Source organism: Leucopleurus acutus, assembly GCF_964270905.1.
Source record: "Leucopleurus acutus genome assembly, chromosome: 6".
In the NCBI taxonomy this organism is placed as follows: domain Eukaryota; kingdom Metazoa; phylum Chordata; class Mammalia; order Artiodactyla; family Delphinidae; genus Leucopleurus; species Leucopleurus acutus.
The window spans coordinates 71664354-71786249 of NC_139149.1; the positions used below are offsets into that span (position 1 = coordinate 71664354).

The following is a 121896-nucleotide window of genomic DNA, read 5'->3' on the forward strand; positions in this document are numbered from 1 at the left end:
AACATAGGCAGAACACTCTATGACATAAATCACAGCAAGATCCTTTCTGACCCACCTCCTAGAGTAATGGAAATAAAAACAAAAATAAACAAATGGGACCTAATGAAACTTCAAAGCTTTTGCACAGCAAAGGAAACCATAAACAAGACGAAAAGACAACCCTCAGAATGGGAGAAAATATTTGCAAATGAAGCAACTGACAAAGGATTAATCTCCAAAATTTACAAGCAGCTCATACAGCTCAATAACAAAAAAATAAACAACCCAATCCAAAAATGGTCAGAAGATCTAAATAGACATTTCTCCAAAGAAGATATACAGACTGCCAACAAACACATGAAAGAATGCTCAACATCATTAATCATTAGAGAAATGCAAATCAAAACTACAATGAGATATCATCTCACACCAGTCTGAATGGCCATCATCAAAAAATCTAGAAACAATAAATGCTGGAGAGGGTGTGGAGAAAAGGGAACCCTCTTGCACTGCTGGTGGGAATGTGAATTGGTTCAGCCACTATGGAGAACAGTATGGAGGTTCCTTAAAAAACTACAAATAGAACTACCATATGACCCAGCAATCCCACTACTGGGCATATACCCTGAGAAAACCAAAATTCAAAAAGAGTCATGTACCAAAATGTTCATTGCAGCTCTATTTACAATAGCTCGGAGATGGAAACAACCTAAGTGCCCATCATCGGATGAATGGATAAAGAAGATGTGGCACATATATACAATGGAATATTACTCAGCCATAAAAAGAAACGAAATTGAGCTATTTGTAATGAGGTGGATAGACCTAGAGTCTATCATACAGAGTGAAGTAAGTCAGAAAGAAAAAGACAAATACCGTATGCTAACACATATATATGGAATTTAAGAAAAAAATGTCATGAAAAACCTAGGGGTAAGACAGGAATAAAGACGCAGACCTACTGGAGAACAGACTTGAGGATATGGGGAGGGGGAAGGGTGAGCTGTGACAGGGCGAGAGAGAGTCATGGACATATACACACTAACAAACTTGGTAAGGTAGATAGCTAGTGGGAAGCAGCCGCATAGCACAGGGAGATCAGCTCGGTGCTTTGTGACCACCTGGAGGGGTGGGATAGGGAGGGTGGGAGGGAGGGAGATGCAAGAGGGAAGAGTTGTGGGAACATATGTATATGTATAACTGATTCACTTTATTATAAAGCAGAAACTAACACACCATTGTAAAGCAATTATACCCCAATAAAGATGTTAAAAAAAATAAAGTTCTCAAACATGAAAAAAAAAAAAAAGATGTTCATCATCATTCTTGCCCTTCTAAAAAACATTCCTCATTACCACAGGACTAAAACCCTAAAAAATACATTTCTCAGAAGACTTTGCAGGCAATTTTCTGGTTTAAATTCTTCAAAAGGGAGCACTTTCAGAAAACATAGAAGATTGAAGAGAAATAAAAGTATTGTTCTCTTCCAGAAGCAGTGTACAAAGCATGTCTTAGACCATGAGCAAGACTTTGAGTGCAAATAGCTTGTTTTGGAATTGATCCAGAAGCAGGAGAAAAGAGTGCAGAAGTAAAATAAGAAAGGAAAGAAAGGCAATAAAAGGACATTGACATGTGGATTACAACTATAGCCAACTAGGGCTCAATCCTGCTGGAAACCCTCCAAGGGACTAGGTAGAACATTTCAAAGTTGTCCCACTTAAGGCAAGGAAGCTGCTGTCCCTCAGGGTTGCTCCTGAGGCATTCACTTCCTGCCACCGATAGCCTGTCCCACATAAAGTATGCCCCTACAGCCAGATAAAGCCCTCAGAGAGACACAACATCTAAATACACAGATATTGATCCTACAAAGTTTCAAGGGATGTTCAAGATAAGCCAACGTCAACAATGAGGGCAGAGCTCTTAGGACTTGCTTCAGCATTGCAATCACAACTTCCCTGTGATTCCTGCATTTCTGGACTTCCTAACTACCAGAAACACTTTCTTCTGATCTTCCTTCTCTCAGCCTTCCAATAGTGTTGTGTTTAATTTTCTGTATCAAATACCTTCCACCTAAAATGGTTTCTGTTTTCCTCACCACACTAGCTGAGAGGGACAATATAGGAATAAAGATGTGGAGATATTCAAGTAATAGTTAATAGGAAAATTTACCTTGGTCAATAATTGGATTGGGGGAGGAGGTGAAAGAGGGAAAATCTATAGCAAGCAAAGTAGGATATACATATGGAGCAGATGTGTTCAAGTTGGAGTGAGGGGCAAGGAGAGGAAGATAGTTCTTTTCCAGACATGTAGAGTTTGATGAGACTTTAGGATACGTACTATAATTCCTAATAGGAACTATATTTAAGAGGTAGTTTGATAGATGTATGAGTGTATTATACATTTCAGAAAAGTTGTTGGGACTGATGACATAGATTTAGTAGTCATATGAGTTCCAGAAATATTTGAAGCTGGATGAGATTTTCCATGAAGACTATTTAGAGTAGGTACAAACATTGAAGGTGCTAATGGGGAGACCCTGGAAAGAAAATTGAGGAGCAGCCAATAAAGTGTAGAAGGAAAACTAGAAAAGAATGATGTCAAAGGAGCCAAGGAAGAAGAAAATTTCAAGACTGACCAAAGTATCAGACTGAACAGATTTGGCAAGAAAGATAAGGTCCTAAAGTGTCCTTTGAAATGGGTGATAATGAGATTATTGGTAATTGAAGCAAAAGCATTTTCAGTGGTATAACTGGGAGTAAGTATAACTGAAGCAGGTTGAAATTTAGAAATTTAGCTGTGAAACTGAGAAAAGAGTAAGGGAGGTTGCTAGAGAAAAATATATATAAATGTAAATGTCTATATTATGAATTCCATAATAGATTCTTGTATTATTCATTTACCTATGTATACTCAGGTTCATAAAAACACTATGAATATAAATACAAATATTTTTATATTTATTCAATACTTCATCAGTTTTTTTAAGACTGTGTTATTCACACCGAAAAAGAATAATTTTCTCTTGATTTATTATTTTAACTCTGGCTAGTCATTTAAAATGTACAACTTTTCTTACATTTAAGCAATATTAAAAATTTGAACTCCTTTATATACGCTAATCATTTAGCTTCTATGCTCTTTTCATGCTGAAAGAGTTAAAGCTTTTAATACACTAGAGCTGCCTGCTAGAAGCTCAGAAATGCTTGTATTAATTGAGAATTTGTCAGTATGCTACCCCTGGATGCATGTGGATAGATCACACTGGTATTAGCAGAATCACAAAAATGCAATGCAGTAAGGCTTTACAGCTTTTTATTTTTAACACAATTCATGGCTCATGGCATATGCTACCTCTTAAAATATGAATTTAGAAAATCCTATGCTGGGCACAGTTGAAGTAGTATTTTTTTCCTATATTAGAATTTATATAGAGGTACAATCTAAAAGAATTCCATGGGTCTACATTCAATCAGTAGTGCCAGAGCCTATGCTAAACACCAGAGATATGGGCATCAGGAAGACTTGCCTTGGAGTAATTTTTTTCAAACCACAGCTTGAGACCAATTAGAGATTTGTTAAATGAATATATTGAGTTGTACCAATGTTTTTAAAAAATGGAATTGAAAATAGCAGAGTACAGTTCCCATAGTAAATATAAATATTGTTTTGTGAAATTTAATTTCAGTTTTATGCATAACTCACATAAAATGTATTTCTCACTATGGTTGACAGCAAAAAGATTTGAAAGTTACTCTTCTAGAATATCTCACAGTCCAGGGTGGTGGTTGGGTCAGAGGAGAATGTTTGGTGATAGACATGTAAAGAGAAAATTTCAAGGTAATAATATAAATTCTATGATAAAATTATATTTAGGGTTGTATGGAAACTGGAGAAAAGGCATTTATTTAAGCCAGCCTATGAAGAAACAGGAGTCTTTAAAAAGGAAATAAATGTAAGTATCTATCAGTTATACTATTTAACAACATGAGCTTATTTGTTACATAAAATTCTAAATATGTAAAAAAAGTTTGAAGTACTGCTCTTAGAAATGTTTTTACAATATGCACATATTTTACATACTACTTAAATATTAAGGCTTCACAAGCTACACTAACATGCCCTTTAATCAAATTAAGAAAAAAAGTTATATGGTAACTTTTATCCACATATTTTGTTTTAGAGTTCATTTTTCAATTTACAGTTACAAAATATGTCTTAAAACAAGATTATATTATTCACATTCAGATACTTTTTCAAATTGACTTTCTTACTATTTAAAATAAGTAGCTCGGGACTTCCCTGGTGGTGCAGTGGCTAAGAATCTGCCTGCCAATGCAGGGGACATGGGTTCGAGCCCTGGTCCAGGAAGATCCCACATGCGGCAGAGCAACTAAGCCCGTGCGCCACTACTACTGAGCCTGCACTCTAGAGCCCGCGAGCCACAACTACCGAAGCCCACATGCCTAGAGCCCATGCTCCACAGCAAGAGAAGCCACCGCAGTGAGAAGCCTGCGCACCACAATGAAGAGTAACCCTTGCTTGCCACAACTAGAGAAAGCCCACAAAGAGCAACGAAGACCCAATGCAGCCAAAGAATAAACAAATAAAATAAATAAGTTAAAAATAAAATAAAATAGGTAGCTCCATATTAAAGAAAAAGAGACACAGATCCAAAATGCAATATACATATTTTAAACTTTTATATTAGACTTTAGAATATTATCACCAAACAGATGGACACACTCACCTTGATTCTAACTTTGATTTTTATACTATTCTACAGGGCTTCTAGGGATTTACATGGTGATGATCCCCAAGTCTATATTCAGCTCCAGACCTGTATTTCGCAGTATTGAACATCTCCTTCTGAATTTCCCACAACTATCTGAAATTCAACATTTTCAAAATAAATTTATTATTTTATTCCAAATATAGGGTTCTCTTTTATGTACCCTACCTGGTTATTGGCATCACTATCTGACTAATAACTTAATCCAAGAATCTACTGGTTATCTTAGACTCTTTCCTCTCCATTATACATCATTTCCAATTAGTTAATAAAACCAGTGGATTTTCCAAACTGAATTCATCCCTCCTTCTTCACCTTCCACTGCTTTAGTTTAACTCATTTCTTATAAAAGTTTATTAGTTTCCCTACCTCCCTTCTTGGCCTCCTCTAGTCCAACCTCTTCTCTGCAGTCAGAGTGATGTTTCTATAAAAGAAACCAAATGATGTTTTTCCTCTGCTTAATATTCTTCAATAGCTCCTTATTTCTTATAAAATAAGATCCTTAGTATGCAAGGGCTTTCTACTAGCTTGCCCTCAAAGGCAGTAATCCTATCTTTCCATCATTATTTTCCAACCCAGCAACTTGTTAACATGCTTAATGTCAGATGTTCGTTACTAGTTGGTACCCACTCTCCTACCACAATTCCCATCACCCTTTCTCCTTTACATGCACATTATTTTCCAGCAATACTAAGCCACTTGTAGGTGCCTGAGGACACAATTCTATATCAAGATGTGACTTTTCATAGCCTAGTCCTTTTTCCTGCAATTACAATTTTCCTTTTACCATTTACATTTCAAGACTCAATATAAATGTTCCCACATACTTTCATGACTATCTTTTTTTCTGAACTTTTTGAAAATTTTTCTAAAATTCTCAAGTAATCAAGGCAAAGTTAATTATTGCCTCTTCTGTATTCCCATGGTCACTTATAGTTCCATTATAATACTTATCATACAAGTATTTTGTTAATATAGTATATTAATTATATTATTATAATATTTATAATATTGCCATAATTATGTTTTTATCCCCACCACTAGGTATTGAACCTTCAAGGTTTGTGGCTCTATTCATCCTTGTATTCTGAGCATGTAGCATAGTCTGACACCTAAGAAGTGAATTTAATAAAGGTATGTTGAGTAAATAAAACAACATAAGACAAAAACAAATATCATTAAGTGGTTGTTATTTTAAATACTTGCTTTCCTCTGAAAAGACTGCATGAAAAGAATGTGTGATCATTAAGCTATATTCAGATTAAACTTGAAGATGATTATTGTTGTCATATGTTTATACACAATCAAAACCTTGCAGTTGTCATGTTACTTCTGTTTTTTCAGTATTGGAGAGACTAGTTTCAATGCTTTCAGGATTCTTTTGTATACCTCACTATGCACTTTGCATCATGGAATATCTTTCTCAACATGGAAAAGCAAGTGGCAGGGGCAGAAGAAAGACTAATTTGGCTTGAATTCATTTTGGCACAAATATGTTTTCTCTTCATGATTTGATTAACACTTCCTTCAACATTTTTCTCAGAATTCATTTATCAGATTGTAATTTCTAGTATTCACTTTTTCCCTTCCTGGAAATCAAATTTGTCTGTCTATAGTTGTTTATCTTAAAAATCAAAGTTGATTATACTTAGGCTTTTTTTATTTCTCAAGTTTTTCAACATTCCTACAAAGTTTCTGATGGTTCTTTGATCACATACATTAATGGTACTATTTATGTATTTGTAAAAAATGTAATTCACCAAACCCAAAGAGATGAATTCATTGAAGTAATGATACTTTTAATTTCTTCTCACCTGATATTGGACTTCAATTATTCTTAATTATGATTGTGTCATATTTTGAAGCCCATTCCCTCTTAATAGGTAAAATAGGAGTAAAATACACATTGAGTAGTTGGGCTTTTTCCTAACATTTGTTAACACTACACTAACTGCTTGAAACAGCAAACCTGTCTCTACTTCATTCTCCTGCTCTTTCTTCCTGTCTCAAAATAGGTTTTAATTCCATTTTTTAATTATTTGTAGCATATTTCAAAAAGTTAACTCATGAACTTTAGTTATCCAATTTACCACCACTGTTATAGGCCCATACCATTATTTTTGTATTTATTTTCTTCCCATCTTCTGTAAATGGTCTTTAAACTCTCTGTTCAGCATCTTGTTCACATTGGTTTCTTCCACTGCAGCTCCCTATTCATTATCAATAGAGTACATGGTACATTCTGCATTTTATTTCATGCTTCCCCAACCATCTAGAACCATATTTCCACCTAAGTCTCCAAGCATGGTCTTATGTCTATCTTTTTTTCTGAAGTTTTTGAAATTTTCTTTCCTAGAATCCACCGTATATACTTGACTATGTTCAGTGTCACACAGAGTTTTCTCTCAAGCTGCACATCAGTTCCACATCATCAATCCTTTCTTATTTGGAGCCTGCGTTGCCACACAGCTGGAACTCCCGGCTCGGGGTCTCTTCCCTCCGCCATCACGGAACTGCCCCAGAGCCCGAGGGGAGGGCGACCTCACCGAGGCTGCCGGCTCTGGAGGAGCCCCGGCGGCCAAAGCCGCAACAGTCTTGGGGACGGCAGGCCGGGAGTTGCTGGGCTGCCACCTGCTAAAGAAGAGGAGGTGTCACCCATACCTGCTGCTGGAATTTCTCCCTGGGCAGAGCCAGGAGTCAGTGCTGTGCCTCTGAGGTGGGAGAGTCAACTTCAGGGCACTGGTCCACAAGAGACCTCTCAGCTCCACATAATATCAAACGGCGAAAATCTCCCAGAGATCTCCAACGCAACACCAGCACCCAGATTCACAAACGACCAGCAAGCTACAGTGCTGGACACCCTATGCCAAACAACTAGCAAGACAGGAACACAACCCCATCCATTAGAAGAGAGGCTGCCTAAAATCATAATAAGGCCACAGACACCCCAAAACACACCACCAGATGTGGACCTGCCCACCAGAAACACAAGATCCAGCCTCATCCACCAGAACACAGGCACTAGTCCCCTCCACCAGGAAGCCTACACAACCCACTGAACCAAATTTAGCCACTAGGGACAGACACCAAAAACAATGGGAACTATGAACCGGCAGTCTGCAAAAAGGAGACCCCAAACACAGTAAGATAAACAAAAGGAGAAGACAGAAAAACACACAGCAGATGAAGGAACAAGATAAAAACCCACCAGACCTAACAAATGAAGAGGAAATTGGCAGTCTACCTGAAAAAGAATTCAGAATAATGATAGTAAAGATGATCCAAAATCTGGGAAAAAGAATAGAGAAAATGCAAGAAACATTTAACAAGGACCTAGAAGAACTAATGGGTTCTTTGCCCATTTTTTAATTGGGTTGTTTATTTTACTGTTGGGTTGTATAAGTTCTTTATATATTTTAGATATTAATCTCTTATCAGATATGTGGTATATTTTAACAGCCTATTTTAAAATAACAACTTAATTTCAAACATATACACAAGCTCTACATTTTTAAAAAATAGATCTTTATTGGAGTATAATCGCTTCACAATACTGTGTTAGTTTCTGTTGCACGACAAAGCCAATCAGGCATATGCATACACATGTCCCCATATCCCCTAGCTCTTTTATTTTTTTTATTTTTTGTGGTATGCGGGACTCTAACTGTCGTGGCCTCTCTCGTTGTGGAGCACAGGCTCCAGACGCGCAGGCTCAGCGACCGTGGCTCACGGGCCCAGCCGCTCCACGGCATGTGGGATCTTCCTGGACCGGGGCACAAACCCGTGTCTCCTGAAGCGGCAGGCAGACTCTCAACCACTGCGCCACCAGGGAAGTCTCCGCTAGCTCTTGAATCTCCCTCTGATCCTCCCTATACTACCCCTATAGGTCATCACAAAGCACCGAGCCGATCTCCCTGTGCTATGCTGCTGCTTCCCACCAGCCAACTAGTTTACATTTGGTAGTGTATATATGTGGATGCTACTCTCACTTCGCCCCAGCTTCGTCCTCCCACCCCATGTCCTAAAGTCCATTTTCTATGTCTACCTCTTTATTCCTGCCCTGAAATTAGCTTAACCAGTACCTTTTTCTTTCTTTCTTTTTTTAGATTCCATGTATATGCTTTAGCATACAGTATTTGTTTTCCTCTTTCTGACTTACTTCACTCTGTATGACAGAAGCTACGTCCATCCACCTCACTACAAACAACTCAGTTTTGTTTCTTTCTATGGCTGAGTAATATTCCATTGTATATATGTGCCATATCTTCTTTAGCCATTCATCTGTTGATGGACATTTAGGTTGGTTCCATGTCCTGGCTATTGTAAACAGTGCTGCAATGAACTTTGTGGTACATGTCTCTTTTGAATTATGGTTTTCTCAGGGAATATGCCCAGTAGTGGGATTGCTGGGTCATATGGTAGTTCTAGTTTTAGTTTTTTAAGGAACCTCCATACTGTTTTCAATAGTGGTTGTATCAATTTACATTCCCACCAACAGTTCAGGAGGGTTCCCTTTTCACCACACCCTTTCCAGCATTTACTGTTTCTAGATTTTTAGATAACAGCCATTTTGACCAGCGTGAAGTGATACCTCACTGTAGTTTTGATTTGCATTTCTCTAATAATTAGTGATGTTGAGTATCTTTTCATGTGCCTCTTGGCCATCTGTATGTCTTCCTTGGTGAAATGTCTATTTAGGTCTTCCACCCATTTTTTAACTGGATTGTTTGTTTTTTTGATATTGAGCTCCATGAGGTGTTTTTATATTTTAGAGATTAATCCTTTGTCTGTTGTTTCATTTGCAAATATTTTCTCCCATTCTGAGGGTTGTCTTTTCGTCTTGTTTATGGTTTCCCTTGCTGTGCAAAAGCTTTTAAGTTTAATTAAGCCCCATTTGTTTATTTTTGTTTTTATTTCCATTACTCAAGGAGGTGGATCAAAAAAGATCTTGCTGTGGTTTATGTCAAAGAGTGGTTTTCCTATGTTTTCCTCTAAGAGTTTTATAGTGTCTAGTCTTACATTTAAGTCTTTAATCCATCTGGAGTTTATTTTTGTGTATGGTGTTAGGTAGTGTTCTAATTTCATTCTTTTACATGTAGCTGTCCAGTTTCCCCAGTACCACTTATTGGAGAGGCTGTCTTTCTCCATTGTATGTTTTTGCCTCCTTTGTCATAAATTAGGTGACCATCTGTGTATGGGCTTATCTCTTGGCATTATATCCTGTACCATTGATCTATATTTCTGTTTTTGTGCCCGTACCACACTGCCTTGATTACTGTAGCTTTGTGGTGTAGTTTGAAGTTGGAGAGCCTAATTCCTCCAACTCCGTTTTTCTTTCTCAAGATTGCTCTGGCTCTTCAGGGTCTTTTGTGTTACCATACGAATTGTAAAATTTTTGTTCTAATTCTGTGAATAATTCCATTGATAGTTTGATAGAGATTGCATTGAATCTGTAGATTGTTTTGGGTAGTATAGTCATTTTCAAAATGCTGATTCTTCCAATCAAAGAACATGGTATATTTCTCCATCTGTTTATGTCAATGATTTATTTCATCAGTGTTTTATAGTTTTTCTGAGTACAAGTCTTTTGCCTCCTTAGGCAGGTTTATTCCTAGGTATCCTAGGTACTTTTTTCTTTTTGTTGCTGTGGTAAATGGAAGTGTTTCCTTAATTTCTCTTTCTGAATTTTCGTTGTTGGTGTATAGGAATGCCAGAGATTTCTGTGCATTAATTTTGTAGCCTGCAACCTTACCAAAATCATTGATTAGTTCTAATAGTTTTCTGGTGGCATCTTTAAGATTTTTTATGTCATCTGCAAACACTGACAGATTTACTTCTTCTTTTCCAATTTGTATTCCTTTTATTATTTTTCTTCTCTGATTGCCGTGGCTAGGTGTTCCAAAACTATGTTGAGTAAGAGTGGTGAGAGTGGACATCCTTGTCTTGTTCCTGATCTTAGTGGAAATGCTTTCAGTTTTTCACCATTGAGTGTGACGCTTGCTGTGTGTTTGTCATATATGTCCTTTATTATGTTGAGGTATGTTCCCTCTGTGCCCATTTTCTGGGGAGTTTTTATCATAAATGGGTGTTGAATTTTGTCAAAAGTTTTTTCTGCAACTATTGAGATGATCATATGGTTTTTATTCCTTAATTTGTTAATGTGGTGTATCACATTGATTGATTTGCATATATCAAAGAATCCTTGCATCCCTGGGTTAAATCCCACTTGATCATGGTGTATGATCCTTTTAATGTGCTGTTGGATTCTGTTTGCTCGTATTGTGTGCAGGATTTTTGCATATATATTCATCAGTGATACTGGTCTATAATTTTCTTTTCTTGTGATATCTTTCTCTGGTTTTGGTACCAGGGTGATTGTGGCTTCATAGAATGAATTTGAGAGTGTTTCTCTCTCTGCAATTTTTTGGAAGAGTTTGAGAAGGATCAGTGTTAGCTGTTTTCTAAATGTTTGCTAGAATTCACCTGTGAAGCCATCTGATCCTGGAGTTTTGTTTGCTGGAAGATTTTTAATTATGGTTTCAATTTCATTACTTGTGATAGGTCTGTTTATATTTTCTAATTCTTCCTAGTTCAGTCTTGGAAAATTATACCTTTCCAAGAATTTGCCCATTTCCTCGTGGTTGTCCATTTTATTTGCGTACTCCTGCCCCATTTTATGTTTTTGATGTCACAAGTCACATCTTGTTATCTTGTGTATCTGTTAACAAATCATTGTAGTTATAGTTATTTTTAATACTTTAGTTTTTTAACCTTTATACCTGATTCATGAGTGATTTACCCACCACTAGTACAATATTAGAGTATTCAGAATTTATGTATATATTTAACTTTACTAATGAGTTTTATACTTTCATGTTACTAAATTAGTGTTCTTTCATATCCGCTTGAAGAACTATCTTTAACATTTCTTTTAAGACTAATCCAGTGATGATGAACTTATTAAGCTTTTGTTTGTCTGGATACTATTTATCCCTCCTTCAATTCTAAAGGACAACTTTGCCAGGTAAAGAATTCTTGGCTAGCAGTTTTTTGTTTTATTTTATTTCAGTGTGTTGACTACATTATCCCATTCCTATCTGACCTACAAGGTTTCTGCTTAAAAATCTGCTGACTGCCTTATGGGGGTTCCTTTTATGTAACAAGTTGCTTTTCTCTTGCTGCTTTCAATTATGTGTCTCAGTGTGGGTCTCTATAGACATACAGTTTTTGGAATTTTCTGGGCTTCCTGGATATGGACATGTACTTCTTTCCCCAAGTTAGGGAAATTTTCATCCATTATTTTTTTGAATAAGCTTTCTGCACCTTTTTCTCTTTTGCTTCTTGGGCCCCTATGAGGTATATATTGGTGCCCCATAAGTCTCATAAGCTATCTTCACTCTTTTTTTATTCTTTTTTTCTTTTTTGTTCCTCTGATAGAATGAACTCCACTGCCCTGTCTTCAAGTTTGCTGATCCTTTCTTCTACAATATTTAGCCTTTTGTTGAACTCCTCTACTGAATTTTTCAATTCACTTATTGTATTCTTCATCTTTATGACTTCTGTTTGGCACTTTTTAAAATATAAATTTATTTATTTATTTTTGGCTGCATTGGGTCTTTGTTGCTGCATGCAAGCTTTCTCTAGTTGTGTCGAGCAGGGGCTACCCTTCATTGCGGTGCATGGGCTTCTCATTGTGGTGGCTTCTCTTGTTGTGGAGCACAGGCTCTAGGCACGCAGCCTCAGTAGTTGTGGCTCATGGGTTCTAGAGTGCAGGCTCAGTAGTTGTGGTGCATGGGATTGGTTGCTCTGCAGCATGTGGGATCTTCCCAGACCAGGGCTTGAACCCGAGTCCCCTGCATTGGCAAGCAGATTCTTAACCACTGTGCCATCAGGGAAGTCCCTGTTTCGTACCTTTACTTAATTTATTTATTTATCTATCTATTTATTTTGTCTGGTACTTTTTCACATTTCTGTTTGTTGAAATTCTTGCTTTGTTCATGCACAGCTGTACTGGACCTCAGTGAGCATCTTTATGACCATTATTTTGAACTACTGGATAAAGCGTTTCTCTCCATTTTATTGAAATTGATTTCAGGATATTTGCCTTCTTCTTTTGTTTGAAACATATTCTTTTGTTTCTTAATTTTCCTTGACTCTCTGTGTTGATTTCTGCACATTAGATAAAACAGCCACCTCTCCCTATCTTGACAGACTTCTGTAGGAGTTGAGTCTCATCAATCAGCCTGGTCTGAGCTCCTGTTTGCCTCTCAAACCTTTTTAATTGTCCAAGTTGCCATCTTTTTTCTTAATGGTTCCTAGTAGTTAAGGGTGTGCCAAGACCTAGCAGTGTCCCAAAGGGGAGGATGGAAGTCAGCACCTAGATGCAGGCTGGGTAGAAGCCAGACTCTCAAGCAGCACCTGGGAAAGTATGCAGTTAAACTCCTTCCAGGTAGGAACTGGGAGATGGGCATTTTGGCATGCTCCCCCAGTGCTGAGCCCAGGTATATAGCCTGCGTTGGAAGGGGGTGCTTCTTTACCCATTTAAAAACTGCTGTTTTGTGACTTCCCTGGGGGTCCAGTGGTTAAGGCGTGCAGGTTTCATCCCTGTTCGGGGAACTAGGATCCCACGTGCTTTGGGTGCAGCCCCAAAAAATAAATAAGTAAAAATAAAAACTGCTTTTTTCTTTGCTGTAGTCTTGTGGGACTTGTAAATGCAAGTTCTGTTGGCTATCAGAACTGCATGATTTGTAGACTGTCCCTCAGGTAGTAGCCATAAAAATTGGGGCACTAGATGTGTGGACAAGGGACAGAGTAATGCCTTTCCTTACCCTGTAGGCTCACATAATAAAACAGCTTTAATATTATACAAAGTAATGTATTCATAGGTTAAAATAGCCCCTTAAAACAAATGCAAATGCAAAATCCTCACTGTATTGGCCTTCTTTTCTTGCTTTATGAATTATGAATTTAACCAGAAAAGTATGGTATTCAAAAAAACACCTCAGTTATTGGTTCTGACATACTTTCTAAATGATATTATTAATATTTTATGTGTTTAATTTGAATACCTCTGAAATATTCATTAATATTGCAATTTATTCTTTAATCCTCCTGCTCTATAGGTAATTCTAAGTCAATATTGTGGCAGAAACCAATGCTCTGAGGGCAGGAGGAAAGAGGAGAAAGAAATGTATTCAGTTTGCCTTGTAAAATACTCTGAGGAATCTCTTTAAAGTACACTTACACAATGAGATATCTACATTTAGAATTTCAACAGTTTTATTCTTTTAGTGATCTCTTCAATGCTGATGTTATTAAAACCAAGAAATCACATTAAAATTACCATAATAAAGTATCAACATAATTCATTTATTTTACAAAAGGTGTTGGCTGCCATCTCCTGGACTATATGAGCCTTTTGCTTTCAAAAACAACAAACAAATTAGGCCTTATATTGCTAATATTTCTTCAAGAAGGAAATAAGAAAAATTGTAAAGAGCTGAGCAGCAAACAATGTTATTTGCATATACTTGATTATTTCATGAAAAATCTGGTTTCTAAAATATTTATATATGTGGTTAAATTTTCCTAGATGTGTTAAAAGAGGTTTATCCCAACAGGAGGCACACACACACACAAAAGTACTGTATACAATATCCCAACTTTAAGCTTTATGGATTTTTAAAAAATATATTACTTGTGTACTTCCACATGGTCATTTTTCTATCTTATATAGTTATGGCTACAACACTGTCCATTTCTCTCCTTAATATATTAGTTAATAAGATGCCAAGGCTGATTCATTTCCTCTGAAGGTAGTTGACAATGTGAATCCTCAAGAGATAAATAATTATTGTTTTTCATTAGAATCAAGTTTATTTTTATTTTATGGACATCGTATAGTTGGGACTAATAGGACAAAAAGAAGGCATAATTATTGGTATAAAACTAGAGTACATGTAAATTATACTCACTTTATGGAAGTTAGTGATAAAAACTCACATTTTAATCTTCTCACTACTCATGAGTGCTTCTGTATGACACCTGTTTGTATTTTTTAAAATATTTTATAGACTAGTGATTTTCTAAAAGTTAAGGAGAAGGTATTTGAGATGCCTCAATCTCTAAATATGTATATTTAGTTTTACCTAGGAAATAAAGTACAAGACTGTGAAAATTAAAACCACAGAATATTAAAACAAAAGCAGTTTATCACTGTTTTTTTTTTTTTTTTTGCGGTACGCGGGCCTCTCACTGTTGTGGCCTCTCCCGTTGCGGAGCACAGGCTCCGGACGCGCAGGCTCAGCGGCCATGGCTCACGGGCCCAGCCGCTCCGCGGCATGTGGGATCCTCCCGGACCGGGGCAAGAACTCCTGTCCCCTGCATCGGCAAGCGGACTCTCAACCACTGCGCCACCAGGGAAGCCCAGTTTGTCCCTCTTTTTTTTTTTTTGCGGTACGCGGGGCTCTCACTGTTGTGGCCTCTCCCGTTGCGGAGCACAGGCTCCGGACGCGCAGGCTCAGTGGCCATGGCTCACGGGCCCAGCCGCTCCGCGGCATGTGGGATCCTCGTGGACCGGGGCACGAACCCGCGTCCCCTGCATCAGCAGGCGGACTCTCAACCACTGCGCCACCAGGGAAGCCCTGTCCCTCATTTTAAAAGGAGTCCTAAAACAACCTGCAAGTAAGTAAATGAACATTTTTAAATGATGCTGCTTTCTAAAGTAATAAGTGTTAATAAGCTCAAACATCATAATCCCACTGAGGCTTATTGTGTATGTGAGAAGTAGAAGTTATTATTGGCAATTAGTAAATTGCAGTAATGTTATTAAAATTAAAGAATATTTTGTCATCTAAAAAAAACTTTGGTTTTCTATTCTTAATGTGTTCTATTAACATTTTGAGAAGGTAAAAAGAACACCATTTAATTGTGTCTGGGGTTGAGAAAATTGCTTAGGTATTTGAAATGATCTAATTTTAAAATAATTGTTATTATGTTATTGAGTATTGCACGTGCATGTAATTATTAATTATTTACCCTCTCACCAGGCAGACCATCTAAGGATGAGATTACAGAAAAACTAAGGAATAATGGGTCTGATATACACATCATTTTGAGTTCTGACTCATTTGTTTAAGTAGTAAAATCCACATTGCTTGATTTCTTAATTATCTAGGCAAAAAATTCAAGGGATATTACAAGTACATGGAAAGTCAAAAATACATGAATACAAAGAGAACTAACAATTGTTTTCTTTTTTATTTCTGCCTTAACATATGTTTATTTTTCAACTATTCTGTAGATTTTGTTTTGTTAATTTAAAATTTTTAGATAATTGTAGATTCCCATGCATTATAAGAAATATGGAGAGATCCATTCTGTGTACACTGTAACCAGTTTCCTGTAATGATGACATTACGTAAAACTGTAGTATAATTTCACAACTAAGGTATTAACATTGATACAATCCACAAATCTTTTTTTTTAACATCTTTATTGAAGTATAATTGCTTTACATTGTTGTGTTAGTTTCTGCTGTATAACAAAGTGAATCAGCTATACGCATACATATATCCCCATATCCCCTCCCTCTTGCATCTCCCTCCCTCCCACCCTCCCTATCCCACCCCTCTAGGTGGTCACGAGGCACCAAGCTGATCTCCCTGTGCTATGTGGCTGCTTCCCACTAGCTATCTATTTTACATTTGGTAGTGCATATATATGTCCATACCACTCTCTCACTTCTTCCCAGCTTACCCTTCCCCTTCCCCGTGTCCTCAAGTCCATTCTCTACATCTGTGTCTTTATTCCTGTCCTGCCCCTAGGTTCTTCAGGACCATTTTCCTTTTTTTCAGATTCCGTATATATGTGAAAATTGTTACCAAGAGAAGAAATTGCTGGCGTCACTGGCTTAGAGTTGTAAACTCATTGTGACACCTGGTGGATATTGTTGAAAAGGCAAGTAATAGTAGTTTGCTTCCAATACGACAGCCACTAGCCACTTGTGGCCATTGAGCACTTGAAATGTTGCTAACCCAAACTGAGACTTGGTGTTCAAAGACAATATTTTACCTCACCTATAATGTTCTATATTGATTACATTTTGAAATGATAATATCCTGGATATACTGATTAAATACAACATATTAAAATTAATTTCACTCATTTCTATTTACTTTTTCTTACGTTGCTACTAAAAATTTTAAAGTTACATATGTGGCTCACGTTTGTGGCTTGCATTATACTTCTACTAGATAGTGCTGTGATAACATCTAAGCCTTAGATATTATATAGGTATTACGGAAATTCTCAGCTCATTTGTGAAAATAGGAAATATATCCGTAATTTAAGATTGATGTATGTGGTAGGCAGAATTTTAAGATGACTCTCAATGATCTACACCCTTGTATAATCCCCTCCCCTTGAGGGTAGGCAGGGCCTGCAAATATGGTGAGATATCATTTTCTTGATTAGGTTACACTATATGGCAAAGGTGAAGGAATTTTTCAGATGTAATGAAGGTGCCTAATTAGTTGACTTTGAGTTACTCAAAAGGGAGATTATGCTTGGTGGGGGCCTGCACTAATCAGACGAGCCCTTAAAAGAGGCTCAAAGCAGCAGCAAACACCTTCCTGTTGGGCTGGAAGCAAACTGCCATGTTGTGGAAAGAGTCACATGGCAGAAACCGAATTCTGCCAGCAACCTTGGCAAGCTTGAAAGAGAACTCAAGCCTCAGATGAGTTGCAGCTCCATCTGACAGCTTTATTGCAGCCTTCTGAGACCGTGAGACAGAGGACCCAGCTAAGCTGTGCCCAGACTCCTGACCCATGGAAACTGCAAGATATAACTGTGTGTTGTTTTAAACTACGAAGTTTGTGGTAATTTATTATGCAGCAATAGAAAACGAATACACTATGCCTTTGAGTTTCTTACTTTACTTGTTTGTGTTATATTACTATAGTTCATGTTTTTTGTTTTTTTGTCACCTGACATATTCATCATAAGAAATCAAAATCAGCAATGATAACCGTAACTTTATTATAGCATACAATTTACTGTAACTTCATTGTGGCAAGCACTTTATCATGGTAAGCACAATGGAAACAGAAATAAATACAAGGAAATAATATAAAGGCTAATATAAACCTCTCATTAGAGCTGTGCTGCTATATAAATCATGGTAGCTCCAGCCCAGAGCTCTTTTAAATTTAAAGCAGTGATGCATTCCTTTTTCTTCATCATTTAGTGCTGTTTTGGCACTTAAGGGCACTAGACCTCTAATGGTGAAGAGACAAATGGGTGCTAGTAAAGGGAAATTCAGGTACATGGAGAGGTGAAACCAATCCTAACCTAAGCTGGGGCCTCTAAACAGAACTCCTAACCATCTAGAAGTTCATCTAGTATCAGAGACCTTTCGCTCTGCTGCTTTGAATTCCCGATATTTATAGCATAGTCTTGACCCAAGTTCCTCAAGTCGAAGATTAGCTCACAGAGTAGGGGCACTTGAAGAGCTGTGCCCTGTGGCCTTGCCAATGATTCTAAAGGTGGCAGCTGTCATTAGCTCCTCTGATCAACCTACTATTCATCAAACTCACCATAATTTTTCTATGCTCTTGAGCCTTTGCACATAAATTTTGCTTTTCCTAGAATAAATTTTCCATTACTTCCATGCCTGGAAAAGGTCACTTCCCTTGAGAACCTTTCCCATTACCTTCTGCTGACTTCCTGGATAGCTTTTGACTTTTTTCCCAGTCAAATGTTTCTTCTATTCAGTGAGTCCAACTGGGAGAACAAGTGTGGCCAACAAGATTATGTGGCCGTTTTGTGATTTAGTATCTGCACTGATTTCATCAGAGTCAGTGAGTGAGGCTACTGTAGGTTTGCGGTACCCAAAGAGTTCTCAGGTGCACAGGCTTGGATGTACATATTTATACAAAAAAACAAAAACTCCTCCTCCCTTTGTTTCCTCTCTTGACCACTCCCCCCTGGGATTACATTAGACCCATGCCTCTTCCTATTCGCATATTATAATACAGGGAGCTACCTGTCCCCTTTTTATTTCTCCCTAATGCCTGCTGGCATTAGGCCAGTGGGGTCTGTTTTCTCACTATCCTTGTATTTTCACTTCTGATTTTTGGAAGAGGCCTTTTTTCTTAAATTAATTTTTACTATGTCAACACATTTCCAAAATACTATAAGACCAACTTTTACATCCCATTACATTTCTTGTCACCCTAATATAAAGTTCATTGTTCTTGGCACTATGGTTTCAGAATACTTTGCCAACTTCTGTTACAGAATTTACCAAGTTGTATAGTAACTACTTCATGTCTATATCCACCATTATTAAGGACAAGGGCCATGCCTTATTCAGCCTGGCATCGTTAATCTCTAAAAGACAACAAAACAAAATAAAATACACTATCTAACTTAGCTTAAATGAAACATTTAGGATGAACTTGTGTTATCACTAATAGTAACCTTCCCATCTCTCTGCTAAAGCAATAGCTGATTGCTTATTGCTTTAGCAGAGGGATGGGAAGGTTACTATTAGTGATAGTTGGCTGAGCCAATGGGGAAGGGGAAAGGAGAGGGAGGAATAGGCATGAGACTGCAACTCTTTCCTCCCCTTCCAGTTCCCAGTGACTAGATAATTGTCATTATCTAAGATTTCAGAGCCAGAACTTCTTTAACAAGTATTTTTTAAATTGCTTAAAATGACACTTCCTTATAGGTGAAGCTGATGTTGTAGATTGTACAAGAAGAAGAAAATGAGAAGAGGTGAAAAGGAGGATATAGGAAAAAAAGATTAAAACTATGCTCCAGTTTTCCACACTGAAGGTCATGAGTACCCTTGAGGTGTTTTGGTTAGCTTCACTTCTCATGACTTGTGAGATTTATTTTGATAATTATAGTATAGAAATTTTTTTTAATGAACATCTTGTGACTCTATATTTATCTCAGTTATTATCTCTGTATGAACTTAGCTATTGCTTGAGCCTGTCTCAGCCAAGTTTATTGGCAATTGCAGTCTATTTGCCAACAATTTAAGAAGCACTAATTTTAAACTAAAGTACACCCAATCCTTAAATGCAATCTTGCTTCAGGTTCATAAAACCAAATCAATAGAATCATTCAAATCCAAGGTTAAATCTTATCTTGGAACTAAGCTCATTTTATTTTTGTAAACTTTTATTTTTGCCTTATTATGAAGACCAAAAGGACCGTGGGAGGGCTGTAGAAAGAAAGCACCATAAACAATCTATTTATGTCCCTTTGTAATACCAATTAATTCATATAATTTTTACTTCCAACTTCATTCCAAGTATAATTGTGTATCTTCTCATATATAAGAATTGTCCTTTTCTGTTTGATGGAAGCCTTTTCAAATACCAAATATTATTAGGATTTTCTAAAAATATTAGGGAAACAGAGGAATGGAAATAAGTCAGATGTATTGCACATGAAATGGTCACACAGCTTTCTATAAGATCAGAGAAGAAAAAAGTGTGTTTGTGGAAGCATATTTCTCAGAATTAATCTGTTTTTAAAGTATTTTAATTTACACTAGAACTGTAAATGGCACTAAAAAAGAAGTTGATATTTTTATTCCCTCTACTTTTTCCTGGACATTTTGATATTCTTTTTATTTTGTCTATGATGACAAAAGCAAATATACAGGTAAATGTAAAGATAAAAGATTTATGGAGCAAAACTAGAGTTTCCCAGAAAAGAAGGAATGCCACCTCAATATGGTAACAAGATTGCAACATTGACTCTTACCTGAATATCCAGCCTGCCCGCCTGCCCTACAAATTTCAGGTTGCTGGCTCCCAAAATCACATGAGCTAATTCCTTATAATAAATAAATACACATATATGTCCACGTGCACACTCATACACACACAAACACACCCAAGTTCCTTGCAGAATTCTAACTGATAGAATAGGTATATATTGTATTTTCAACTACAAAGAAGTGTGCAGGAAATGTTAAACTCCATTATTTCTTTAAAACCAAATTAATTCCAACTCCAAGTTCCCATTCCACAGACCAGCAAAAAAATTCAACCTAGGTCCTTTAGAGTTCACAGATATCCTCTCAGCTTTATCATATTTCCCTTTGATATCTTATTTTTCAAGGCCTCTTGGTTCCTGAAGGCAGATGGCTCTGTTCATTCTATGTCAAACCTGAGCACTGGAATCTCTGTCAAAGCTGGGAGTCCCATTTCCCGGTCCAGTCTCTCTAGGAGCACCACACAGCAGATCAACTCAGATGTCTTGCCAGTTCCTGAAGGTACTGCCAGGGAATAGAGGGTGGATCACCACTATTTTTGAAGTTCATAAACCTCCAGGCCCAGTGTTGGGGAATTTCTCTTTCCTCATTCACTTCCCTCAAAGGAATTTAACTCTCTTCTTTGCCCTAAATATTCTTCAGAAGCTCGGGTCTCACTATAAAATAAAAACTAAGAAAACAAGCTCTTTGGCAAGCAGTATCTACTTTCTATCAGGTAATACAAATTCCTTTTGAGATGAGGAATCCAAAATTATATCAATAAATTTTCATACTCTGTTACATAAAATGACCCACCTTGCACTATGAGTAGATCTTTTACCCACATATAATTCTGTTAACTCATGCATTGGTCTTTTGAAAAATATCAATTCAATGAGTTATATAGATTTTCCAAATGTTTATTATAAAATTATTTTTTTTAAATCACATTTGTTAATATCACCACCATGTCATCAGAAAAATCTTTAGACAGTATGAACCTGTCAAGCCCATAATGACAAGTACAAGTTTTTCAAAATTCTAACTTTTGCTTGAAAGGCTGAATTTTACCATTGGCAACAATTAATTTTCCTTGCAGTGATAGTCTCACTCAGTTGTTTTTCAAGAAAATATTTGCAAAATACCCAAGTCTAAATAACCATAGTTTATCAGTCAGTCTTTTAAATAAAAATTCTGTTCCATAAGAAAAGCAACTGGTTCAGCTTCCAACCCAAACAGTTGCACAAATGCTCTTCTTTGAGACAGCCATTGTGTTCCAGTATGCATCAGAAGAGCTTTATAAATAATTCTGATTTTTGCCACACAGAATGCTACATAGATGTATTTAAGGGTCAAGTTTTAATAAACTTCATAGTTTACACTACTTTATCAAGGACATTCTAAAGTGAAACTTGCTTTTTTTCTGTAAGTGGCAACAAAGCATACAAAGACTGCTAATATTGTTGGGTGCCACTGCCTTGCTATGCACCATCAGTGCAAATGTTAATACATGTGAAAGGCAAATAAAGTCTCAACTTCATTCTGAAAATAATTTTGACCTCATGGACCCCCTGAAAAGCATTGGAGGCTCCCTCCCCCACCCCAGTGTTTATGTACCTTGATTTGAGAACCTCTGATCCACAGCGCTGAAGTACTGGGAACTAAGGAACTGGCAAACACCTCCTACTTATCTCCTGGCAGAAATGGGCAACTCAGTACCAAATAGCTGCAACTTTATGTACTAGTCCTAACCTAGAAACAGACCTCTAGACTAAACAGGATGCAAAAATCAAGTTTGTGTAGAAAAGATTAGAAGAGGAAAACCAGTAGGAAGGCGTTTGCAATCATTCAACAATAATGTAAGAAAAACTGGAACATAGGGTAGTAAAAGTTACAATAGAAGAAAGGAAAGATAATTTAAAAGGCATTGGAAAAGTAAATATGTCAATAATGCCTTAGCTTTGGGGAACTACGGCAGAAGTGGTGTAAAAGACAAGTCCAAGATTGGTGGTACTAATAGGAGAAAAGTAGAATCAGGAGAAATCACTGGAAAAATAGAAATAATAATAACAATAACATTTACTGTAATAATGTACTAAGTAGTATTCTAAGCACTGGTTTTAGACACCTTTTTGTTTGGGGCTTTGTTTTTATTTTTTTAAAAAATGAGAGGATGCTGAAAAAAAAACCTGACAAATTTTAAAATTTCAGTCCCACCTCTTTGCTAGTGTCTCTTTCTTCTTTCTCCATTACTGTATTACCACTGCAGTATCTGGCAACTGTGTTATAAAGAATACCAGACACAAGTCAAAGGATAACACTAAAATCTTAGCATTATTAATCTTCGTTAATGTGTAAAATCAAAAGTACATGCTCATTAAGTAGAAGGGAATATGAGTCAGTCCACATATTTGTCTGTGAAATTATTGCTCTTAATCAATACAGATTGTGTGATAGGTGCTTTCTAAGATGCCCCTTGATGATCTCAGGACCCCTGCCCTGGTATTCATAACTTTGTGTAATCCACCCCAGCCCCAAACTGTGGGCTGGACTTCGTGGTTTGCTTTACGAATAGAATGCAGCAAAAATGGCAGACTGTCGCTTCCAAGATTAGGTTACAACAAGACTTTGGCGTCCAACTTGCTTGCCCTTTCTTCCTCTCTCCCTGGCTCACTCTGATAGAAGCCAGCTTTCATGTTGTTACTGTCTGATGGAGAGGCCCATCTTGTCAGGATCTGAGGGACATCTCCAGCCCACAGTCCATGAGAAACTCAGGCACTCAGTTGAACAGCCCACAAGGATATCAACCACTTGAGTGAGCAGGAAGTAGCTCCTTCCCTAGTTGAGACTTCAGATAAGATCACAGCCCTGGCCACCCCTTGATTGCAGTTTGAGGACCCAGTAAGCCAAGCCCAGATTTCTGACAAACAGAAAGTGTGAGATGATAGATGTTTTTTGGGTTAAGCCACTGAATTCTGGGGTAATTTATTATGCTGCCACTGAGAACAAGTACACATGGTCAACATTTGCTCAACATTCATTTATTCATTCAGTGAATAAATACTAAATGTCTTTGTGTCAGTTATTGTACCAAGGAAAGGCAGATGTGACTATCTCACATGGGCCCCCTACACTCGAGAAAATCAGTCTGGTGAGGGAGATAGTGAGGTAAATAATAGTATATAATATCTATAGCAGAGATTGAAGAAGAAATCATGTGGGACTATGAAAAAGAAAATAACTCTATTTGAGAAGGCTTTACTGAGTAACTGCCATTTGAACTAGATCATAAAGTTTGAGCACATTAAGACTCTCTGGCACATGGCACTGATTTAGTTCAAGCTGCTACTTCCAGAAACCAAACCTAGAATTCTGCATGTAATCATTTTCAACCTACAGGCAGTAATTACATAAAGCCATGAGAGAGAATAGGATCTCTTTAGGAAAAAAAAAAAAAGCATGTAGAGAAAAGCAAAGACTCAAGGCACACATAGGCAAAATAAGGGAAATGATTAATAAGATGAATAAATACAGGGTCAAAAAGTGCTTACGTATAGCATTTGACACAACTCCTCCTCCTAAAAACTTTCTTCTCTTGGCTTTTTCAACACTACTCTTTCTCCTTGTTTCCCTTCTACCTCTCTGATAACTTCTTGTCTTTTTTCCTTCAATGTCTTTGTATTAGTTATGTATTGCTATGTAAGAAGCTACCCTAAAACTTAGTGCATCAAAACAACAAACTTTACTTATCTCAAAGTATCTGATGGTCAGGAATTCAGGAGCAGCTTGGGGTGGGGAGACAGGGACATTCTGGCTCAGGGCCTCTTATGAGGTTGCAGTCAAGGCATTAACTGGGGCTGCAATTATCTAAAGGCTCAAATGGGGAGAGGGGATCCATTTCCATGAAGTTTCACTCACATGGCTGTTGGCAGAAGGCCCCAGTTCCTATGTGTCCTATATGTCTCAGTTCCTCACCAGCTGTTTGCTAGAAGCCTTAGTTCCTCACGATATGGGTCTCTCCACGGGCTACCTAAGTGTCTTCACAGCATGACAGATAACATCCCCCAGATCAAGTAAAGAAGGACAGACAAACAGACAAACAGAAAAGCTGCAGTACCTTTTATGCCCTCCTCTCTGAAACTGTCCACTGTTGGAAGTTAGCCAGTAAGTTCATCCCAACACTGAAGAAGAGAGGAATTAGGCTCTACCTCTTGAAATGTATCAATTTGTGGTATATTTCTTAATTACCACAGACTACTTCATTTCATTTCTTGAATTGTTACTAAGAGATCTTACCAGTCCTTTCACCATCTCACTTGATTCACTCACCCTGGGTGATCTCAACTACTCCCATGGTTCCAGGTGCCATCTATATTGTTGAATATACGCATCTATATTGAATCTCAAATCATTATTTGAGATTCATTATTTTAGTCCTCATCTCTCTTCCAAAACCCATATTTGTATTTTCAACAGCCTATCACACGTCACCTAGAAAGCCAGCTTAGCCTAACCAAAACCAAATGCTTGTCCTCGTCTTTCTTTGCTTCCAGTTTGGCTCTTCTATATCTTCAATGCAGTTACCCAAGATAGAAAACATGAAGTCATCCTCAATTCCTACCTCTCCTCACCTCTTATATCTTTGTTATAGATTTATCCTTATTGTTTATGCCCCCTAAATAACTCTCAGTTTATTTCCTGTCTCCATCATCAGCATCTTTGTACAGGTTGTCATCATCTCTCTCTAAGACTACTGCACTAGCTTAATAATTGATCTTTAGGTCTAGTCTCTCCTTTTTCTAATTTATCTTTTGTCAGATTTAGCTTGGCTAAAATATGTATCTGAAATCATATATCTCTACAAAAACCTTGAATGACTCACTAATAACTTCAGTTTAAAGCCCAAGTCATTTAAAATTATATATAAGGCCCTTTAAAATCGGATCCTAATATGTTTTTAGCTTCATCTCTTGTCACTGTCTCAACACATCTTCCCCAAATCATTGCTGTTCCCCAAAAATGTCATGTACTTTTATACATTCATATATTTGCACATGCTCTTTTTCTCTGCCTGGCATACCCACTATCTCCACGCTGCTTGGTAAATTCTTATATTTCAAGTTCAAACAACCTCCTCCAAGCTTCTCCCTCTGACTTCCCTAGGTGAGAAGTCATTTTCATCTACTATGGCTTCACATCATCTTGCATATACTGTTGGTATATCATTTTTTAAAATTTTATTTTACTTATATGGCTGCGCCAGGTCTTAGTTGCAGCACGTGGGATCTTTTAGTTGTGGCATATGGGATCTAGTTCCCTCACCAGGAATTGAACCTGGGCCCCCTGCATTGGGAGCGCGGAGTCTTAGCCATTGGACCACCAGGGAAGACCCCTGATGGCATATCTCCATCACCTATATGTCATGGATGTTTTTAGAACTGTTTCAGTTTCTAATGTTCTATCTTTATGTCCTCATAAGAACATGAATAAATTTATCAGAGTGCTTCCCACTTTTAATGCAGAAAATATGATTACTAGTGACACTACTTGTCCCCTCTAGGAATTCCAGAATAACCTATTACAGGAAGAGGCTTACCTGTCTCTTGCAGAATTTTTGGAATCTTTTCTGATTTTACGTTGCAAACGTGCATCATCGAAGAAGGCAAAATATCATTTAAAGCCCAGAGCACAAGTAAATATTTTACCAACGTTTATATCCTTCTCCACATTGCCTGTTCCCCATTCACCACAACCCCCACCACACCATTAAAAACCCACATTCCATAATAAGCAGCAGAGATGTCATCAGGAGAACTGAAAGAAGGGAAGCCTATAAATGTGCCTGAACATCTAATTATAGATGTATATCCTCAGAGGTCTCATCTATTAATTTTTCCTGTTCTTGTGGAATCTTGGCATTTAGTGACATATAGCATCCCCATCATTACTGGAAAATTCCCCAGTTGGATCTGGATCCTCATAACATCTTGGCACACAGGCTTTTATTAAGCTCACCTTCAATAGATGAGATAAATACCAAAGCTAAATACACTCTTGCAGAGCAAATGGGAAAGAACTCTTGTCTCTCTCACCTTAGTTCCAGGCCATCACTTTTTTTTTTTTTAACAGATCTTTATAGGAGTATAATTGCTTCACAATACTGTGTTAGTTTCTGTTGTACAACAAAGTCATATGCATACATATGTCCCCATATGCATACATATGTCCCCAAATCCCCTGCCTCTTGAGCCTCTGTCCCACCATCCCTATCCCACCCCTCTAGGTCATCACAAAGCACCGAGCCAATCTCCCTGTGCTATGCTGCTGCTTCACACTAGCTGTTTTACATTCGGTAGTGTATATACGTTGATGGTACTCTCACTTCGCCCCAGCTTCCCCCTCCCACCCCGTGTCCTCAAGTCCATTCTCTACGTCTACATCTTTATTCCTGCCCTGCAACTAGGTTAACCAGCACCTTTTTTTTTTTTTTAGGTTCCATATATATGCATTAGAATATGGTACTTTTTTTTTCTTTTTGACTTAACTTCACTCCGTATGACAGACTCTAGGTCCATCCACCTCACTACAAATAACTCAATTTCATTTCTTTCTATGGCTGAGTAATATTCCATTGTATATATGTGCCACATCTTCTTTAGCCATTCATCTGTTGATGGACATTTAGGTTGGTTCCATGTCCTGGCTATTGTAAATAGTGCTGCAATGAACTTTGTGGTACATGTCTCTTTTGAATTATGGTTTTCTCAGGGTATATGCCCAGTAGTGGGATTGCTGGGTCATAAGGTAGCTCTATTTTTAGTTTTTTAAGGAACCTCCATACTGTTTTCAATAGTGGTTGTATCAATTTACATTCCCACCAACAGTTCAGGAGGGTTCCCTTTTCACCACACCCTTTCCAGCATTTGCTGTTTCTAGATTTTTTTGATAATAGCCATTCTGACCGGCACGAGGTGATACCTCAATTGCTGTTTTGATTTGCATTTCTCTAATAATTAGTGATGTTGAGCAGCTTTTCATGTGCCTCTTGCCCATCTGTATGTCTTCCTTGGTGAAATGTCTATTTAGGTCTTCCACCCATTTTTTAATTGGATTGTTTGTTTTTTTGACATTGAGCTCCATGAGGTGTTTTTATATTTTGGAGATTAATCCTTTGTCTGTTGTTTCATTTGCAAATATTTTCTCCCATTCTGAGGGTTGTCTTTTTGTCTTGTTTATGGCTTCCTTTGCTGTGCAAAAGCTTTTAAGTTTAATTAAGTCCCATTTGTTTATTTTTGTTTTTATTTCCATTACTCTAGGAGGTGGGTCAAAAAAGACCTTGCTGCAGTTTATGTCAAAGAGTGTTTTTCCTATATTTTTCTCTAAGAGTTTTATAGTGTCTGGACTTACATTTAGGTCTTTAATCCATTTGGAGTTTATTTTTGTGTATGGTGTTAGGTAGTGTTCTAATTTCATTCTTTTAAATGTAGCTGTCCAGTTTTCCCAGCACCACTTATTGAAGAGGCTGTCTTTTCTCCATTGTATGTTCTTACCTCCTTTGTCGTAAATTAGGTGACCATTTGTGTATGGGTTTATCTCTTGGCATTCTATCCTGTACCATTGATCTATGTCTGTTTTTGTGCCAGTACCACACTGCTTTGATTACTGTAGCTTTGTGGTATTGTTTGAAGTCAGGGAGCCTGATTCCTCCAACTTCGTTTTTCTTTCTCATGATTGCTTTGGCTTTTCGGGGTCTTTTGTGTTTCCATACGAATTGTAAAATTTTTTGTTCTAATTCTGTGAAGGATATCACTGGTAGTTTGATAGGGATTGCATTGAATCTGTAGGTTGCTTTGAGTAGTATAGTCATTTTCACAATGTTGATTCTTCCAATCCAAGAACATGGTATATTTCTCCATCTGTTTATGTCATTTTTGATTTCTTTCATCAGTGTTTTATAGTTTTCTGAGTACAAGTCTTTCACCTCCTTAGGCAGGTTTATTCCTAGGCATTATTTTCTTTTTGTTGCTGTGGTAAATGGAAGTGTTTCCTTAATTTCTCTTTCTGAATTTTCGTTGTTGGTGTATAGGAATGCCAGAGATTTCTGTGCATTAATTTTGTAGCCTGCAACCTTACCAGATTCATTGATTAGTTCTAGTAGTTTTCTGCGGGCATCTTTAAGATTTTATATGTATAGTATCATGTCATCTGCAGACACTGACATATTTACTTCTTCTTTTCCAATTTGTACTCCTTTTATTTCTTTTTCTTCTCTGATTGCTATGGCTAGGACTTCCAAAGCTATGTTGAATAAGAGTGGAGAGAGTGGACATCCTTGTCTTGTTCCTGACCTTAGTGGAAATGCTTTCAGTTCTTCACCATTGAGTATGATGCTTGCTGTGGGTTTGTCATATGTGGCCTTTATTATGTTGAGGTATGTTCCCTCTGTGCCCATTTTCTGGAGAATTTTTATCATAAATTGGTGTTGAATTTTGTCAAATTTTGCATCTATTGAGATGATCATATGGTTTTTATTCCTTAATTTGTTAATGTGGTGTATCACATTGATTGATTTGCATATATTGAAGAATCCTTGCATCCCTGGGTTAAATCCCACTTGATCACGGTGTGTGATCCTTTTAACGTGCTGTTGGATGCTGTTTGCTAGTATTTTGTTCAGGATTTTTGCATCTATGTTCATCAGTGATACTGGTCTATAATTTTCTTTTCTTGTGACATCTTTTTCTGGATTTGGTATCAGGGTGATGGTGGCTTTGTAGAACGAATTTGGGAGTGTTTCTCCCTCTGCAATTTTTTGGAAGAGTTTGAGAAGGATCAGTGTTAGCTGTTCTCTAAATGTTTGCAAGAATTCACCTGTGAAGCCATCTGATCCTGGACGTTTGTTTGTTGGAAGATTTTTAATTATGGTTTCAATTTCATTACTTGTGATAGGTCTGTTTATATTTTCTAATTCTTCCTAGTTCAGTCTTGGAAAATTGTACCTTTCCAGGAATTTGTCTGTTTCTTCATGGTTGTCCATTTTATTGGCATAGAGTTGCTTGTAGTAGTCTCTTAGGATGCTTTGTATTTCTGCAGTGTCCATTGTAACTTGTCCTTTTTCATTTCTAATTTTATTGATTTGAGTCCTCTCCCTTTTTTTCTTGATGAGTCTGGTTAAGGGTGTATCAATTTTGTTTATCTTCTCAAAGAACCAGCTTTTTTTTTTTTTTTTTTTTTTTTTTTGTGGTACACGGGCCTCTCACCGTTGTGGCCTCTCCCGCTGTGGAGCACAGGCTCCGGACGCACAGGCTCAGCAGCCACGGCTCACAGGCCCAGCCGCTCCGCGGCATGCAGGACCTTCCTGGACCGGAGCACGAACACGTGTCCCCTGCATCGGCAGGCGGACTCTCAACCAGGGAAGCCCAAGAACCAGATTTTAGTTTTGTTGATCTTTGGTATTGTTTTCTTCATTACTATTTGATTTATTTCTGTTCTGATCTTTATGATTTCTTCTACTGACTTTGGGTTTTCTTTGTTCTTCTTTTTCTAGTTGTTTTAAGTGTAGGGTTAGATGTTTATTTGAGAGTTTTCTTGTTTCTTGAGATGAGATTGAATTGCTATAAACTTCTTCTTGGAACTGCATTTGCTGTGTCCCATAGGTTTTGGGTCGTTGTGTTTCATTGTCATTTGTTTCTATGTATCTTTTTATTTCTTCCTTCATTTCTTCAGTAATCTCTTGGTTATTTATTAGCCCACTGTTTAGCCTCCATGTAATTGTGTTTTTTACAGTTTTTTTCCTGTAATTGATTTCCAATCTCATAGCACTGTGGTCAGAAAAGATGCTTAAATTTTCCAAGGCTTGATCTGTGACTCAAGATATGATCTATCCTGGAGAATGTTCCATGTGCACTTGAGAAGAAAGTGTATTCTGCCACTTTGAGGTGGAATATTCTATGATATCAATTAAATCTATCTGGTCTATTATGTCATTTAAAGCTTGTGTTTCCTTATTTATTTTCTGTTTGGATGATCTGTCCATTGGTGTAAGTGGCGTATTAAAGTCCCCTACTATTATTGTATTTCTGTCGATTTCTCTTTTCATGGTTGTTAGCATTTTCCTTATGTACTGAGGTGCTCCTATGTTGGGTACATAAGCATTTATAATTGTTATATCTTCTTCTTGGATTGATCCTTTGATCATTATGTAGTGTTCCTCCTTATCTCTTATAACAGTCCTTATTTTAAAGTCTGTTTTTCCTGATAAGAGTATTGCTACTGCAGCTTTCTTTTGATTTCCATTTTCATGGAATATCTTTTTTCCAACCCTTTACCTTCAGTCTGTATGTGTCCCTAGGTCTGAAGTTGGTCTCTTGTAGACAGCATATATATGGGTCTTGTTTTTGTATCCATTCAGCCAGTCTGTATTTTTTGGTTGGGGCATTTAATCCATTTACATTCAAGGTTATTATCAATATGTATATTCCTACTACCATTTTCTTAATTGTTTTGGGTTTGTTTTTGTGGGTCTTTTTCTTCTCTTGTGTGTCTTACCTAGAGAAGTTTCTTTAGCATTTGTAGTAAAGCTTGTTTGGTGGTGCTGAATTCTCTTAGCTTTTGCTTGTCTGAAGAGCTTTTTATTTCTCCATCAAATCTGAATGAGATCCTTACTGGGTAAAGTAATCTTGATTGTAGGTTTTTCTGTTTCATCACTTTAAGTATATCCTGCCACTCCCTTCTGGCCTGCAGAATTTCTGCTGAAAAATTAGCTGATAACCTTATGGGGATTCCTTTGTATGTTATTTCTTTTTTTATGTTTTTCCCTTGCTGCTTTTAATATTTTTCTTTGAATTTAATTTTTGTTAGTTTGATTAATATGTGTCTTGGTGTGTTTTTCCTAAGGTTTATCCTTTATGGTACTCTCTGTGCTTCCTGGACTTCGGTGACTACTTCCTTTCCCATGTTAAGGAAGTTTTCGACTATAATCTCTTCAAATATTTTCTCAGACCATTTCTTTTTCTCTTATTCTTCTAGGACCCCTATAATTTAAATGTTGGTGCATTTAGTGTTGTCCCAGAGATCTCTGAGATTGTCTTCAATTCTTTTCATTCTTTTTTCTTTTTTCTGTTCCTCAGCAGTTATTTCCACCACTTTGTACTCCAGCTCACTATTCGTTCTTCTGCCTCAGTTATTCTGTTATTGATTCCTTCTAGTGTATTTTTCTTTTCAGTTATTGTGCTGTTCATCTCTGTTTGTTTGTTCTGTAGTTCTTCTGGACCTTTGTTAAACATTTCTTGTGTTTTCTCAATTCGTGCCTCCATTCTATTTCCAAGATTCTGGATCATCTTTACTATCATTACTCTGAACTCTTTTTCAGGTAGATTGCCTATTTCCTCTTCACTTATTTGGTCTTTAGGTTTTTACCTTGCTCCTTCATCTGTGAAATATTTTTTTTGTTGTCTCTTTTTTTTTTTTTTTAAATGAGTGAGATTGTGTTCCTGTCTTACTGGTTGTTTGGCCTGAGGCGTCCAACACTGGAGTTTGTAGGCTGTTGGGTAGAGCTGGATCTTGGTGCTGAGATGAGGAACTTCGTGAGACCTCACCCTGATGAATATTCCCTGGTGTCTGAGGATCTCTGTTAGTCCAGTGGTTCGGACTTGGAGCTCCCACCGCAGGAGCTTCCACCCAACCTCTGACTCATGAACCAAGATCCTGCAAGGCATGTGGGGTGGCCAAAAAAAAAAAAAAAGAGAGAACAATAACAAAGTAAAAAATAAAATTAGATTAGGAAACTAACATATGTCAGAAAGAATATAAAAATAAAAATACAGATGAATGAACAACCAGAAGGTACATCACAGTACCACAGTAGTAAAAAAGAGGAGGGAAAAGGAAAAAAAAAAGAAAGAAAAAAAAGGGGGGGAAAGGCGTTGGCTGTGGAGGGAGGGTGGGGCCTAAGCAAGGGGGAGGTTTGGGTGTTGGGCAGGGCCTATACTTAGGACCCACAGAGCAGGAAAAGGCCCTGGGGTCTGTGGGCGGTGGGGTTTAGGCTCAAGGAACAGAAGGGGCCCAGGCATGCCCCCTGCCCCTGGTCTCAGAGGGCAGGGCACCTCACCTGGGAGCCCAGCAGGCTTCCTGGGCTTGAGGTGGAGGGGCAAACGTCCTCCTCTCCTCTCTTGCTCCTCTGGTCCTGGAGGGCCCTTCCCACCGGTCTCTCCTGTTGTCCCCGCCCTCCCTCCTATGCCCCCAGAACCAATGCGGCTGGGGGCGGGGTGTCTTGGAGGTCAGGGGACTAGCCAGGGAGCTCAGCAGCCTCCCCGGCCCAAGTGGGCCAGGAGATTGCCCTCTGCTCCTCTCTCACTCTTTCCAGAGGGTCCCTCCCGCCTGCTTCTCCTGATCCCCCTGGCCTCAGGGGCGCCGGTCCTGTCTGGCCTCCATTTCTCCTTCTCCCTCAGTCCCCCCACGTCCTACCAGTTCACTTGGAGGTTCCTCCTGTCTCCTTGGGCGTCAGCGTCCCCCACCAGTGGCCAGCAGGTGCCCTAGTTGTGGGGAGACGCTAACTCGACATCTTCCCACACTGCCATCTTGACTCCGCCCCCATCACTTATTTTTTGACACATGTATTGAGATCCTTCTAAGAGACGGATTGTGTTGGGGCCATCAAAGGAGCAGTACACAAGAGACCCAGGATCCCTACTCCAATGAAGCTTATATGCTGGGGCAAGAGACCCCCAATTAAGAAATAAAGAAACAAAATTACAAAGTAATTACAGCTTGTGATAAATGCTATTAAAGAAATGAAGAGAGTGATGAGATAGAGATTAACTGGGAGTAGGGGAGGGAGGCCCTTTAGCTCTAATGGTCAGGACTGGCCATTCCGAGGAAATAGCATTTGAGCTGACACCTCTGGGTGAAAACAAGCCAACCATATGGAGATCTGGTAGAAGAATATACCCTAAAGAGGGAACAAGGGCGACCATACCCGAAATATAGTACCTTAATCACAAAAATGCATGTTATTAGCAGACGGCAGTATCCATATATACAAGAAAAAAAATATAGGCCAAGATAGTTTGAAATATCTACTAATTTAAGACTCCTATGTCTTAAATCGGATGTCCAGTATGACTCACCCTATTTCTGACTGAGTAGCCACATTTTAAAGCCAACTCCAGAGTCAAAACTACCCTGGTGACAACCTCCGACTTGGAAGGTTCTTCTCCCTAAGCATCCCTATCATAGTTGTCTCTTGTCACTTTGCTTCCTGAGCTGCTGCTTCTATATTTGCCTTTTAAATGTTTTTCCCTTACATTCCTAATCTTTTTTTGCTCTGTACAATTCTCCTCAAAATTCTCCATTCCCATTGACATCCATATGTTCCAAAGTCTCTCCCGAATTTCCAAGTCAAATATCCATATTCCATTGGATTTCTCCACATGGATGTCCCACTAGCACTCTAAATTCAACAGAGCCAAAACTGGATACATTACTCCCTGCCCTACCCACATACTCCACACATTGCCTATGTAACCTGTCTAGCACCATCAGTGATCATTTGCCCATGCTTGACACCTGGAAGTCCTCTCCTATTTCCTGACTTCTACCCCCTCAGCTCCCACACACAGTCACCCAATCTCCCAGTTTTACAATCTTAACGTTTCTTGGCGTGAGTTCCCCCAGATTAAGTCAACAATGAATTCTTTACTTCTTTACACTATGAACTGGAGTTATAGTAACATAAACTAATTATGTGCTTAACAGATGTTAGGCATTCTGAATGATTCACATGCATTATGTCATTTCATCCTTCCAATAGCCCTGTGAGTTATGAACAGTATGATTATTTCTCTTGTGTATATAAAGAAACTGAAACTTAGAGGTTTTTAGCAATTTCCCTAAAGTCCCCTATGGAAGTGGAAGGGATGAGATTTAACCTACACTTTTCTGACTCTAAAATCTGATCTTTTAAACATTATATCATAGAAAAGTAAAAAAATTAGCTTTCATAACAGAAAAATTAAGCATTTAACTTGACAGTTCTCTCTAGGAACAAACGTACCACTTTAAAGATTTTAAAATTCTGGGATAACAGGCACTAAATCCAGCTATGAAGGTGACATGGTGTTCAATTAATTAAATCAGTTATTGTGAAATGTGTTCAGAAAACAGACATCTGAAAGTTGTGGTGTTATTTGGGTAACAACCAAAACAATGACACCTTTAATTTCACCAAAAACCTAGATCTAATGTTTCTAACAGAAAATAAGACTATATTTTACTTAAATAGCTCCACATTATTTGGAATGTCTAAAAAACACTTTTAGTCACATGAAATATTTTATCCATCCATTCCTGCTGGTTTCTTCTTTGTTCATTTGTTTTATGACTTGCTAACTAAAAATGCTAGCAGCCTGCCCATTTTTAGAGAACAAATGTGAAGGAGAAATTTTGAAATTGAGAGAAAGAGTTTCTTGCAGTAGCCCAAGCAAGAGATGTGGCCCTGAAATAAAGTAGTGAGGTAGGAAGGGCATAATTTGAAAGATATTTAAGAGATAGAATCAATAGGACTTGACTGGATTTGGAGGTAGAAGAAGGAATCAAAGATGACTCACCAAAGTTTCTATTTATAACAGATGGAACATAGATAGCAGTTTTTGTTTGGGGTTATATACATAAAACTATAGTGGTCCCCATTTATCCACAGTTTTGCTTTCCATGGTTTTAGTTACTTGTGGTCAACTTTGGTCCAAAAATATTCAATGGAAAATTCCAGAAATGAACTACAGTAAATCCCCTACATACGAATGAGTTCCGTTCCAAGAGTGCATTCGTTAGTCCAATTTGTTTTTAAGTCCAACAAAGTTAGCCTAGGTACCCAACTAACACAATCAGCTATATAGAACTGTACTATAATAGGTTTATTATACTTTTCACACAAATAATACGAAGAAAAACAAAAAGTAAAGAAAACATTTTTAATCTTACAGTACAGTACCTTGAAAAGTACAGTAATACAGTATAACAGCTGGTATACAGGGGCCGGCATCGAGAGAACAGGCAAGAAAAGTTACTGACTGGAGGAGGGAGAGGAAGTGGGAGATAGTAGAGCTGAAAGATCATCAGCAATAGGAGACGGAAGGCAAGCTGTAATTTCACTCACGCCTGACGATGACGGCACAAGTTCTGGTTCCTTGCTGGATTCAATTCTATCTACCCTCTTGAAAACATGATCCAGTGATATCTGGGTAGTAGCTTTTTTTTTCTCGTCATTGATGACACGGTAGTACTGGATTGCATTCTGAATGGCTGCTGCAAATTTCGTGTACCATTCTACATTCAGGTCCTGTGCCTCAAACACTAACAGTGCCTCCTCAAATAAAGAAAATCCTCTTGCCATTTCCCGTGTCGTGAATCTCATCAGTTCTTCAGTTACTTCTTCCTCCTGTCTCTCTTCATCCTTTCTCTGGGCCTCCATTTCCTGGCGCTTCTTAGCAGTACCAGCTACATCACCGCTGCTTTTACACTTGCTTCCAGACATCCTGGGCTTGAAATAAAGACACTGTACTACTGTGCTCTATACAGTACTGTACAGTAAAGTACACAAAAGCACAGCCACTTGCAGAAGATGCAGACACATGAACTAACTTATGTGACTGGACACGGGAACGCACGTTCGCTTCTTTGAAAGTTTGCAACTCGAAAGTTCGTATGTAGGGGACTTACTGTATTTGTAAGTTTTAAATTGTGTGCCATTCTGAGTAGCTGTTCTGAGTGGCATGATGAAATCTTATACTATCCCACTACATCCCATCCAGAACATGAATCATCCCTTTGTCCAGCATACCGGTACTATATATGCTACCTGCCCGTTAGTACTGTACAGGAAAAGAAAACATAATATATATAGAGTTTGGTACCATCTGCAGTTTCAGGCATACATTGGGGGTATTGGAATATACATACCCCCGATGGATAAGGGGGACTACTGTATTTATGAAAAGCTCTAAGGCAGTAGAGAGTAATAGGTGGGGTGTGGAGGTGAGAGATAGGAAAAGTTGGCCTAAAATGGGCAGTATAAACTGAAATAATAGAAGATAAAAAGCAGACATAACTGGGTGGAGGAAAGAGTGGAATCCCTTGTATTAAATTCAAAAGGACATGGGAAACCATCGGAAAGCTAGTACTAGGAAAATGCTGCGATTGATGGGAATCATGAGAAATGGTTTTAGCTTCAATGAAGCAAAAAAATATTTGGAAATTGTACATCTTGATTTCTTGACAAATGCCATAATAATTTTATCATAATGGCACCAAGAAATATTTCAAATAGAAACAGATAAGTCACACATGTAAGTCACCCATTTAAGAAAACTTTACATCAGCGTAGGCTGAAGTGAAGGTTCATAGAATTGAAACTCAAACTGACAAGTTAAAAGAGATTTTACATGCGCTACTGAAACAATGGCACGTCTTTTGTAATAGTTTATTATTTGGGAGAGGAAAAAATGTCTTAAGGAAACTGCCAATGTGTCAGAAGCATTTTGAAGCCCTCAATATTTAAATCAAAATACTTTCTAATATGTACTGCCTCAATCCATAAATCAGCAACTTACATGGCCAGTCAAATTAGTCTTGTCTTGATGACAAGAATTTATTTACATAAACTAGTAGTCTTGCCTCTGCTCACCGTAACAACACCCACAGCATAGTTTGGTCCTTTATCAGTTAGTGTATTAGTATGCTGTGATAACAAAATATCACAGACTTGGTGGCTTAAACACAGAAGTTTATATTCTTATGGTTTTGCAGGCTAGAAGTCCAAGATCAAAATGTCAGCCGATTTGGTTTCTTCTGAGGCCTCTCACCTTGGCTTGCAGATGGCTACTTTCTTGCTGTGTCTTCATGTGGTATTTCCTTTGTGCACATGCATACCTAATGTTTCTGTGTGAAATTTCCTCTTCTTATAAGGACACCAGTTAGATTGTATCACTATTAGGGCCCAACCTAAAAGCCTCATTTTAACTTAATCACCTCTCTAAAGTCCTTACCTGTAAACACAGTCACATTCTGGGGCACTAGAGATCAGTGCTTCAATATATGAATTTGGAAGGGTGGGGGGAGGCACAGATCATCCCGTAACAGAGTCTTTAGGTGCAAACAACTAAAATCAAGCCCAATTTAATATATATATATATATATATATAATATATATATATATATTATATATATATATATATATATAGGAAATGTTGCCCACAGAATCTAAGGAATCTGGTAAACTTAGGATATCCAGAATCTTGAGAAGCCTGGAGAATCAGGCTGGGAAAACCTAAAGAGCAAGAGATAATAGCAAAGAATGTAATTAAAGTGTAAAGCAGATACTGCCACTGACCTACCACCTGGATTTGTAATAAAGTGTATTCTTCTAATGCCCTGAAAGACTCCAGAACTCTTCCTGAGTCTTGTCTCATTCCTTTGAGATAAAAAATGTAGACATGGGGGTGGGGGGAGGTGGCAGGAAGAATCTGCCTGCCCAACCCTAAATTATGTAGGTAGAATCTGGTTCTGTGGGATAAGGGAAAGGGAGAAACTTGCCCCTTTAGTTTCTAAAGTGGGAATTTTAACGTAATGGGTTATCCCTCTCTCTCTCTCTCTCTCTCTCTCACACACACACACACACACACACACACACACACACAGGAAGGACCTTTGGTTTTGTTTGTTTTGGATCTTGGATCTCTATTCTTTTCTCTTACCCCCGCCCCAGATTTACTGAGATATAATTAACACATAATATTGTGTAAGCTTAAGGTGTACAATATGGTGATTTGACATGTATATGTTGTGAAACTATTACCACAATCAAGTTAGTTAACACACCCATCACCTCACATAAGTTACTGTGTGTGTGAGTGGGTGTGTATGCGTGTGTGAGCAAACTTTTAAAATCTACTCTCAACAACTTTCAAGTATACAATAGAGTATTGAGTTTTTTACTATTTATTCTAAAATTTATTATGCATCTTTTTTAAAATTGAAGTATAATTGATTCATAATACTATATTACCATATTGTTAACTATAGTCAGGAAGCACCTTTGGCTGCTGGGTAGCAAAGAAATAATTTCTTCTTCAGTACCAAATCTCCTACTCCCTAGAGACTCAGGTCCAAGTAATGTATTCTGATGTCTTCTAAAGAGGTAAAGTTAAGGGAACAGACTACATCCAAGGCAATAAATCCACAGCCTGTCTACCAAATCAATCAGCCAGGACCAACTTTTTTTTAACTTTTTTATTTTTTGAGCTCTTTTATGGTGGGCATTTACCTCAGGTTTAACGCTGGTCCACTATTCCTTAGTGCAGGGGTCCCCAACCCCCAGGCCTCGGACCGGCGGCCTGTTAGGAACTGGGGCGCACAGCAGGAGGTGAGCGGGGGGCAAGCACGCTCCCCATCCCTCTACATCGCTCGCATCACCGCCTGAACCATCCCCCCACCCCCCCACCCGACCCCAGTCCGTGGAAAAATTGTCTTCCACGAAACCGGTCCCTGGTGCCAAAAGGGTTGGGGACTGCTGCCCTAGTGTATTTCATTCATCTTGACACCCATGTTTATATCCCTGCTTTCTGGGGCATTTGAATTTGTAACCCCTGGACTACACCTTTAAACTTTGTTTTGTGGAAGTTTAGTTTAAATTATAAAGGAGTAAAAGGTATTGAATTCCTAATCCTACTTTCATTTGCTACTGGATACCACAAACAAGCAATTATCTCAGAAAACAGTGAATTCAATGAGTTAGACTTATTTCTAATCTATGAAGAAATGACTATGAGGGACGAGGGCTATCAGAGGAGGTACTATATTTTAAAATGTATATATTCCACTTAAGGCAAGACAGGATCTTTTTTTTCTGCCTGGATCACAACTGCGGGGCAGAAACAAAAGTAATGGTCGGACGTAGAAGGGAATTAAGACGTATGAACCTGGGGCCACTACTATAATTTAGTTTCTAGATTCTTTATAATGCCCCCATATTTGTTACTTATAATTCATCAGTTTTATAAGAATGATTACCGATAAAATTCTTCAAAAATCAAAGGGCCCAAAGCCATCCTTGGGAGCACTAAAAAGAGAAACAAGGCAAATACATTTCACCCCCACGGGAAGTCTTAAAGAAGATTCTCAAAGAATCAGAAAGATTATAATACTGAATAGAGAAGAAGGTGGGGTCCTTCCGTCTTCTGACATAAACTACACAAATAATAAAAGATAAACAAGAAAGTAAATAAGTAAAAGACAGGGGAGTCCACCCATCAACCAGGGATAGGATCCCAGATGAAGTAAAATACGTCACACACACACACACACACACACACACACACACACGGGATTCTTTGGCATTATCTTATGCAGAAAGTTTCGAAGTTTACTTCTTCGTAAACCTTCACAGTAACCTGAAGCACGCTGCACTCGCCGGCCGACCTGCACTCGCCGGCCCTGCCCCACCTGGGCACGAGAAGAAGGTAACTGGGTACCCTGAACCTCCAAGCATCCCCGAGTTGCTGCGGCTGCTCGGTGATCACCCAGGCTGTGGATGCTACAGGCGACCACTAATCCAGCAGGCAGAAAAAGCCTCCACCCAAGGCGAAGATGGGCATGAGTCGCACACCCTCAGCGGAACAGGATGCGCAGGGAGAACTCAAGCGCAGTGTGTTCCAACCCGCTCGCCCCAACCATTATGAGGCCTGCCGCAACCAAGAAAATGCTAGGCGCGTAAGTGACATCACGTGTGACGCCCGGTCATTTTTCTCACGTCCCGTCCCTGCCCCATCCTGGCCGGCCGCTGCGGAAGCGCACGCGCACCTCCGCTTCCGCGCTCCTCGCTACCCACAATGCTCCGCAGCACCGAACTGTCGCAAAGGCCGCGTTTCGGCGGCGAGTGAGCGACTAGCTTTCCGTGTGGTGCGGCGGCAACGGCTGCGCGCGTCTCCCTCCTCCTTCTGTCGCGGGGCCAGAGTGCCTGAGGGAGTCCAGCTACGCTTAAGTCTGGCCGGTGCCACCTATCTCCGCAATGCCCCCCAAGAAACAGGCTCAGGCCGGGGGCAGCAAAAAGGCGGAGCAGAAAAAGAAGGAGAAGATTATCGAAGTGAGTACCCACCCCCTCCCCCACTCACGCCGCGAGTCCTCAGGAAAGAAGTCTCCCGGTTCCCCGCTCCCCGGCTCCTGTTCGCGTCTTCCGGGGCCACGTGCCCCTCCCTTTGGTTCTGTGTGCCCACAGCCCCTTCTCCAGCCCCCTGATGACGCTCACTGCCTCTCATCGCTGTAGTGACGCCGCTGGCGACCCCGCACCCAGCCTTTGCTTCTCCGCCCACACGGTAGCCTTCACCGGGTCGCGTGCGAAACGACCCCTACCCCAGTGCCCACACAAGGTTGTGTTCTTCGCTAGTCACCGAAATTGAAGACGTTTTTAGGCTAGTGTTTTAAAAAATACGCTGAACTGCCCCGGACCAGACTGTTTCTGGGAGGCCGACTCATTACGAGCCTTTGTGTTCCTTGTTTCTTTACCCGTCACCTAGGAATAGTGGTTACTTCTTTCAGAGCAACAAATTACTTCTTCATGGCCGTCTCGATCCATCTCTAAACTGTTTGAAGTTACATAAAGAGAGGAGGTTTCTTTCATGTCGTAGCCCACCGTCTTGTACATGGCGCTTGTCACAGATTCTGAGTTACATTAAATCCAATGACGTTTTAAGAGAGATTAGGTCTCATGTCACTAGCTGTGTACAGTGCCGTTATCTGGATTTGTTACATATTATACATATTCATTTAGTGCACTGAGCCTGTTGCCCTTTAATGGCAGAGAAACGTTGTTGACGTTCTCAAATGTTTTATGTTTGTAGTCCAACGACTGTTATCAATGAGTTTCCTTAAGAGAGTGGACCGTATTTGAGATTCCATAAACGTATAGTGTAGTCCCCAACAAGATATTTCTTCCCTCAATTCCTGTTATTAATCCTTCTCATAATTAAACAGTTCCTCGTGTACGTTAGAAGTAATTGGAAAAGCCATGACCGTTTTTCCTGCATGAGGTATATCTGAATAATTAATGCAGAGCCTTTTGTGGAATAGTTAACTTTTTATTAGAACACGACCAAAATGCGTGTTGTGCGTGTTTTGAAATGAGATGTTTATTTATAAATGATTATTATTTTTAATATTTAGTATTTATAGCCTTGAAAAATAGCATTGAAAGCCCCCAGGGTTTCATTGTATAAATCTAATCAGAACTTTGTCAAATTTCACAAAAGTTTTAGTCTGTTGGTTGAGTTTAACTAACATGCTTATTTAGAATTCTAGTAGCCTTGGCCAAGTTCCAACACTGAAACAGAACCTGTATTCTTATTGCCAGTTTGTGCTATTTAGAACTGTCATGAGTAGCATAACCAGAGATTTGAAAACAGAATGATTGTCACCTTCACACCTGTGTCTGCTATACCTTTTTGAACAATCTGGACTCCTGGCACTTAGGTAGATCTCTGGGGATGGAGATCTGATGGCATTCGGTGCTGTGTAAATAAACCAGGAGCATTTTAGGGATGATATTTTACCTGTTAACTTCCTTTACTGAGGTTGTATTAACATGTTAGACCATGATGCCAAATACAACTCCCATATAGACATGAAATTAAATGTTACATGACAATTTAAGTATACTTTACACATTATCAAGTTTTAACTATATATGATTGTTTCTGTTTTTAAATAAATATTTATTTTTGTTTTAAGGAATTGTAAATGAAAGTTACTTATAGTATCCCATCGACTAAAAATGGTACTTATATTATGGATTCATTCATCTTGTTACAAGGTTATTTTTAAGATAAAGAGGACTTTAGTTTCATTAATGAAGACTTCACAAAAGAAAATTGCAAAATAGCTGTATTCTTTAGCCAAAAGTATTCTAACAGAATGGTGAAATTAAGCCTTTTTTCCTCACATTTAACATATATGATGAGTGTGTGTTTTTTTGTTTTTTGTTTTAAATGGTAGTGTGCTGCATAGATCTCTGCTACCACCAGAGAGGAATGACAATATTTTAAGTTGTAGGTTAAGTTATATCATTTTTTGTGAAACTAGATTTATAGAGAATATTCATCCTGGTTAGGAAACAGTATATTCCATTTTGTTAAATATCATATGTGACTTTTTTTTTTTTAAAACTTACCTAAAGCCCTAGCATATCTCAGTGGCTCTTGCAAGGGGTTGAGGAGAGTTACAGCAGGCTTAGCTCCCAGCTCCTCAATCAGATTTCATCCAGAACAGCACTTTATCAATTTTTGTATAATTTGCATAATTTTGAATACTAGAAAGGATTTTTATTACCAAAGCCTTTAAAAGTTAAGATGAAGTAAAAAATATATTTTTAAGAATTCTACATGTTTTTTAATTTTTTAAGTTTTATATACAACTTCTAAAGGTTACTTTCCATTTATAGTTCTTACAAAATATTGACTGTATTCTGCGTGTTGTACAATACATCCTTGAGCCTATATACACCCAATAGTTTGTACCTCCCACTTCTCCACCTGTATATTCCCCCCTCCACTGGTATCTAGTAGTTTGTTTTGTGTTTTATTCACTACTTTGTTGTGTTTTTTAGAGTGCACATATAAGTGATATCATACAGTGCTTGTCTTTCTCTGACTCATTTAACTTAGTATAATGCCCTCCAAGTCCACCCATGTTGCTGCACATGGCAAAATTTCATTCCTTTTAATGGCTAAGTAGTATTTCATTGTGTGTGTGTGTATATGTACCATACCTTCCTTATCCATTCATCTGTTGATGGACACTTAGATTGCTTCCATATCTTGGCAATTGTAAACAATGCTGCTATGAACATTGGGGTGCATGCGTCTTTTCAAATTAGTGTTTTGGGGGGGGGGATTGTATATATACCCAGGAGTGGAATTGCTGGGTCATATGGTAGTTCTATTTTTAGCGATGTAAAATATATTCTGCAACAGACTTATAATGAACGTAATTGGAACCTGGTTCATACTGGTTGTTTATCTCTATGACCATAATATTTGTGGAAAAAAATATTTCTTTAAAGTCTATACTTTGACCTGTAAAAGGCTAATACTTATTTAAGTGTCTGGTTAATTTTGGAAGGTTTTTATAGGACTATGACCCGAAATTCTAAGTTTACCAAAAATTGACAGTTAAGTAGAACATACGCTTTTTAAGCAGTACTTTTGAAGAGATTTTAAAATAAGTGGTTGCACTACTTGCCTGTCCCATCTTCTGTACCTCTGTTGCTTCCACTGCCACCACCATAGGCACTCACTATAGAAGAACAACAGCAACACGTAGCTTTTGAGAACTCCAAGTAAAGGAAGTAAAAAGAGGCATGAGAGACAGCCTAATTTAATGAAAGAAGCACTGGCTTGGGGTGAGATAGACCTAAATTTGAGTCCCATATTTCACATTAAAATTTCAAATTTTGGAGGCTTCCCTGGTGTGGCAGTGGTTAAGAATCTGCCTGCCAATGCAGGGGAAACGGGTTCGAGCCCTGGTCCGGGAAGATCCCACATGCCACGGAGTAACTAAGCCCGTGCGCCACAACTTCTGAGCCTGTGCTTTAGAGCCTGCGAGCCACAACTACTGAGCCTGCGTGCCACAACTACTGAAGCCCACGTGCCTAGAGCCCGTGCTCTGCAACAAGAGAAGCCACCGCAATGAGAAACCTGTGCACCTCAACAAAGAGTAGCTCCTGCTCGCCACAACTAGAGAAAGTCCGTGCGCGGCAACAAAGATCCAACACAACCATAAATAAATGAATGAATGAATAAATAAATATATATATATTTCAAATTCTGTAGTTCTAGGCAAGTTACATGACCTATCTGAACCTCAGTTTCTCATTAGCAAAATGGAGCTAATTCCTATATTACAGAGCAGTGGATGACATGTAAAGTACCTGACGTATGGTATATGTTCAATTAATGGCAGTTGTTAATTTATTAATATAAAAAGCTAGTTAGGGGAAATAGACTGAACTGTACTGTTATGCAGTGCTTACTTTCTATCACTTGAAATAATTTCCTTATGGTGCCTTCATTTTTTTTCTTTCCCTGTTTAAACTCCCCAAAATTTCATGAATTCATTTGCATTTATAAGTATTTTCTTTCTGAAATGAGTATATCAAAAAGGGTTATTTATAAAAAAAGGGTTATGGTTCTGTTAGACATTCACACTGTTGTCTCAAATGGCATGCACTATTTGCTTTCTTTGGATAAAATTTAATAAACTGAAGTCAGCTTTGGGAAATGGAAGGTTTGTTAATGGAAACGGGGGGATAATCTGGGTTTAGGGCAAGCAAATAAAGGATGTCCAGCTAAGGCCTTGTAGCAGCAAGGAAGTAGTAATGGAGACCTATAGGGATAGGATCCAGGTATGTGAAGGGTGGAGAAAGAAATGATTCTCATTGCCAGTGAAAAACTTCAGCTAAGGTCAACTGTTGATTGCTTGAATCTATATTAACCAGCTGCAGAATATCCATTGCGTGGATAGACAACAAAAGTATACTGGAGTGCATTTGGGGAACAAACTAATGAGGTAAAACAGTGCTGGCCTTTGTTTATACTAGTGTCCCAAAAGGAGGACTCCAGTTATCTTGGAGTACTATTCATTATTGACCTGCACTCCTGCCCCCTTCCTTTATTCAGACATCTTATTTAAGGAGTAGAGGCTGTCCTGTAAAAGAAGCAGGATTACTGAAGAGTGGACGGGGGAGAAACTGTCAGTTTTAAGTGAAGTCTGGAGTTCACTGAGTGTTAAGGCTTTTGGAACCTCTGGGAGTCGTCCTTTTCTTAGAATTACTGCCTGTTCTCTAAACTCCTTCGTATTTAATTTCCCAAGTCTGAAACACACACTGTTCCTTCCTTATCACTTAATGAGGACCACTGTTTCCCTAGTTTTATTTTAACCATGATTTGGGGTTGAGTATAACCTCCAGTCTTCCCATCTCATATCCCCTGACCCTAAATCCAGGTTAATCTGTAGGTAAGGTCTGTCCTGAACTCAAGAAAAAGGGAAAGGAAGCCTTTTGGAAGTATTCTGAATTTCAAACTATCCTATTTTCAAGAGGTACTGTTAGTATCCCAGGTCCACAGTGTAATATTCAGAAAACGTCGTGTACCAACCGACCCAATAACCTAACTAGTTTCTCTGGGAAGTAGTTTTTCCCGGTGGAAAGAACAAGGACTTTGCTTGGAGTCAGATATACCTGGGCCAGACACAGTTCTCAGTGTTTTGGGGAAAGGAAGGAAAAGAAACAAGCCATCTACAAGTGATAAATTTACACAGCTCCTTTAATTCTCTCACTGAGATAAGTACCTTTTTGCAGTTGAGGAAACAGAAACAGGTTAAATAACTTGCCCAAGGTTATTAAGCCGGCAAGTGGCAGAGTCAGGATTCTGGCTCCAGAGTCCTTGATGTTAACCACTGTGTTCCACCTCTTTGTAGTAACCCTAAGAGGTTAGAGTGAGACCCACTTTACAAATAAGAAAACTGACAAAGGAGGTAGTTTGCCCAGTCCTGTTTGGGATTAGAATTTGGCCAGTCTGACTCCAGAGCTTATACTCTTGAATCATTACATTGTACAGCCTGCCCCTTATTAACAGTGTTACTTCAAAAGAATTGTTGAAGATTTCTGAGTTTCAGTATCAACATTTATAGAATGAGATAATAGTATATCATATGATTGTTAAGAGGATTCAATAAAGTATATATTCAGAAGTTTATGTTTAGTGAATACTAGGTAAATAAGTATCCCTTATCTCTGGAAAAAAATAACAATTTCCAAGTTCTAACCTAATTAGAGACTTCCAAGACACAACTCATTCATTCTCTTTAGACTGGTTAATTATGTGCTAAAGCAGTGTAATTAAACCTGAAAAACTTTTTCTCCTGGAATCTGGAGCTTATATACCTCTACCAGAAGCTGTTGTCATGAGTACTTTCTTCTCTAGCTGGCCACATCCCCTTAGAGGACTTTTTTCTTTCCTAAGTTTTCATATATCAGTATCTACCTTGCCGTTTGGCCTTGTTTATTCACAGTTTGCTTCTCCTCTGTAGTTACATGTGGGGCATGAGTTGAACCCCAGAAATGCTGTTCTCTGATGAGACATATGTAGATGGTGTTGTACTTTTGAACCTCAGCATATGAAGATTGATAGTAGATGGATGAGTTGGTTAACTGGCTTAGTAGAGCAGAGCAGTTGGGCCTGAGGGCCCACCTAGGAGTGTGCGATTGAGAAGCAGGTGGGTTTGCTCTGAAGAAGTCTGCAAAAGCTTGACAGTGGGAGGTACTAGGTAATGCAGAAGGCGAGTGACTGAAAACTAGGTGTTAAAAGTATAGAAGTAGCTGATAGCTCTTACCTATTCCTCTCGCAAGAAAGGGGGTGGAGGGGATAAATCAGGAGGCCTCTCTGCTTCTGTAACTAGGCACAAAGGATGTGGGGAACATGGTTAAAATACGAGCCTGAAAAGGGCCACTAAGGAGTCTGTGTAGTAAACTAAGAGACACCTTCTCCCACCTGCTCTCTTCTCCAGTCCTTTAGCCAGGGTTATTGCTCTCCTAGCTAGAAGATTCTTCTCCAGAGAAACAGAAAAGACAGGAAAAAAGACTTCAGATACCAGTGTTTGGTGGTTTCCTGACAGCCTTTTCACCCGTTTACCTTAGAGTGAAGCTCACTCAGTCTAGCTTCTTGTGTTAGTTTCTTAGGGCTGCCATAACAAATTACCACAAACCAGGTGACTTGAAACAGAAATTTATTCTTTCACAGATGTGGAGGCTAGAAATCTGAAATCAGGTGCAGGCAGGGCAGTGCTCCCTCTGAAGACTCTAGGGAATAACCTTTTCTTGCCTTTTCCTGGTTTCTGGTGGCTTCTGGCAGTCCTTGGCATTCCTTGGCTGATAGCTGTATCACTCTAATCTCTCTGCCTCTTTCTTCACATTGCCTTCTCTCTCTCTGTTTGTGTCCTTTCCTCTTCTTATAGAGATACCAGTCATTGGATTTAGGGCTCACGGTAATCCAGTGTGACTTCATCTTAATTTATTACAGCTACAAAGACCTATTTCCAAATAAATTCTCACATTCTGAGGTCGGGGTAGACATGAATTTGGGGGGAGGACCCTATTCAACCCACTGTAGCCCCCAAACACACACACAGTTGTGCAGTGCTTTCTAAATGTTTTTGTGCTGTATACTTACTAAATATGAATAAGTAGTCAAAGACCACCGTTAGTGCCTTGCACATAATGAGCATACCATAAGTGATAGCTGCTATTGTATTAATAACTTGCCCAAATTACTATTTAATAATATTCCAAATTTAGATTGTTGCTTTTTAGTTAGGAATACTTCAATTTTAATATTTCCTTTTTAGCAACAACTAGTAGTGTATATACTTTAGTAGTTTGGTTTCTATAAATTTAATTGTTTTGAGAGGATAGCTCTATTACCCAAAAAAACCAATCCAGAACTTAGTGTATCTTCTTATGCAGTATTCCCTAAAATGTGTTCAGTAGTGCATAATCCCTCAGGATACTCTGAGAAAAATGTTTTCTGAGGTAAAATAAGATTTAGGATTGCTGCCTACTGTATCTCCTCTGGTAAAGGCTCTCACATATCTTGTGCTTGAGAATTAAAAACCCTGTTAAATAAGCATTTTCCTAAACTTATTTGACTGTTGAACTAATTATCCTGGTGTAACAACTCTGCACATCCTGTAATACTGATACTCTAAAAACACAATTCAGAAAAAGCATTATAGGCTAACAAGCTTATTGACGATAGTTATAAGTATGTATTGAATCCTAAAGAATCCTGGGTGATGTTTTGAGCTCATATGTTGCCTAGACTTGTCGTTGTAGTGTTTTGCATGTCTGTGTATAGCATAAAGAAAGAATAATTTTCTTACCAATGCGTAAATGAAAGAATGATTTTTAGACATGACTGAAAAAATAGATAAGAAATTAATATAAATTGCTAAGATATCTCAATAATTTTTCTCATTTAGGACAAAACTTTTGGTCTAAAGAATAAGAAAGGAGCAAAGCAACAGAAGTTTATCAAGGCTGTCACTCATCAAGTTAAATTTGGTCAACAAAATCCACGTCAGGTAAATAACTTAAATTTCTTCGTTTTCTTCATATGGATGTAGTACAGCATCGTTGCAGATAAAAATGTTTGGTATTGTAATTGTGTTTCAAAATGGAATCCTAGGGCTTCCCTGGTGGCGCAGTGGTTGAGAGTCCACCTGCTGATGCAGGGGACACGGGTTCGTGCCCCGGTCCGGGAAGATCCCACATGCTGTGGAGCGGCTGGGCCCTCTGTGAGCCATGGCCGCTGAGCCTGCGCGTCCGGAGCCTGTGCTCCGCAACGGGAGAGGCCACAACAGTGAGAGGCCCGCGTACCACAAAAAAACAAAAACAAAACCAAAACCAAAATGGAATCCTACTCTATAAACTTTCCTGCATCTTGCCTTTGTTACTCAGCAATACCTTTTAGATATTCCTCCAAACCATTTTGATATAGTTCTAATTTATTCTAATGGCTGCATACTATGATGCGGATGTACAGTATCCATCCATTTCACTATAAGTAATCATTTTGTTTCCAGCTTTCTGACATTAAGAACAATTGTACAAGAAATATCCTTATACATGTGTTTTTACATGCATTTGTGCTTTTATTTCTGTAGCATAAATTGTCTGGTGACACAGTTCTAAATAAAGGGAAATGGATTTCTAATTTTTAATAAATTTGCCTGATCATTCTCCATAGAGATTGTAATACTTCAGATTTTCATTTGCAGTATGTGAGTTTTAGGTACTAAAGCGCTTTTTAATGTTTTCCAATCTGATTATGTATAAAGTGATACCTTATTTTTACTCTTTCCCTTACTCCTAGTGAGTTTGAGTACCTTTTCATAAGCTTGTTGGCTAATTTGGTTTGTACTTCTCTGACTTGTCTATTCAAATCCTTTGCTTTTTTGGTTATTTGTCTTTTTATTGTCAATTTATGAGAGACACCTTCTGTCTACATTATAGATAATTTGTGATGTTTCTGTTACATTTTGTTGTACAACAGTTTGTATTGTCAGATATGTCTAGTTTTTCTTTTATATGGCTAAAAGGTCTCCCCTGCCATGAGATTATGTGTGTTTTTCCTCGATTTTTTTCTAATTATTTTATTTGCACAGTCTGTAATTTTATCATATAAATTTATTTTGTATGATACTGTTTATTTCTTTTCAAATGAATAGCCACTTATACCAGCATCGTTCATCTCACTGAATTGAAATACCCATATTGACATATATTAAAGTCTCATATATGTTCAGATCTATTTCTGGATTCTCTTTTCTTTTCTGTTTATTGTCTTTCCCTAAACCAGTATCACATTGATTTTGATTATAGTGACCTAGTAACATATTCTGTTAGCTATTAAGGCAAGTCCTTCCCCCCCAAGATGTTACTCCTTTTCTGTTTTTCCTGGCTGTTCTTAGGCGTTTATTTTTCCATATGAATTTTGAAATTATTTTATCATTCATCAGTTTTACCATTTTATTCAAAAAAATTTAGCTCCATTTTCTTCACAGCTCTGTATTCTCAATTCTTCATTTTATATAGATCTTTCACTTTATTGAGTTCAGGATTTTACAGACATGGACCTTTATTTTAAAAAGTACTTTTTTCACCACCCTATCTCCTTTTCCTCAACTTTTGGAAACACTTTTTTTTTCCATCTGAAAATATCAGAATATATATTTGTGAGATGGTTAACCTCTGTCACTGATGCTGTCTACAAATTAGTGCCTCCAACACTTTAGTTTCTTTTACACAGTTTGACTCTAAAGCCAAAAGCTTGATCTTCCACACTGCTGACTTAATAGCTTGGTTTCATAAAAATGCATGCTCAGGCCTTGGAATCAGATCAACTTGAGTATGCATCCGCCTATCTTATTTGTTACATGATCTTAAATTATTTAGTGACACTGGTCTTTAATTTGTAGTATAGTATAAGGGGGGCAATTACCCTTGTAGGGTTTCTGTGGTTTAACTAAAAGAGAAGATAATGTAAATCATCTGGCATAATATAAGAATTCATTTCAAACATGTTCCCTCCCCCCTGTTTTTTCTTCTAGTGGGAAGTATATTGACTGGTATTCAAATTTTATAGACCTGAGAAAGCCATAAAATGTGTTGTGGTTGTTAGGCTTGATAGTACATTTAGTAATATATTTTTGATAATTTCTTGGGTACCTGACCTTTTATCTGTGAGCTTGAGTTATCTAACCACCATACGTAACATTGGAAATGAGCAGCAGTCTTGCTGTTGGAGCCAAGCAAGAGATGCCTCACCCTAAACCCTGTGATGCCGAGGATGACCCTACTCTGTGTCTCCTCCAGATGTACCTCTCCCCACACCAGCTCAGGGCCTGCAAAGGTCAGTTACCGCAAGTCCATCTTAGGGTATACTACACTGCCAATATGCCTGAAGTAGTCAAAGGCAGGATATGTGCTAGGAGTGTGGACAGAGCCTTGATCCATTCCATGTTCTCCTCTGCACCTTCTTTCTCCCTGCACAAATGTGGTGGGATGAAACTCAGGGTGGGAAGCGGAGGAGCCAGGGGTTGACTCTCACTTTACTGCCATGCTCCAGTGTGGAACTCCATGGAGCCTAAGCGTTTTAAATTTGAAACTGTCCTTCCAGGTCACAAGGTATGTTTGTCAAGTAGGGGTACAAACCATACTAGGTACAAACCATACTTTATTTAACATTAGTTTGATTTCTAATTTATAAATATTTACAAAAATGATTTGTAGGCATCCACTGAACTCTTGCTTGGGGTCCCACAAATGTCTGAGATGGGCCTAATGAGCAAAGAATACTTTTTATTAAAAATAAAGTGACTTAAATGTTTTCTTTTTAGAAAACTTCTCCCATTTTTCTGTTTAAACACATCCGGCCCACATGGTCAAAGTCAGGATTTAGAATGCCTTTAACCCTATTATAGTATTTGGCCAATCTTTCCCTAAAATTTCCTCTTCCTTTAATACATCTTTGTCCTGGATTTCTGTTTCTTTGATGTTTCTTTGTTCCTTTAACAGGCTTTTTAGGTTCTGTTGGCTTGTTTAATATTGGTATTCTTCAGGGAGCTGTTCTCTGCTCTTACCACTTTTTTATGCTGTCCTTGCGTAATCTGATACACACCCAAAGTTTACTTATTTGTAAGCAGCTATTTCTAAAATCTTTATCTCAAAGCAGACGTTCTCTCCGGGAATCAAGATCCATGTCCAGCTGCCTTTTAAATAGCTCCACCTAGATGCCCTGTAAGCATCTCATACTCAGTATGTCTAAAACTGAGCTCATCCCCACCTCCTGCCCTGAAACCTGTTCCTCCTATATTCCCTGTCTTGTTTAACAGCACTAAACATGCAAATGATAATCCTAGACTCCTCCCTCTCCCTTATACTTCATGTCCAGTCACTTAGTCTTAACAGTTCTACCGCCTTAAGAGCTCTCCTTCCCCTTTCCTCCATCCTTGCTGCTAATGCCTATTTAAATTAAAACTCTTGTGCTTTCTTGCGTACAGCAATTTCATTAGCTTCCTAATTTTTATTGCCTTCATTCTTGGGCTCCTTCTAGTCCACCCTTCGCAAAGTTGTGATCTTTATAAAATACAATCTGATTGTATCACTGGCTTACTTTAAACTCTTGAGTCTTATCCTGTCACCTGTTGATACAGTCCAAATTTCTCATTGATGTCTCTCATACCTTTTTCATATCTTTGCACTGACTGACACTCTCTGCATTTCTTGCCCATCAAAAGAATTCATCCGTAAAGTATTAGCTCAGTCTAATTTTCTTAGGCATATTGGCATTCTTTGTTCCCAGAGCACCATGTATTATACTATAGTTGTTGACATGTCTGTCTTCCCACTAGATTCCGAGCTTCTTTAAATAAGCATCTTTGTCTTTTCATCTTTGTATTCCCTGTCATCTAACATAGGACCTGACATATAAATGTTTGGATGAATCCTCTAATCATATTAGGTATGTAAATTGTGTGCCTGGAATTATGTCATATGTCATGTTTTGTTTTGTTTTGTTTGATCTCCCCCATTGACCTAGCCCAATGTTTTTCCACAAGGGTACTTATAGGTATTTGGGTTGGTACAATTCTTTATTGTGTGGGACTGTGCATTTCAGGATGTTTGTATCTCTAATCTTCAAAATGCACCTACTTGTTTTTGGGTTGTTGTCACAGAAGAAATTCCCAGGTGAGAACCATTTGCTAAAAATGCTGGGCATGTAGCATATGCTTAATAAATACTATTGCTATAAGCTTTTGAATATGCTTTTAACTTGGCATGGTACCATTTATAGGGGTTTTTTTGTAAAAGTCAGCTGCTACAAAATTGAGCGATTTCATTTAATAGTTTAACCACACCATTTAATATATACTGGAAGGCCATTGTAACACTGATATTAAGTAAGAACTATATACATGTAATATGCACTTGTCTTTATGTCAGTGATATTGTATATTACTATATAGTAAAAACAATTCATTATATGAAATCAAATTTACATTTTATACCTGGGAATATTATAGGTAGCACAAAGTGAAGCTGAAAAGAAGTTGAAGAAAGATGACAAGAAGAAAGAATTGCAAGAGCTAAATGAGTTGTTCAAACCTGTAGTTGCTGCTCAAAAAATAAGTAAAGGTAAACTTTAAATTTCAGAAACGTTATTTTTATCAAATGTAATTCATATTTTAACACTCTTACTATGTTTTCTTCAGATTATAAGCCAGTTGTGTATGCTATGAAAATAATACTCCCTTTGTCAAAGTTATCTTTGTCAGTGACTTTCTTATGGTTCCTTTATACATGTGCATAGCTGTGTCATACAACTGTAAGACCAGCCATTAGCCCCTCACTTGAGGGAAAATTAAGGATTTGGGGCAGTCTGCTAGTTGATTTATAATATCCAATCTTTGGTAGTGGGCAAAGCAAACCTATGGTTGTAAAAACTGTAAATCCCAAACTGTTGGCAGTATACCTGCATTTATATTTCTCTTTTGCCTCCTGCCTCACTGACGCCAACTCGACAAGTGATGATAGAATAACCTATGTGTTTGCTTGGTTTCCCACCCCTGCTCTCTTTCTTTTTGGTAAGAAAAAAGGAAACAAAAATAGATATAAAATGCTATAGAAAGAACTTAGAAGAAATGTCTTACTGTTCATTTATATATGGCATTTCCTCTCACACCAGTAATAGAAAATAACAAGTTAACCAAAAGTAATTATATCTCAGATAGAAGCTCTACTTTGTGATCTGGCAGAGTATAGTACAAATACCATATGCTATTTGACATAGGTGCAGATCCCAAATCCGTGGTATGTGCATTCTTCAAGCAAGGACAGTGTACTAAAGGAGATAAATGTAAGTTCTCTCATGACTTGACTCTGGAGAGAAAATGTGAAAAACGAAGTGTTTACATTGATGCAAGAGATGAAGAGCTTGAAAAAGGTATTTTTTTTTAAGATATTCTCTTAAAAATAAATGTATATTACTTTTGGTTTGTTGTCAATAACATATTTAATAACTTGAAGACTATTTCAGTCTTAGTAGGACTGTGTTTGTCCTAAAGAATAGTTGTGTGTTGTTGTTTTTCATAAAATCTGAATTTACCATATTATGCCCTTTGATTAAGTAAATGAAGATGTTTAAAAAACAGTGGATTATTTTGTATTTGTCTCTTACCCATTCTTCCAGTACTACTTTCTCATTTGCCTAAAGTACTTAGATTTTAGTGGATAATCTCACAACAGTGTTATTCCTACCTTTGGTGTTTTAAAGGAAATGTGTTTGGTTGTGAGTCTTAAAATAGAACTTTCCTGTGTAAGGATATATGCAGTGTGTTTTGGGGACAGTAGATAAAATTACAGTATTTAGTCTCCATATCTCTTTTTATTTAGATACTATGGATAATTGGGATGAGAAAAAACTGGAAGAAGTAGTGAACAAGAAGCACGGTGAGGCGGAAAAGAAAAAACCAAAAACTCAAATAGTATGTCCTTTTCTTGAATTGAGTTGCTGTGGTATTTATCATTAGGGAGAATTAAGTGGCAAGGTATTTGCTGCTGTTTTCTACTGGATTATTCTTTAAGTTATTGCCTCTTTTCATAAAGATTAGGTGAATCAAGCTTTGTTTTTGGAATTTACAGGTGTAAGTTATACAAAATTTGTTTCTTGTTTAAAAGTGACTTGAAAACCATGTGACTGAAGTCCTTCAAATGCCGTTTTCTGAGGTGGTTTTACTTTCTCAAACATGTAGAATTCTTTATTTTTTTGTGCAAAATGAATGGAGGTAGAACTATTAAATTAACCCACTTAATTCATAACATATTCTGTTTTAATGGTAGGGAGACATTAATAAATCACAAGGGTGAAAATATTGTTGCATATGAATTGCAAAATGAATTTTTATTCTGTAGTATAGTTACCATGAAAAACCTTGCCGTGTTAGAAAAATTCTAAGTATTGTTTTTACTTACTTCTATTGTATTTTTTCAGGAAAAAAATGATACTTATTAATTTTTCCTTCTTGTTTGTAAAGCGTGTTTACCTAAGGCTTCAGTACAGTTGCATCTTGCACCCATTCATGTTTTAAAGGGTCACTATCCTTTGTGTTTCTTTTGTGCCTTGCTCCTTTCTTAGATGTAGGAAATTGCCTATAATTTCAGGTAATTCAAATAGTGTTAGTATCTTTACGCATGTGATTAGTTTTTAGGAAAGATCAAATCAAAACAAAGTTATTGGTTTTATTTTTTTGTAACCATTTTTATTTTCTCATATTTGAAAACCAGACTTTTGGATTACATTTACAAAGCCTAAATGGCAGCAAATCTTTTTTGTATAATTCAGTTTAGAGCAATGTCAAAAATAGAAGTTTTATACAGATCCTCTCTAAAGGGAATTTACCATTGTACTAAGTATTTTAAGATTAATTTATATTTACATTTCTGCACTCAAGGTGCTCTGTACGTAAGTGGTTAGCCTAAAAAAGATGTGAATTGAGTGTACTTGTTCCATATACCTAAGCATTTACCTTGGAAATGGACCACACTGAGCCACTGCTTGTGAATATTGTCTCTATAGGTGTGCAAGCATTTCCTTGAAGCTATTGAAAACAACAAATATGGCTGGTTTTGGGTATGCCCTGGAGGGGGTGATATTTGCATGTATCGTCATGCACTTCCTCCTGGGTTCGTCTTGAAAAAAGATAAAAAGAAAGAAGAAAAAGAAGATGAAATTTCATTAGAAGATTTAATTGAAAGAGAGGTAACTAGTATCTTTTTCCTACCATAAAACACTAAAGCAGTATTTATTGTGAAATTTTAATATTTACCACTTGGGGGCAATAGCATGTTGTTATGAAAAGGAAAGAAGTATTATGAATTTTTCTCAAAGCTGCCTTACTTTTTATTTGATTATTCTTGTATGTCTAAAATGTAAGCCTAGCCATAATCATTAGCCAAGCATGACATTAATTTTAGGATTATGAAATATTTTTTTAAGTACTAGCTACTGGCTTATCAAATAAACTGTTTCCATAAGATTGATATACTGGTATATCAGTTTGTGAAAATGCTTAGTCAGTATTCAGAGTGATTGAACTTGAAGTTTTAGATATTTTCCTTGATGTCTTTATTTTTTTGTCATTTTACTAATTATTTAGTAGTTTTTAACATGTGTGGAAGCAGACAACTCCACTACAGTTTTTCAGCTATATGTTTTATCATCATTCCTGGACTCAAAGACTCTTCAGCTGCTCATCTCTGGCTCAGCACAAGAGTTTTATTCTTGAGCTAGCAGATAGGGTTACTGAGTTAGCAGATAGGCTCTTGGCCTTGACATGAAAAATGTTGAGATTATTGGAAATACTAGTTTAGGGTTGTATGCTTCAGACTGTATCCATTTTGCCTTGTCTTGGGTAATCTAAATGTGTTGTGTACATGTCTAATGTTGAGATTATACACATTTGTTCTTAAAAGGACATACTGTTTGGTGTCTCACATAGGCAATATACTGTGATAGAAAATGTAGACTTTGGAGTCAGATATATTTGAGATTACTATTTGTATCCTGGTTCTGCCACATATTAGCTAATAACCTTTGGTAAATTTTCCATCACCCTCTGTTTGCTTATTTGTGGAGATGGATGTGTTAGCATATGTGTATGAAGTACTTAACATTGAATACCTGGCAGATGTTCAGCAAGTATTATTTTTCTGTATATTTATTATTTGATTATTGGCCCTGAGGAAAGCAGATGGTGCCTTTTGCTTAGTTTGTTTTCTCATCTCTTGAGGATCACAAATGAAACTTGGATATTGTCATGGTGCTTTTCGTATTTATTGTTTTCAGCAATTGACTTATTTTAAAACTATTTCTTGTGACGAGTTTTACTCATCTTCAATTTTGAAAAGACATCTAGCTCAGGATAATATATTTTATAATGTTTAGAAATGTTTGTATCTCTGGACATGCATTTTGCTCCTTGCCATGTAAAGTGAAAATAAATCAGTTTATTCTAAGTTTAATGTCTTCATAACAGTCATAGGCAAGGGCTTAATTGAAGTAGGAGAAAACCGTTAGATCATAGTATCATAGATGACTTTAGGGGGAGAAAATTAACTTTTTTATCTTTGCAGCGTTCTGCCCTAGGTCCAAATGTTACCAAAATCACTCTAGAATCTTTTCTTGCATGGAAGAAAAGAAAAAGACAAGAAAAGATTGATAAACTTGAGCAAGATATGGAAAGAAGAAAAGCAGACTTCAAAGCAGGGAAAGCATTAGTGGTATGTCCCAAACTCACCCAAATAGATTCTCTATTCTTTCTTTCATTTTATAATTTCTGTATTATGCAAGATTTTATCCTTATTTAATTATGTGTATGTCTAAAATTAGTGACCAAGAAATGTTTGAATTTTGTCCTGAGTTGATATATGTGTGTATTTGAATAGATCAGTGGTCGTGAGGTGTTTGAATTTCGTCCTGAATTGGTTGATGATGATGATGAAGAAGCAGATGATACCCATTATACCCAGGGAACAGGTAGTGATGAGGTAAGAGGAAGCGTTGTCACCTCATCTTCTCATGTTGATTGAGAGAAGCAGTAGAGAGTGACAGTAGAGCAGTATAGTTAAGAGTACCAACTTCGGGGCCTTGGTTCACATCCTGACTCTAACCTGGGAAATTAGTTACACGCTAGGCCTCCACCCCCATCTGTAATACGGACATAATGATAATCCCTACATCACAGAGTACTTGTGAGAATTAAATGAGTTTATAAGTTTATGTTTATTTACAGTTCTTTATAGAACTTAGGTCAGTGCCTAATATATAGTTAAATGTTTATGTGTATTAGCTGTAAAATATGTTGTTTTCTCCCTCTAAAAGAAAAAAGCGTTTTGTTTAATATTTTATACTAAACAAAAAAAATCATGAGACAGACACTAAAAAGTACAGAGAAGGGAACAGGAGACAGCAGCAGAATTATTTGGTGATACAGAGACTTAGTATTAGCAAATAGCTTTTCATTTTTCATATAGTTATCATAAAATTCTGACTTCTGCCTTTGAGTTGAAAGATGGAAATATATATGTAAAAATATGATGTCAGAGGAAGAAGCTTCAAGTATGGCATTGCTATTCCTTTTTCAAGAAGTTTAGAAAAGTGAATTTTGGCAATAGTCATTTGTTTTCATTTGGCATTATTAATAATTTTATTTCATTAAGATAAATGTCAGAGTTAAAAGGCAAGTAATTTATGAAAACTTATTAGTAACACTTTCTTTTCTATGTGTTTTTAAAGGTTGATGATTCAGTGAGCATAAATGACATAGATTTAAGCCTGTACATCCCAAGAGATGTAGATGAGACAGGTATTACTGTAGCCAGTCTTGAAAGATTCAGCACATATACTTCAGAAAAGGATGGTAAGTATGCTGACTTTTGTGTAATTCTGAGAATTCAGAAACTGTCTAAAGGGGGTTAGGCCAGGCTTGGCAAACTTAGATGCCTGCAGGTATCTGACTGGTAACATATAAACATGTCATTTGGCCGTATATAAAAGTAGTAAACAGTGGAGGCTGTGGAAATGGGTGGCTGGTTGGATATTGAAGCCATTAACAAACTAGAAGGGGACAAAATGAGTTTCGAGATGTAGCTAATGAGTTCATTTCAGGACCTCATGAGTATGAGATATTTTGGTTATTAAAAGTGGCGTTGTCTAGGGTACTGTGTAGACATTACCAGGAGGAAAAGGTTTGAAAGTCATCTGCATTGGTAGCTGAGAGTGAATGAACACACCCAGGCACAATACATATGATGAAAACATTCTAGAACAGACTGCAGAAAATATCAATGTTTTAGAGTAGTCAAAAGAGAAAAAGCTTGGGAAAGACACTGAGAAGGACAGAGAAAAATTAAGAAGAATTTCAGGAAGATTAAGTAGGATGAGAATTAGAAATAATTCCTTAATTGTGATTAGGGAAGGAGTTGTAGGAATAGGGTACACAGTTTTCATTGGGACTGCAGTGGTATGAGGAATGAGGAGAAAAAAATGACTACAGATCACTCACTCTTAAGAACTTTGAGGGGGAGACATGGTCATGAGAAGGGCCTTTTAGGATATGGGAAATCTAAATATATCTGTTGGCCAGAGAGAAAGGATCTGGGAAAGAATGAAAAATTAAAAATGAAACAATATCAGGTATAGAAGCAAGATCTAGAAGTATAAATAATGAGTTCAGTTAAGAGTGAGAATGGAGGAGAGGCTGGCTAGGTGTATTTGGAAATAAGGATTGCTGATACAATTTATATCTAATTGTGCCTTGAGTGAGGATTTGAAGAAAAAAGTAAAAGTTTGGCATGGTTGCTGTGAGAGAAAAAGGTAGACTACTGATCAAGGCAAAAGTTGAGGGAAAAAAAGCTAAACGTTGTTTTTACAATAAAGGAATAAAAGTTATAACTTGAAAAACTGGCCTGTTCTCCTGAGATTTGAGAATGCTGTCAGACTACTGTCTTAATGCCAATCTGCAGACTGATTTGCTTCTTTGAAAAGTAGGGCTTTGGTGACAATAGGCACAATTGCAAGTACCTCAGAGGTTATAATTCCCAAGAATTTGTCATCAAAGATGTTTGAAATAACTTTAAATTAGGCTATTAAAAATTCTGTGTGTTCAGTATTGATGTCATTGAACAAGAAAAGGCAGCATTTTTGTTTTCTCAGTCATATAATTATAGCCTGAAAGGAAAAGTAGCTCCATAGCCCCAGGGTTGTTGTTTTTTTTCCCCACAGTTTGATGACAAGATGAAATATTTCTGCATTCACACTCATTTACAGCATTACAACTAGTGTGACTTAACTGCTATTTGTAAAACCAAAAGCTAAGTAGCTGCTTATATCATAAATGTTTTTTTTATTCCATAATCATTTATTCAAACAAAATATGTGGAAGTTGACTGTTTAAAAACCTAATTGTTGGGTCATGTAGAGGACACAAGGTTGTATAAGATAAATCTTGCCCTCAAATATATGAACCGTTAAGCAGTCAGATGTCTACAGTGAAAGACATATGTTATAGTAGGTATAGATAATTGATACAAATAAGCTCAGAAAAAGAGCAGTTCTTGTTGGAATAATCTTAGGGAAGGCTTTCATGGAAAAAGGAAAAGAAGTGTATCAGTCTGTGACTGTCCATTGCTAATGGACTAGTGTTTTCTTTTTCTAGGCCTTACTGATTTCAATTTTTATTTTTAGAAAACAAATTAAGTGAAGCTTCTGGAGGTAGGGCTGAAAATGGTGAAAGAAGTGATTTGGAAGAGGACAACGAAGGGGAGGGACAGGAAAATGGAGTCATCGATGCTGTTCCTGTTGATGAAAATCTTTTTACTGGGGAAGATTTGGATGAACTAGAAGAAGAATTAAACACACTTGATTTAGAAGAATGACACCAAAGAAGTCAATGAAAAAATTAAGTCAGCTCAGCATGAGTTGAAATTGACTACATTAATTTTTTTCCACCTAGAATTCTTCAACAGGATGTTTGTTTCCCATGCTGATTCTGGAGGGCTTACTCTCCAAAAAAGGAATATTCTCCCTACATCTTGTCTTCTGACTTTGGCTACATCTCATAGTAAGTTCAGAGTAGTTCATGATAAGTTAAAAATATAATGGTCATTGCAGAAAATGATTGATTGTTGTAACTGTCCACTCAAGTAGGAAGTGTAACTGCTTTTCCAGCTTTTGATTTTCAGTGGGCATGCGTTATTACAAGGACAACATAAATGTAAATTACCCTTCATTTAATGCAGTTTTTAATGAGTGATTTTATTTCCTTTGTATTTATATGTTTAAAAGACTGCCTGAGATATGAGCCTGTACTTCATAAAGGAAACTGCATATGCAGATTCAGTATTGTATATCTTTGGACAATTAGATGGACATTTAAAATGAAACTTCATTAATCTGCCAGGATCAGCTGCAGTGCCCTATGTTAAACTGTTTTAAACTATTCCTTTTCTTTTTTGCCAATGAAGTTGTAAATAAAGACCGTGATACATTAAAATCCAAGTATGGGCCTTTTTTTTTTTAAGATTTTTCTATGAAAGTTTTCTTACCATTTCTAGCTTGAGAATTTTAACTAAATATCTGTTAGAGTTAACTATCACAGAAGGCACAGACACCTAAAGGGGTCTCTTAATACTGATTATAGGACTGTGTAGAGTGCTGATAGCCCTACTATGAGCTTAGTAACACCAATACTTAGCCTCAGAAAGAGACCATAGGTGATGTTACATGAAAGGGTAGTTACTGAATTGAGGATCATCAACCTAATTAAGTATCACCTACAGTTGAACTAGATACTACTAAAGCATCATTGTGGAGATCCATGGTCCTGATAAAGTTTGATTACTCTGTTTGAGAGAGTGTAAACAAATCCACAAGAAAACTGGGCTGGGGCCTTTGACATTGAGATCCCCTGAAAAATTAGGGTGATACATTTAAAATGGACATAATTTGCTAGTAACATTTAATACTAGTTATACCTTTTTATCATTTTTATGTAAGTATATTTTCAAATATTAATACAGTGCTTCTTTTGTTATTTGCAAATATAAGTGGATTTTAAGATAATAGCACTAAAAGGTCAGGTGACCTGGGCCCTAATTAATTTCTGCCTCAGATAAATTATATGATTTTTAAATCTCTGAACCTTAGTTTCTTCATCTGCATAGAGAAGTTAAAGTGCTTCTGAATTGTAAAACCTAAGAAAACGTGACTGTAAATTTTGTCAAATGATAACATCAAAGTTGGTAAAGAAATTGAGTTCCTGGCTGTTCAGTACTATAACATAATTGACATTTTTAAAATGTAGAATGTCATGAGCCAAGTTTCCCATCTACAGTGGAAATTATACTTAAATACTTTCTATGAAAGATTTTTTCATTGTTTTTATTAAAAAGTTTTAAGTGTTACTTATGCTTTATTTAGTAGTGAAACATTTTCAGTTTAAAGTATTACTGCCTTACAGTAAGCATGTGATTTTGAAAACCAAATTTTCTTTAATCAGTGAGTTAAAAGGAAAATGCTACATTGTGGAAGTAATTTTTGAAACCCGCAATTCTTCATCTAGCCTATAAGTGTCTTTCATTAGAAAAACAATATATGCTCAGAGAACGCAAAAAAGCATTTAAATCTGAAAAAATCAAAATGCAAAATTAAATTTGCTTCTAAAGTAACATATACAGGCATACCTCAGAGATATTGAGGGTTTGATTCAGACCACCAGAGTACAGCAAAGTATTGCAATAAAGCAAGTACACGAATTTTTTTGATTTCCTGGTGCATGTAAAAGTTATATTTACACTATACTGAAGTCTGTTAGGTGTGCAATAGCATTATGTCCAAAAAACAATGTACATTCCTGAATTTAAAGCTATAGCTAAAAAATGCTGTCATCTCAGCCTTCAGGACGTCATTGCATTAATATCAAAGATCACCTATCACATATCACTAAAACAAATATAATAATGGAAAAGTTTGCAATGTTGCAAGCATTACCAAAGTGTGACACAGAGACACAAAGTCAGCAAATGCTGTTGGAAAATGGCACCGATAGACTTGCTCAGCGAAGTACAATAAAATATGGGTATTGCAGTTTTAACAAAGATCTGTGGCATCCCTGCATCAAGCGAGTATATCAGCGCCATTTTTCCAACAGTGTTATTTTTAAATTAATGCTGTTTTTTAATGTTTGTTTTTTTAGATGTAATACTATTGCATACTTAATAGACTATAGTATAAACTTAACTTTTATATGTACTGGGAAGCCAGAAAATTTGTGTGACTCACTTTATTGCAATATGCACTTTACTGTGGTAATCTGGAGCTGAACCTGCAATATCTCCAAGGTATACCTAATATTGTTTACAGTGCAGTTACCCTGTCTTAGTATAATAAATCTGAAATTGGCTCTTGTTTTTCAAACTCATTTACACATAACTTTAAATAGTTTTTTCTTACACATTGCTCTTTTATATAATTTCCATTGTAAACATAGTAAGTCTCTGTAATCTAATTTTAATTATGTGATGACTTAGCTTCATTTTTAAAGATTTGTGATTCAGAAATTTAGAAACTTACAGTGTAAGCCTTCTACAGGAGGAGAACTGTGGCTTTGCACCTATTTCCGTATAATTTGTAAATGAGATCATTTTCCAAAACATAAGAACTTTTTATGTTCTCGTTAACATCTAGGAATTACATCACCCCTACACTCTTTTATCCTGTACTCAATAACAGTTACAACCTATAATGATCCCTTGTTTGCCAAAATATTTCTAATGCAAAATAATTAAATTATGAATTTTAATTTATTTTTGCACAAACGATTTCATAATAGGCCCACCATGGATGGACTGATACCAAATTGTGTAATTGTTGTACCATATATTTGAATGTTAGTCCATTCTGATTATTAAGTGATTTAGAATGTGATAAAAATGAAGCTGCAGGATCACACATTTAGGTATAGCACATCATTAAGAAAGCATTGCATCCATCCTCAGGTTTTAACACACAAAGTACCCAGAGGGAGTTTGTGACAAGTTAATACAGATAATTAATAGTATTACTGAATGAGTTCCATTCGTATTCTGGGTATTGAACTTCGTATAAAGAACTTTCAGGATCACAAGCTGTAGGCTACTCCTCACTCTATATATTAAGTTCAGGTCTGTGATTCTGATACATATACTATTATATTAAAGCTTCCAGGTATTAAAACACTTCGCACCGTATGAACTCATATACGTGTTGCAATGAATGTATCACAAGGAATACTGTATGAGAGGTAGGTGGACTACCAAAGTCTTGTGTTTTGGGTTTTTGTCTTTTTTCTGGTGCATATCCCATTGGTAATAGCAGTGTTTTCTTAATAAAGATAATACCTTGTTTCTCAATAAAAACTACAAAGATTGAAATTAGTAGAAGCCCACAGCATTTTAACTTTAAACTAGAATTTAGTAGCATCCACAGAATTTCATGACATCTTCAGAAATAAACCTGAATGGCATTAGTACAAAATGTATTTCCAAATACTCCCCTCCCCACCCATTTTAATGTTGTATGTTTACCCTTTCACTGTTCATTGCTTTCTGTTTATAGGCAAAGAAGAAAGAATTAGCTTTTATTCATTCAATTAACAGGTATTTCTGTTATTATTATTCTCTCTAAAACTGTCAAGTGGTTTTTTTCTCCAGCCTTAAGTAGTTTCCTAACATGCATGGGCTAGTCAGCAGTACTCAGTTGAAGACACAAGAGAGACCCTTTGTGTGTCTCCAGAGTTCTCTTTGTGTGTGGCTCTCATCCCTGGCACTTTGCCTTGCAAATTCTAGCTGCCTTGGCTTCCCTAGACTCCATCTCCTCCTGGGTTTCCCCTTCGTATCCTTTGGCTAGAAACTCCAGGCAGTAAGCTTGGAAAAATCATGGGGGTCACTTTTGTTTCCCATCTCTTAGAAATCATTGCCTATTGTCTGATATTTATATCTTGAAAACAATTGTTTATATATTACATCTGATTTTTTAATTGTTTCAAGCGGGAGGTAAATCTGATTCATTGCATCATCTTGGCCAGAAGTAGAAGTAAAATCTGAATTTAGATTTTCACCACTTTTTGATACAGGAAATATTTAAATGAAAGCTGATTAATTTCCTCTACAAAATCTGCTAAGAATGTGGGTGTTCACAAAGTACCAAACCCCTAGTTAATTCTTCACCACATTTCCTATGTTTACCTGGGTAACTTATGGTTTTAGTCAGTACTACTCATAAAAATCTACTTGACAGAAATAGCTTTGCTAATATTAAGAATGTTCATATTCCCCCAAAAATCTGGTTTTCCAGATTCTTTTTTAATGATTAAGTATTGGAATAGAAATTCTCTATATGTGAATATAATATAAAGTATTAAAATCTCATGAAAGCAACTCAGATGTAATATAAATAAATGTCAAGAACTTCAAGGGAAAGAACTTCAGGAGTCTACTAAGTGTCTGAGAAAATGATCTTTTACGTAGTTCTTTGAATTCACTGTTGAAGAGAGATATCAGTATTTAAAATGATTCTGTGAAACAAAGAAGATTCCCCCAAATTACTGTTCTTTCTTTCTCAAGGCTTTTAATGTAAAACCACAATAACTATAGAACTTTATAGAAGCTGAAATATTTAGTGGATGACCTTCTCAGAGAAGATACAAATATATCTTTATGTCTTGTTTTCATTTCCATATGTTTAAATTAAAAGCTGTTGCTTTAAATTGGATCTCTTGGTTCCAGAAGTATCGGAGTAGAAATTCTCTATATGTGAATGTACTATAAAGAAATATATATTTCTTGGTTCAAGAAATATTTGGATACATTTGACCCCTTTTGTTTTCTTGGTTCATTTACTTACCCATATATTGATGATGAAGACTGAAGCTAACAGCGCCCTAAAAATGGGGAAAACATTTGAAGTGATAATAACCTGTTTAAGATCTTAACTTTAAAACTTAGGCTCTAGAAATTCAGGGAACATAGAGGATAACAGTTTATTTTACCTCAACCTCTGTACATATCATCCACATAATTATTTAGCCATGTAATCATCCTGGGATGCTCAGCATCTGCACAGGCTATTTACTAAACATATTGCCAAAAACAGGTCACAGAATTTTTTTTTTTTTTTGGCTGCATTGGGTCTTGCTGCACGTGGGCCTCTTCTAGTTGCAGCTAGCAGGGGCTACTCTTCATTGTGGTGCGTGGTCTTCTCATTGTGGTGACATCTCTTGTTGCATAGCATGGGACCTAGGCACACGGGCTTCAGTAGTTGTGGCATACGGGCTCAGTAGTTGTGACTCACGGGCTCTAGAGTGCAGGCTCAGTAGTTGTGGCTCGCAGGCTCAGTAGTTGTGGTGCACGGGCTTAGTTGCTCCGCGGCATGTGGGGTCTTCACGGACCAGGGCTCGAACCCATGTCCCCTGCATTGGCAGGCAGATTCTTAACCACTGCGCCACCAGGGAAGTCCCTCACAGAATTTTTTTAATGACATGAATATTGCAGTCCATTTTCAAAAAACAAAGATGAAGCCATTTATAATGTCAAACAGCGTATTGTCTAGAGAAATTCTAGCCAGTCATTTAGTGACTGTTTACAACTTATTATTGAATGTGATTTACCATCAGGAGCAAGCTTCCCATGGTGATCATATTAAAAATTATCAGTTTTACATTTGAAAGGCCCAATGCCAACCTGGAAAAATTGGTTGCACTGATGAGTAATAAATTGCATATTGCAGATTCCCATATTGCCTGAATTCATTTCATAATATTGGCAAAGAATCTTAATTTTTACCTGGATACATACATGTTTCTCTTCCAAGCAGGTATTAAAAACACATTGTCTACTTTTCAGAGAATCATAGAGTTGCTGCACTATGTCTTTCTGACAGTAGTTTAAGGTTTGAAATTTATTGAAATTGCTTGAAAAGATTCATTATCCTGCTCTATTTCTCCTCCATAAATTTAATATAACTCCAGTGCACTGTACCATTTGTTTTTAGATGGATGGATGGAGAAATACGTGGTCTACTTTAAAACTGTTTTCCCTCCAAAAATGAATTTTGTTAAATGATGGAAAAGATAGTTAAATAATTGCAAAGTCACTATTTTCAGTTAGACTTGTAGTAAATGATGTATATTATTGATACTTATTGAAACATCAAAGTTTTTTTAAAAGGAGACAAGCTTAAAAAGCATGCCAGTACTCCTGCTGTTTAACTCCAACTTTCTAGACAGTTAAATAGAGTTTTGCATTTGAAGTATTTTCATATGGCTTTGTTTTAAGGGCAAAAGAATATGAATTTGCCTTTCAAAATGTAAAAATTTTAAATGCACCTTTTTTCTCACTTGTCAAAGCAGCCTTGAAATTAAACTGAAATGCCCTTTTATATGTTTTTATCAGTGCCGTATAGTAATTTTAAGGTGTACCTGGTCTTTCATAGGTAAAATTTATCTCTCTATATAAGTGAAAGAGTAAGTCCTGGGTTTTCCCATATGAACACTAAGCAACTTGTCAATATACCATATAGTTCTGAATGCACTAATAATACAGAGCTTAATTCTGTTCTTTAGTCTTCATGTCATCACTGATAACAGTGGGAGAACCCTCAGCTTGACAATCTACAGCAAGTTATGTAGGAAACAATAACATTATTATTCTTATACATATATTAATGTACAGGAAAATGAGTGACAGAATGTAGATACTTGAGTGGCCCATATCACTTACGGCTGTTTTTAATCTTGTTTTATCAATCACTGTAGTCCTGAGCTAAAAATATATTTATAACATAACACTCAGGCGTTCACATCAAAAGAAAAAAGTTGATAAAAATGTCATGAAATGATAAAAAGCAGGAAACAGTTTGTGAAGGTGCCCTTTGGTTTCCTGATGAGCTACTTTCAAACTCAGCATTCCACGTGGGCAGTTGGTAATTTTGACTGGGCTCAAGATGATCAGTTATTATAGAACTGTCTATTAACCTCATTTAGTATTTATAAGATGAGAATTTTTCTAAATAGGTATTCCTTGAGGTCCTTCAGGCCTCTTTGCCATCTTTGATTATTCTCTATTCCTTGGCAATCTCATTCACTCTCATGATTTCAGTTATAATTTCCATATGTACAACAGTATTCCAGCCTCACATTTCCAGTAAGCTACCACACAGCTCAACATGATATCCTGCCAGTATATCAGATTCCAAACTAAAGTCATCATTTTCTCTCCTAACTCTTTTCTCCTTCCTTTTTCTTTAATCTCTTTTTTAACCCATTCTTGAGATTTTTTTTTTTCTTATCCAGCCACTTGAACTAAAAAAATACCTATTATTCTACCATGCCAAGATTTCTCTCACGTCCATCCTCCTTTCTTTTCACACTGCCACTATCCTATATTACTCAGATTCTCATCTCCCTTCATATTTAGTCACATGGTTATTTCTCTTCTAAACCAGACACTTTGGAGTGTAAAAGGGACATTATGGAGAGTGAAGAAGGCTCTTTTAACACTTATACTAGGACAACTGTTATACACTCAGACTGTCCCTTGCAAACTTGGGCATATGATCACTGTACACTAGTTAATTAATTTATTTCCTTTCTTCCTGTAACAAATCCATCCACAGCAATACCAGATTTGTCTTCTTTTTTTTAAATTGAAGTATAGTTGATTTACAATATTGTGTTAGTTTCAGGTGTATACCATAGTCATTCAATATTTTTGCAGATTGTACTCCATTATAGGTCATTACAAGATAATGGGTATAATTCCCTGTGCTATACAGCATATCCTTGATGCTTATCTATTTTTTTAAGAACTTTATTTATTTTTGGCTGCGTTGAGTCTTCGTTGCTGCGTGTGGGCTTTCTCTTCATTGTGGTGTGCGGTCTTCTCATTGCGGTGGCTTCTCTTGTTGAGGAGCATGGACCCTAGGCACATGGGCTTCAGTAGTTGTGGCTCGCGGGCTCTAGAGCACCGGCTCAGTAGTTGTGGTACATGGGCTTAGTTGCTCCTTGGCATGTGGGATCTTCCTGGACCAGGGATCGAACCCTTGTCCCCTGCATTGGCAGGCAGATTCTTAACCACTGCACCACCAGGGAAGTCCACTTATCTATTTTATATATAGTAGTTTGTATCCGTTAATCCCATAACCATAATTTGGCCCTCCCTGCTCCTCTCTCCTCTTAACCTCAAGTTTGTTTCCTGTGTCTATTTTTCTGTTTCTATTTTGCATATACATTCATTTGTATTATTTTTTAGATTCATATATAAGTGCTGGCATACAGTATTTGTCTTTCTCTGTCCAGTTTATTTCACTGAGCATAATATTCTCTAGGTCTATTCACATTGCTGCAAATGGCAGTATTTCATTCTTTTTCATGGCTGAGTAATATTCCATTGCATATATATGCCACATTTTTGTAAGCCAGTCATCTGTTGATGGGCACTTGGGTTGCTTCCATGTCTTGGCTATTATACATGGTGCTGCTATGAACATTGGGGTGCAATTAGTGTTTTTGTTTTTTCCAGATATATACCCAGGAGTGGAATTGCTGGATCATATGGTAGTTCTACTTTTCGTTTTTTAAGGACTGTCCATACAGTTTTCCATATTGGCTGCACCAATTTACATTCCCCCCAACAGTATATGAGGGTTCCCTTTTTTCCACATCCACTCCAACGTTTATTTGTAGACTTTTTGATGACAGCCATTCTGACAGTTGTGAGGTGATACCTCGTGGTTTTGATTTGCATTTCTCTAATAATTAACGATGTTGAGCACCTTCTCTTGTGCCTGTTAGCCATCTGTGTATCTTTGGGAAAATGTCTATTCAGATCTTCTGCCCATTTTTTGATTGGGTTGTTTGTTTTTCTGATATTAAGTTGTATGAGTTGTTTGTATATTGTGGATATTAAGCCCTTGTCTGTCATATCATTTGCAAATATTTTCTCCCATTATGTAGGTTGTCTTTTCATTTTGTTGATAGTTTCCCTTGCTGTGCAAAAGCTTTTAAGTTTAATTAGGTCCTATTTGTTTATTTTTGCTTTTATTTCTCTTGCCTTGGGAGACTGATCCAAGTAAATTTTACTGTGCTTTGTGTTAAAGAGTGTTCTGCCTATGTTCTTTTCTAGGAGTTTTATGGTTTCAGGTCTTAATTTAGGTCTTCAAACAATTTTGAGTTTATTCTTTTATATGGTGTGAGGGAATGTTCTAATCTCATTGTTTTACATTTGGCTTTCCAGTTTTCCCAGCACCACTTGTTGAAGAGACTGTCTTTTTTTCATTGTATATTCTTGCCTCCTTTGTCATAGATTAATGACCATAGGTACATGGGTTTATTTCTGGGCTCTCTATTCTGTTCCATTGTTCTATGTGTCTGTTTTTATACCATTACCATATTGTTTTGATTACTGTATCTTTGTAATATAGTCTGAAGTCTGGGAGGGTTATACCTCCAACTTGGTGCTTTTTTCTCAGAATTGCTTTGGCAATTCAGGGTCTTTTGTGGTTCCATATAAATTTTAGGGTTATTTGTCCTAGTTCTGTGAAAAATGTCTTGGGTATTTTGATAGGAATTGCATTAAAACTGTAGATTGCTTGCTTTGGGTAGTATGGCCATTTTAATAATATTAATTCTTCAAACCCAAGAGCACAAGATATCTTTCCATTTCTTTGAATCATCTTCAATTTCCTTCATCAATATTTTATAGTTTTCAGAGCATAGGTCTTTCACCAGCTTAGTTAAATTTATTCCTAGGCATTTTTAATGTGATTTTAAATGGGATTTAAAATTTTTTTCTCATTCTGATATTTCATTATTAGTGTATAGAAACACACCAGATTTCTGTATATTAATCTTGTGTCCTGCAACCTTGCTGAATTCATTTATTAGTTCTAATACTTTTTGGATGGAGACTTTAGGGTTCTCTATATAGAGTATCATGTCATCTGCAAATAGTGACAGTTTTACCTCTTCCCTTCCAATTTGGATACATTTTATTTCTTTTTCTTGTATGATTAATGTGGCTGGACTTCCAATACTATGTTAAATTGAAGCAATAAGAGTGGGCATCATTGTTTTATTCCTGAATTTAGAGGGAAGGCTTTCAGCTTTTCACTGTTATTTTGGCTGTGGGTTTGTCATAAATGGCCTTTATTATTGGGATATGTTCCCTCTATACCCACTTTGATGAGAATTTTTATCATTAATGGATGTTGAATTTTGTCAAATTCTTTTTTTGTGTCTGTTGAGATGATCAAGTGATTTTTATCTTTCTTTTGTTAATGTGGTGTATCACATTGATTTGCATATGTTGAACCATCCTTGTGACCCTGGAATGAGTCCAAGTTGATCACGTTATGTGATCCTTTTTATATATTGTTGGATTTGCTTTGCTAATATTTTGTTGAGGACTTTTGCATCTATATTCATCAAAGATATTGGCCTGTAATTTTCTTTTTTTGTAGTGTCTTTGGTTTTGGTATCAGCATAATGGTGACCTCGTAGAATGAATTTGAGAGTATTCCCTCCTCTTCAATTTTTAGGAATAGTTTGAGAAGGATAGGTATTAGTTCTTCTTTATATGTTTGGTAGAATTCCCCTGTGAAGCTGTCCAGTTGTGGACTTTTGTTTGCTGGGAGTTTTTAAATTACAGATTCAATTTCACTTCTAGTGATAGGTCTGTTCAAATTGTCTGTTTCTTCTTGACTCAGTCTTGGCAGGCTGTATGTTTCTAGAAATCTGTCCGTTTCTTCTAGGTTGTCCAGTTTGTTGGCATATAACTGTTCATAGTGTTCCTGTATGGTTTTTCGTATCTCTGTGGTATTGGTTGTTATTTCTGCTCTTTCATATCTAAGTCCTCTCTTTTCTTCTTGGTGAGCCTGGCTAAAGGTTTATTGATTTTGTTTATCTATTTTAAAAAACAGCTTTTGGTTTCAATGATCTTTTCTATTGTTTTTCTTTAAACTCTATTTATTTCCTCTCTGATCTATATTATTTCCCTCCTTCTGCTGACTTTGGGCTTTGCTTGTTCTTTTTCCAGTTCTTTTAGGTGATAGGTTAGGTTGTTTATTTGAGATTTTTCTTGTTTCTTGAGGAAGGCCTTTATCACTATGAAATTCCCGCTTTTTCTGAATCCCATAGATTTTGGAAAATTGTGTTTTCAGTTTCATTTGTCTCAAGGTGTTTTCTGGTTCCCTCTTTGATTTCATTGTTGATCCACTAGATTTTATTAGCATGTTGTTTAGCCTCCATGTGTTTGTTCTTTTCCTGTTTTTCTTTCTGTAGTTGATTTCTAGTTCATACTGTTGTACTTGGAAAAAATGCTTGATACAATTTCTATCCTCTTAAGTTTGTTGAGGCTTGTTTTGTTATCTAGTATATGACCTACCCTGAAGAATGTTCCACGTGCACTTGAAAAGAATGTGTATTCTGCTGTTTTTGAATGTAGTGTCCTGTAGATATCAATTAAGTCCACCTGGTCTACTGTGTCATTTAAGACCACTTGCCTTATTTCCTGTCTGGAGATCTGTCATTGATATCAGTGGGGCATTAAAGTCTCCTACTATTATTGTATTATTGTCAGTTTCTCCCTATATATTTGTTAGTATTTGCTTCATATATTTAGGTGATCCTGTATTGGGTGTGTGTGTGTTAACAAGTGTAATATCCTCTTCTTGTACTGATCCCCTTATCGTTATGTAATGCCCTTCTTTGTCTTTTGTTATAGCCTTTGTTTTAAAGTCTATTTTGTCTGATATGAGTATTGCTAGTTCCCAGACTTGTCTTCTTACAACATTGTTTTAATCATGTCTTCCACCTTCATAATTCTTCAGTGGCTCTAAATTACCTACCAAATAGAATGTAAATGTTCAGGCATGCTCTTCAAAGTCTTCTTTAGTCTGATCTCAGCTTCCTTCTCTTACATTATTATTTCTTTTACAGTTTTATTGAGATGTAATTGACATACAACAATATATACATTTAAGATGTACAGTGTAGGGACTTCCTTGGCAGTCCAGTGGTTAAGACTCTGCGTTCCCAATGCAGGGGGCATGGGTTCAGTCCCTGGTTGGGGAACTAAGATCCCCACATGCTGTGTGGCATGGCCAAAAAGAATATTAAAAAAAAAAAAAGATGTACAATATAATGACTTGACTTACATATGTTGTGAAATGATTACAGTAAGGTTAGTTAACATCCATCATCTAATATAGATACCAAAAAAAGTGGGGGAAATGTTTTTTCCTTGTGATGAGAAATCTTAGGATCTACTCCCTTAACAACTTTCAAATATACCATACAACAATGTTAACTACAGTCATTGTGTTGTACATTACACCCTCTGTACTTATTTATCTTATAACTGGAAGTTTGTACCTTCTGCCCACCTTCATCCAGTTTTTCACCTCCCATCTTTGGCAAACACAAATCTAATCTCTTTTTCTGTGAGTTTGGATTTTTTTGGTTTTTTGGATTTCACATATAAGTGAGATCATACAGTATTTGTCTTTCTCTGTCTGACTTATTCCACTCAGCATAATGCCCTTAAGGTCATCCATGTTGCAGTATTATCATTTCTTTAGTCAAGTAACTCACAATGTTAATATTTACTTAACTTTTCTGATCCTGAGTTACCTCATTAGTAAAATGGGGATCAAAATGTTTATTTCTCAGTTATAAAGCTGAAAGGGGTATTATATGTAAAGAATGTAGCTTAGTACATAGATATTTAGTACTTGCCAAGTACTTAGTACATAGGCACTGAGGAACTGGTAGCTATTATATTATTACATACTGTAGTTTTGTATGTCTTATCTACCTGTTTCTACTTTGTGAAATATTCTCTTCCTCTTCTCTAGTCTCCCTGTCTCCGCATTCCTAAATCCTTCCTATCCTTGAATGTTCCGAAGATGTATTCCCTTGAAACTACCTTTGATTCCCTGCAAACTGGGGGTATAAAATTCACATGATGATTAATATATATGTCTTTCCACCTTGTTTATATGTGTGTGTATCTTTGCTTCCATAATAGAGCATTGTTTGCTTGAGGACAGGAACTCTGTCATTCATTATAGTGCCTTCCCCACACCCCAGTGCTGTGCTTTTAGTCAGTGAATATTTGTTAATTTAAAAAATTTTTTTCATTAAAGGGCTCATTTTTTTGGATGTATGAAGTCTCTGAGAACTATGGTACTACATTTGCCAAATATGGTACATTCATGTAGTGAAATATTATGCAGTTGTTTAAAAGAATCAAGTAGATTTTTCCATTTACTGACATGAAAAGATGACCATGATATTCTATTGAGTATTTAAAAAGAAAAAAGGCAAGTATGAGAACTCTACTGAAAAGTTATGTATGGGTATATCTGTATATTCCTTTAAAATAAAAAAAAAGAATGTTTTAAAACTGTATACCTGTTAACAATATTTGTCTTTGTAGTATGGTGTTTATGTAGTATGTTTGTAGTTGTTTGTAGTAGGAAGGGAATGTAATTACAGAGACCTTTGACTTTCAGATTTTTTCTTTCTGTGTGTGTGGCAAAAAAGAAAAAACACAAAATACATAACATTAAATTTACCATCTTAACCATTGTTAAGCGTCAATTCTATAGTGTTAAGTATGTTCATGTTATTTTGCAACAGATCTCTAGAACTTTTTCATCTTGCAAAACTGAAACTCTATACCCATTAAACACTAATTCCTCTTTTATCCTTCACCCTACCTAAAGCTATGGGCCACCACCTTTCTGCTTTTTGTTTCTATGATTTTGATGACTTTAGATGCTTAATATAAGTGGAATCATACTGTGTGTGTGTGTGAGAGAGAGAGAGAGAGAGAGAGAGAGAGAGAGAGAGACTGATGACTTTGCTTAGCATAATGTCCTCCAGGTCCATTGATGTTGCAACATGGGACAGGATTTCCTTATTTTTAAAGGCTGCATGATATTCCACTGTATGTAAATACCACATTTTCTTTATCCATTCATCTGTCAGTGGACACTTGGGTTGTTTCCACCTCTTGGCTATTGTGAATAATGCTGCAATGAACATGGGTGTATAAATATCTCTTCAAGATCCTGCTTTGAATTCTTTTGTATATATAGCCAGAAGTGGGATTGCTTAATCATATAGCAATTCTATTTTTATTTTTTTAAGGAAACTCCATACTGTTTTCCATAATGGCCACACCATTTTACATTTCCACCAACAGTGCACAAGGGTTCCAATTTCTCTGCATCCTTGACAATATTTGTTATTTCTGTTCTTTTGATAATGGCCATCCTAATGGGTGTGGGTGATATCTCATTGTGATTTTGATTTGTATTTTTATGACTGATTATTGATATTGAGCATCTTTTCATATGCTTGTTGGTCATCTGCATATCTTCTTTGGAGGATTATCATTTCAAGTCCTTTGCCCACTTTTTAGTCAAATTATCTGCTTTTTGTTGTTGAGTTACAGAAGTTCCTTATATATTCTGGATATTAGCCCTTTATCAGATATGTGATTTGCAAATATTTTCTCCGATTCTGTAGGTTGCCTTTTCACTCTTGATTATTTCCTTTGGTGTGCAGAATTTTTAAGTTTGATATAGTCCCATTTGTCTATTTTTGCTTTTGTTGCCTGTGCTTTTGATGTTATATCCAAGAAATCATTGCCAAATCTAATGTCCTGAAGCTTTTCCCCTAGTTTTCTTATAGGAGTTGCAGTTTTAGACCTTATGGTTTAGGTTTTTCATCCATTTTGAGTTAATTTTTAATATGGTATAAGGTAAGCTTCCAAATCACTTTTGGCTTGTGGATATCCAGTTTTCCCAACACTGTTGTTGCAGAGACAACAACTTTTCCTTTTTTCAGTCTTGTACAAATTGTCTGGCCATATACGTGAGGGTTTATTTCTGGGCTCTCTATTCTGATCCATTGGTCTATATATCTGTTTTTATGTCTGTACCCTTGATTGTCTGTAACTTGATTGGTCATCTCATATATTCCTCATAACAACCATGTGAGCTGGGTGTTATTATCCCTATGTTACATAAAAGGTAATTGAGTTCCAGAGAGGTTAAGAAAATGTCCCAAGGTCAAATAGCCAATAAGTGTCAGAAGCAGAATCAAAGCTCAGTCATTTTTAAGGGTATTATTTTATGAATAGTTCTTTATTCTTAACCATAGCTGATATACTGTGGGGCTATTGTGATCACCAATATGAAAATTGGCATTACTATGATTTAACTAGAAGAATATCTGAGTCTATTCGACGGCTTACTTCTGGGCAATGGATTTGCAAGATGAATTAATTGGGCCAAGGCACAGCAGAGCCATTCAGAATAAATACTGAACCCTGGGATCCAAATGATCATGCAGTGATACCAGTGAACTCCTGAAGCAAAAGCTTAACCATTTAATGAATCTATTCATTTCATTCCTGGACCTACTCATTCGTTTCTTCTCCACATGGCATTTCCCTCACAACAGTTCTTATAACAACTTTTTAGTTAGAACGACATGCTGTCATTATACATAGATTTACTGTGTGAAGCTGTTGTGCTTGCTTCACATGGACAACTTGTTGCTACAGAGTAATTCATTTAAAGTCATTATAGGAGAAGGGACCACTTGGGTGCTGTGTCTTCTTAGAAATGACTTTAGTTCAGTCAAATATGGAGGGGAAAAAGTAGTCAAATCCCTCTAGTTCCGTGCCTTTGTTAAGCATCTCAACTTTTTCATTTATTCAGCAAACACTTATGCAGCTACTATGTGCATACACTACACTAGGTGTAGGGGATACCAGAGGTAGAAACAAAACAAAACAAAACAACCCACCTATCTTCACAAGACCCCAGTCTCATGGGAAGATGGGAGAATAAATGGATGATTTTAATGTTGAATACATTGTAATAGAGATATGCATGTGCCCTATGGAAGCCTGTGAGGGAAGAGCTTAACTCGAGAGAAGATCAAGAAGGTATCCCACAGACACCTTCTTATAATAATACTTTAAATCTACAGAAGTGTGAGCAAGCGTGGATCATAGTTCAGTACAATTGGAACATGAAAAGGGGTCGTGGGAGATTTCTGATTTCATGGTTGAAAGCATTCTAGGCATAGGAAACCATAATTAAGATTCAGGATCTTAAAAATCCAAAAGCAAGTTTACAGTCAAATATAATAACATTGCTTAAAGTAAGGGAATATTATAGGCTCAATTCTTGGATTCTTCTAAGACTTTTAATGACTTAAGTAAACTAGTACTTCTGGCCTTTAGATTAGGCTAGAAAGTGAGATTTGAAGTCCTGAGGTACTGAGGGGGCTTGTGCAGGGGAATGAAGCCTACAGTGAGCCTTTACACCTGAGATAGAGAAAGAGCCCGCACAGTAAAGAGCTCATCACCTCCTGCTTCTTAAAATGGCTGAAAAATTTTTGCTGCCTACTGAGTCCTGAATATTACCAGAGATAGTCATCTCCTTTAGCAGTCAATTTAATCAAACCCAAGCAGTAGCCAAGTTAATTCTACTGTGTTATGCCATCAAAGAGCCAGGTTTTGATCTCCAAATGGTGGATTTTTCCCCTTACTTGCATATCCCACTCACCCCAGTCTCCTCCAGTTCTTAATGAATTACTCAAAAATAACTTTCAAGTATAGTTATTATTAATGTCTCGGTCTAATATGTTTATAATTCAATAGACATTAGACCATTTAGAGCATAAATTAGATTTGATTTAATTACATTGACCAAATTCTCTAATATTTATTTAATTAGATAACCCAGAAAAAAAAAGAATTAAATAATCTCTAATTAACGTGATAAATGAAAAATTTGAAATAATGGATTAAGTTATACATGTCTGGTATTAATATACAAAATTTATTCTTGAATTCCTTCATATATTCAATATTAAAATGAAAAATATCTTATTTTCAGAGTTTACCCAAATTTCAAGTTAGTTTCTATCAACTGTGTGAGTCTTTCAACAATTCCCTTAGGTTTTTCTTTCTGAAAAATAGCAAAATAATACATTGGAGCTTAATATTTCCTGCAGATTGGAAGGTGTTACTATACATACGTTTTGGAGTCCCACATTTGAACATAAAAAGAAGAAATGTTTCTCTCTCCTTACATAACTCCATCCTTGGCCCCCATACTTATGCACAGACCACAAACTGACAAAAGTTGTATATCCCAAAACTGGATAAAGAAGAAAGAAGAAGCTTACCTAGAAGTCATGATTCCTTGCTTCTTAGGGTCCCTGAAAATTACCTCATGTCTAAGCACATTCATAGCATCAGATGCTTCACCCAATGGCCAGAAACCATGTAAGCAAGGCATGGTTGCCAGCATTAGTAAGGATTTCTTGAATCTGGAACCAAAGTGGGTTGAAGAGTACAGAAGTGTAGGCACAAGGGGCCTCTTGGCCTCAGAAGTAAAAATTCATAGCCAGTGTGTCATCCCTCCTCCTCCCCCAGCTGTATTGGAGTCTTGTTTGCCAAGTGTTTTTCTCATCTGTTTACAGACACTGCTGTATATGTGTATTGAAAGGTGTGGCTGATTTGGACTTGAATAAACTTTTTCTTGGAATCTTTTAATTGTATGATATAACACCATGAACAACTTCTTTGTTATATGAAAGAAAAGCATGGTAACACACTGGTGGCCCCAAATGGAGATTGGCTGCTATTGCAAATTGTTGGGAGAGCAGAAACAAACAAATGTTATATAGATTAAAATATCGTTTTGATTGGCACAGTATAAAATGCTCATGGGGATGAGGACATCTTTAGCAACAAATGAACTGAACATTGACTCTAAAAGGAAAGTGGATATCATATTAATACAGGTAGAATATCAACGATAAACCTTGGTAGAACAGTGGTCCCAACAAAAACCCCAAATGTAGAGTTTTAAAATATATATGTATTCACAAGCAGTATTGGAAAACTTTTGTATCCATTTCTCAGCATCTCAATACTGGGAATATGTAATGTATTTTGGCATAGATTCAAAGAATAGCAATAAAAATATGTGAGACAGATTAATTTAGAAGACATCTAAAGGATTAAATGGAGGTTGGTTATGAAACGGATTGACAAAGAATACCCTGCCCTTATTTCAGTTCTCCTTGTTCCATGAAGGAGGTGAACTGGCCAACCATTTAAATGACTACTTTGTGCCTGGGATATAGCTCATCCCAAATAGCTTTTGCATTGCTAACTCACAAAAGAGAAAAAGAAGAAGGATTCCTCAAGGGTTTCTAGGGGCTGTGGACTAGTTTGAATACACCGTGCTCTCTGTACTTAGTATCCAGCAGAGTTCAGAACACAAATAGGCACTTAATAAATAATGTTGACTTGAATGCATTAACTAGGTTTTTTACTGTAGTTTAAAATCAATCTCTTTTGGGACAAATATCAAATTATCTTTCTTTAAATGTTTCTAATGTTATACTATTTAAATCACAGTGTAAAAGTAAATAATCATAATTTTATTTATTTATTTATGCCTGTGTTGGGTCTTCATTGCTGCACGTGGGCTTTCTCTAGTTGTGGCGAGCGGGGGGCTACTCTTTGTTGTGGTGCGCAGGCTTCTCATTGCGGTGGCTTCTCTTGTTGCAGAGCACAGGCTCTAGGCACGCGGGCTTCAGTAATTGTGGCACATGGGCTCAGTAGTTGTGGCACACGGGCTTAGTTGCTCCGCCGCATGTGGGATCTTCCCGGACCAGGGCTTGAACCCCTGTCCCCTGCATTGGCAGGCAGATTCTTAACCACTGCACCACCAGGGAAGTCCACTAATCATAATTTATTAAACGTATGCTATTCAAAAAAAACTTGCTCACTGAAAAGCAAGCTCAGAGGCACCCTTAAACCAACCCTTGCCCTAGATACTAAATTTCACTGCATCCGGTAAGAAAAGATGAGCCGATATATTCTATTTATAGTTGATTCATATCCTTCTCCATCATTGAATGGGTTCCAGGAGATAAGTGGGATGTTGTCACTTTGTGCAGTAACATTTTATCATTCTCTAATTCATTAGAAGTGCTGATGGGTAATTTCTTCCTCATATTTCTACAAAGCCTGAGTTGCAAGATTTTAAGCTCAATGGTAAAAACACAGCTACATATTATCACCCTTGACATTTGCAGACTGAAGAGAATTCTTTTTTCCACTTGGTTTCTGGCTTCACTCACTGACTCAATAAACAGGACTTATTTATTGGAGAAAGATTTAAAGACCAAACCCAGCATGGTGAAAATGGCAAGAGAATAGATTTTGGAGTAACACAGCCCTAGTCACAAATCCTGACTATTCACCTTAATAGCTAGATGACCTTGACCTTCTAACATTCCTCATTTGTAAAATGTGGAGAAAAAGATTTGTCCTGGGGACGCTGAGTTTTTGAAGAATAAAATGCATGTGAAGCACTTAGCACAAAGCCTGACAGTTTATAACTGTCAGCTCCTTCCCCTCTCTTTTCTCTTCTCTTCATGTTGTACAACATAATAATGACTCCAGAAGGAAAGATCCAGCAATACATTTCTCCATCCTTTATTTAGACAAATTAAAGTTTTCCTTCTGCTAATACTCATTATACAATTCTACCACATTAAAATATGAACAATAAATTATGATTAAAATATAATAATGATGATGATGTTTTTTATGTACAACACCTTCCAAGTTATTTGCCACATATTGTAATAAGCTCTAAAGGGCATGGTTGCCTCATATAACAGCTCAGGAGTAGGGCTATCATTAGGCCAGGCTTGATCTAGATGCTCAAAGGATGTCATCAAGAACTTGGTTTTGAAGTTTTTACATAATATACAGGCTAGGTCCTAGTGGCCCTGATGATGCAGGAGAGGGAAATTCTTCGAGAGATACTGGAGAAGGCAAGAGGGGACGAGCAGAGACATTGAGCAGGTTTCCGGGTGGAAGGACACTCCAGGCAGAGGGAAATCAAATGCAAAATTAATGGCGAAAGGCGTGTATTTGGTATATCTGGAGAAAGAGCAAGGAAGCTAGTGTGCTGAAGCAGAGTGAACTACAGAGTGGTAAGCGATGAAATCAGAGAAGCAGCAAGCAGCCAATTAATCTAGGGCCTCCCAGGCCATTGCACAGATATTGGCTTTTGCTCTGAGTAAGATGCACAGCCATTGGAGGATTTAGAATAAAGGAATGGCACGATCTGACCTACATTTTAAAAGGTTTACTCTGGTTGCTGTGTTGAACTAGGCCAAAGGGAAATAAGAGAAAGCCCGGGAGACAGATCAGCAAATTTTCAATAGAGCAGGTAGAAGATAATAGTACCTTGGACAAGGATATAGTGATGAAATACTGGGAAAGTTTGAATTCTGAATATATTTTGAAGGTAGAACCCCCCGGATTTTCTCATAGTCTAAATGGGGAATATGATAGGAAGCAAGGAGTTAAAGATGTTAGGAAGGTCTACAGGAGCGAGAACTTAAGGGAGAAAAATGGGAAATTTGGTTTTAAACATGTGATGTTTGTGATGCCTAATAGACAGCCAGCATGTTTTTAGCTGATTATATAAAGTACTTACTGTGTTCTAGACAGTTTTAAGTGCCTGTGTGCATTAACTCATTTAATCCTCATTACAACCCCATGAATTGGTGTGTTTTTTTTGTCTTTTTTAGGCATCCTCGGTTATCAATAGTATTTAAAGCCATGAGTCTGGATGAGACCACCAAGAAAGTAAGTGTAGGTACAGCAAAGAAGACCAAAGACTGAGCTCAGTACACTCCAATGTTTAGCATTTAGAGATATGAGGGGAAACCAGCGAAGGAGATTAAGGAAGAGTGGCCCACAGGGGAGAAGGGGGACATTAAAAATGGATGTCCCAGGAACCAAGTGAAGTCAGTCTATTGAAAAAGATGAAATTATCACTGTGTCTACAGCTGCTCATATTTCAGGTAACATGAGGACTGAGAATTGACCACATTTCAGTGGAATAGTGAGGGCAAAATCTTGGTGGGAATAGATCCAAGAGAGATGGGAAGAGGGGAAATAGAGACAGCTAGCGAGTACAGGCAACTCTTTGGAGGAGTTTTTCTCTAAAGGGCGCAGAGAAATAAGGTGGCAGCTGGAAGCAAATGTAGGTCCAGGAAGGTTTTTTTATTTTGTTTCTGTTTTGTTTTGATTTTAAATTGACTTTATTTTTAGAGCAGTTTTAGTGCACAGCAAAATTGAGCAGAAGATAGAGATGTTTCCCACATGTCTACTGAGCATACATGTAGATACAGCCTCACCCACCATCAAAGTCCCACACAAGAGTGCTGTATTTGTTACAATTGATGAACCTGTATTGACACATCAGTATCACCCAAAGTCCATAGTCCACGTTAGGGTTCACTCTTGGTGTTTTACATTCTTTGGGTTTTGACATATGTATAATATGTATCCACCACTATAGTATTATACCTAGTAGTTTCACTGCCCTAAAAATCCTGTGTTCCACCTATTCATCCCTCCCTCCCCCAAACCCTAGCACCACTGATCCTTTTACCTTCTCCATAGTTTTGCCTTTTCCAGAACCAAATTCTCTAAAACTCCTCAGTGCTCTGCCTATTCATATCCTCACCCCCACCCCACCCTTGCAACAACTGATCTTTTTATGGTCTCTATAGTTTTGCCTATTCTAGAATGGCATATAGTTAGAATCATACAATATGTAGCCTCTTCAGATTGGCTTCTTTCACTTAGTAATATGCATTTAAGATTCCTCCATGTCTTTTCACGGCTTGATAATTTATTTCTTTTTAGCACTGAATATAGTCAATTGTCTGAATGTACCACAGTTTATTTATCCATTCACTTACTGAAGGACATCTTGGTTGCTTCCATGTTTTGGCAACTATGAATCAAGCTGCTGTAAACATCTTTATGTGCAAGGTTTTGTGTGGATACAACTCTTCATTTCATTTGAGTAAATACCAAGGAGTGCAATTGTTGGATCTTATGGTGAGACATGTTTAGTTTTGACAGAAATTGCCAAACTGTCTGCCAAAGTGGCTGTACCCTATTGCATTCCCACCAGCAATGACAGTTCCTATTGCTCCACATCTTCACTAGCATTTGCTGTTGTTAGTGTTTTGGATTTTGGTCCCAACTAATAGGTGTATAGTGGTATCTCATTGTTATTTTAATTTGCACTTCTCTAATGACATATGATGTTGAGCATCTTTTTATATGCTTATTTGCCATCTGTATGTATTCTTTGATAGAGTGTCTGTTCAGGTCTTTGGCTCATTTTTCAATGCAGTTGTTGATTTTCTTATTGTTGAGTTTTAAGAGTTCTTTGTATATTTTGGAAAACCGTCCTTTACAGATATGTCTTTTGGAAATATTTTCTCCCACTCTAAGGCTTGTCTTCTCATTTTCTTGACATTGTCTTTTGCAGAGCAGAAGCTTTTAATTTTAATGAACTCTACCTTATAATTCTTTCTTTCATGGATCATGCCTTTGGTGTTACATCTAAAAAGTAATTGCCATATCAGAGATCATCTAGGTTTTCTGCTATGTTATCTTCTAGGAGTTTTATAATTTTTGTATTTTACATTTCTATATGATGCATTTTGAATTAATTTTTGTGAAGGGCATAATTATCCTTAAAATGTTCATGGGATATTTTGTGATGTCCCTTCTTTCAATTCTTTCTTTCTTCTCCTCCTAGTATTCCCATTATGTGTATGTTACCCCTTTTATCATTGTCCCACAGTTCTTGGATATTCTGTTCTGGGGTTTTTTTGTCTTTTTTTAAAGTCTTCTGTTTCCTTTTCAGTTTTGGAGATTTCTATTAACATATGCTCAAGCACAGAGATCCTTTTCTGAGCTGTGTCCTGTCTACCCATAAGCCCATCAAAGGCACTCCTCATTTCCATTACAGCTTTTTTTATCTCTAGTATTTCCTTTTTATTCTTTCTTAGAATTTCCATCTCTCTGCTTACATTGTCCATCTGTTCTTGCATGCTGTCTACTTTATTTGTTAGAGCCCTTAATTAGCATATTAATCATAGTTGTTTTAAATTCCTGGTCTGATTATTCCAACATCCCTGCAATATCTGAGTCTAGTTCTAGTGCTTGCTGTCTTCAAACTGCATGTTTTGCCTTTATAACCAGACATAATATATTGGTTAAAAGGCACTGTGGTAAATAGACCTTTAGTAATGTGGTAGTAAGGTGTGGGGGAAGGGAAAGTGTTCTCAGGTCTCAGTCTTTCAGAGAGCCTGTGCCTCTGAACTGTGAACTTCACAAGTGTGTCTCAGTGTTTTCCCCCAGGTGGGACAGAATGGCTAGAGGGAGATGGAGTTAGCTACTTCCCTTCTCTCACATGGAAGGCTAAAAGGAATTGGGATTGGGTATTTCCTTTCTCCCACGTGGAAAGCTAGAATGGGCTAGACTTGGGTATTTCCCTTCTGATAAAATCTCAGTAGTTTAGGCTCTGTAAAATAGTTTCTCTTATGGGCAGGACTTGTTAAGAAAAAAATGCTCTTACGTATTTCAAAATGATTTCTTTTCTCCTCCTCCTTCCAGAAACCCAAGCAAATTTTCCTCTGATATTCACTGCAAGAACCAGGTCAAGCTCCTGGAGATAAAACTCACAAAATTGTGGGGACCTGCTGATGACTGGGTCCCCCTGGAGTTTTTAACTCTCAGGCTTGTGCACACTGAGCCTCCAGCAATTTGTCAATTACAGTTCAGGTTTTCCTATCCCAGCACCGGTTCTCATGAAGGTTTCTGCTCCAGTAAGTTGTGATTCTCTGTATTTACCTGTCTCTCCAGTTTGGGAGGTAGTGGTTTGCCCATGACCTCACTTCTCTGATGGAGCTAAGAAAAATTGTTGATTTTTCGATTTGTTCAGCTTTTTACTTGCTGTCAAGACAGAATGACAATTGCCAAGCTCCTTACAGGCCAGATCAGAAACCAGAAGTCTGTTTTTGTTTTTAAGATAGGAATATTACAGAATATGTGTCTACTGATGGGAAATGACTAGTGGGGGTAGGAAAACTGATGATACAGAAGAGAGGGTATATTTGAAAGAGAGAGATCCTGGAGAAGGTGAGGGGATGGGATCCAGTGCTCAATAAGGAGCTACTGGATTTAGATAAGCACACAGACATTCATCCATGGTGAAAGGTCAGGCAGAGTACATGGGGCCCAATGCAAGTAGGTCAGTAGATGTGGTGTGGGGAGTATGTGGAAGTTCTCTTCTGACTGCTTCCATTTTCTCAATGAAATGGGAAACAAGTCATTACAGAGTGAAGACTGGAGAAGTGGCAACAAAAGTTTGAAAAGAGCTAAGAGGTAAAGTAATTAAGAAATGAACTGACTGCGAAAGTAGAGTAGGCTTTCAGGGCTGTGCCAAAGCATGAATCTGAAGGGAGAATAATCAGCATGGTCATTAGTCTTCAGCTATGTTCAGCTTTTTTTTTTTTTTTTTCCTGGGGTAGATATATTTATTTTGGTAATATACATTAAGCGGCGCTAATTACACAGTAACTATAAGGTAACTAACGTGAAACCACAGAACTGTAACTTTGCCACAGCTGCGTGGACTTGGGCCTTTATGGCTGAGCACATTTTGAAAAAACTGGATTGCCACCCAGAGCTATGCCAATGAAATCTGTTAAAATGAGTAAAGCTCTCAAGTGGTGGCTCACCAGAGTACCTTGCAGCTGACAGATGATGGGCAGGACATGTTAGTTATAAAGTAGTTACAGCCTAATTCACAAAAGTTACCAACTGTCTTTCAGAAAGAAGCAAGAAGTTAGGAAATTCCTTGAATTAGCGCCTATAGCACCTAATGTGTCAGGTGGGAGTGCAGAGGAGGGCTGTTAGAGCAGTGTCAGAAGGACCCTGGTGGGTCAGGCAGGGAAGTACAGAGTTGAATTTAACCAGAGAGGAGTTTGGCAGCAGTGCATGAAGGCGAAGAGTATACACTCTGGAGTCAGACTGATTAGATTTAAATCATGGTTCGGCCACTTGGAAGCTAGGTGGTCTTGAACAAACTGCTTACTCTCTCTGTGCTTCAGATTCCTCACCTGTAAAATAAGTATAGTCTGTTTCCCATTTACAGAGAAACTAGGAGCATTTAGAGGAGATCTTTTACATGCTTCCACCACCCTGTCTCTCAACCTACCTGCATCTGGGCCCACGTACTCTGCCGTATACTCAGAGGGTGTTGTTGAGTGAATAGATGGACAGTTCTAAGCACTGAAAGAAGAGGAGGCAAGAGGAAGGGAGGGGAGGAGAGGGGAAGGGCACAGAGAAAACACAACAGAAGTGCTTTATTATCTTCTAAGAGGGTAAGATGGAGGAATAAAGTAGCAAGAAAGCTGAGGATATATACAACTGAACGATTAAAGTGATGAGTGACGACTGAGGTACTGAAATCTTGCTAGTTTAGATCTCAACAAAAGTGCAGGAAACTCCAGTTAGCTTTAGGGAAACCCCTTCATCCAAAAGAACATTCTGGAATTTGATTTGAGCCTAAATGAAAGTGAGGCAGACTTGAAACACATGATCTGTCATAGAGTTCAATAATGAAAGGAGAAACATGTGCCAAGAAAATGACAAATTCTTAATGCAAATCAGAGAAATTCTGCAGCTTTGTTGAAAATGGTCTTTCTTTTTTCTGCTGTAATTACTTTAGTGGTGTAGGATTGACTATAATCCCTGCTCAAAAGCAGCCTTAGAGCAGTTTTTATACTACCAGTTTCAGGAATCTAGAGTTACATGGCGGCTTGCCTCATATCTTAAGTATTTCATGTTCATTGGCCACAAAATAACTTCCATATTCTCATTTGTTGAAGAAAAAGCAGTCTTGGTAGTTGTCCTTATAGAGTTCCACCAGTTTCTTTATTTTCTGTTAATTCAATGACTATATCATGTTTGTCGTGAGGACCTTTGTTTCCTAATATATCATAAGGGAGTCTAGTGGAGAAGAAAGAAGAGAACCATTTTAGGAGATAGCAAGGCATTGGGCACTCATACAGGTGAGCAAGTGATGTTTAGTGCTTAAGAGTGTGGCCTCTGAAGACAGACTGCCCAGGATCAGCACCCACCTCTCTTCACTACTATCAGCTGTACATTCTTGGAGATTTCCCTTGGTGTTCTCATTTGTAAAATGGGCATCACAATAGAGTTAGGTGTGAAGATAAAATAAACTAATATATAAAATGTTCAGAATAGTATTTGATGCAATATGCACTCAATAGATATTATATATTTCAATTAAATAAATTACACAGGAATGGACTGTAGTTTTCTGTAATTTTCTTCTTAAGTCCCATGCCTTGGGATTGAGCATGTCCAAACCGCATTTGAATACTCCCATCGTTTTTTTGTTTTTTGTTTTCTTTTCTCAAATAACCCCGAGCTTGTCCCTAGCAAAAAAAAAAAGTCTGCTATCTTAAAGATATATATATATATATATAAAGATATATATATATATATATATATATATATGGAAGAAAAAGGTGAAGCAGAGATTTTCAGGTAGGATCATGAGTTCATATATTCTACCATATACTCATTGGGTTATTGTTGAGTTAGAGTTGAGTTCATATGTGTAAAGTGCTTAAAACAATGCCTAGCTCAAGTGTTTTTTTATCTGCTAGGAGAGAAAGAGGAGGAAGAGAGTAGCAAGGACTCTGAGGGAGAACTAGCTCCAGTGATCCAAATCAATTCTAAATCCTGTCTGTTTTCCCTTAACTACCTTGGGGATACATCCCCTTACCTCCAACTTCCCTGAACACACTGTGCCCCCTGCTGCAGGACCCTGTAGGTGCTAGTTGTTTCTGCCTGGCATGCTCTTACCACAGGCAACCCACCCCTCTTTCACTTTGTCACCCGTCTTCCTCCTTCAGATCTCTGCTCAGGTGTTGGTTCTTCCTGAGAGAAGTGGGTTTTTTTGACTTCGCAGTTAGGTCTTTTGTCAGTCCTTTGTTATAAAGAGACTTATCTTCAGCTGTAATCACGCTTGTGATCATTTGATTAGTCTGTCTACTTGTGGTTAGCAATCTGTAAAAATCTACTGAACAGTGACTGACCGCTGCTCCCATTCTCACACTTTGAAAGTTTTCTCCTTCTTCCTAATTCCTTCACTGTTCATTCTTGGACAGTGACTTAAAGAAATAGCCAGAGGAGAAAAGGGGCTGGGGGCTATATCATCTTGCGGCTACATAATTGGGGCAAAGGCAAAAAAAGCATAAAGTTCATTAAAAAGTGTAGAATACAAGAGTTGGGAGTATTCGTAGAGATTTTCTAGTCCAACTTCTTTGGTGTTGACAACATAGGGTTAAAACCCTAAAGTCAAGGACTTTAGCCAGTTATCTTCCAGACCACAGCTTCATACACAAATAAAAAATATGTTTCGAACTATAAGAGCTTAAATGTGACTCATCAACATCTGCTTTCTTTAAGTATTTTTTTCCTCAGAGACTAAAAACCGCTTACAAGGATAGAAAAAATTCCCCCAACTTAACACATGGCAAAAGAGAAGTCTTTTATGCCATTTTTCTTTTTTAATTCCCTTGTTTTCCATCTGAAATGACTTTATCACAGGACTCTTTTGTGAGGAATGTTTGAAAGGATTTATTGAATCATAACTGTGGAACTGCTTATTTAAGTTTGCTTTAATTAAGGAAATAATCAAAGTAGCATCTACTTTCAGTGGAAAGTTATCACATTTTGATATTGACCTAGCAAGTAACCCAAATGTTAGAGGACTCTAGCCTAAGGGGAGAAAAAGAAATATCAAGGTTTGTTTTGAGAGTATTTCCCTTTTCGTCTTTCTCTTTTCTTCCTTCCTGAGAAAGAGAAAAGTTGTCTTGAAGCTACCTCCTTGCTACCCGAATCCTTCCATAAAATTTCTTCAAGCACATGAGCCATGCACTGTTTCAAACATTCTTTACTTTCCCTGTACATCTCATTCCCTCTGATAAAAATAAATGGCGGGCTTCCCTGGTGGCGCAGTGGTTGAGCGTCCGCCTGCCGATGCAGGAGACACGGGTTCGTGCCCCGGTCCGGGAAGATCCCACGTGCCGCGGAGCGGCTAGGCCCGTGAGCCATGGCTGCTGAGCCTGCGCGTCCGGAGCCTGTGCTCCGCAACACGGGAGGCCACAACAGTGAGAGACCCGCGTACTGCAAAAAAAAGGCAAAATTTAATCAGAGAGCACAATTATTGTTAATAGGCTAATATCCTGTCTCAACAAGATAATAACATCCTTCACACAGTTAACATCCAAGTTCCCAGAAAGTCCCTTGGGAATGACTCAGGTGGGAAAATTCAGACATGGCATCAGACTCATGGATTGAAATATATTTGAGCAGTTGAGCCTTTCTCTCCTTATCATTTAAATGACACTGTGTAGACAGCTTCCTGTACTTGACTTTGGGCAGGGTTGACCTGGAGATTAAACAACTGCATAGTTACTGCCAGTAGAACAACCTAAGAACCTTAAGAGTACAAAAAATTTGTGCAAATTAAAAGTTGCTTCCTACAATAGACACCTTAAACAAAGCTAAAAGACAAAAGATAGACATAAATGGCAATCAAAGGATTGTTATATAGTATCTAGACTATATGAGGAATTTCTATAAGTGAAGAAAATATGAACAACCTAATAGAAAAGCAAGCAAAAGTTGTAAACAGGAAACTCATAGAAAATTTAGTGCAAATAATCCAAACATTTGAGAAGCTAGTCAACTTCATTTGTAACCAAGAAAATGCACACTGAAAAAGCAATGTGATAAGTTTTTCATCTGCCAGATTAACAAATATTTAAAAGTTTAATCTTATCAAACTTTGGATAGGAAGTAAGGAAATTTTTTTTTGTACTACTAATTAGTGTGTAAAGTGGTAATGGCATTTGTAAGATCCTGCAACACTTAAATGTTGCCCTCTGTGGAAACAATTTGACATCTCCCTATTCATCCTACAAAATACTTCACATATGCATAATGAGGCATCTACAAGTGTGCTCATTGCAGCATCATTTGTGCAACAAAATGTTAAATGGTATTTCTCTGTTGTCTTATTCCCCAAACTGAAATCAATAGGTGCTAGCCCTCTCACACTGTAGAGAGATCCACTAAGGATCCGTCAAACTCAGTGCCTAACGGTACCTGAAGCTTCAGCCATGATATTGGGGCCATGTTGAGAAATAGTCCAAGGGGACAAGCCAACAAGCAGAGAAAGCATCTGGGTCTTTCAAGATATCATTAAGCCAATGGCGCTAAACTTTGGAGCAGTTCTACCTGGGGATTTGTTGTTTTGAGGTAGTCAGTATTGTTGAAGGCATTTTTAGTTAGGCTTTCTAACAGTCCTTACCCAATCATCCACTAACCTCTAAAACCTGATACAGTATCTTTTTCACTGACTTTAGTATTCCATCCACAGTCTTCCTCTCCACTTTAAGCTCTGTCATCCTCGCAAGGATAGACACTAAGGTATGATTCATGAAAATACTGAAAGCTAACACTAAATATTAATAAGAGTATGTTCTGAGCCCTTATCAGGTGTCAGATGTGAGATACTTTACATATATTATCCCGTTTAGTCCTCCCAACAATTCTAAAAGTTGGGAACCAATATGACCTCCATTTTACAGATGAGAAAAGAGATGTGGAAAGGTTTAGTAACTTGCACAGGGTCACCCAACTGAAGAGTGATAGAGCTGGGGCTTAGAACCCAGACCACTCTGACTGACCCACTGGATCGTATTCCTACACAACCTTTCCTCACTGCTTTCTGGACTTTGGAAGCTGAGCTCCACTCCACGAGGTGACCCCCCTGACACGGCCCCTCTAGACTTCATCTCACTTGGTGTTGCTCCACTTCTAAGATCTTAAAACCCCTGAGAATCTACATTCTAATCTCAACTTCAATTCCTTCCATATCTTCATGATCACCTAACCTGTTTTTAATCCTAATGGTATCCATATGTGTCTTGAACTCTCTCTTTTCTTCAATATATTCTCTCTGTTCTGGGTTCATTTGTTATGTCAGGTATATACCAAGCCATGTTAGTAACTTACTGTTAATTACCACATGGCATCTCTTGCCATTTTTATGTTCCCTCATTTCTGCCTCAGCATTATCAAGTTTAATATAATGCAAAATATGCTTTCCCTACTCTTCCTCCTGAAGATTGATCATTTCTAGGGAAAGTCAATAGATTGGGTCTACAGGATATCATTAAACCAATGGCACTAAACTAATTATCTAATTTCAGCTAAGCTCTCTACTGCCCCAGAAATTATTGAATTCAGCTACAGTCAGCTCTGCACAGCAGCCTTTCCAGACGGCTTTCCTTGTCCTTCAGTTCCCACCCACTTCTGGCAATCTCTCAGAATACTGTAGTCACTTTCTTGTTTACCAGTAAGATCCAAGATAGCTGATGGAGACCTCTTGCAATTCCATTTGCTCCATCTTAGTATCTCTTGGTAATTTTAATCTGCCTACTCCTTTGCTTTACTCTGGCCTCCAAGAGAGGCTCATGTCTCTGCTTTTACAAAGTTCAACCTAGCCTCTATTCCCATTCTTCCCTGTTTCCTCTGGGTCCCTATTCCACCAAGGACCTCTCTTTTTTTTTTTTTTTCGGTACGCGGGCCTCTCACTGTTGTGGCCTCTCCCGTTGCGGAGCACAGGCCCCGGACGCACAGGCTCAGCGGCCATGGCTCACGGGCCCAGCCGCTCCGCGGCATGTGGGATCCTCCCGGACCGGGGCACGAACCCACGTCCCCTGCATCGGCAGGCGGACTCTCAACCACTGCGCCACCAGGGAAGCCCTGGATTCTACTCTTGATTCTCTTTCTAAAACTGTTCTCTCAAGGTCACCAATTACCCCATAATTGGCAAAGCCTACAGTTTTTCTCAAGCTTTTATGTACCATTTAGCAATGTTGAACATCCCTGTCCTTCCTGCAGTGTCCTCCTTTCTTGGGACTGTGACGCCTGTCATTCTACTTCTGCATCACTCATCTTTTCTTATGAATCCCTTCCTGGCCTCTCTTCTTCCTCCCATCTTCAATGAGCAAACACCTGGTAAGGTTCATCAGGCCTCCTTATTCCCTATACTCCCTCAAGGTTCTCAATTATTATCTCTATGCATGTATTCTAAAATCTATACCTTAAGGCCCCAAACCCTAAGTTCCCAATAAACGGAGCAAAGTGCCCTCTAGATATCTTCAATTTATATTTTAAAACATCCATCTATCTATCTATCTATCTATTTTCTAAGTAAACTACATATTGAGAAAATTCTTTAAAGAACCCACAATTAATAGAGAGGTAACAACCAAATATCTACCTAATGCAATGTAGTTGTAGTAGTAGTAGTAGCAATGTAATTATAATAATAATACCTAACATTTAGAATCTTGACTGTATGCTGAATACATTCAAGAACTTGTTGAATCTTCACAAGAGCTCTGTTTGGGAGCTACAAGTGCTATCCTCTTAAGAAGTTCTATGCATAGATCATCTCATAAGTCTTTACAACAACCATAGTTGTTGTAGTTATTCTTATTATCCCCCATTTTAAAGATGAGCAAACGAAGGTTTAAAAAGATTAATCACACAGCTAGTAAATGACAGAGCCAGTATTTGGACCTGACTCTGTAAGGGTGATGATGATGGTGATCGCTATCGTTTCTTAGCACCAACTACACATTAGGACCTGTGCAAGGTAGGTACATATGTTATCTAACTTCGGAAATCTATGACATAGGTTTTCCTTTTGCGATGTTAGGAAACTAAGGCTGAGAAGGATTAAGGTAAAAGCCCTAGGTTACAGGGCTAATACATTGTAAAATTGGTGTAGTACATTCAAGGTGGCAACAAATTCTTTGCAGAATTGGAGGTGGAGTCTATTTCCCTACCAATTGAAGGACAGAATGGAGCCAGAAGTGACTAGAGTTATTCACTTGAATGTCCCAGTAACATCTCAAACTTAGTATCTAAGTCTGAGCTCATTGTTTTATCCTTCTAACACAAATCGTTTTTTATTTGCTTTAATCAGATAAGTCAAGGCTTAGAATCATACAAATAGGGAATTGAATCTCAGTTCCATCTCAGTTATTCCCATTCCCTTATCTCTGAATTGAAACTGCCTTATGTATCACTGCCTGATTCATCTTCTTTAAAAGCAACTCTGAAGTGAGTACCTTGTTCAAAAATTTTCCATGTGTTTCCACAGTATGGTCAAAGCCTGTCCAGCCTCTTCCCCAACTTACTTATACTCTAAGTTTCAGCCAGAATGAATTACTTGTTGTTTCTCCACAGATATCTCCTTGCCACCCTCCCTCTCCTGACACACATACTCATGCTTTTCTGCCTTTATGGTATTGCTGTGTGTTTAAAATGCTCTCTCCCTCCCCCATTCAATCTGTCAAAGTAATAACCACATTAAATACTATCTCTTCCATGAGTTTTTTTTTTCCTAATGCCTCCAGAAGGAAGTGATTTCTCCCTTCCAAAAGCAATAAAAAATTTGCTTTTCTTTTTTATGTATTTATTTATTTATTTTGGGCTGCATTGAATCTTCGCTGCTGCATGCAAGCTTTCTCTAGTTGTGGCGAGTGGGGGCTACTCTTCGTTGCCGTGTGCAGGCTTCTCATTGCGGTGGCTTCTCGTTGCGAATCACGGTCTCTAGGCGTGTGGGCTTCAGCAGTTGTGGCACATGGGCTCAGTAGTTGTGGTGCACGGGCTTAGTTGCTCCTTGGCATGTGGGATCTTCCCGGACCAGGGATCAAACCCGTGTCCCCTGCCATTGGCAGGCGATTCTTAACCACTGCACCACCAGGGAAGTCCCCACAATTTGCTTTTCTTATTTTAATTATTCATCCTGTGTTATAGTTACTTATGAAAAGTTATCATTCTTTTTACTAGATTTCAAGCTCCCCGAGGAAAAGAAGTTACCTTAGACATTAATGTGTCACCTACAGAAACCTCTGCGAACCTTACACATAGTAGGTTTTGAGAATTTGGGGACCCAATAAATAAAATATTATTCTCCCTCTGAGTCAAAACCAACTGAGAAAAAGACATCCTAGTCATATGGTGGAGAAATATAAGCTTTGTTACTGCTAAAGAGTAGATTGGAAAATAGGTCCAAATAATGGATATCATAGCTCTAAAATAGTACACTTATCATCTACCTTGTCATGGAAGAGCTAGACAAACTCAAATCTTCCCCACAGGGCCAGGCCTGACTGTTGGTGGAGAGCCACACCAGAATGTATCTGGTCGACACAATGACAGATCCACTGACCACACAGCCCAGGTCCCTCTCCCAAACCCTCTAGGGTGAGAAGTGAGTGACAAGGCAGAAACCTGAGGTATTTGGCAGTTGAAGTCCCTCCACATGACAACTTGAGGATTGGCCTTGATGAAATGATGAAAACTGAAAGGACAGTCTATCTTCAACTAACACCCAACCAGATTAACCAGATTTATGGAATAAGGAATAGAAGAAAAATGATTTAATACAGAGAAACTTAGAGAGGTACATGAAAGTAATAATAATGAGAGGGCTGGGGGGCAATATATGCTGAATTTTACAATGAGTTAGGACACTGTTCCAAGCCTCTAGAAAGAATGTACTAATATTCCTCTAGAAAGAATGTACTAATGTTATCTCCCCTCTAAAGACAAAGAAACTGGGATATAGAGAGGTTTAAAAATTCGTCCAAGCTCACACATCCAGTAAGTGGTAAAGCTGGGATTCAAACACAGTCTCCCTCTAGAACCCAACTGTTTATAAGCCGAGAAATATTAACAACGCTTTTCATATTGCTGTGCTACCTAAACCTCCCCAGCTCATACGCCACTTCCCTACCCCCAGCAATTCCAATAACTCGAAGTTTCTCTTTGTCACAGTTAGGTTATCATTGGTTTGGGAGTCTGCAAATGAAGAATGTCTGTTATTGTGTGATCAGACCATTAAACGGTTACATCAATAAAGAAACCCCAGATTGGTTTCCAGAATCTAGATGCCCTTCAAGTAGCAAAAGCCATCCTCCAGTCATTCTATTTTTTTACTGCCCTGGTTTTCCATTGTAAAATGTGTCTTTAAGTAATAAAATCTCTTGTCTGGAGATGCCTCCTCTTTACCCTCACTCCCATTCTCCAGCACATGAATGTGTTGGGTTTTTAGTTCAGTTTACTACTAAGATACTTCGCTTAACTAAGAACACATGATAGAGACTGTATGGCATGTAGGCATTAGCCCGGGAATGAAAAATTCCTTGCTGATTACATGCAGACCTGACAGGCTAGACTGATTGTCTCCTGGGAATTGATGAGTTAGCACTACTCAAGAGCAATGTGCTATGAAAAGAAGTAGGTATCCACAGCTCCCAGTTATTGAGGTCAGTTGCCTCCTATGCTGCAACCAGTATGAAACTCCAGAAAGACACTGGCACACAAGCCTAACACCAGATAACAAACTGTGCCCAGCATTACTGCAAGCAGGGATGTGACTGCCTCCACTTGAGAAGTCCCAGAATACCCTAGGATGCCTGAGTAGGATGGGGTAGGGAGGGGAATCAGGATAAGGTGAAGAGAGCAACACACCTGGACTGATTTTTTTTTTTTTCAGTACGCGGGCCTCTCACTGCTGTGGCCTCTCCCATTGTGGAGCACAGGCTCTGGACGCACAGGCATAGCGGCCATGGCTCACGGGCCCAGCCGCTCCACGGCATGTGGGATCTTCCCGGACCAGGGCACGAACCCGTGTCCCCTGCATCGGCAGGTGGACTCTCAACCACTGTGCCACCAGGGAAGCCCCTGGACTGATTTTTATAGTGCCACAGTCATTGCATTGCCTTTTGATGGCTGCTTTAATGAAAAGCAAGGTTTAAATTATCTTTGGAACATAGACAAAAGCTGGGTAGAAACTGATATGCCCCACTGTCTTTGAACAGCCCTTCCTAAACCATAGTCGAGGCCTTGGACACCCCTTAGGAAGAGTGACAGTTTCACTTAGCTGCTTAGGGAATGTCTCAGTATCTGCCTCCGACCTTCCATGCTTTATCCCACTGGCTTTGTTTTGGCATATACAGTGTCATTAGTATTCAATAATATTTATTGAGCAAGGAAGGAAATAAAATAACACAGTCCCTACCTTCATGAAATCTGTAGTCTAGACTAGAGGGGAATACACATTCCTGTGTAGAGCACTTAGAAAGTCCTTACCTCATAGTCAGTGCTACACTGATATTTATTATTATTATTATTTCCTATTGCTTCTTGCCTATTCAAGCTTCAGAGAATTCAACTTCTCTGCTTATTCCTCTTAGATTTATATCTTGTTTGGACTCTGATTTTTTTTTTTTTTTTTTTTTTTTTTTTTTTTTGCGGTACGCGGGCCTCTCACTGTTGTGGCCTCTCCCGTTGCGGAGCACAGGCTCCGGACGCGCAGGCTCAGCGGCCATGGCTCACGGGCCCAGCCGCTCCGCGGCATGTGGGATCCTCCCAGACCGGGACACGAACCCGTGTCCCCTGCATCGGCAGGCGGACTCTCAACCACTGCGCCACCAGGAAAGCCCCTGGACTCTGATTTTGCTTCCTGGCATTGTCTTGTATCACCCTGACCTCCATGTTTCCCAGACAGTTGGTCAATTTCCATATGTCCCTCCATCTCTATCTCTCTGTCTCTCAAATACACACACAGGCTCCTGCCAGAGGATCAGAGCTCAAGTTCAGTGCCTCAGATTTAAATGGATACTTCTCAACCTTTAAATTGATGACTTTACACCTTAGTTCTAATTGAAAGGGAAAAAAATTCTCTGTCCTTCTCTGGAAAAAATTGTCTGTGCCCAAAAGAATAATAGTATGGGCCTATCTGCTAAAAAACAGACTGGTAAATGATTAAAATTAATTACTAGAAATTTTGTTTCTATTTAAAATGGGAGTGGTGAATGAGCAGTTGTTCTGTTGAAGGATTGTATACATTTTTCCAGTCAGCAGGATGTTGTTCAAATGTGTTTCTAAAGAACACGAGTTACAATGATTTCACACTTGCCAAAAAGAATTATAATTCCTGTTTTGAAGCCAGTGGAAGCTCAAACGCTTCTGACTGTTTCGGATCTGACTGGAAACAGAGCCCTTAAGTGAATGAATCAGTAAATAAATCATTTATTAATACTGACATTATGTGGGGCAATCAGCTAGACCCCTGCCTTCTAGCAGCTTGTGGGGTAACGGGGAGACAAATGCGTTGATATGAACAACATCATTGACACTAAAAAGTAGTTTGAATTATATCCAATGAGTAGGATCGCTCAGTACTGCTAAGACTCTCTAAACTGGAGTGTGGAACAATTACTAGTGCCCTTTAGCCTCTAAGGAAGTTTCACACTTAATGCCAAAGCAAGGGTATGTTTCTCAGGGTTCCCACTGTGTGTAATACAGTAGCACTTCAACAGTGCCTACAACACATGGCAAGAGAAAATAATGGGTAGTGTAGTAAACATTTTTTTCTGGCTATGCACATCTATTTACCCTACTTCTAGTAACAGCCCACAATTTATGTTTGGGGATTGACCTCCCCTCCCCGCTCAGTCCATGTGGTTCCTGTGCAGATAATTCCACTTTCAACTCTGGAGGGTGTTACGTGACCCATACTTGGCCTGAGCCAAGTTACTAATTCACAAGCAGGTCAATCATGCTAATGAGACTCCAGGACTTTTGTTGGAGCCATCAAGGTGGCAGACTTCTTTCCTGCTGGACTCCAACCAGAAGCGTTGTGAGACTGGGGCTGCTGCAGCTCTCTTGTCACCAAGGGGAGACTTAGAATGGAGCATGACCATGTCACACATGAATCTTCATATGGAGATTTAAAAGACAGAAGCCAAGAGCTTCCTTCTCCTGGGTTTTTCAGTCATGCAAGCCAGTAAACTCCTTTCTTAGTTAGTTTGTGTTTGAGAATATTGTGTTTTGGTTTTACCTAATGCAACTGGCAAGTGTGGTTTATTTTCTCTTAGGCAAACAGTGGCTGATTCAGGAGCTAGTCCTTAAGGAAACTCCCTTTGTCTCAAATCCACTGTGTCAGTGCTGTTTCTTCTCCAGAACCCATGACTCACATGGCTGCAGCCAAGGTCGTTGCTCCCCCTGAGAGGAAATTGCAAGTCAGATTTTCTTTACCACCCACCTGACCTTGGAAGTTCCCCAAGAGCCAGTATAGGTGGGATTCTATCACCTTCTCCCACCTTCCCACCTCATGGTACTGCCCCTTACTTGTTGTGGGACCTTGGAAAACCCTCTCTTTGCCTCCCCCTTCTCCTCTCTCACTGCCACCCCTGCTGGAGTCCTTCCTCTCAGCACTGATAGTTGAGGAACTGTCTTGCCTCCCCATGGAAAATGTGAGCATCATCTCCTAACATTCTGTTCTGTGGACAAGTAGTAATTGCTAACATATGTTGAATGCACATTAGAGACCATGACTGCTAAAAGTTTTACATAATCCTTTCAACAACCCTGACCTGTCAGTTTATTATTCCCACTTTACAGGTCGGCAAGTGGAGGCATAGATCAGTTAAATAAATTTTGCAAGGTCACACAACCAGTAATCATAAAATGGGAAGGAATATCACATCCTCTTGTGAATCTTGCTGTGCTTTTCTGGACTCCACCCAGATACTGGTAATTCATGTACGTCACAGGACTGGAAGGGGATGTGGAAGAAGGAGCCCAGGGTCAGGCAGAGACAAGATGATTCAATTAAGTAGAGATAAAGTAAAAGAATATATGTAAGATCTTTCTGGGGTGGAAAAGAACAGAACAAATGGAAATAACATTTCAATAATAATGGAATAACTTCCAATTTGTAATTGTTCATAGTAAAGACTATTCTGGAAAGATGTGATGCCTCACAAATTCATGTATCTTTTATCTTTGAAAGGCACCTTTCTGGAAACCTTATCTTGTTATGTGCTCTGTCAACATTCTTTCCCTATCACTGTGTCCTTACATATTTATTCCAACTCAGCAAATGTTTGTTGCTTGTTTATTACATACCAGGCACCACACCAGGCATGCGGATACAATCTCTGGCAAAAAAGGGTTAGTGTGCCTGAGTTAATGGAGCTACACTGTCAATCTATATATTATACAAATAGGTGTAAGCTTACGAAAGAGAGACAGATGGTCACATCTACGAGAGCCTAGGATAGGAGATGTGCCCAGTGAAGGAGGCCAAGCAAAAGAGAAAGAAAAAAATAAAAGATATATATTTGGAGGACATTTGTTCAGGCTCTTAGTCCTCACGTTGGTTTCAGTTGAAACACTCCCCTTCATTATTTTCTTTCTTATCCTTAACTTCTTTTTATTTTTGGTACGTGGGCCTCTCACTATTGTGGCCTCTCCTGTTGCGGAGCACAGGCTCCGGACGCGCAGGCTTAGCGGCCATGGCTCACGGGCCCAGCCGCTCCGCAGCATGTGGGATCTTCCCGGACCGGGGCACGAACCCGTGTCCCCTGCATTGGCAGGCAGACTCTCAACCACTGCGCCACCAGGGAAGCCCATCTTATCCTTAACTTCTTAACACTTTTACCTCCTCTGCACTGAATGTCCACACTTTCCCACAACCCCACACTCACAGTGCCTGCCTTTCCATACCCTTTCCCAAGCTCCAAGTCTCCAACCTTGGTCCCAATCAAAATGTATGTCTTTATGTCTTTGTCCCATTCCCCAAGGCTTTTTCTGTTTTAAAATCATGTGGTTATGTTTTAAAATCATTGTACAGATGTGGCAAAGGCTGCCAACTGCCTGGCCAATGTTTGCTGGTCCCTTCTTCTTTAGTATTAGAATTTTTACTTTATTTGATTTATTAATGTGCCTACCTGAAAATACTGTATTTCTCAACCTCCCTTGAAGCTAGGTGTGGCCATACGACTAAGTTCTAGCAAAGGAGATATAAGCAGAAAGGTTACATGAAAGCTCCCAGAAGACTTCCTGAAAAGGCAGCAAGTGTAGGCTGTTTTGCCTCTCCTTCTTTCCTATCTCTTTGTCTTTTTTAGCTGGCTAGATTATTGATACAGTAAGTAAAATTTTTGAAAAAACACACTCCTATTACTCTTTCTGTGTCTCTCAACTCTCAATGCTGTACTTAGGAACACTTAACACTTGTAACACCGGATGTGTGGGTTTTCCACATGCCGATCGGTTCTGTGACACCAGCTGTGTGTTCTAAAATATAACTCAGTTCTGACACTACCTGGAGATAGCGTCACATCCCACAGGTTAAGGGTTCAGTCCCACAGACTGCCACTCCCACACCCCCACTGATGCCAGTCGCAAGCCCAGGTTGTCATCTGTGCTTCTGACAGACAGCTATAAATCAGAGGTTCCCACAACCCCCTCCATGCGTTCAATTAATTTTCTAGAGTGACTCACAGAACTCAGACAAACAGTATACTACTAAATTATCAGTTTATTATAAAAGGAAGCACTGCAGGAAGAGCGAGGTGGAAGAGATGCACAGGACAGGTATGTGGGAAGGGGCGAAGAGCTTCCATGCCTTCTCTGGAAAGGACACTCTCGCAGCGCCTAGTCAGGGTTGGTTACCCTGGCAACCAGCTCCCATCGTTATGGGTTTTCCAAAGTCACCTCGTTAATATAAACTCTGATGTAGTTGAAAGGTGCTTGTTATGAATAACCAAAGATACCTTTATCTCTCTGATCACTTAGGAAATTCCAAAGGTTTAGGAGCTCTGTGCCAGAAACCAGGAAGAAGACCAAATATATATATTTCTTATTATGAATCACAATATCACATGGTGGCTGGAGCTTGAGCAGCTATTTTGACCCTTGAGGTGATCTTGGAATGGAAGTTGCTAGGAGATATCCAACAAGAAGAAAAGGAGACTGAATTTTTGAGGGTGTTTTGGATCAGGGTTGCCGTAATGACCTTAGGCTGTGTAGCTCCCTAAGGAAAAAAACTCTGATCATGTTTAAGCCACTGTTGTTATGCACATCTGTTACACTTCTAGGAATACCCCTTAAAAGAGGACATATCGTTAGCATGCAGCTTTTTTGCTCTTCTTCACTTCTACTTCTTGCCTGGAACGTGGACACCAGAGCCAAAGCATTGGCAGCTATTTTAGCCAACTCTGAAGATGATAAATAGAAAGAGACAGGGTGCCGGATGACTGGAACTGCCTTGCCAGCTCTGGACTTATTTTATGTGAGAGGAATACAAAATTCTCTCTTGCTTGAGCACTAGTATTTCAGTTCTTTAGTACTCTAGCAGCTGAATACAATTTATAACATAAAATCTGCAATTCTATAAAGAATCTCCTGTATCCACCTAACACAGCAAAAGCTTTCGTTTCCTTTTTTTTTTTATGTCTATTTTTTTTAACTGGGGTATAGTTGCTTATGTTGTGTTAGTTTCTGCTGTACAGCAAAGTGAATCAGCTATGTGTATACATATATCCCCTCTTTTTTGGATTTCCTTCCCATTTAGGTCACCACAGAGCATTAAGTAGAGTTCCCTGTGCTATACAGCAAGTTCTCATCAGTTATCTATTTTATACATGGTAGTGTATATATGTCAATCCCAATCTCCCAATTCATCCCACCCACCTTTACCCCCTTGGTGTCCATACGTTTGTTCCCTATGTCTGTGTCTCTATTTCTTCCTTGCAAACAGGCTCATCTGTACCATTTTTCTAGATTCCACATGTATGCGTTAATATACGATATTTGTTTTTCTTTTTCTGACTTACTTCACTCTGTATGGCAGTCTCTAGGTCCATCCACATCTCCACAACTGACCTAGTTTTGTTCCTTTTTATGGCTGAGTAATATTCCATTGTATATATGTACCACATCTTCTTTATCCATTCATCTGTTGATGGCCATTTAGGTTGTTTCCATGTCCTGGCTATTGTAAATAGTGCTGCAGTGAACATTGGGGTGCACGTGTCTTTTTGAATAATGGTTAAAAGCTTTCTTTTTTGTGGTTTTACAACTTTATTTTATAATCAGCTGTTAGCCCTCATCCACATTGGCTGTAGATCTTTGACAGTAGTGGTAGGTACGTAGATAACCAACATATAGAGCTTGCTTGTTTGGTGACTCTTCATCCTCGTTACACTTTCTGGACAACCACACATGGAAACAGTATGGGACATTCCTATTCCTTTGGCCCAGACAGCTTTGTTGAGCCTGGTGTGAAAGTGCACATCTGGAGTTCCCATCTCCTTCATGGCAAATTTCCAGATCTCTCTGAGTGCCTGAGGGCCCCACTTCTTGAAACCCACTTCGTGGATGAGCTGGTGAATGTCAAGGATGTATCTTCTGGTCTCTACCTCCTTGATGGCAGAACCATTCTTCTTTGCCTGAGCCATTCTCCGGGCCCAGGTTGGAAAGGAAGAGAGTGAGGTATTGTGGGAGAGGGAAAACATTTTTAAGTTATTGAAAACTCTTTGTGATTATTGTTGTTAATGCCAGCATCATAGTTCATTGCATAGGTGCAGCATGATTTAAATATACAGGGCCCCATTTTCAGATGTTCGCAACTTTTTCTTTCATTTACTTGCCATTCTAATCCATACTTAGAAAAGTATCCTACATTCAAGTATGATTATTACACATGTCATAACCTACCAATACTCACAGTTTTCATGTTTTCAGTTTTGTCACACCAGGCTATTTCATGAAGAAAGTTAAATTGGGTCTGAATAAATGTAGGGCACTGAGAGGCGCCCTCTCCACCTGCTAAGGGATGAGAACTTGGGTACCCTATTAAAAGCAACTGCATTCTACTCCAACAGCCACTCAGTGCACCTCTCTGTGATCTACTACCTGGGTGCTATTTCAAACCTTCTGCTCTAGTATTCCTGATTCCAGCCTTTTGCTTGATGACTAGATTTTGTCTATTTGCCAGATCTCTTCTGATGACACCTCATTTGCAATATCTGCCTGGATTTTCATTTTCCTTTAGACGCTGTATCTCTGTCTGCTGCATTTCCTACAGCCTGGGTGCCAGTCTCAGCCCACTTCTGTGTCCAACATGGGCCATTCCAGGTATAACATCAGGTAATCTCCCTGAGAACTCCTGTAGTATGTTTTACTTACTTGGATGAATTTTGTTCAAGTGTCTCCCATACTTGAATTTTCCAGACTCTCAGGCCTTTGACACCAAGCGTGATATTTGGGGGATAGTTTCACTGTTTTCCTATTGGCTGCAGAGCCATATTCTACTTGTTCTGGTTGCTCAAAACTACTTTCCAGGGGCTGGCCTCTTTTCACACTCTGCTTTGCCTTGTTTCCAGATGACATTTCTAGAATATTCGGACTCTGTGTCCTATTTGACCATCATTTATGCTCTGTACTTTGAAAGCTTCTTTCCATTCCCCTGAACTATGACTTTGATCTGGACTTTGCATACCCGGGCTTCATGAGACTGAATTTGCAATATCCAAATTTAGCCTATGATATTTGACCCTTTATCCTGGAAACTGAAAACCTGTCCTAGTTTACCACCAATCTTGCTAGCTTTTTACTAATTCCCCTCCTTCCCTTAGGATTAGCTTCCTTGCTGTCAATTTGCCACCTTTACGGGTGAGGGGTATATTGTTAGATCCCAACCCCTGGGTCTCTCTAGTTTGCTAGGAGCCAACCATGACAACCAAAGCTGCTATTGCATCTAGCAGGGAGAGAATCACCAAGGTAATTTGGTGATTTGCAGTAGTCCTGTCAAATTGTTGCTGTCATGAAGTGTCAACGGTCATGTCCGAGATCAATCCCAGGTGAATCCTGACAATACCAGTGATAGCATTCAGCCAATAAAGGTTTACATTATTCAGATTCTGCTACAGTCGGCTCTCTTCTTCTCCTCCCTAACTATTCCACCAATCCTGACAAACAGGCGCTTTGTAGATGATTACCCCAAACTGAACAACAATGACAACTGAGAGTTTGCTCAGGTTTATTGCTCTAGAGGACTGTCCATAACCAGATTACGGAAACACTGTTACTCTGTGCCATATCCAGGTCAAGGAGCTAGATTTTTTTATATCAAACTTCTCTTATGAGGTTTGTTATATTGGACATTTAACAAATACTTCATTGTCTTCCGGTAATACAGTCTCCAGTGTAAGGACCTATAAAGGTTATTGTTAATAAAAACTTATCATTTTGCCCTTCTTGTAGATTAGCATTATTTTGCAGGTATTTATCTCTGCATTCCCAGGATCTCAATGCAGCTATACTCATATTGTTCCTTCCCCACTTTTTGTTATGTCTCATGAAAGCCATCTCATGCATAAAGTGCTTAAAATGTCAGCAAACACAAAGAAGAATAGAATGTGAGAGTTATGTGGTCGATGCCATATGCTAAACTGTAGTGAAATGAACGTGCTATATCTGTCTTTCTAACTAATCCTGATTACAGGGCAAATTGTGTCTCCTCTCTTCCAAATATGCTAGAACCTCTGAAAAGGTGTTTATTAAAATCTGAATTATGCACCTAGGGGTTTAAGTGATCTTACACAGCTAACAAGGACTGGCCTTGCGTTTTCTGCTTTTTGTGTTTTGAGTGCGTGATTTGATTTTACTTTTTGTCAGGGAACCAGACCTGGGAGAGTTAAGGGCACTAGCTTAAGCTGGGCCATCAGCGTGAAGCTGATCACACAGATAAGCAGCTCTGGAAGAATGTCTGAAGTTAGTCATCAACTAGAGAAGGCAGTTTGGTCACCCTTTCAGGCCATAATTACATTCTATTCCAGTGACCAGTGGTAATTAATTGTACTTTGTGCCCAGTGTAAAAATAGACACATACAGGAGAAAGCGCAGTGTCTGGTAAATGCCACGGGCATTCTTGGAATTCAGAATAATTTCTTTAAATGGTGCAAAGGAAGTGGAAGCCTCGATTTCTTCCAGAATGATATCAAGTTGTAACAGGCAGCTGACCTGTAATAGTGCCCTCCCCCCCACCCCCAAATGAGCCTTTAAGTTAGATAACCTTTCGTAACAAAAACAGAAGCTTTACAAAATAAAGCATTAACATGGCTTATATTCTCTCAAAAAACATGTGAGTTGTACAGGCTACACAAAGCTTCACCTAGATAAGCACTTTGGAAGAAAGGCAAATAAATGTGCAGACCATTTCAGATACATTGAAGAAAGCTAGAATAAAAGAGCTAGAAGAAACAACTTAATATGATCTTTTATTTCTTGATGGAGAAACTGAATTCAAGGAAGGTATTAGGACCTGCATAAGGTGAGTGGCAGAGGTTGGATCCAACCGGGAGCCTCTGAAAGTGAATCAAGAGCTCTTTCTACAATATAATACACCCTCATAGCATGGAATGAGGAATAATTAATTTTTCCATAGTCGGGAACTCTAGAATCTAGAGCCTAGGGGAATTCAAAAGCAGTTAACATTGTTTTCTTTAGGGTTAGACTTTTCATTTCTTCCTTAACTCAGACATTTTCATGCAGCTAATGGAAATAAGACTGCAGTCTTTTTGGTTTTTTTCTTGTTGTTTTGTTTAAAGTATTCTAGACTTTAGCCATCACAGTACTAATGCCATGATTTTTGACATATCTGCATATCAACTCTACTATGTACTTTTTTTTTTTTTTTTTTTGTGGTACGCGGGCCTCTCACTGCTGTGGCCTCTCCTGCCGCGGAGCACAGGCTCCGGACGTGCAGGCCCAATGGCCATGGCTCACGGGCCCAGCTGCTCCACGGCATGTGGGATCCTCCTGGACTGGGGCACCAACCCGTGTCCCCTGCATCGGCAGGTGGACTCCCAACCACTGCGCCCCCAGGGAAGCCCCCTACATACTTTTTTATAACAGTATTTAAATTTTATTTTAAGAGGATATATATCCCTACCATAAATGGAAAACAAAAGGAAAGAAAACAGAATCACTTGCCATAAGTAGAAGGCAACATTAGAAATGAATACAAAGCAATGTTACTAAATTCTCAGTAGATACTGTTGTCTCCCCTAGTCCAAGGCCTGCCTTCTTTGTTAATAAAGGAAGATTAATACAAATTAGCACCAATCTGAGACTTAACTTTTGTTACAATCAGAAAGACTGAAAGAAAATTGAAAAGGGAGTAAAATTCTTACTGTGATTCACTTAGCTAACACTTCAAATAACCTCTTTAACCATTGGTTTAGTTTGGAGAAAACTACTACAGTGAATGCACTTACTACCATTAATACTTAAAATTAAGGTCCTTTAGGATTCTATTATTCCCTGCAAGTATCACATAAGAGGCAGTATCACATAGTGGAGTCCCTGGATATATTTAAATACATGGTAGCTAAGGTATATGCAGGGTTTCACCTCTAATTTGATTTGTTTGGCTTCATATCCTGGCTTTACTACCAATTATCTGTGTGACCATGGACAAGTCATTGTTCTCTAAGCTTCAGTTTCTTTATCTTTAAAATTGGAGTAGTGATAGTATTTGTTGGGGTGGTTACAAAGCTTTAAAGGTCTAATGCATATAAAAACACATAGTGAGTGCTTAATAAATGTTAGCTTAGTTATTATTATATTGTACAGTGCAATGCTATACTGTGGGCTCCGTAAGAAAATGTATATAAGCCTTTCATGGCAGGAAGAGTAAATTACCATAATTTAGAACAAATACATTTTTAGGTAGCTACTTTGTATGCAGGACAGATCAGGTTAATTTCCTCCTCTTCATGGGAGACTTCTGCTGCCTAAGAGCCACTTTCCACCTTTCCCTCCCCAGGCAAAAGTTCTCTGAAAGGGCACACCAAGAACCCACAGTTAAATGTTTGCACAGCAATTTGCCACCCACTCGATAACTGTCTTGTTGTACTTCTTCTGAGCCAACTTTTCATCTTGGCAAATGGGCCCACCCAGGGTCATGGGCATGTGTGGGCTTCTTAAGGTTGTTTCCCAGGGCATGGTGATGACTGCTGGAGCTGGTGAGGGATGCAGGTCAATTAAAGGTCTGTTCACAGATTCTAGAATGTTTGGGCCCAAGGGAAGGAATGGAGCAGAGAAGTGATGGAGGGTGTAAACTAGGCATGAACAAGAGAAAAGAATGCATGATGAATCAAGTGGACCAAAAAAACCCAACAACAACAACAAAAAGCAAAAACAAAAACAAAAAAACCCACCAGGATAAAGTTTTAAAAAGAAAAAAAAAAATCTTTCAGTAAAAAATTCAGTGTAAGATACAAGAAACCCAAAAAGCATTCTTGGAGCTAAACAATACTGCAGAAAAGATCGTGATTTAAGGAAGATGGCATAAAAATTGATGACACTAAAATGACATAATTAGAAGAAAAAAGAGGAGGGTGTTTGGTTAAGAAGCAAGGCTTTTTATAGACATTTCCCACAGCTAACTTTATGTCAGCACCTGTCTGTTTTGTGTAAACATGTGTTATATCCATGCTATATTCTTAGTAGTAGCTTTGAAGGCATGCTTTTATTTTTGTTGACATCTTTGTGTGAAAAACAACAAGAACTTAAAGATTTGATTTTCTTCCCTAAGTCACATTTCCTGACTCTAGCCAAGCCTCACAAAGAGTAATGGACTATAAATTCCAGTTTTTTCCAAGCCAGACTGACTCTGAGGTGGTGGCTGTTTGGTTTCCATTAGAAACATTAAGAGAAATAAATTATTTTGGACTCATGGGAAAATGTGTGTTACAGATATAAAATTTCCAAATTTAGAAAATATTTGGTGATCTAATAGTTAAAATAATAAAATCTGTTGCTCTCCTCAGTTACTTAGAAAGCGTAATTGAAAGTGGACACATTGAAAAGACTGTGGTGACAATCCTTCCACACATCAGTCTCTCAAGATTACAGTTAATGTGTAACAAAGCACCATGTCAATTTAAAACAAAAAAAAGCTTTGCCTCCCAGGTAGTTGATAATAAACATTAACCAACATCAAAGTGGATGCATCAAAGACAGTGGTTCTCAACACTGGCTGCACACTGGAAGCAACTGAGGAGCTTTAAAAAATACTGACACGTGGCTCCCACCAGCCACAATTCGGATTTAACTTGGATGGGATACAGTTTGGGCATCAAGAGTTTTAAAATCTCCTCAGCTGATTCTAATGTGCAGCAATGTTTGAGAAACACTGAAAACTTTGCCACTGTGGGCCCAGGGACCAGCAGCATTGCTATCATCTGGGAGCTTGTTAGAAATGCAGAACATCAGGCCCATCTCAGGCTGCTGAACTAGAATCTGAATTTTGCCAAGATCCCCACATGGCCTAAATGTACATTAAAGTCTGAGAATCAATGTTCGAAGGAATTCTTGTCTTTGATAATTTTTTGCTTTCTATAATGTTAGACAGTAATTACATGATTAATAAAAGATGAAAGAAAAATGGTTCAACTTTTCTTCTCAAAAACTCAGGAAACAGACTTTCATATCTCTGACATTCTGCAGATAATAAAATGTGGATGATATGAAGTAAGATCCATGTTTGTAGGGTTGCCAGATAAAATATAGGATGCCTAGTTAAACGTGAATTTCAGATAAGCAATGTTTTTTTTTCAAGTGAAAGTGGGTTACGAATATTGCATGGAATATACATATACTAAAAAAAGTATTCATTGTTTATCTGAATTCCAAATTTAACCGGGCATCCTGTATTTTTATTTGCTAAATCTGGTAACCCTACATATATTCCCAGGAGCGTCTCTTTGCTCTCTAGGCTCTCAGTAATAAAGGGGAAATGATACCATAAATGGCCAAGTGGCTGTCTAGACTGATTGACTGTAATGTTGTTTCTCATCCCTCCCAGACAGCCAGGACTGTGACATCCCTAAACTGGACTGATGACTCACCCAACTGGGAGAGTAATGGGAAATTTACTTGCTGATTCAGGAAGACATAAAACTTGGCAAACTTTTCCTTCAGCCTAAACCAAAAGAAAAAGATTTCCAAAGCAAATGTTAAATACAGTACAATATATAAAACACTTTAACTTGAGGCAGCAGCAAATTCAAGGACTTGTAATAGCATGTTTTCCATTAGTTGACTAAAAGATATTTTCATGGTTTGTTCCACCATTGCACTCAGAGTTTGGTATTTTTCTTTAGAATTACTGCTACTTAAGTGCCCTCAGAGGCCACTCTTCAAGAATACATGTTAGATCTGTTTTCTCAATACTGCATGTAGTTTTCAAATAAAGTAGCACATTTTTGAGCAGAGATGGGGGTGTGGATTTGATGGCTACCCTCCCTTTGTCACTGACTCACAACAGGCTTTGCAACTATAGGCAAAGCTGATATCTCAGTCCTTCCTCCTGGAATGATTATTTAGTTTTACACTCTGTACCTAATTTCTCAGGTTGTCTTTAATCCTTCTCTATTCTGTCCTACAATTTTACTATTTTAAATTAAGACCACTTGTTATCAAAATCACTGAAAGACTAGCTTTGGTAGAAGAGGAAACTAAATTTACATTCGCCAATTCTGACCTTTTGGTTTTTAATTTGGAAAATTTTTGATCAGAAAAGTCTGAATAAAATAGCTGTGAAAAGTATGCAATATTAATGATTTTTAAAAAATAATTCCATAGTTGATTTTGAGTAGGCTGAAAACGTGAGTGTAGATACCAACACTTTTTTTTGACAATCCTAGTTTCAGGACCTGAAAGCAAATCAACTTTTTTCTAGCAAATGCAGGCAGAAACTTTCATTTAAAAGCAAAGCCCACGAATAACATATTCTAGAAGTTTCAATCTCTGCAGACATGATCATGAAGGCTGAAAGTATTAAGTACCTCATATATACTTAGCAATACACTATGGTGTGTTGGGGAGTATAGCCATAAATGCTTTGCAACTCTTCTATCAAAAAATGAAATCAATTTCCCATGCTTTGAACCTGGTCTGGCCTTGTAACTTGCTTTGACTAATAGAAGTGGCAGAAATGATGTGCCAGGAAAGCCTAGGCCTCAGGAGAGCTTGCAGCTTCCACTTGTGCCCTCTTGGAACACTGCCTTGAGAATGCCATGTAAAGAAGCCACCCCTAGTTTGAGGAGCCACAGGAAAAGAGAACTGAGGCACCCCACTGACAGCCAGCGCCAACTGACAAATATGTGAGTGAGGCCATTTTGGACCTTCCAGGCTAGAGTGATGTTGCATGAGTGAGCCCAGGAGAAACTGCTGGTCAATGCACATAGAATCACGAGAAGTAATAAGTCATTGCTTTAATCCACTATGTTTGGGGGGTAGGGGGAGGATTGCTACTTGACAGTAAGTAACTAAAACTCCCAAAGGAAATTGTTAAAAAGGCACATCCCAGGTCTCCTTTCCAGAAATTCTGATTCAGTAGGCCTGGCTTGGGATTCTGATCACACTTTTCACACGAGGACCCCATGGAGGCGATCCTCAGACCAGCCTTTGAGAGAATGTCCTAGTGAGATTTTCTTCAGCACAGAGCAGGCCTGAGGCAGGTGGCCGCATAATTGTGCATCAGCCCTGCAAATGGTGCTCTTGCATTTGTGCAGTGCACGTTTACATCAACACATGCAATGGCCAGGTACAGATAGAAACTTTTTTTTAATGTTTGCATAAAAAGATAGACTGTATATATGTGGCTATATATACATATATTTGTTATATATATATATAACATAAAATAGAAATCAAAAATGTTATTTTTAAGCTTCCCCATTTGCCTAATATGGATTGATTGAGGAGGGGGTTGAATAGGGAAGCAGTAATAGCACAGACCTCCTGGGGGAACAAAATTTAGTGGGAGTTTTTTTTTTTTTACGGTACACGGGCCTCCCAGTGCCGTGGCCTCTCCGGTTGCGGAGCACAGGCTCCGGACGCGCAGGCTCAGTGGCCATGGCTCACGGGCCCAGCCGCTCCGCAGCATGTGGGATCTTCCCGGACCGGGACACGAACCCGTGTCCCCTGCACCGGCAGGCGGACTCTCAACCACTGCACCACCAGGGAAGCCCAAGTGGGAGATTTTTGAATGAAATTGATATGGGCTAAAGTCTTGAAGTAAGAGAGGGTAGGTATTTTTTAAAAAGCAGCACAATTGAGGCAGAAAGAGAAAAAGAGTGTGCAGGTTTCTTAGAGCGTCGTGAAAGGAGGAGGCAGGAGAATAGGAAAGACAGATGCTCAGGGAGGTTTATCGGAGTGAGGGGCAAGACCAACTGCAGGTGAATATCCTGAAGCTGCTCTAGAAAGACAAAGGCAAATCTGCTAGATAGAAACAGCTGAGTCTTTTACTTATGTGTACGCGTCGCGATGGGTGCATCATGAACCCTAGCAGGCGTGAGTCTTTAAAGCCTTAGCTTTATTCGGTTGTGCTGGATGATGGTGATCCTCGGAGCGTCTGGGTCCTGCTTTTACCCGTCTCATACATGTGATTTCTGCTAACGTGCCATTGGAAGAAAGGGTTCCACTGCCAGGAAACATTTGAAAACCAAGGAGTTAAAGCATGAAGGCAATGTTATTTAACTGAAGAGAAAGATGATCAGACCAGTGATATTTTAGTTTCTGACATCACTGCTTCTCAGTGGCAGATATAGTCAAATTCAGTCTTCTTATGATTCTCTTTTGTTCTCAGGAGGTGATGGGAACTCATAAAACCTTCAACAACTGCCATGTCCCCGGGTCCTGTGGTGAGTTCAACCTGCATTTTCTTTGCCACAGTGAAAGTGAAATAACTTGTGGTGAAAAGCCCAATTTCTTGTATAGTAACATAACTTCTCCTCAGAAGTCTCCCTTTTTAGGAGCTGTTTGTGAAACTTAAGTGGCTGAAATAGAGTAAGAAAAAAATCATAGATACGTACAGAAAGTTGTCATTGAAGATCCTCCCTGGCTTTTTACGGGCTTGAAAGCTCTCTGACACTCACCAAATTATGATTTTTTCCCCCTTTCTCTTGGGAAAAAAGTAGAATTAGCTGTCACTCTTAGGAAATCACATAAACATACGTGTGTGTTTGCCTAGAACATAAATTATACATATTGTAATAAGGGAAAATATATAGTATTTGTGTAATTACAGTGAGAATCTTTTTGTTTATAAAGTATGATAACTTGCAACTTAACACATCTGCATTTATCAGGATTGGCTAGGATATATTTCAGTATCAAATTAACTCAGAAATCTCAGTGACTTAACCCAGCAAAAGCTTGTATTTCACTCTATTGCATGAGACACATTTAGTAAAAATATGATACAAACATCAGGTTTTTTATTTCTTTCTATATACCAAGATAGCATGAGTAGAAAATAACACAAATTATGCTTTCTAGCCAATAAAATGCCTATGAAAATAATGGTAAGCTTTTCTGTCAAGGCTAAAACAAATTGTCTTTAAATATAGTAGCAACCAATGTGTGGTGAGGACAAGAAACAATTTTCAAGCCATCATAGCCACAAAACTAAGATTAACTGAGGAAATGACTTGTTAGATTGACATAGTTTTCACAGTGTCTAAAGACAAATTTGTCATTTATCATATAAAGAAAAAGTTTTAAACCAACATTGCCTTTGACCACCACAAAAATATTACGCCAATGATCAAGTAATTTTCACATGTAGTTTAAAACTAACAAAACCAGATTTACATAACAATAAGGACTGGGGGAATATTTAAATTTTATAATTGAGATAACTGATTATATTGGAATTAAAAATTGGGGGCACATGTGGGGATATTTTCCCATATATAAATACTAAGATTTATATGGGACAAACTCCTTGAGGACAAGACTTGTTACTTATCAATCCACAGTGGGCAGATGTATTTATATGCTTGGTTGTATCCCTTTCTTTGCAGAACTACCCTTCCTCCATCCTGAATCATTAAGAACATCCTATCTACTACAGTGCTGTGCCACATCCTTGCTACAGGAGTGATTACGTGACCCAGGCATGGCCGATCCTAATATCTCACTCCTCTGAACACAGTGATTGGTTCAGGGGTAAATAATTATTATAAACAGAGCCAATAAGAATCATTGCCTGGAGTTGATATACCGGTTTGAGAAGTAGGCAGTATTTTTAGCTAGGATGGGATTGCTAAACTATGACACATAGTCTGAGATCGTGGGTAACTATCTTCCCTCATCAACTGGGGAGCCTGAGGCAGTAGGAGAGGAGAAGACTAAAACAAAGAAGGAAGTAGCGCTGGAAAAGGAAGAGGCAGAAAAAAGGGAGGATGGGGTGCAGGGAAAACACCACATTCCCTGGGAATTGTGTTGTGTTTCAAGCCAGAACCGACCCTGAGCTTCCTGTTATGTGAACCAATCCATTTTCTTTCCGCTTTGGGTCATGTGAGCTGGGTTATTGTCACTTGCAATTGAAATGGTTCTGACAAACACTTCATTTTTAGAAGCCCTGTAGGATCTGCCATGTGGCCATGGTATTTTACATACAGTGCTGAGTCCGTAAAGGTTTTAACTCAGTGAAAGCATAGATGAATCTATCTTCCGGCATCGTTGAAAGGTGTGGTAGGTGCCATCACATAATTTTGTGAAAATAATTATTGTTGTCTACTTGCTTCTTTAACTCAACTTCAAGAAAAAAAATTATTTTCTTCTTTAAAGTTCCATTTCCTTGGTGTAACATTGGATCCTCACAGTGTAACTGAATTCTTTTTTTTTTTAATTTTTATTGGAGTATAGTTGATTTACAATGTTGTGTTAGTTTCAGGCGTATGGCAAAGTGCATCAGTTATACATATACATATATCTTGAATTCTTAATTAATGTACCCATGGGAAATAGCATAAGTATGGTCGGTCTCTCTCTCCCTCTCTCTATATATGTGTATGTATGTGTATATATATAAATATATATATATATATATATCTCAAGCTATTTTCAATCACTTTTAAAATCTGTACAGTTTTCATTTTTATATGATTCCCCCCCCAGATGTCTGCGTCTGTCATGTCATTTTCTAGTGCTCATGCACTTTTCCAATTGGAGACCACATTGTAAGTGGTTGTGAGATTCTCATACATGTTTATAAAATCTTATTTAACCCATATTGTTTATGGCTATAATTTAATGGAAGGATAAATTCTCTTCAAGAGTTTTGTCTTCTAGTCGCCGTAACACCTTTTATTAATTTTACGACCATGGCCAAGTCTTTTCTGAAACTACTTTATAGTAATATACAGTTATATAGCATATGTAGTTATATGAAAAAGAGAAAATTTTACTTCAAAATGTGGAAGTAGAATCCTTTTTTAGGGTAAGAAGTTTTTTATACTTACTTTTTTATTTGAAATTTTGAGTCTGGCAATATAAGTCCCAAACATCTGAAAAATTAGGGCAAAACAGAGAAGACTGAACTGCTCAGAATGAAAAAATGAGCGAGATTTAGACATGGCCTTGACCCAGAGTGAAGAAATGAGGGTTTGGGCATGAGGCGAAGAGAAAGAAGAGGGCCTGGTGGAGGTGGGTGCGAACATGATGGGAGGTTGGGAATCTGAGAAAGGGACACAGGTAGGAAGAAGCCACAGTAGGAATGCTGATGTCTTTAAAGAACAGGGTTATTTAATGTTCACCTGTAACACAGCCTCTTCCACTATTACCCTCCAACTTTCTACAGAATTCTGCTACATGTAACTACCTTGCATTTAGGTTGCTTTGTGGAATCAATGTAAAAGGGACTGTGTTCCCTGTTTGCGTGTATATGCAGGGTTGAATGAACAGACCAGATGCAGGACTGAGGTACAAGTGAGACTGAGAACTCCATATAGGCTGAAGCTCCTTTGAGAATCCTGGGAAACATTGGGAAAGAGTCTGGCAATAGTGGGAATTACTTATAGCTCACCAGATGCACATCTCACATGTGCAAGTAATATCATTTTACTTTAAAATCGACTTGAATCTGATTCAGAACCCTTATTTCTCCTGCATGACACCATCAATTCCTGTGGCTTTGCTCCATCCAAGCAGAGAGATCTCTGGTGAATCTGGAAGTTCCAGCATTTAGGTACGGTCTCCACCGCCTGCTACCTAGACATCATATTTGAAGATGAGAGAGGTGTCCCAGAAGGGAAAGGTTATTGAAGGTAGTAAGAGGAACATCAAGAAGGTTGGAGGGCTTCCCTGGTGGCTCAGTGGTTGAGAGTCTGCCAGGGGATGCGGGTTCGTGCCCCGGTCTGGGAAGATCCCACTTGCTGCGGAGCGGCTGGGTCTGTGAGCCATGGCCGCTGAGCCTGCGTGTCCAGAGCCTGTACTCGGCAATGGGAGAGGCCACAGCAGTGAGAGGCCTGCATACCGCAAAAAAAAAAAAAAAAAAGGTTGGAAATATTAATGTCAGAGCAGATCCAGGTGTTTTTTTTTCACTGCATTTGGCACATTGTAGTTCTGCAATGAATAAATTAATGCCTTGGTTAATTCCAGGTATTAGAAAGAGGGAAATTTCGATGCAGAATGGAGAAGAAAACTGAGAAGAAATAAAGTTTAACTGCTCATTTTTGCAGCTATGGCGATATAAAGTTGGAAGGGAGTTTAGAATCCATCAAATTCAATTCTTTCACCTCCATGAATACCATCTATAACTATACTATCCAATTCAGGAGCCATTAGCCACATGTGACTAGTAAAATTAAATAAAATTTGAAATTTAACTTCTCAGTCATACTAGCCACATTTCAAGCGTTCAGTAGTCACATGTGGCTAATGTAAGTATTTGAGGCAGTAGAGATACAGAATATTTCCATAATTGCAGAAAGGTCTATTATATCCCTATCAAATGATCATCCAGCCTTAGCTTAAATTCTTTTTACGAATGTCATTCACTATTGCATTTTGGGTCAGACGTAATTGTTAGGTTGTCCTTGAAGTTTTCTTCCATATATTTATCCTAGATATTTTACACGTACGAAAATATTTATTCTCTATAGGAAGCATTTTATTACAATAACTTCAAAATTTTTGTTAATGATAAGGATATTCTGAACTGAAATAGAATAACTAACCTGAAATATTTAGAATAAAAAAGTTAACTCAGTTTCTTAAAGAATCTCATTTCTGCTTAAAGAGTAGCATTGTTGTAACTATCTCCATAATAGTAGTTTATTTTTTCGAAACTCAAAAGAAAAACTAACTACGGAAATGCCTTTATGCTTCACAAAAATGCTGAACATGTACCAAAGCTTTTATTTAATTATTTTATGTTTCTATGAGCTAAACCTAATACAATTATGTGATTAAGAGCTCTGCATCTAACTCCTTTCTGAATGCAATCATTTCCTATTAAATCCAGATATTTAACATTTCATGAAAATCCCCTGGCACATTTCCGTAATGACTGAAAGGTGGAAATCTTTAATTAGTCTTCAAGTTTTTAGAGGAAGTATGAGTGGAGAGTTTAGAAAAACCCTCAAATGACTCATTTAAAAGGAACAAAATAGGTGAGGGCACCAGCCTATCTAAAAGAGTATTGCTCACAAGAACTTAATTCATACTTGTTTTATTAATACCAACAGTTGAACGAGCTTCCACAGGGCATACAAAACTCTATGAGGCACTAAAAAAGTGAACCAACCCTGCTTTCTGTAAATAATAATAACCTTGTATCATCAAGAAAGCTGTCAATGCTTTTGTTTTAGTTACTTTAAAAAGTAGGAAGAGTGGTCAATATATCTAGAACAATTTCTGTCAAAATAGGGTAAGAATCCAAATGTTTGGTACTCAAAATTTAAATCTGTTGTTTGAGGAATTAAGGTGGGTATATCAGTTAGGATTAGGTTAATCACAGTATAACTGAAAACCCTTGTAATATCTATTTAAACAAAGATAGAGGCATATTTTTTCTCTCACGTAATAGAGAGGTTTACTCTCTAAGACAGAAATGATGGGTCTGTGGTTATCAGAAACCCAGACTTTCTGCTGTAATTCTTAAATCATGACCTTCATTACCAAATATACCTCCTCTTGTTTGCAGTGAGGCTGCTGCAGCTCCAACCAGCACACCCATGTCCCAGGCATCAGCTGTAAAGAAACTGTAGAGGAAAAAGGGCTCCTGATAGTTAAGCTAGCCCTCTTCTAAGAGGTTTCCTAGTAGCCCCACATGACAACTTCTACTGACATCTTCTGGTCATCTATAAGGGAGGTGGGAAATGCAGGTTTTTTTGTCTTTGTTTTTCCCAGTTAGACACATTATTGCCATCACACAACATAGGAGTATTACCAAAGGGGACAATGAATATTTGGTAGGTAGATAGTGGTCTCTGCTGGAGCAGGTGCTTTATCCCTTCCCTGTGCTATACTTCCATTGTTGGATAGGTCACACTTTATCCAATTATTTATATAGGAGACAGTTGTGTTGCAGTAAAGAGCATAGACTGTGACTAGACTGATCCTGTGTCCCAGTTTGCCCTAGATAGTTCTGGTGCATAGCTGTTGAACCACTATAATTATTATCACTATCCCCATTACTCTCTAAAAAGTGTCCCTGTTGGACAATAAATTATATGATTACTTTAGCTATAACTGACTGGCTGAAACACCTCTAACACTTCCTAGCTCTGTGACCTTAGCAAATTACATAACTCCTCTAAACTCTGTGTCTTAGTTATCTATTGCTGAGTAACAAATGTATTGGCTCAAAGCAGCAAATATTTATTATCTCACAGTTTCTGTGGGTTAGTAATTATACCACAGCTTAGATGGATAGTTTCTGGCTCAGGGTCTCTCTTCAGGTTAGATGTTGGCAGGGGCTGCTAGCATCTGAAGGACTTGACTGGGAAGAAGCAGCCACTTTGAAGGTGACTCACTCACATGGCTGTTGGGAAGAGGCCTCAGGTTCTCACCATGTGGTCTTCTCCATAGGGCAACTTGTAAGTTCCCACCACAAGGCATCTGGCTTCCCATCTGGAAGAGCAAAAGGACACCCTTTATGACCTAGTCAACAAAGTTGCATGGTCACTTTTTTTTTTATCCTATTCATTGAAAACAATTCACAAGATTCAGACCACACTCAAGGATGGGGTATTAGGCTCCACCTCCTGAAGGGAAACATACTTTAACATTGCCACACTTGTTTTCCTCTGTAAAATGGGCTAAAATTACCCACATGCAGTAATCGTATTGTTATGAAGAGGTGTAATCCATATAAAACATTTTAATACAGCACTTGGCAAGTTGTGAAATATGTCCCTTAATTGTTAGCTAATTTTATTTACTTGAGTATTTGCCTAATTAAACTGTACGTTCCTGGCAGGAGGGTTCATGTCTGTTTTGTTTTGGTAATTCAAGCTCCAATTGCAGTGTTGGGCATATAGAGGGCACTTAATAATAAATATTTGATGAATAAATGAATGATTCACTAGTCTTTAAAAGACTAGTTAAGTGGAATGTTTCTGAAAGTGGAAAGAAAATTCAATAGTCATGTGAATGAATTTATGTTTTATTTGTGTTAAAAATCAGATTTTCACAGCTATTTATATAATAGAACATGAAAAAGTGCATACTAATGTAGTGTATACTGTTACATAATTTTAATATTATTCACTAATATAAAATGCTATTGTAGTGGGAGTTCCCTGGCAGTCCAGTGGTTAAGACTTGGTGCTTTCACTGCCGTGGGCCCGGGTTCGATCCCTGGTCGGGGAACTAAGATCCCACAAGCTGTGTGGTGTGGCCAAAAAAAAAACATTAAAAAGTTAAAAACAAAAAATGCTATTGTAGGATTACCTTCTTATGTTTTTGATATTAAAGTGTCTTCTGCAAAATTGTGTTATGTAGACATATGTCTAGCTATGTCTTTTAGCGACATGGAGATGATTTTTTTTCGTTTTTTTGGAGATAATTTTTAATAAGAAAATAACAATCATTTAGATGACATTACTAAATAATAGTAGGATTAAATCATGTATCTAAGGAAAAGAATTTCAGGACCTATACATACATATGTATTATACAAATACCGTGTTTGTCATTCTTGCCATTTTTTCCAAGAAATAAACATATGCACGACTCTGTAGAGTTTATTTTTTAAAGATCTTCTGATTATGAGTGTTTGCATTTATTATAAATCTGATGGAAAAAAGAATTAGAGGTTTTGGGAATTCCCCGGCGGGCCCTGATTCAATCCCTGGTCGGGGAACCATGATCCCACAAGCTGCATGGCACAGCCCAAAAAAAAAAAAAAAAAAAAACGAATTAGAGGTTTTGGTTTATAATCTCCAGTAAAAGTAAGGCTACATTTATACTAAATGATTAGTAGGAGGAAAGCATTAGCAATCATCTATCAAGGGCCAAAAACATTTAAACTTATACCACGATTCCTTCTATGACTCATGGCATTAAAAAAAACAGTGATTTATAAAAAATTCTATGGTTTTTATGTATTATTTTTTTAAAATATGTTTGCTAATTCTGAATATACTACAAACACTTTGCTCTCTATATCTAAGCCTCTAATTTGACTTTCCAATGATTGAAGAGTAGCAGACAGCATTACCCTCTTCCACACATGGATTTTTTTTCTTGTATTATATGTGCTGTACTGAGAAGTGTGATCTATTTCTTAGCACACATCAGAGTACACATCAACACTTTAAGCCTTTAAAAAAAAATTAAATCCCCTTAAGTAGTTATAATGTAAGAGGAGTCTGTAATATTTAATTAGTTTAAATGGAATAATATGCATGATCTTCCTTTTACATTTTTACATGTTGATCATTTGAAGGGAAATTCTGAAAACCATCAGGCGTGTCCTTGGAGTAAAGAATGCCTATCATGAAAGTAAAGTGGTTTTTCACAAAGAGATGCAGAGAACTCCAAGAGTGCACAGGATGTTTCTTGCTATTCATGATTAATTTTTATATCCTTCATAAGCTCCATATCCTAATCCCAAATTGCAACAAGGAATGAAAAACAGCTACTCTTCTAGATGAAGTTAGTAGCTTAATCCCATTTCCTTGCTACTTATAAAATGAATCTATTAGATATCCTTGGACTTTCCTACTTCTTGAAAAGTACATCATTCATTCATTTATGCAAGACTATTTATTGACTTGTTACCTTCGTGTGTTCAATTTAAGGTCACAATTCCTTTTTTACTCACACTTTCATTCATTTATCCTTCAACAAGTACTTCTTGGTTTCTTGCTATTCAAAAAGAACTGTGCTGGGCACTGGGCATTTAATGATGGGTAAGATCAACACAGTCATTGCAATTTTATTTGTCAAGTATACCTCAATAAAGCTGGGGGGAAAAGATCAACATGTCCGCTTCTCCCATGGAATTTACAGACAAAATTCATCAACAGGTTCTTTGTGATTTTTTGAAATATAAATTCAGCACTGTATTCAATGTTATGGAAGAATATATAAATTATGAAAACATAGCTATTTTTAAGGAACTGATAATTTCACTAGGAAGAATCTAAGATACCTGAATATATCAAGAATTAATATTAAATAGAATTATATTCAAATACTGTCAAAAACACCAGGAAATTAACACAGGAATAATTAAATGCTAAGTTGTGAGTGGATTAGACTTGGAAATACAAGCCATTTTAAAGAAAAGGGAGACAATGAAGCCATGTAAATCTCCCTGGAGAAGTCTTGCGCTGAATGCTGAAGTTTGGGTGGAATTGCGATAGGAGAGCAGGTGAAAGAATGATATTCCAGGGTGAGGAAAAAAGAACCTCAGGAACAGAGGCACAGAGGAAGGGGTGAGTGCAGCATATTTATAAGACTGGAGGAGATCTGCACAGGTGCTTACCGACCGTACTGGTACTGAAGCTTCCTGCCCAAAGTGCTCTGTTCCCTTCAGGCACAGAACAAGAGCTTGTTCTGTTCACAGGCATGAAAGTTACCTGTTTTGTGATTTCGATTTTGGTGCTTTGAATCTCAATTTTCTAGGATATCTTCTATCATAGGTTATTCAAACCCTGAAAGTTGTTTGAGAAAGGACTCTTAAGGCAATAGAACCAGGAAAAAGATGCTCAATAAATATGCATTTTCAGGAGGAAATATGGCTGGATATTTTAAATCTAAGTTTGAATCTAATAGAAACCATATGTTTTATGTATAGTTTCTTAATCCATTCACTAACTTTCTCTTCACACTTGAGATTATGTAGTGATGTCATTATTTTCAATTTTGGCATTCATACATGTACATTCTTAGGATTTTTATACAAAAGTAATCAATATGGTCTTTTCAGTTTGACCTTTAAGTCCCATGATATTAAAGAGAAAAGGTGAAAATTTAAAAACCAGATTGTATGAGATGAATAAACTAAATGCATGTTGGAGAGAAAAGAAATATATAGATGGTGAAATGTTACCTATTAATCAGGCCAGATCTTAATCTTTTGACAATACATGTTTTCTTTGGCTTACCAACATACTCAGTCCTGAGTGGAAAAAATCCAAAGAAGTTTCCTGGATAGTAAATATTTCTATTAAGCAATAGTCCATTTAAGTTAAATCCATTAAAAAAAATGAGTTTAGAGAAGAGCTGCATTTTTGTTTTTGAAACTTCAAAAGATTAGTTATCCATGTCTTGTTCTTTAAACAAGGGAATGAAGATATTTCCACATTTTTCCCAGCATTTATCTCAGACTTCTCAAGTTTGTAACTAACTTTTCCTAGTACATGGAAAAAGTGTTCTAAATGCCACAAATAATTGATTTCCTACTGTTATGAAAATATAAATATATTACTTATAGATGAGGATGAAAAACAATTCTCCTCCTTGATATTCATGGATGTGAGCCAATTTCTCCTTAGTGGACATCATTATTCTGCCTAGTGTGGGGGAAGGAGATATGAATGAGACCAGATGACTTTGTTCCATGGGGGCTGTCAACAACCACCCTAGTTACTCTGGGGAGGTCACTGAGGCCCCAGGTTCTCAGGGGTGGGGAGGACCTTGGAGATCATCACCAGTGCCCTTCCTTGACCACAAGGATATGGAGGTCAGAAGATGTGAAGAGATTAGAAGATGGAATATACATACGAAATTGTCTCTTCTCTTTCATATTAACATCACAAAAAATTCACTTACAACTATTTTCTTCATAATAAAACTTTAGTAGGTTAAGACGATTTCTAGTCTTTACTACCATTGTTCAGTTACTCTTTTATAATTTCTTCTTAGACA

The 121896-nt window shown here is 37.9% G+C and overlaps 2 protein-coding genes across 4 annotated transcripts; one reads left to right on the top strand and one right to left on the bottom strand.

Annotated features, from left to right (window-relative positions):
- The first annotated feature begins 40503 nt into the window (after window positions 1-40503).
- On the top strand, window positions 40504-102802 carry ZC3H15 (zinc finger CCCH-type containing 15). Of its 3 annotated transcripts, none has more exons than XR_014326283.1 (13): window positions 40504-40680; window positions 48624-48725; window positions 53229-53340; window positions 53996-54148; window positions 54598-54689; window positions 55781-55963; window positions 57337-57483; window positions 57649-57750; window positions 58499-58622; window positions 60449-60824; window positions 64358-64398; window positions 81450-81507; window positions 102767-102802. XR_014326283.1 is itself a non-coding variant. In XM_082841470.1 (10 exons), the coding sequence occupies exons 1-10, from the start codon at window positions 40606-40608 to the stop codon at window positions 60637-60639; spliced, it is 1281 nt and encodes a 426-aa protein (XP_082697596.1). In that variant the 5' UTR covers window positions 40504-40605; the 3' UTR covers window positions 60640-61452. The 3 variants fall into 3 exon arrangements, 1 of the variants encoding a protein (XP_082697596.1); XR_014326284.1 differs by lacking the exon at window positions 102767-102802 and adding an exon at window positions 84346-84392; XM_082841470.1 differs by lacking the exons at window positions 64358-64398; window positions 81450-81507; window positions 102767-102802 and having other exon boundaries at window positions 60449-61452.
- Window positions 101805-102170, bottom strand: LOC309963281 (large ribosomal subunit protein eL31-like; the record flags this gene model as incomplete). Its single annotated transcript, XM_082841581.1, has 1 exon — window positions 101805-102170. The coding sequence occupies one exon, from the start codon at window positions 102168-102170 to the stop codon at window positions 101805-101807; it is 366 nt and encodes a 121-aa protein (XP_082697707.1).
- Window positions 102803-121896: the final 19094 nt, after the last annotated feature.

Coding starts and splice junctions, on each gene's coding strand:
- ZC3H15 (XM_082841470.1), top strand. CDS start 40,606: ATGCCCCCCAAGAAACAGGCTCAGGCCGGGGGCAGCAAAAAGGCGGAG. Junction 57,484..57,648: donor AAGCAGGGAAAGCATTAGTG/GTATGTCCCAAA, acceptor GTATTTGAATAG/ATCAGTGGTCGTGAGGTGTT. Junction 58,623..60,448: donor ATATACTTCAGAAAAGGATG/GTAAGTATGCTG, acceptor TTTTATTTTTAG/AAAACAAATTAAGTGAAGCT.